Raw genomic sequence first — 121,979 nt, 5'->3', positions numbered from 1 at the left:
CCAAAAAATAGTTTTTGGTCCCATATTTTCCATGCATAAGGCGCACCGGATTATAAGGCGCTACAATGGGAACGTGGACAAAACAGTCAGATAGTTCAGTCCAACTTATTACCCCCTTAACATTCCCAAAGCTTGCAAAGAAGCAAATAGGTGTCTCAGACATGTACGGAAACAGTGTCTGTACGATGTTACCGATCACTCAAATGCATCGTTCCAAATATCATTCGGAAGGTTAAAGTTTTGGGATTCAAGAAATGCCAAACATTTCTTAGTTTCCATTTTATTTTTTGCTGACAACTGTGTGGACAGCAAAGTAATTTTATTGTGCAGGGAAAACGGGGTTCTTTACTGTGCATATGACAATAAACACTTTGAATTGAATTTAGTTTAAAAATAGACTCATCACAGAAACATCAAGATCGTTCTAAAACAAGATACCGGGAAAATATAAAGCCGCATAGCTCACCTAAGTTCTCTTGCAGCCATCACGTTCAATAATGATACGTAACCATGGTCTTCTTACAACCGTGAGTGTAGTAAATCCAGGAGAGTAAAATATTTACAAATACAGAATAGTAAAACATGTTTTCTCTATGCCGTAGTGCAACCCAACGTGTGATTCACATTCATCTTTTTCGGCCAATTGCAGGCTTTGTTTCGCCCCTTTAGCCTATGGGACCCTGTAAATGATAAAAAGGATCCGCCCCCTTTACCTCCGAATAACTTTAGCCAATAGTGATCGATTCAAATGATGATTGACACATTGGTTAGGAAATGAAACACCGGTATATAAATCCCAGCATACATTGCGGACTACTTCGCCTTCGGGGGAAAATCGGCCGCTTGCCTTAGTTGCAAGACTTTGCGACTTAATATTGATTCATATATAAGGCGCACTGTATTATAAGGTGTATGGTCAGCTTTTGAAAAAAATAAAGGCTTTTAGGTGCGCCTTATAGTGCGGAAAATAAGGTATATTAATCCTATACTTGTCAGTGGCACTGAAAATGAAACAAATCGACCGTTGCTGTCTAAATTCATCAAAAGATTTATAGTACAGTTATAGTACAGCGGGCTCAAATGAGACTTGAAATTCTAAAAACAGTTTGTCGTTTCTCAAAACACATTGATCGGGTAGGAAAACGGCATGGATTACCTGCAAAAGCTAGTTTTTTTTTGTGCAAAATTCAGGTTAAAATTGACACTGGTTGGGGTTTAAAATTTCTGTACATGTTTCATGGTTTACAGACAGGACAGTCGGATAGGTTGTCGTATTTTCACTGTCATAGAGCGCACTGTGTTTAAAGGCGCAGTCTCCGTAGCTGGTTCTATTTCTGTATTTAACACTGCAAAAGGCGCACCGCACGATAGGGTGCGGGTGCCCTCTGCTGCGATGCAACAGCGCAAGCATACAAGTGTGCGTATTTAAAAATACAACAGAAGCAGAGTTTCGTTGTGGTTGGTTTAAGTATTGATTAGAATTTAAAATGAAGAGCTGCTGCAAAACAGTAATAATAGAGTAATAAAACTCACATTATTTTTACCGGTAATCCATACCAGACATATCCGGCAAAATCCTCGTCCCCTGTTTCTGACCGGAACATTCTCGCTAAATCTACATTAAAACAGTTCACTTTCTTCACTTTTCGTAAAGTGCCGCTCCTCAGAAATGATGCTGGCTTCTGCAAAAGGTCAAACAACAGTCCTGGGTGGCACATTAGCGCAAGCGCCGACAATACATTCTTTTCTTTATAATCCGCTGAAAGTTTCTGCTCTACGGTAGCCCTGGTCCATGTGGAAAGATGACAACGTTTCATGTATCCAAAGCACTAAGACGATAATAATTTCTTGATACGCAACAGGGTTCGCATCCATGAGTACTTCCACAATATGTTTTGTGATGCATGTGTTTTTTCATCCGTTTTCCGAACATAATGATCAAAAAACGTATGTGCTCCAAAAAGGCGAGACGAGTTTTGAAAAGAACTCAGCTCTTTAATTCAATTTGTCAATAAATATTTTGTTAGAATAATTTATTCACCACCCATATTTGCTACACATCAGTGGTACTGAAATTAAAATTAACATCTGACGTCTATAGTTGTCAGTGGCACTGAAAACATAATCAAGATTAGACCTCTCTAATAGTCAATGGCACTGCACATTTTATGTCGATAATTGTTTGTGGCACTGAATAAGTTAATAAATCTACTCAATCGAAGTACATATAAATGTACTCAAGTACTTTTACTTTGTTACTTTCCCTCTTGAATTTTAAGGTCCGTTTGGGCTTCCTGCCAACGTGCGACGTCTCGCCCGTCGGTTCCGATCCGATTAGCTTGACTTACGAGCGCCGACGTTATTTACTCCAGAGGCGCGAAGGAGGAAACCCGACTCGTAAATTCCCACTGGAGTGTTTGTGACGACTGGAAACATGTTTGTTGGCGCTCTGGTGATGATATCGCTGGAGACGGGAACGGGAAGTCGCGGTGAATGGTTGTCATCGCAGAGTTTAGCTAGCCGTATCCAAAGTTGATTTAGCGTCTCCAATGGACCTGAGACCTCCGTTTATTTCTTCACACAACTTGTTTTTTCTAAATTCCCAGTTAGGGTCGCACGATTAACCTAAACCTAATCGATATCGGGATATGACGTAGTGCGATAGTGTAACTAGAACATTGTGGTTTTAAGGGATTATTGTTCCAGTTTGTTAAGTGAGTGATGGAGTGTTTAACCAACGAGAATGGTCACATTTCCGGGTTAAACAGCATGGGCCAATCAGAAGCCGGTTTTAAAGACACCAGCCAATAAAGACGAGGCAAACAGCCCTGGCACAAACGGCCATCAAACCAACGCCACAGCTCGTAGCTTTAGCAGTTCCTTATATTATGAATAAATTGATCAATTAAATCCAACTCTGAATAAAAGTCAGAAGAGGCAGATTAATGCTGATCAACTTGGTGGATTGCTATCGCGTACAGGAATCAACTGAGTCGGCGTCGGAAAGGAAAGCTAACAGCTAGGCTAACAACTCTTAAGCTGACCCTGCCAAACATGGCTAATCAACAACGCCGGATCCATTACTCATGAAACGGACTCGCTACTACTTGTGGAATACAGCTTCATTGGTGACCGTTATATTTTAACTATAGCAGAAGTTGCTGTTCCCCGACGCTAGTGTGCAGCTAGCCAGCCTCTCTCTAAATCGCTTTCTTAGACTAAAAGGAGAAGCACTCTAATTTTGTTGTACTTTTGTATAATGACGATAAAGAACATTTCTTCAACTGAAATTCTGTTTTTTTTTTTCAATCTATAGTTGTATACTCTCACTCGGTAATAACGTCATTACGAGTTAAGTTTGCACGTCACTATGTTTATGTTCTCCCAGAAAAAAACTAAACTAGCATATTTTTTTCAATTAGGATTGTCTATCTTTTGTCCTGGAAAACTGTCACTGGGTTTTTTTTTGTAGTGTTGAATAAATATCGAGCTGCATTAGCTTAAAACATTGTAGGACCGAGACGAAAGAACTTATTAACTGATTTGAGTTTTGGTATTTACCAATAGAGTCTGTATCCAATACCTCAGGCCATGCGAGGCCCGCAGGCCATGGTTTCCCTACCCCTTGAGCATCATCTACGAGAACGGTCACTAAACTCATTTCTGAATTTAGTTTCGTTTAATCTATCTATCATATTCCCCTAGTAGAGGCATATTCCCCTAGTGGGAGGTGGCTAGAGTCAGGAACACACTTATTCAATTCCCATCGCGCTTCCAAACCTGACACCGAACATGGTCATTATTTTTTACACTGCAAAATATATTTGTAATGTTTAAATGTATTTTAATACATGTAAACCTTTTTCCCAGTGTTTAACTTTATTCATTAGGAATTATGTTAGTTAATTGATAAACGGCATGATTTTTATATACTTATTTTAATATATTTTAACATAAAGATGGTGTCAGTAACCCTAACTCTGAACCCTAAGCCGGAAAATAATTACGCATTAACAAGGGCAAGATTTTCTAAAAATTATGTATACATTTTTATTTATTCTTGGGGCAATTTTTCATACATCTTGACTCAATTAGTCCTTGACAGATGAACACTGCAGACACGTTGTAGATGTTTTTGAAGAATCTGCTTTGTGCTTCCTGAGCAGCTCCAGGAAGTCCATCCTGCAGCTGAGCCTCTTCCAGGATGGAGGACGCACTCGTATGTGCTCGTATCCTCGGCCCGAGAAACGTCATATGGAATCAGAGCAACTTTGACCCTTGCTCAAAGAACTTGAAGTGAAAAATCCCCCCAGAATCAACTTACTCTTACATTTTTCAGACTTAGTTAAAAAGAAATGCGAGGAGAGAAATTGACTAATGTTAATGTGTTTATGTGGAAAATTCGTAATTGTACTTAGAATTAAAATGTAGATTTCCTTGACTTTGATTCAAGTGCATTGAAAATAAAGTTAAAAAAAATAGCATAAACTGTTTTATTTCCTCAGTTTGGGTTCCAGTCAGCATGAATGCATAAATGAAAGATAATAATTCATAAGTCTATATTTGTTTATGGCACTGAAGCGATTTAAATCAACTTTAGTGTCTACAGTTGTCAATGGCACTGAAATTACATAGGTAAAGTATTGCCATTTATTATCGTCATGGTCACTGAAATTGAACAAATCGACAATTGACGTCTGTTGTCCTCAATAGCACTGAGATTACTATACAAATTTGACATCCGTCATCATTAGTGGGAAATTGAATAAATCAACCTTTGACATCTATTGTCATCAATTGCACTGCCGTTAAAATCAACAGTAGATGTCCATAGACGTCGACGACACTGAAATTAGATAAGCTAACTATGACCATCTATCATTATCACTGGGACTGAAATCCAAATCAACATCTGAAGTAATTTGACGTTTATTATTGTCAATGGCACTGGAATCGAACACATTGACAATTGACGTCTATTGTCTTTAATGGCACAGAAATTACGATTCGAACTTGACATCTGTCATAGTTATTGGGACTGAAATTGAACAAATTAACCTTTGACATCCATAGTCATCAATTGCACTGCCGTTAAAATCAAAAGTAGATGTCCATAAACGTCAACGACACTGAAATTAGATAAGTAAACTATTGCCATCTACGATCGTCAATGTCACTGAAATTGAAAAAAATTCACAATTGATGTCTATTGTCATCAATGTCACTGAAATTACTATTGAAATTTGACATCTGTCATTATTATTGGGACTGAAATTGAACACATCAAATTTGGACATCTATAGTCATCAATGGCACTGCAGTTAAAATCAACAGATGTCCATGGACGTCAATGGCACTGCAATTAGATAAGTTACTGTATTCTCCGCACTATAAGGCGCACCGGGTTATAGGGCGCACCCTGAAAAAATAGTTTTTGGTCCTATATTTGACATACATAAGACGCACCGGAATATAAGGCGCTACAATGGGAACGTGGACAAAACAGTCAGATAGTTCAGTCCAACTTATTATCGAGAACACGTGCGGATGCGGTGTCCGTACGATGTCACTCAAATGCATCGTTCCATCATTCGGAAGGTTAAAGTTTTGGGATTTGAATTTGACATCTGTCATAATTATCGGGACTGAAAGTGAACAAATCAACCTTTGATATCCATAGTCATCAATTGCACTGCCGTTAAAATCATTAGTCGATATCCACAGACGTCAACAACACTAAAATTCGATAATTAAACTATTGCCATCTGTTATCGTCAATGCCACTGAAATTGAACAAATTCACAATTGATTGTCATCAATGGCACTGAAATTACTATTGAAATTTGACATCTGTCATCATTAGTGGGACTGATTTGAATAAATCAACATTTAACATCTATAGTCATCAATGGCACTGCATTTAAAATCAACAGATGTCCATGGACGTCAATGGCACTGCAATTAGTGAACTATTACCATCCATCATCGTCAATGGCACTGAAATCCAAATCAACTTATGAAGTCATTTACGTTTATTATTGTCAATGGCATTGGAATTGAACAAATCGACAATTGATGTCTATTGTCGTCAATGGCACAGAAATTACGAGTGAATTTTGACATCTATCATCATTATTGGGACTGAAATTGAATACTCAACCTTGGACATCTATAGTCATCAATGGCACTGCAGTTAAAATCAACAGATGTCCTTGGACGTCACTGGCACTGCAATTAGATAAGTGAACTATTACCATCCATCATCATCAATGGCACTGAAATCCAAATCAACTTATGAAGTCATTTACGTTTATTATTGTCAACGGCACTGGAATTAAACAAATCGACAATTGATGGCTATTGTCGTCATTGGCACAGAAATTACGATTGAAATTTGACATCTGTCATCATTTTTGGGACTGAAATTGAACAAATCAACCTTTGACATCCAAAGTCATCAATGGCACTGCAATAAAAATCACCAGTAGATGTCTATAGACGTCAATGGCATTGAATTAGTAAAAAAAAGTTGGTGTCTATAATCTTCACTGGGACTACCATTGAACAAATACACCTTTGACGTCAATAGTTGTCAATGGCACTGACCTTATAGTCACAATTCGACGTCAATGGCAGTGAAATTATGTTAAAGATTTGACGTATTACGTTGTAAATGGCACTGAAATTAAAATCATTATTTGATGCCTATAATCATTTTCAGGATTTTTTTTTTATATTTGTCTTTATCTGACTGACCCGAATCAGCAGGAATACTTTCCTAACAATTAAGGACCAATCAAAAAGAAGCCTTTTGTTTTCCAGTTGCCAGGACAACGGGCTACTGCTCAAAAAAAAAAAATCATTATTTTTTGTTCAAACTGGGACAAAAAAAACCTGTCTTGTCATCATTGATCACGCTCAGCTGTCAATTGTCGCTCTGCTCTTTGTGATGGGGTAGCCCGCAGCCGTTTGACCTTAACAGGCATCCGCAAGGTCAACTCGGACGCCCCGCCCCCCCAGGAAAAAAAAAGGTCTCCTTCCTCCGGCTTCTCCTCTGGAGAAGTCTATCATGCGGTGGTCTAATCAATTAAGCCCCATCTGACATTCCGCCAGCGTGAGGTCATGCCAATGTTTCCTTGAGGGGGTTTCTCCCTTGACCCTATTCCCCCTCCCCATCTCGCCGGAGTGTCTACGCTAGCTTTTATTGGTGCTTCCGGACGGGGAAACTTTTGGGGATTTTTTATAAAAAAAATTGGTTGCATGCAAGGAAGAGAAAATAGATGGCATTGTTTGCTAGTCTGCGTCCAATGAAGCCTGGTTTATTGCAACGGTCATGTCCCGAAAAGCAGCCGTGATAGGCAAAATTGCAAGTAAAATCGTTTATTTTTTTTTCAATTACACAACTATAAAAGAGGGAGCCTAAAGGGAGAAGCAATAACTCCAAAAACTTAGTTTACGTGTGCCATATGTCCCTTAAATGTCTCTCTCGTATTGGTCGATGTCATATAAGAGGCTGGTCCGCTGTTGGCTTTCATCTTCGTATCATGAAAATGCCGATATGCTTTTGGCTCACCTAACTCTCACAATGCCTTTCTGTCTATTCATTCATTTCAGAATCAGCCATCTCCTCCCACCTCTGCATCCACCCACCACTTCACTGAACCAGGTCAAGTCACACAGGTAAATACAATTTTCATTTTTCCTTTACATCAGTATGTTATTTAATCATATATGTATATCACATGTGAGTATTACTGTTATAATGGAGTGTGACTGAACAGGTACAGTTTATTCTAGGCAAAAAGAAATGGAAAAAAATCTGCCAAGACACAAATTTGCTCTCTTGGCCCCTGCTCTCAGCAATAGTTGACAGGGGACAATGGATTGGAGCCAAATCAGCGCAGTTCAATTTAGGCAGGCCAGAAATGTATTCTTCGGTGGCCTGAACTGGAAAAAAAGGGCTGTGCTAACCCTTGTCCTAAGCAACAATCGATCAGCGATAATGGATCGCGACCACGACCGTAAACTTCTCTTTAAGTGGGCCGGAAAGGCACGCCTTCTGCCGGTCATTGCTCCCAGGAATAATGTATCACACTCACTTGAGTGCAGTTTACTTTTTGGTGGACAGAACCGCAAAAAAAACTGCCAGGCCCAAAAAAAAGCGCTCTGCTGATCTTTCCTTGTATCAATAAGAGATTGGAGATAATGGATCACACCTGCACGAGTGCATTTGACTTTTTAGCTAACAAAAAGCTAAAAATGCTCTCTGCTGGTCTCTGTAGCAATATGAGATCGGGATAATGGATTGCGCCCACATGAGCGCAGTTCACTTTTTGGTGAACAGAACGGCAAAAAGAGATGCCAGGCCTGACAAAAATGCGCTATCCTGGTTCGCACTCGCAGCAATATGCGATTGGCGATAATGGATTGTGGGATATTTTTCAACCTACGATATATGGTCACAAAGTATTAAGCGGATAACTGCAGGGGATTGTAGTACTGTTTTGGTAAATGGTCTGCATTTCATATAGCGCTTTGCAATACACTGAAGACCTTCCAAAGCGCTTTAGACAGTATTAGACACTTACTCGTTCGCACACATGCTGCGAGTGGAGGGGGCTTGTACCTCAGGAGGTAAACCATTTGTCTTAGAATCAAGAGGTTGCAGGTTCGATTCCTGTGTGTTATGTCAAAGTGTCCCTGGGCAAGACCAGTGTCTGAAACTCATGCAAAAAAGTTACCGGACACCAGGGCAGACAACTCTAAAAAGTTGCCTGCCCCATTTTTCACAACTTGAAACACAATAAGACGACTCATCCCCAAAAAAAAAAAAAAAAAAAGTTGCAAAGTATTAAGGATTGATAATCATAATATATAACAGAACAACATTTTAAAATGAAGTCTATTATAAATCTACTTATAACATTCATTGCATGTATATGACATCGCTGTTTTCCATCTGCCATCAATTTGTACCTGTATCTACTCATCTTCATTCATGCAATGTTTGCGTTGCGTTGTCTGCTACAAGCCACGTGAACTCCTCTTTCCACGATGCTTTTGATGTACGTTTACATTTTGTAGCGTCATCAATTTTGTTAGCTTCTTTTGAATCTTTCTTCTGGGGCTGATGTTTTCGCTTGATTCCTAACCACCTCTCTATTTTCTTGTGTTCTCTGTGCGTCTACGTTGGAAAATGATGCAAATGCACGACCTTATAACGCTCGGGAAAGTCCGGAAGCACGAAGTTATTCGATGCAGGCTTCTGATTGGCTGCCGACTATGCAAATTGCCAAACAAAGCGAAATTTTCAAACCGAACGAAGATTTTGAAATCGGAATAAAGCAAATCTGTGTTGTTGTTTTTTTTTTTATTGAAAAAGTTGTCGGCCACCCTGGCGGAGACGTTTTGTAAGTTGTGCACCCGGGCGTCCGGGCAGACGTTATCTCAGACACTGGCAAGACACTGAATCCCTAATACCCCTGATAAGCATGTAGTTGCTAATGGTGCTATCGATGTGAGCGTGTGTGAATGGGTAAGTGTGAAGCGCTTTGGGAGGTCTTTAGTGACTTGAAAAGCGCAATATAATTTTCTTAGCAGGAATGGGCAGAAAGAGGAAATAAAACCAACCAAATCACAAGAAACTGAAATGTGGTCCCTATCAAACACAATTGGCATTTACACACTGATAGCGCCACAGCCATGCAAATACCGGGGGAACACGTTAGCTCACAAACAAACATTTATATCCCCCGCTATACAGCAATTCCACTTTAAAGTCTTCACTTTAACACGTTTTTGTCGTATCTCAAGGGTTTACTATATAAGAAACTGAGAGACTGTTTAGCCAATCAGACTGCAGACGCCCTACAAATATTCCGTTTTTTCAAAGAAAATGACGTATGCTCGGTGGCACACATGACCCTCAAGCTCTAATGAGAGAAGTTGAGGATCATTTTCGGCATTCTTGCGGAGCGCCTCACATCACATCCTCTCCGTGTGTGTCCCGTGATGTGCACGGGGCCCGCAATCGCCCTCAGTAATCACAGCGCTAAATTTAACAGCGGGGGGGGGGGGGGGGGGGGGGTGGTGATGTGGGGAGGGGTGGGGCAATCAAAGGTCTTGTTATCTACTCCGTGCTCATAATGTAGATTCTTAAACTGCGCTGTGATCAGATAAACATGCGGCTCTCACAAAAAGAAAAGGGGGGGGCGGTTAACATCTGCACGCCTGCTGGCCACACGGTAGCGAGGTGGAGGGGTGACGGACCGAGGGGGGGTTGCTTTAGTTTGAGGACTTCATTCAACTTTTCGAGAGCAATGGGATTCTCAAGAGTGTCGTTTATTTATCAAATACAAATGATGTTTTTTTTTTTTTTTTTAGAGCAGTGGTCTTTAAAAGAGGAGGGGGGGGGGCTCCAGGGAAGTGGGAGGTCGTAAGGTTTTAAAACACATGAAAAAAAACACTCATGGGGAAGAAGCTTGTTTTCTGTGTGAAAGATGACAAAGCTAGTTTTCAGCATAGAAGAAGAAGATGCTAAATTTCTGCGTAAAAGAACTAGCGAAGACGAGGCTAGATTTCGGTGTCGGCACCAATATTTACCAGAGAAGAAGAGTAAACAATTTTTTGGGGCGTAGAATAAGACCGCACGGATAAGACTGCTCAATTTCAGAAGAAAAATAAGGCTAGTTTTCAGCATAAAAGGTGTTAGCTTTTCAGCAAAGAAAAAGCTAGTTCTGTTTAAAAGTAATGAATGCGGATTTTCAAGCGTGTTTAAAGAAGCATTTTGTTTTCATCAAAAAAGAGTTTCAGGAGCGCAGACAAACACTCTAATTTTCACTAAAGAAGAAGAAGACAAGACTATTTTTGGGCAAAAAAATGTAAATTAAAACGTTAGCTTTCAGCAAAGAAGAAGACCATGCTGGTTTCGGGGATGGATAAGAAGTTAGTTTTCAGCATAGAAGAAGAAGATGCTAGATTTCTGTGTAAAAGAACTAGCGAAGAGGAGGCTAGATTTCAGTGTCTTACCATAGAAGAAGAGTAAACAATTTTTGGGGGCGTAGAATAAGACCGCACGGATAAGGCTGCTCGATTTCAGAAGAAAAATAAGGCTAGTTTTCAGCATAAAAGGTGTTAGCTTTTCAGCAAAGGAAAAGCTAGTTCTGTTTAAAAGAAATAAATGCGGATTTTCAGGCCTATGCTAGATTTTTTTGTTTAAAGAACCGTTTTGTTTTCACCATGGAAGAAGACTGTTGAAATCTCGCCGGTTTTTGCCACTAAAGAGTTTCAGGAGCGCAGACAAACACTCTAATTTTTACTAAAGAAGAAGAAGACAAGACTATTTTTGGGGCGAAAAAAATAACGTTAGCTTTCAGCAAAGAAGAAGACCATGCTGGTTTTGGGGACGGATAAAGATGTTAGCTCGTTTTTAGCTAAGAAGAAAAGGGCTCTACCCTCCAGTATAGAAAAAACAAGCTAAGTTTTAGCGTAGAAGATGTTAGCTTTCTTAGATAAGAAGAAGCTAGCTTTTTGTGTCGAAGAAGACGACGACAGTTTTCAGCGTAGAAGAAGGATATGCTAGATGTCTGCGTAAAACGAACAACTAGTTTTCACCACAGAAGAAGACACTAGTTTTCATTCTGGAACATTACACAAATTTTGCCAGAGAAGACGAGTACGCAAGCTTTTACACGCGGAAAACTAGAGAAAATTACGATGCTAGCTTTCAGCAAAGAAGATGATAATAGATTTCTTTGTGTAAAAACTAGTGAGTTTTCACAATAAAAGAAAACACTAGCTCCTGGTGTAAAACATAGAAGAAGAGTAGGCAGTTTTGGCGGCATAGAAGAAGACAATGCTTGTTTCCGGGGAAGAACATTAAGATGCTAGCTTTTCAGCAATGTAGAAGACGGTGATAGATTTTCATGTAAAAGAACTACTAGTTTTCACAATAAAAGAAGACGTTAGGTCCTGCTGGGAAAAAAAGAATCTTATTTTTTAACATAGAAGAAAAGTAGGTAGTTTTGGCGGCGTAGAAGAAGAAAACGCTTCATTCCGGGGATTAAAATTAAACCGCCTAAGTAAAACAAGCTCGTTATTTTTACTATAAAAGAAGATGCTAGATCTCGGTGTCGAAAACAACGGCAATTTTACCAGAAGAAGAGTATGGCAATTCTCGGATAAAAAACGAAGACGCTAGCTTAGATTTCAGCTAATTCAGGCCTCAGCTGGCCACCTCATCCATCTCTGGGCGTCCAAACAAGCTGTCAATCAAAGTGGCCGGCGTTTCCGGTTTACCTGTCCCATTGACCTTGCAGAGTGAGTGCTTGTCCTCAGGCACTCGGCGCCCGTCGAACGCTTCAAAGCAAAAAACAAAGTTTACCCAAAGTTGAGCTTCCACAGGTTGCCCCGTCCTAGCCGTTCTCGCCGCCGTTGACTTCAGATAAAAAGAGAGAGGGAGTGTGAGAGAGAGAATGAGAGAATCAGTGAAAAGAATGGCAAGTAGTAGCGGCGTTATCGTCTGTTTGTGAAGTGACTCGGTTAGCACTAGCTTGTCAGTTGACGTGTGTATGTATGTGGGTGGGTGGGATGTAATTTTTTTTTGCTGAGAATAAAACTTTTAGACTGCGATTGGCTGACCACCAGTTCAGGGTGTCCCCTGCCTACTGCCCGATGATTGCTGGGATGGGCCCCAGCACCCCCGCGACCCTACTGAGGATAAGCGGTGCAGCTGATGAGATGAGAGATGAGATGAAAACTTTTAGTTTAAGGTATCAGGTACTCGTGAAGTACGCTGGTAGTAGTCACACACACTAGTTCTGCAAAAGCCCAGTCCGAAAAAATACTATAAAATAAGTATTTGCATTTTAATGTCTGGATTTTTATCAGAAAAACAATATTTGTGTTTTAATTGTTTATTGCTTTATAGTTTTTATTTATTTTATTTCAGTGGAACCATTTCTCCTTTTAGCAGAAAAATATATGCCTATTTTATCATTTCTGTCTATTTTTTAAGACTTGCTTCATAATTTTGTAGTATTTTATGTTTTTATTTGTATGTGTAGTACTTGCCGTCTGTTGAAAGGAAACGTTATTTATTTTGTATGTATTTAATTCTTTATTTTTTTCTTTTTTTTCTTTTAACATATTATTTTTTTACTTCCTTTGTCAAAATCAATATATATAGATATATATATATATAGTTTTATATATATATAGTTATATATATATACATATATATATATATATATATATATATATATATATATATATATATATATATATATATATATATATATATATATATATATATATATATGGCAGCACGGCGGCGCAGTGGTTAGCGCTTGTGCGGCATAGTTCATGTCATGGGAACCTGTCGTGGGTTCAAATCCAGCTCCAGACTTCCTGTGCGGAGTTTGTATGTTCTCCCCGTGCTTGCGTGGGTTTCCTCCGGGCACTCCGGTTTTCTCCCACGTTCCAAAAACATGCATTTCAGGTGAATTGGCCGGTCCAGATTGTCCCTAGGTGTGAATGAGCGAATGAGTTGTCTATCCCTGTGTGCCCTGCGATTGGCTGGCAACCAATTCAGGGTGTCCCCTGCCCACTGCCCAGAGATGGCTGGGATGGGCTCCAGCCCCCCCGCGACCCTAATGAGGATAAGCGGTACGGCTGATGAGATGAGATGAGATGAGATGAGATGATATATATATATATATATATATATATATATATATATATTTTTTTTTTTTTTAATTATCTAATCTTATTTGTTTTTTATTTAGCACAATGGACAACTTTATTTTTTTGATGGACAAAATAGTTATTAATTAATCAAATATTAACTTTTGATGTTTCTTCCACTTAGTCGCTTTACTTCCACATCCTCTCACATTTAGTGACCCTATAACTCGGGTTTGCGAGATATTTCGGTCTCCCGCCCCCCTTTCTTTGCCTTGCTGTCTCTTTGTCTCGTTGTTGGTCACCCCTCTTGAAGGATATGACCAAGGTAGATAGATAGATAGATAGATAGATAGATAGATAGATAGATAGATAGATAGATAGATAGATAGATAGATAGATAGATAGATAGATAGATAGATAGATAGATAGATAGATAGATAGATAGATAGATAGATAGATAGATAGATAGATAGATAGATAGATAGATAGATAGATAGATAGATAGATAGATAGATAGATAGATAGATAGATAGATAGATAGAAGTTTTGGTGTGTTTTTTTAAATCTAATTTTAGTTTTCCAATTTGTTTATTTATTTGAAAAAAATAACTTTCCTTTTGGCAGCATATTTTTCTTGGTTTTTTATTTTATCATCATTTTTACAATTCATTTGACCTATTTCAAAAAAAATTGTTTGTTTATTTTTAGTGGATAGATATATCCTTCCTTTGCTATGACATTTCCTAGCTTAATGATAATAACTTTCTATTATTTAATTTATTTATTTTTATTTTAATTATTCATTTTTTAGTATAATTTCCTGCTTCTGTAGTCAGAATGTTTTTTAAATTATAATTCCATTTTCTATCTATCTACCCTGGTCTTATCCCTCGAGAGGGTTGACCGACAGCAAGACAAACACATACAATAACAAAGAAAATAAAAAAGGGAAAAAAGTAGCAAAAAACACACACACAAAAATTTTTGGGGACCATGGCCCTCCAGATGAAAAGGGACACAAGAAAGGGAAAGAAACGGGACACAAGATTTTATATAATTTTCTCCTTCCTTCGGCAAAAATGTCACCTTTTGTCAGGGCGGACCAGAACAGAGCAGGAGACCCCAGAGCGTTCGTCTTTTATTTGGGGAAGCGTACAGGGTTAGCGGGAGACGCGATGATCGTCGAACGTCAGCAGCAACGCTGTGAAGACAACTTCGGAACACGTAGCCAATCGTAGCGTGGGACGGAAGCAGGTCGAGTTTACCGGGACTGGAGAGAAGATCGTAGCGTGGGACGGAAGCAGGTCGAGTTTACCGGGACTGGAGAGAAGATCGTAGCGTGGGACGGAAGCAGGTCGGATCGGAGGCAGGCAGGCAGAATCAGGTAAACAAGAAGGCACAGGTAATCGGGAGAGTCATACGGGGTACAGAAGTATCCTCAGACGAAGAGGTCTCCGCGTAGCATGCTTAAAAAGGGAACATAAACCAATCAGGAAGCGCATTCCAGCGCGCCAGATGATTACCCCAGGTGGCTCCACTTGGGTAATCATGACAGAACCCCCCCCCCTCAAGGGACGGCTCCAGAAGTCCCCCAGGAAAAAAAATAAACCCAAGACACGTCACAGGGAAACACAGGTAAATCAGGAGAGTCAACTCAGGACAGGCAGAATCAGACAGGACAGGCAGAATCAGAACCGGCAAAAACAGGACAGGCAGAATCAGAACCGGCAAGACAGGAGAGTCGACTCAGAACCGGCAAACAGGACAGGCAGAATCAGGAGAGTCGGAATCAGGACTAGCAGGCAGCGGAGTCGGTCTGGCAGGCAGCGGAGTCGGAGTGGCAGACCGGAGAGTCGAAGTCGGACTGGCAGGCAGCGGAGTCGGAGTCGGACTGGCAGGCCGCGGAGAGTCGAACAGGCAGGTCGCGGAGAGTCGAACAGGCAGGCCGCGGAGAGTCGAACAGGCAGGCCGCGGAGAGTCGAACAGGCAGGCATGGGAGTCATTGCGCAGTCATAAGACCGAAGGTGCCTTAGCCAATTTCGCCACGTCGGACATGACTTGCCGAACTGCACATTCTAAAGGAGAATTGGGCTGCTGGTTCTGGCTTTCATAGTCGTCAGGTGGCAGATGTACGAACGCGGGGTCCATTCTGGTCTGAGGATGAGTAATCATGACACCTTTTAATGATAAATGTTAGTTTTTTATCATTATTTTAGGTATTTATTTGTTTTAATGTATGATTTCCTCCTTTTATTGTGAGAAAATTATACTATATATAGTTACACCATACATGCCCTGATTGGCTGGCAACCAGTTCAGGGTGTCCCCTGCCCTCTCATGATTACCGATATGCTTCGCCTGTGCCTGCTTCTTTGGCGCCAACTGCCTCGGACTCTGATTGGCTCTCTGTCGCTATTTAAACCCACTCCTATCTGTCCCCTGTTGTCCGTCCGTCTGCGAACCTCAGTTTACTCTAGGCAAGCTTTTCGACCCTGACTCACTCCTGTTTTTGCTCCTGTCTGTTTCCTGGCATCAACCCGTTTTTGATCTTGCCCACGTCTACTTTCCTCTCCTGGCTTTCGACACGTTGCTGATCCCGACCACGTTTTTTGCTCTCCTGTACCGGCTACTGACCCGTTTTTTCCGTTCCCCGCACCGCCGTCGCCCGCCACAGAAGGGCCAATTCCGTGTTAAGAGCGACCTGCTTCCCGCGACCAGCGATCTCCGGATCGTGTGTGCAATCCTTTCATTTCTTCCCAATAAAACTGAGAGAAACTTAACGCAAGTGGGTCCTGTCTCCCTTCTGGTACTGACATGCCCACTGCCCGAAGATAGCTGGGATGGGCTCCAGCACCCCCACGACCCTACTGAGGATGAGCGGTGCAGATAATAGATGGATGGATACACCATACATTGTTACATTATTACTTTATGTATATATTATTACTATAATGTATTAAAGTATAACTATTTATTAAATATTTTATGATTTATTTTATTTTATTCATTATTATTTATCATTTTTATTAGTTTATTGAACATACTTGGGATTCATTTGTGGTCCTTCAAAATAGAGATCATGTATCCTTTTTATTTCCATTTTATATTTTGGGAGGGTGGACTCGTCAGACCGTATTTTCTAAAGGAACCGATTCATTCTTTGAAATCTTGGCCGCCCTGTGAACCGGGACCCTAACGATCATTCTAGGTTTGTCGTAATCGTATTGTAAAACAACAGTGACATTCCTTAGACGAATTAGATGAAGAAAACAAAAAAAAAAATGGCTCATTTGTCAACGTGACGAGTGAAAAGTGGGAGACCGGGAAGCCATTTAGCGCTAATGCGTTTCAATTAGCGGCTAACTCTTACTGGCAAAAGCGGATGTCCGATTCGAGGCGGTTCGGGGCCATCGTCGGGGATTTCCACGTATAAATAAAGGCCTTGTGATTTTTCGGCGCCGATGGTGAAAATGATGCATCGAACAGGACATTGAATTTAAGAGCCCCCCCCCCCCTCCTGAAACACACACAGGAACCGCTTGTTTGTTCCGAGCGCCACAGTTTCCTGTCGGAACGGCTGCAGGAACGCTAGCCGCGCTAATCGGCTTGTGCGCTAGCATTATTTTAGGGGGGAGGAACGAGGACGCAACCCACGGATGAGATCAGCTAGGGACTTCCTCCCCAGGCAGGAAGTGAGCGGAGGCGGCAGCTGAGAGAGAAAGGGGCTCTTCCTTTTCCACTTTCCTCCCCCCTTTTTTGTCGTTGTTTTGTCTCAGAGATCAAGCGCCTCGCCCCCGCCTCCCCTAGGCCGAACCAGGAAGTGCCGCCTGGTGTGTTTATGCAACAGGAGGCCTGGGCAAAGTCGCGAGAGGGCTTTTGGGAGTTTGGGAATCCCCTATCTTCCCTAGATGCCTCATCACCTCCTTGTTATACCATTATCCCTCTTTTATCGAGGTTAATGGGAAAAAGAACCCCCTACGATATGCTAAAATCCGCAAAGTCCAGCATTTTTAGCATGCGCTCTTCCAGCCACCCCTCAACTATAATGGATCGCAGCCGCACAGGTATTGTTCATTTCAGGCAGAAAAAAATGGGGAAAAAAAAGACCCGCCACGCATGACAAACATTAGGAACTAGTTGACTGAGAATAATGGATCGCAGTCATAAAGTGTATTTTGCCACAATGCACGCTTCAGCGACCCAAACAGGAAGTCCGCAAAGTAGCACCCCCTTTTTAACATGTGCTTTTCCAACCCCCGCTCGCAGCAGTAGTACTCTGGGATAATGGATCATTACCACATAGGTGCTGTTTATCATAGGTGGAAAGAATGGAAAATCTAGCTGCCACTCATAACCAAAACTGGCTCTCTCTGCCCTCGGCTCTTAGCAATAGTCGACTGGGCATATTGGATCAAGGCCAAAACAATACAGGACACACATTTTCTCTCTTGGCCCCCGTTCCCAGCATAACTTGATTTTGATTAATGGATCCGTCCAGGATATAATAGTGGAGGACGCAAATTTGATCTCTCAACCCCACTCTGAACAATAGTCGACTGGGGAGAATTGATCAACGACAAACCATTGCAGGACACACATTTGGTCTCTTGGCCCCACTCTAAATAATAATTGACAGAGGATAATGAATTATGGTCAAAATACTGCATGACACAAATATGCTCTCTCTTCCCCCACTCTCAGCTATGATCGACTAGGGTTAATGGATTGTGGCCAAGACACTGCAGGACACAAATTTGCTCTCTTGGTCCCTCACTCTCAGCAATAGTCGACTGGGGATGATGGATCAAGACCAAAATAGTGCAGATCGAACACAAATTTTCAATTTGGGCCCGCGCTCTCAACAATAGTTGATTGGGGATAATGAATCGTGGTGAACAGTGCAGGACACCATTTTCCCCTCCTGGCCCCTGCCCCGAGCAATAGTCAACTGGGTATAATGGATTGCGGCAAAACTGCAGGAGAAAATATGCTCATTCTGCAGGGATAACAAATTGGGGCCAATATAGTACAGTACACACATTTGCTCTCTCAGTCCCTCACTCTCAGCAATAGTCGACGGGGGATAATAGATTGCGACCAAGACAGTGCAGGACATAATTTTGCTCTCCCCCCTCAGCTTTCACCAGTAATCAAATGAGGATAAAGGAAATAAACAGTGCATTTGATTTTAGGTAGGACACAGTGGCATGCTCCAGAGGGCTGAACCAAAAAACATTGTTTCTCGGACCGATGCTCTCAGCAATAATCAACCGGGAATAATGGATCGCGCCCACAATTGTGCATTTTATTTTATACGGGCGGGAACAGAAAGTCTCCTGACAAAGGTACCTTCCGCCGGTCCCCATTCGCAGCCATACGGGATTGGGGATAATTGATCATGGCTGCACGAGTGCAGTCCATTTTAGGCGGAAATAACTGCAAAAAAAACTGTCAGGCATGACAAAAATGCGCTCTGTCATTTCCTGCTTGCAGAAATATTGGAACGGGGATAATGGCTGCTAGAGTGTAGTTTTTGGTGGAGAGAACTGCATAACACATGCTTATATGCTATCGAGGATAATGGATCGCTGGATTGTATTCGAACCCGCGATGCACTGAGGCCACGAAAACAAAAAGCATCTGTGTCCACGTCTATGGCCTTTTCCCGAGGTGAAGTGACCCTCGTAAGGATGAAAAGAAAACGAAAAACAAAAGTTCCCTTTACTTTTGTAAAAAATTTTACGGCGCATGACGAGGAGGGGGCGTGGCCAACGCCAGCGGACACGGATGTCACACCGTATGGCTGAGATTGGTTCCGGGAAGGGACCAAAGGGAGAAGGGGCCGTAAAAATGGCAAAAGGTCTCGGAAGTGCTGACCCCAGGAATGGAAAGCATGCGAAGGATGCGCTCATTTCACTTTTAACGTTTTCTTTTAAATGTTTTAAAGGTCGAAACAGGAATTTACAATCCACTTTTACTGTGTTATCTTAATTGCATGGGGCGATTGGTGTCTGTCAAAGACAATTCCTATTTTTTAAATTATTTGAAGCTTAAAAGCAGTACAAAATCAAATTATCTTTAATAATATAATATTTTTATTATTTTACTGTACTTGTAATCCATTCAAACAAGTAATTATCTCATTTCACAAAAAAAAACAAATATATTATTGTAGTTAATATTTCTATTTATTTTTCAAAAATAAAACTGTTGACTTAGGATACTTCAAAATTTAAAAACAGTACAAAATCAAGTTATTCAATATTAAATTCTTACGTACTTTTGGGAAGGATAATAGATCATTTTTCTCATTTTAATATTTGGTTTTCTTATTTTAGTGTATTTTTCATAAAATATTATCATATTTCTGTCAGGACCAGAACAGAAACAGGACCCAATTGCGTAATTTTTACCACAAGTTTTATTGAAAGAAAGAGGAAGGACCGGGCCCACGATCCGGTGTTCTCTGGACGCGGGAAGCAAGTCGCTCTCGTACTCGGATTGGGATCCGAACACGGAAGTGGATCAATGTAGCAAGCGATGGCGGTATCAGGGACGGAAAAACTGGTCGGTAGCCGGGACTGGGAAAGCTAAGCACGGTCGGGGTCGGAAACGAGTCGTAAGCCAGGACGGGAAAGAAGACGTAGTCGGGACCAAAAACGGGTCGTAAGTCGGGACAGGAGGGCAGACGTGGTCGGGATCAAAACAGGCCTTAGCCGGAGACAAATGGGAGCAAAAACGGGACAGGCGGGAGTCAGGGTCAAAAACGGCTTGCCTTGTATAAACAGAGGTTCACAGACGGACTGACAACAGGGGATTGACAGGACTGGGTTTAAGTAGGGACAGGGAGCCAATCAGAACCCGCAGCAGTTGGCGCCAGATGAGCGGGCAGAGGTGATTTACATCAGTAATCATGACAATTTCTAAATGTAATATTTTTAATTTTCTAAAAAAATATAAAAGTAAAAATATAAATTAGATATGAATTAAATATTGATATGAATTAAATTTTATTCTCAAAATAGAGTATTCTCTTTTTTTAAATTAGACATTTGTAAATAAAAAATATGTAATATTATTGTTTATTCATTTTACATTTTTTATATTATATATATTATATTTTACATTTGGTAATTTTTAAATTTAACTTTTATGTAATTTGTTTAAAAAATGTATACATACAAATTAAATACTGGCATGTATGTAATTTTCCCAACATTAATGGTACTTTTTATTTTCACTGTATTTCTTTATTTTACTGAAACGAATATTTTTAAGATGTTACTTTATTTTGAAATTTGTACTGTAATCAACTCATATTATCTTATCTTACTAAATAAAAAAATCATATGAAATATATGAAAACATTTCCTGTTTAATCGTGCCTTTATTTTGATTTTCTAGTGCATACCATATATTTCTTTTATTTTGCACATTTTTGGTATTATTTTTCGAATTATACCCTCAATATAGCTAAAATATAGTAAAACAATAATTTCAGAACAGAAAGTAAGGCTTTGTTTATTTATAGTATGATTTTTTTCTTAATTATTTATATGAAAAATGAAATTTAAGGTAGCAAATATTTTTTTAGAACACTTTATTTTGAAAAATGATTCAATTGTCAGATAATGTCAATGACTGATAAAATGAAAGCACTATTGTTATAACAAAGTAACTATTACTTTACCATAATCATATAAATGTGTCCAAAAACGAACCGCTGGGTCGAGTCCAGAAACAGGTCTTTGAGAGACCTTCTCTGACGTGGGCCACATAAGTAGGTCCGGCAGGAGGGTCCTTCCTGTGTTGTGTGGAGGGCCCTTTAGCATGCTCATAAAAGCAAGGTCTGGATCGGGGATGCAATAAGCACGGATGGCCTCGGGACGCCAGGTCAGCGAGTGCACGGGGGCGACAGCTGGAGAAACGCCGACAGCCCCCGTTTGCATGAATACTGACGATTATCGGATCCTTATCTATAGCGTACATTGTTTAGAGGCTGCTTCGGGACACTGGACGTATAGAGCGCTTTTAGTCCCTCGTTTTGCGCGATAAAAGGAAGTCTGGTGTTTGGGAGCGGATCAAGACATAGAAACGATGGGGCTGGGTGTGCAACTGGTCGATCTGTGCAGGGGATAAAGAATAAGAGCGAGGCTTCGAGATACGTGTGGGTCATCAGGAATTATGTAGAAAGTTTTTGGGGTTTTTTACAATCTCAGGTCCAATACACTCTTTTGTTTTCTAGCAGTTTGCCTACGATGTTGCTAAGCTAACGTCGCTGCTACATTATATCTGTCACCAATATCCAACATAGATGGATAGATACATACAGGGTTGGGTAGGGTTCCTTTAACTGGATTACTTTCAATTACTTTTGGATTACCCCAATACCAAATATGCTAATAAAAGACAAAAGAAACTAAATACGAATAAAATGATGACTCACAACACGTGGTAAGCTTTCTCTCCTGGCTTTGATCTCTTTGATCTCCGGCAAACCTAACATAAAATGCGACAGAAACAAAATGAAAATAAATCCAAACAGCTTGCCAACATCATTTTTGCCGTTCCATGTGTTTCGTTACTCCCCAAGCCTGCAAATAATTTACTCATTTTATTCATATTTAGTTTCTTTTATCTTTTATTAGCATATTTGGTATTGGGGTAATCCAAAAGTAATTGAAAGTAATCCAGTTAAAGTAACCCTACCCAACCCTGGATAGATAGATAGATAGATAGATAGATAGATAGATAGATAGATGTCTAGATAGATGTCTAGATAGATAGATGTCTAGATAGATAGATAGATAGATAGATAGATAGATAGATAGATAGATAGATAGATAGATAGATAGATAGATAGATAGATAGATAGATAGATAGATAGATAGATAGATAGATAGATAGATAGATAGATACTTTATTCACCCCCTTAGGGAAATTCACACTCCCAGCGGTATCCTTTTGTTGTTTATTAACAGATTAACAGGATGGCCTCAGAGTGCTGTGTTGTAGTTTAGCAACAGCGGAGTGGGTGACGTCACACGCTAGTCCAAAAGTTCGACGGCCCTGCAGCAGGTGGAAATCTTTGTGCCCAGGGTTACACCACCTCGTGTTCACGTAGATAGCGAGTCTACTTCCTCTCCGCTTCCCGCAGGCTTTTGTGTCTGTGTCCCTAACAGCGCTGAAGCCGGGTAGCTCTGGATAGCTCCGGGTAGCTCCACGTTAGCGTCCGGGATGCTAAACGTGAGTCACGTTTCCGTAAAACACAGCAAACTGCACTACCTGTGTGCTTTGCTGTTTTTCACCAGCACAGCCAGTTCATCGGTCTTATTTGGTAGAGAGTTCACATTTACCATGATTATGGACGGTACCGAGGAATTATAACGCCGCTAGCCACTTAGCCTTCACCTTAGCTCCGGCTTTGCAGCCACGATAGGGCCTACTCATTACGACGGCACGAGAATTCTTCAGGGCAAGGAGTTGATTCCCCGAATAAACGCATTTGTGTGCAGTAAACCCCATAACGATAGGATAGAAAGTAATCCAAAGTGTAGTTGTCAAACGGGACGAAAAACACTGAAGATAGAAGCAGACACTTAAAACAATAAATCACAAAAAGAGCGAAGTAACACGGCTGCTGGAAAGGCTGCCGCTCGCAGCGGCGCCTATGAAACCATAATCACCGCCAATCATGTCCCCCCTGTTTCTTTTATCAATCTTGGTTCACTTTTTTTCTAACCGTTAGCTTATGATATTGCAAAGCTAACTGCTTTCATGACCTTTGCTGTCACAGACATCTAATATGAAATGGTAATCCCCCTCTAGTGGCACAAAATGAACCGTCTGACTATATTACACTCCTTAAAATGTTCATTACACGCGATTTATCCGGCTAAGCTAACATTACTGCTTCCAGTTTGCTAACAATTTTGGTTTCAATACACTCTTTTTTCCCATACAAGTTTGCCTCCGATGTTGCTTAGCTAAGCTAAACAATAATTCGCCCTAGTGGCACAAAAATAACACCTTGGTCTGTTTCACTATGTTATTACATACAATTGATGTAGCTAAGCTAGCATTGCTGCTTCCACGATCTTAACCGGGACTATAAATGAAACAACAATTACCCCTAGTAGCACAAAAATCCAATGTCTGACTATCTCACACTCCTTTTAAATCTTCATCACATGTAACCTACGTTAGTAAGCTAACATTACTGCTTCCATTTACTTATCCAGGACTACTTCTGTCTTCAAAATCCATTATCTCTGTGTTGTTCCAATACAATTTTTTCCTAGTTTGCCTGTGATGTTGCTAAGCTAACATCCAACATGAAACACTACTTCCATCCAGTGGCATAAAATTATACCCCAATACAGTTCTTTTTTCTTTTGTTTTTTTTTTTAGAAGTTTGCTAATGTTGTCGCTAGGCTAACACCACTGCTATCACTACTGCTACAACTAATTCAAGTCAAGTCAAGTCAAATTTATTTATATAGCCCTTAATCACAAAAATGTCTCAAAGGACTGCACAGGACTACAATGACACAATTACCTGATCTTAAACCAACATGCGGGCAAGGAACAACTCAAAACCTCAGCGTACAGAAAAAGAGAAACCTTGAGAAGGGACCTCACAAGTGGTATCCCCCTTTCAGGATGACCAGGGTGAATTACATTTACTATTACAGTACACAAACATAGTAAACACTAGGTAACATGTTGAAAATTTGTCCGGAAAGTGCATGACAGCAGCCTGTAAACTAGACCAGAAAGTCTATGACGGCCACGACGCAGCTGCCCATCTCTGCCAGCTGGTCCATGCAGGCGTTCACATGCTTCAGGTCAAACGCTGGTCCGCTGACTCATCTCAAATCGTCCTTCTCCTTCATTTCACCACCAGGCAGGCAGTCGGAAAAAGACAGGACAATACAGAATATGAGGTGGGCATCAATCATAATTCTGTTACAATAATCCTCCTAGTGGCACAAAATCAACCATCTGTAATTCTGGTCCTTTGAGACATTTTGCGTTATGGGGCGTTTAAAATGAATGGTAAAAGGGTTAATAGTCTATGTTTATGTAGCGCTATTCAAGTCATTCACACACACACACTCACGCATCGATAGCGGGGTCAGCCATGCAAGGCGCCTACTGTTGCTTTAAACTCTTAAAATGTTCATCGCCTGCAATTGATGTTGCTAGGCTAACGTTACTACTTCCATGACATTATCTGGTACTATTCCTGTCGCCAACATGAAACAATAATCCTCCCCCTAGTGGCATTAAATAATGCCTCCCGGCCCAGTTTTTTTTTAGCATACACTTTTTTTCAATAGTACTTTGCCGATGACATTGCTTCTATGAACTTATCCAGGGCGATCCCTGTCACCAACATCCAACATGAAAAAAATCATGAACATTTTGGGCCTAATACTATCTATTTTTCTAGACGTTTGCCTATGTTGTTGCTAGGCTAACGTGACGGCTACCGCTACTGTTAGCATTTCTAATCATGGGTTATTGACTGTTTCCCACTCCTTAGAAAAGCTCATCACATGCCATTGATGTTGCTAAGCTAATGTTGCTGCTTCCATGACCTTATCTATACATGTTGCCAAAATCCAACATAAACTCACTATCAATATTGCCCTTAGTGACACAACATCACACTATCGTCTGTTTCACAGTTCACATGTTGTTTCTAAAATGCATTTAGTATCGGTTAGCTAACGCCACCATTGACCCCGCGAATATAGCCGCCGCTTACAATTGATACGTACTTGGAAGGACTGGCAACCCATTGCAATTTCTAATTAACACCGCGAGTTTCTCAGGTCACCAACATCCAACAATCAATCCCTCTAGAGCAAGGGTTGGGAACCTTTTAGACTCGAAGAGCCATGAAAGCAAAATATTTAGATTTTTGGGGAGAAAGAGAGACACCATATATTTTACGATAAAATTCGACATCGGCGAACCCACTCTCCAGACAAATGCTAATTATTTAGCACAGTTTATTTCACTGTGTGATGTTTGATTTGATAAAATCTATCAAATAATAATAATGCGATAGCCTCTGTCCCATATCAACAAATATACTACTTAAAATTTGTCTACTTAAGAGTGTTGAGGCTCATTTTGTCATTTTTGTGTCAAGCCATGTTTATTTGTATAGCCTTTAAACACAAGAAGGATAAAGGGCTGCACAGTCTACTGTCATGATTGCTGCTGCGAACCTCAGTTTTCACTAGGCAAGCCTTTTTCCGACCCTGACTCCAACCTGTTTTTTGCTCCTGTCTGTCCCCCGGCTTCGACCCGTTTTTGATCCTCATCACGTCTACTCTCCCGTCCCGGCTTTGGACCTGTTTTGTCCTCGACCACGTCTACTCTCCTTTCCTGGCTTACGACTCGCTTACGACCCCGACCATGTTTTTGCTCTCCTGTCCCGGTTACTGAACTGTTTTACGTTCCCGACAGTGCCATCGCTCACCATGGAAGTCCCACTTTCGCGTTCAGAGCAACCTCTGGGGGATCGTGGGGGCAACCCTTTCCTTTCTTCCAATAAAACTTAGAGAAACGTAACGCAAGTGGGTCCTGTCTCTGTTCTGGTCCTGACATCTACAGACTAGTAATACACCATCCCCTGATCTAAAGCCTACACGAGGGCACGGAAAAACTCAAAACTTCATCATGAGAAAATTAAGAAACCTTGTGCTTCCCCATGACATAATCCAGAATGGATGTCCACAATACAGACATTATCAGCATAAAACATTGGCCATTCATAAGCCATAGAATATAACTGTGTTTTAATTCTCGATTTAAACAGTTCCACTGAGGTTTCAGATTGAATCTCAGTGGGCAGAGCATTCCACAGCACCAGGGCCCAAATGAACAAGACTCTTGAACCTCCAGATTTCTTTTTGGCTCTTGGGATCAAGAGTATACCAGCATAATGGTTTTAAAACAGGGTGCTAGCAAAGTTCATAGGTAAAAATGTCACAAAAAACTGCAAACAACGATACCAACACATTTATTTTAGTGCAGACGGTGCTGGGCGGGGAGACTTTTTGTGATAAAGGGCTATACAAATAAATATGACTTGACTCAAGAAGGAGTGCCCGCGTCCTGTGTGTAGCTCAACCCATTCCTACAGCTCACCCAATCCAATTGCTCTAGGGGCTTTTCCAGAGCGTTTGGGTATTTGGAGTGTGTCTCAACAATAAACATAGGTTGTTTAATAGCAGTGTTCATTTTACCTCTGAAAAGTGATGAGTCCCGGGGACTCGCATGCTCAAAATTCCATGGGTCCCAACAGAGATCTATGGGTCCCCAAAATTTTGTGTTATCGAGGTTGAAATTGTAAATCGGCGACAAACATATAATATAAATGTATATATTCATTCAGTTTTATTCATAACAGTTTATTGGTAATACAAATCAGTTATCACTTCAAGATTTTTCAGTTCACAACAATATTGTAAATTATACAAAATAATATTGCTGAAATATTAGTCTATATATTCATGCAGTTTTAATCATCACAGTTAATCGGTAATACAAAGCAGTTATCCCTTCAGATTTTTCAGTTCATATATTTTTCGTGGTTTGCTGCCAAGCAACAGTCGTAATGCCTTCTCAAGGTCCAATCCATTATCATCCTCCTCATAGCGTAACCAGGAATAAAATTAAGTCCATTTTGGCAGAAAAGTCCTTATGTTGCTTAGGAGTATTATTTTGTTTATTTTCTTTCGTCGAGTCATTCGCTTCAACACACGTGTTTTCTTAGCCTCTCGTGTTTTCCTAGCGATCTTCCCAAGAATTTCTCCGCAGTTTTTTCAAGCCGGAATTATTGCCGTCATTATCACTTTCTGCATTATGTTTCGACTTATTACCGACACTGAAGAAATGACCAATTTTGTGTTGATTTTCACCTTCCCTCGACGACAAGCACCACAACAATGACTTAATCTCGAATCAACGAGATCTCGTTGGCCGAGATCGGCGTGCAGACGAAAACTCGAACCGCGAGACCAAAACAACAATGGCGGATCTGCCTGACGAAAAGTTTGGAGAGCAGTAAATCTTTGTTAAAAATAAAAGTAATCGGGTAATAATGACAATTTTGTGTCGAAAAAGTTGCGTCCCGGGGACGCACGTTGATTTGAGACTATGCGTCCCCAGCAAAAATGATGCGTCTAGGACGCAGGGACGCGGGCAAACGAGAACACTGTAATAGGCTTCCATTTAAGGATTATTTAAGCGATTTACAGCCAAAACGGGGTCTGTTGGTGTGACACCTTGACTGTGAACTGTAGTTAGGATTGTCTCCTACAGTATATGTACTGGACCCAACCCTGCGAGAAGTTAGTATTGTCTTAGTTTCGCATGTGAGACAATAGGCTCCGCTTGCAATATTACATCAAAAATTGTGTGTGTTCAATCTCTGAGCCATATGTACTCATGAAAAGAGTTATACTAAGAAGAACCATAGGTTCCTGATACCTGGTTTAGAGGCACAAAATCAACCCTTCCTTTAAATATTTATCACATGCGATTGATGTACTGAGGACACATAAATCAAACCGTAATACTCTCTCGGATCATTCTAGTTGAACCATTTTAAGCGGACCTCCCTTGGAAGTGACGCCGACCCAAATCCAAAATCCCCACAACAAGTTCCAGACGGACTCCGGTGAAAATCACAAACATTCCAGACCTCTGGTCTCAACACCTCTGGTTTCAACACCTCCAGAGTGACGGAAGTGGATTCAGAAGTTCACAGATCCGAAGGTCCCCGTTCTACAGGCCTTTTGCGGTATACTAAGTGATAGCGAGTCAAAACAAACGTAACTTGAGTGCAGAAATCACCCCAAAAGCTCCTTGTGCAAGAACGAAGACCTCCTTTAATAGCACGTTGACAGTCTAACACACAACAGCTGCTCTTTACCGGCACCAAAGAACCACCCCAGCTGCAACACCTCTCTCGGGCATCCCAGGCCGTGACCTCTAATGAGCCCAGGGGTCTTTGGCGTTTAAGGCGACTCCAATAAACGGAAACGGGGTCAAAGACAGCCAGGATGCCAACGCGGTCTGGTTTGGAGGTGTTGTAGAATCGTGACGGGAATCAAATCTAAGATGTTAGGATAAAGGATTTAGCAAGCTAGGTCCTCTGATCCCTCGAATTTGACGTGTGATACCAAATATTCTTATTGGACGCGTTCATGGGGACCAGAATCTCCAGTGATGTTTGGAAATCCACAAAGTAGCCTCCTCGCCTCATTTTTAACATGTACTGTGCCAGCCCCTGCTCGCAGCAATAGTCAACCACGGATAATGGATCCCGGCCACACAGGTGTTGTTCATTTCAGGCAGAAAGAACGGAAATAAAGACATGAAAAAAAAGACTCTCTCGGCGCCTGCTCTCAGCAATAGTCAACTGAGGTTAATGGAGTGCGAACAAACTACAATCAATGTGAGGTGGAAAAAAAAATCAACCCATCGGGCATAGTTAACCAGGGATAACTGATCGTGGCAAAAACCATGCGATTTACTGTCGACAAAAGCAACTTTGCGGCCGCACGAGTGCTGGCAAAAAAAAAGCCGCCAGCCCTGTCAAAAATGTGCTCCCCATTTGCGGAAAAATGATAAAAGATAATGGATCACGAGTAAATTCACTTTTTCGTGGACAGTTCGGCAAAACTAGCTGACAGGCTTGATAAAGGAGGCTTCTTCAGGTCCCTGCTTGGAGCAATTTGGGATTGGGGATAATGGATTGCACCTGCACGAGTGCAGTTTGTTTTAGGCCGAAATAACGGCGAAAAAAGTGCCCCAGGCCCGAGAAAAATTAACAGCCTCCAGCCCCCGCTCGCCACAAAAGTCGATATGAGATAATGGATTGCAGCTGTATGTGTACTGTTCTTTTTAGGCAGAAAGAACGGAAAAAAGAGCGTCATATATATGACACAAATTTCTTTTGCGGCCTCTGGTATCAGCAATAGTGAACTAGGGATAATAGATCATGGCCAAATCAGTGCTGGTTAGAAATTTGCTTTACCGCCCACCTCCTCTTAGCATAGTTGACTGGGGATAATGGATCACGGCAACACAGTGCGGGACACAAATGTTCTCTCTCTGCCCCTGCTTTCAGCAATAGTTAAATGTGAATGATTGGCAACTTAAAGACTGCAGGACACAAATTTACTCTCTCGGCCTTTGCCTTCAGCAATAAATGGCTGGGGATAATGGATCGCAGCCACAACCTTGCATTTACTTCGATACAGGCCAGAATGACATTCATCCATCCATCCATCCATCCATCCATCCATTCATCCATCCGTCCATTATCTTCACCGCTTATCCTCACTAGGGTCACGGGGCTGCTGGAGCTCATCCCAGCCATTTTCGGGCAGTTGGTAGGGGGACACCCTGAACTGCCTCCCAGCCAGTCGAAGGGCACACAGAGCCTGACAACTCACCCGCTCATTCACACCTAGGGACAATTTCGACCGGCCAATTAACCTGACATGCATATTTTTGGAATGTGGGAGGAAACCGGAGTGCCCGGAGGAAACCTATGCAAGCACAGGGAGAACATGCAAACTCTGCACAGGAAGGCTGTTAGCTTGATTTGAACCCATGACTTCAGATCTGTGCGGCGGGCGCGTTAACAGCCCTCAACCACATTCCTCTCGACAAAAGTTCCTTATGCCGGTCCTAGCTCGCAGCAATATGGGATTGGGGATAATTGATCGTGGCCGCACAAGTGCAGCTCGTTTTAGGTGGAACTATCTCTACTTTAATATTTGCGCCACGTGTTGGTTTTGCTACGGCCTTAATGCGATTGACGTTTCCTCTCTGTACGTTCGTGCCACGCATTCTTTAAAGCCGCAGTCGGAAGCTTTGATTCCTGATCTTCCCTTTCGGTTCTCACGCATTTCAGCGAGCCGTCTGGTTCACCTCTCAGCGCTAGCCTCTCCGGGGTTAACTCCGGGGTTCACAGGTCACAGGATCACAGGCTCCACAATGCCCAGGATTGTGGATTGTTGACGCCAAGGGCGGACGCGTCCGCCGCTCCTTCGCGGCCTTTTGCGGCTTTTGCTCGAGCTCGGACGGGCACGGGCACGCGCAGACGTTCCCGCGGCCGAACCTGTCGGTTCGGGACCACCGTGGCAGATGAAACTGGAAGGAGCGCAGGCTCCCTAAGCTCCCGTTGATGGGGATTTGGGAGGCCCGTCTTTGAGGAGGAAGGGGGTTGGGGAAATTCAATTTCCTCCCCCCTCGCTCGCCGGCACTGTTTGGATAACTTGGCCCGGGATTGCGGAGGGGGCGCGCGACACTCGAGATTACCCGGAGAATCCGCTGAGAAAGTGGCGGGGGGCGGGGGGATCAGAAGCACGCCGTGACTTAACTCGGGTGGAATGCGGACCGGCTGAGAGCTGTCAGTCTGTCCGTCAACAGATGTGGGCGTCTGTAGGTTTCTGAACCACTCCTTGTGACGTAGAGCCATCTCGTTTCGAAATATGTTCGTTTCCTTTTGGCTCTATTCCGACATTCTCAAAATGTGATAACTGAAAACAGGTCTTGTAAATAAAAACATAGAGCCAATTTGTGTTTTTCCTTTTTCAGAATACTGTGTTGTTGCATCTGCCTTTCACCTCTCCTGGTTTCCTGACTACTTGAGTCAGCTAGGAGTCGAAAACATGTGATAATGGCCAAAGTTCTATGAAGATTAGATTAAAGAGCATGGATCAACACACAAACATGGAAGCAAAATATTTTGTGACTGGACTTTGCTGGTTTCCTGACTACTTGAGTCAGCTAGCAGTCGAAAACACACGGGAATGGCTAAAGCTCTATGATTTATATTGACATATATAAATGGGCAGCCATGATACTCCTGGAAAACAAATAAATGAATACATTAGACCCCCAGGATACAACATAAATCAGTTCAGAAGTGGAGAACGTAAAGGGGAATTGTTATAGGGCGGGGGAAAGAAACCTATGCTATTAGGCTAATGCATTCCAAAACCCCAAAATCTCAAGTAAAGGCATACAAAAATTGATCTACATATTTAACAATTGTAACAAAATAGTAAATGGTATTATTTATTTGTGGTATACATGTATATGATTAAAAAAATATGCATGTAAAAGAAAAAGCCTGATTTATTTACCGTCTTATGTAACTTAAGCTGGTACATTGGAGTTAGTGGGTGGATGCAGTAAAAGATGTCCGATTTAAATTCAAACTTTTCATCAGTCTTTGTTGATCAATTTATAATTATTGCCACAATCTTTACGATGGTGACGGTCATATTTTTAAGCAGGGGTAGCCATTTGTGTGACTTATTTCCTTTATCGTCACTTCACCCTTGTTGCCTGAGATATTGAACTGAACCTATGGTAACTACTTCCAAACTATTGGTACCCCAGATAAAAATCTTAAAATAAGAAAAAAATATACTAGTACTACTTATGTGTAATATATTGGTATGCATTGAATCACCTGAGGGCAGCATGGCGGCGCAGTGGTTAGCGCATTTGCGGCACAGAGTTCATGAGATCAAACCTCCTGTGTGGAGTCTGCATGCTCTCCCCGTGCTTGCGTGGGTTTCCTCTGGGCCCTCCAGGTTTCCTCCCACATTCCCAAAAAAAGTGAGTTGTCTGTATTTGAGTGCCCTGCAACTGGCTGGCAACCAGTTCAGGGTGTCCCCTACCCACTGCCCGAGGATGGCTGGGATGGGCTCCAGCACTCCCGCGACCCTACTGAGGATAAGCGGTGCAGATAATGGATGGATGGATGAATCACCTTATAAATAAGTATACTTGTAAAGGGAAAACAAAATCATATTTACCTTTAGTTTGACTTGACTTGAGCTGGTACAGGAGAGTTTCCGGATGAGTGCAGAAGGAGGAAGGAGACGACGTGTATGTCAACATACCAATGCTGATTAGTACGATAAAAACACATAATAATACATGTATTAGGGTACCGTAAATTCCAGACTATAGAGCGCACCTGATTATAAGCCGCACCCACCACATTTTAAGAGGAAAATCGATTTTGTACTTACACAAGCCGCACCTGTATATAAGCCGCATGCGCCCACATTAAAACATGTAACATATTCACAAAATTAGCCCAAACGCGGCTTTGAGTCACGTGATTGTAACTGAATATAAAGTACACAGTCTAAAAACCACAGCCGGCAAAATGAACAGAAAATGATACTGGTACTTAACGTTTGATGCAGACCTGCAGAGTCTGGGTACCCGTTGAAACTAATCCAAGGAAAAAAAGTCTATATTTCCAAAGGTAAGGGTGGGGAAAATATATATCCACTATTGTCCGCCGCGACAACAGGTCTCACTCACCTTTACCCCACTTCCCGTTAGCCCGCGTTTGCTCCGCCCCTCTTTTTTAATTCGCAAAACATATCATAATAAGTGTCTCAAATAAATACATTACAAAAATATACAGGTGCAAATACATATTATACATCGGTTACACGTATTTACAAAGAAAGACGGTACACTGAGAGAGTTTTCAAAGCTTTAATTATAATATGACTTTCATCCCAAACCGTGCCTGTGAAGGGTAGCAAAACGCTACTAGCAACACGCTCGCAACACAGTAAATGGGTCTGTTAAACAAAACATACCGTACTTGTAGAAGCTACGGGAAACCGTCCTCATCTTCCTCCTTATGACTGACGTCATCGAAATCGTCTTCCCCAGTATGGGAAAGAGACTTTGTCATATAGACGTCGTCCCACGCTCCCTTATTCAAAAACACGCTAGCAAAGTAAAGTTTACGTGCAGTAGCTCTGTTTCCTTCATTATCGGACTGCTCGTTTGCTTTTAGCTTGAAAGCTACGTCATGTGCCTTTCTTTTTGCAATTTGCATGATGAGGATATGTCTACGCTAATTTAATTTGTGCACAAGCTAAGAAGTTGCAGTCTTCCTCGGCGCATATATTCCAGCGGTCTAAATCTTACCTTTTGTACTCGAGCGCCGCTGGCGGCTGTTAGAAAAATGACATCAATTGGCCGCATGACTGAATAAGCCGCAGGGTTGAAGGTTTGGGAAAAAAGTAGCGGCTTATAGTCCGGAATTTACGGTGTTATTTTATAGTGTATTTCTTGATAATCTCAAGTTTCGTTTGCATGTTTCTCATGCTTTTACTTCTCCCTTTAGCATTTCGAACCGGGGACCTTTCGCCAAAATGTATTTATGTCAACCTCCTAACAATTATACACACCCATTTTTTCACGTTCTACTTCTAGTAAGCCGCAAGCGCCTCCGCTAAAGCTCACCGGGAATGTTGTCGGTGCTCTTGTTTGTTTATTTGTTAGTTCTCAAACTGTGATAGAGATCATCAGGGAGGGGGTCCGAGGGTACCGTGGGGGTGCTGTAAGTGACACCCGAGCTGTTGGCCTCCCCATTACCCTAGGCCGCCACTCGCTCACTGAGCCGTAAAATAGAGGAATGTCTTTAAGGGCCCCATCTTTTTTTTTTTTACAAGAGGACGAAGCGCTTCATCGTACGCAGATGTTTCGGCATATGTCGCTGCGGTTTTCGAGAAATGTAAAGAACGTTATCGTTCCTGGAAAGCGTTCACGTGGCCGCGATGCTCGAGACGGATGACGTCTTGAGCGAGGGAACAGAAGGGAGATATAAAAACGCAAACTCGTTGACCTTAGATAAAAATTCATGTCGGGTTTGATCCCTGTGATAAAAAGGAATGGCGAAGAGCACACTGAGAATTGTGTGGTAAAAGCCACTTAAAGCCCCAGAGTGTATTATAGCGATAGACTTGATTCATTTCAATAAACAACTAGGTTTTTTTACTCCTGTTTCCTTCTCTAGTCACAAGATCATGATTTTGTTTCAAGACTTACTGGTTTCAAAATGTCAAGGTTCCCATGGATCCTTAAAAGTCTTCAAATGCATTGGATCCATCTCATCTCATTAGCTGCACCGGTTATCCTCAGTAGGGTCGCGGGGGTGCTGGAGCCCATCCCAGCAATCATCGGGCAGTGGGCAGGGGACACCCTGAACTGGTTGCCAGCCAATCGCAGGGCACACAGGGACAGACAACTCGCTCGCTCATTCACACCTAGGGACAATTTGGACCGGCCAATCCACCTGGAATGTGGGAGGAAACCGGAGTGCCCGGAGGAAACCCACGCAAGCACGGGGAGAACATACAAACTCCGCACAGTAAGTCTGGTAGCTGGATTTGAACCCACACAGGAGGTTCCCGAGACCTTAGAACTGTGCCGCACACGCGCTAACCACTGCGCCGCCGTGCTGCCCGCATTGGATCCATTGATCCTCAAAATAAGGCTTTAATTAACATAAAAAGGAAAATATAATGAGTATTTGTGTTTTTTGTGTTTTAATGTGTCTTAAATTTGTTTTCAAAGGGCATTAAAACGTTTTAATAATGTCTTGAATTTTGCCTTGACCCTGAATGTGTATGTATATTACATAACTTGAGGAAGCTGATGTGTTTGGCCACCATCTTGCTACTACAGAAGCCTGATTGACCGTTTTGCAAAGTCCATTTAGAACTTAAGAGCCACTTACCTTCCGCAGCTGAGCTCTGCATGTGACGCTCACCTAGTCCCTTTTTTCCACTATTCCCTTCTCTAGTCACTCATGTTAGCCACTTGGCTATAGTTTATGGTTTGCCATTTCTACATTCTCCTGTCTTGTCCTCACCTTCCCTAGTTGGTCCTGCACGTAAATGTCGCAGAGTCCCATGACCCAGGTACCTTACAATTTTTTTTCCATTGTTTCCTTCTCTTGGCACTACATAGCCAAGTGGCTAAAGGCTATGGCCTGTTGGTAATAGTTTGTAGAGTTTCTTGCCTTGTCTTTCAATTTCACCCACCTTCTACTGCTGGTCATCCAAGCGAACGTCACACAATCCCAGGATTAAGGAATCTTATACTATTGTTTCCACTGTTTCTTTCTCTAGTCATTGATGTTTCTCAGTTTTGTAATTCAGGGTTGTGACAATTGATAAATTCAGTCTTGTACTGGCCACTTTAGTAGCTGTAGTAGCCATTCACACCAGCTCTGACCAACTCCAGCTATTGTCTCTTTTCAGCTTCTGTATTTAGGTTGTCTGTCTTTTGTCATCGCAGGTGTTGCTGGCTGAAATTCGTCCAAGAAAAATATGGAAGTCGGCTCCCGAATTTTGCCGAGTGGATTATTTCCAGGTGCCGTAATTTATCTTTTTTGGATGCACGCGCTTCAGCTCTATTCCAAGCTAAACAACCTCTAGTGATAAATTATTACACGCTGTCGCTTTAATGCAGGGGTGTAAAACTCATTTTAACTTGGGGACCACACAATAGAACAAGCATTCTGTCGGGGGCCGGACTAGTAGATTAAAGAAAAGGAAAAAGAGAGATAAAGAAATAAGAGAAAGAGGGAGGGAAAAGGAGAGGGTGGTAAAAAGAAATAAAAAGAGAGAGAGGGAGAGAGCGTGAGAAACAAAAGATAAAAAGTTGTGAGAGAGGGGGAAAAGAAAGGGAGAGGAAGAAAAAAATCCAAAGAGAAATAGAAGGACAGAAGGAGAGAAAAGAGAAAAGAAAGCACAAAGGGTATTAAGAGAGAAAGAGAAAAGAGAGAAAAGAGAAAAGAAAGCGCGAAGGGTATGAAGAGAGAAATAGAAAAGAGAGAAAAGGAAAAAAGGAAGTTAGAGCAAAAGAGGTTAAAAGACACAGAGAGAGAAAGAGACAAAGAGCAACAAAGGAAGAGAAAAAGAGAGACACAGAGTGAAAGAGACAGAGACAGGGTGGGAGAGAAGGGGGTTGAAAAGAAAAAGAAAGAAAGAGAGAGAGAGAGAGAGAGAGAGAGAGAGAGAGAGAGAGAGAGAGAGAGAGAGAGAGAGAGAGAGAGAGAAAATTAGAAATAAATACAAGTACAGTGTCTTTGTGAAAGGCACCTGGCTTTGTCAACATCAAGTTGACATATTTATTTCAACCTGCAGCTTGTTTTTCTCTTGCGCTTCTCTGAGTGTTGTCTCGCGGGCCGGATTCAATCCCTTAGCGGGCCTGATTGGGCCCGCGGGCCGCCTGTTTGACACCTGTGCTTTAATGATATCGAAAAGCCTGTCCTTGCTCATTCATGAAAATGTGGGAGTAGGCTTTTGTTTTTTTCCGTAGTGTGTGTACTTCCAATGCACACATCTCATCTTCATTTTAAGCTACAACGACCTATTCTGGTGAAGTTTTACGCACTGTCCCTTTAAGCATTGAATCTTTGGTGTAAAATGAGTGATAACAGCCCCCCAAAAGTGACTTTAACAGTCCGGATGGCATGAAATTACCGTATCTTCACGACCATAAGGCGCACATAAGTCACAGATTTTCACCCCGTGTCTCACGTAAAGCGGCAGTCAGAGACCAGCTCGGTGGTCTTAGGGTTGGGCGTCCTCCATGAGAGTGGGCGGTCACAGGTTTGAGCTTCGAGCCTTTGGCCGAGTCAAGACTTACGACATTTTTGGGTAAAAATCCGATGTTTTGTGAGATATTTCGCGACTTTTATGCGTCTCTTGGGACTTTTAAGCGTCTCTTGTTTGGAGAACATGTGACATCAAACGCAATGCGCTCTTTGTTTGCGTAAGTACTCATGGATGCTAGCGGCGTAGCGTATCTAGTAATTTGAAAGTTATTGTGCTACCAAAGTTTTCTCCCCAAATGTTAATTCGATCGTGATATCTTCCACATTTCCAACTAAATGCAACATGTTTGCGATATTTTTTGACTTTTACGCCTTCTCTCGTGCTTCCCTCAAGCGGGAGAGGACACGTGACGTTGCCCGCAATGCCTTGTTTGCGGAGGTACTCATGGATGTTAACATCGTAGCGTATCTAGCAATTTGAAAGTTATTGTTATCGTCTTGGTGCTTTCGTTTTCATGAAACCGTGTCGTTTTTCCACCTGGACCAGAATGGTTAGTGGACGCTTGGGCAGGATTGTTCGAGTTTTCGGAAAGTGACTCCGAATGTGACTGTGAAGGTGAATTTTTATGGAGATTTAGCAAAGCTGTTCTGGTCAGAAACAGGGGACCAGGATTTTGACGGTTATTCATTGGATTACCGGCAAAAAATGTGAGTGCCAAACTGTTTTGCACCAGCTCTTTTATAAAAGTGTTGTTTTATTTGCGTGTTTTACTTTATCAATACTTAAATAAACCACAACGATACTCATTTAGCTTCCGGTGTACTTTTGAATACGCGCACTTGCAGTGTTGGGCACGTTACTTTAAAAAAAGTATAGTTATAGGTACTCACTACTTCTTCCAAAAAGAAAGTAACTAAGTTACTCCATAGTAAAAGTAATTAGTTACGAAGAAAAATAACTATTTCCTTTACTTTAAAAATAAGTTGTTGACATTTTATGTGCAGTTGTTGAGTCAGTTGAGTAGAGAACAACAGAGAGGTAGTTGTGTTATAGAACCTTGTCACATTTATTGCGCCTCACCACCAACATATACTGTATATCCTACATTTGAAGTACTACAAGTATAAAAAACAAACAATATAAAACAACAAACAGAAGTAAACAATATAATGTGAGTATAATAAATTAAATCTAACTCGAATGGTCCATTGTAGAGATGGGAATTCCGACTATTTTTATAGAACCGGCATTTTCAGCTCAGCTCACTAAAAAAAGCTGTCTCTTTTGGCTCCCAAATGGCTCTTTAGCTTGATTGTTTAATCTTTATACTACCATTGATTATTTATTATTATGAAAAAAAGGGGGGAATAAAGCAAAATAAATATTTAAATGTTTACACTGAAAAACACAGGCAACATAAATTTAAATATCTATTAATCTACAGAGAAAGAGATGAATGATTTGAACCTTTTTATACTCAACAGAGTCAACAGCACAGAATCCTTGGAGAAACAATGCATTTTGAGCAATCGCCAGACAAAAAAAATGGCGTCTTGAAGGGAACTGGCTCCCGATCAGTAGGTAGCCGTTTCGTTCGTCATAATACGAGTCGAGGTGCTCAAATCAGCTCTCATTCGCTTTTTCTTTTGGCGGATTAGCAGTGTCTGAAACTCATTTGTACCTGTATCTACTCATCTTCATTCATGCAATGTTTGCGTTGCCTCGTCTGCTGCAAGCCACGTGAACTCCTCTTTCCACGACGCTTTTAATGTACGTTTACATTTTGTTGCGTCATAAATGTTGTTAGCTTCTTTTGAACAATTCTTATATTTGCAAAATGATATGCAAATGCACGACCTTATAACACTCGGGAAAGTCCGGAAGCAGGAAGTTATTCGATGCAGGCTTCTGATTGGCTGCCATGTATGCAAATTGCCAAACGAACCGAAATTTCCAAACTGAATGAAGATTTCGTAATCGGAATAAAGCAAACGTTTGATTTGATAGAAAAATCTGTCTGTTTTTTTTTGTTTTGTTTTTTCCTTGAAAAAGTTGTCGGCCACCCGGGCGGAGACGTTTTGTAAGTTGTGCACCCGACGTAAAAGATGCACGCCCCAAGCGTCCGGGCAGCTGTTATTTCAGACACTGGCATTAGTCAATACTATATTCGTAATCAGGGTTGGTTAGGGTTACTTTAACTTGATTATTTTCAATTACTTTTGGATTACTCCAATACCAAATATGCTAATAAACTAAATATGAATAAAATGATGACTCACAACCCGTGGTAAGCTTTCTCTCCTGGCTTTGATCTCTTTGATCTCCGGCAAAACTAACATCAAATGCGACAGAAACAAAATGAAAATAAATCCAAACAGCTTGCCGACATCACATTTGCCGTTCCATGTATTCCGTTACTCCCCAAGCCTGCACAAAATGGAGTCATTTTATTCATATTTAGTTTCTTTTGTCTTTTATTAGCATATTTGGTATTGGAGTAATCCAAAAGTCATTGAAAGTAATCAAGTTAAAGTAACCCTACCCAACCCTGGTTTCTGTCGCATTTGATGTTAGTTTTGCCAGAGATCAAAGAGATCAAAGCCAGGAGAGAAAGCTTATCGCGTGTTGTGAGTCATCATTTTATCCATATTTAGTTTCTTTTGTCTTTTATTAGCATATTTGGTATTGGAGTCATCCAAAAGTAATTGAAAGTAATCAAGTTAAAGTAACCCTACCCCACCCTGTTTGTAATCACTTTCTAACAATATACATACGTACTTGAAGGAGAGCGGGAAACCGCTTTATTTAAAGTAACGCACCACTTTTAACTGTCAGTAACGGTGACGCCAGAATAAATGACGAGTTCGATTACTTTGTTACTAAAAACATAACACCGTTACATAACGCCGTTATTCCCAACCCTGCGCAGTTGACTGCTTGTCTGTGTTGTTGTAAAGAGGCCGCAAGCAGAGGGCACCTGCTCCCTATCGTGTGATGCGCCCTGTGTACGGTTAAATACAGAAATAGAAACAGCTACGGATACCGCGCCATTTCACACGGTGCGCCCTGTGTTCGTGAAAATACAGTACAGTGGAACCTCGGTTTTCGAACGGCTCTCAGTTCGAACAAATCGGAGTCCGACCAAAATTTTCGAGAAATTCTTGCTTCGCTGTTCGGTCAAAAAGCCGAACGCCGGGGTGGATGTTTCACATCACTTTTTTTTACTCATTTTAATTTTTTCAGGTGCAATTGCACCTCCAATACACTAGGGGACATCCGAGATTAAACAAATGTGTAGCAAATGGGCCGAGTTACAGAATTTCACCACACCGATGAAGCTGCAGCCACCAGAGTCATCATGACTTTAATGACACTGTCATGAACCACTTTCGAAAAGTGCTAAAAAGAAGGCAGAAGCAAGTGTCATTGGATAGATATTTTAAGAAAAAAGAACATCCTGTAGCCAGTCATCCGTAGCAAAGAGATTTGAACGTGTGAGCACCCCTCAGACAGAAGAGCTCCCCGAAGTTTTTATGGAATGGGACTCTCCTTCCAAACAATCATTTTCCTTCCTCCTCCATCCCTCTCACCGTCCATCTGCGCCTTCTGCTGACCACCACGAAGGTAAAAAATCCTATTCATAATTCTTTTCTTTATCCTTTTTTTATTTGTACATGTTCATGTTAGCGTAATCTTTCGTACGGAAGATTACGCTAAGGCAAACGTACGATTAGCCTGGGTTAGCTTTATGTTACGTTGAACATTCAAGGTAAACATTCAGGGTGTTGGAACGGAGCCCAACTTTCAGGGTGTTGGAACGGAGCCCCCTTTCCAATGAACCATTTACCGCTTGTTTTGGAGACCCGGGTGCTAAATGACTTGTAAACGACCTGATTATTTTATTTTTACACGTTCATGTTTCGTACGAAAGATTACGCTAACGCGAACGATTAGCCTGGGTAACATTTATGTTATTTAGTAAACATTCAGGGTGTTGGAACGGGTTAAAACGATTTACGTTATTTGTAATGGGAAAAACGATTTCTGTGTTCGAACAAATCGCTTTTCGAACAGGGTTCTGGAACGGATTATGGTCGAGAACCGAGGTTCCACTGTATTAGAATCCTCTCCTCGCCTTGATGTGGTCCCACAGCACCCCAATCGTGCTCGCCTGGACAGGACGGTGTCCCGACTCCGACGGATGTACGTCCCCGGGAAAAGATGAAAGGCCAACGGAACGGTTCTCACGGGTAAATCACGGCCGCTAACCTCGAACCGCCCCCGTGCGGATTTCACCGCGCGCAAATCATAGCCCGATTGCTGATTTACGGGTGGCTTTTCCAAAGGTACGGCGAGATCGGATAACTTGTTTGCACGGGAAACCTTGTTTGGAAGGTCAAAGGTCAAGGCTAGTATCCCTTTAACATCTGTGTTTGGATGAAGGCGTCTCCTTTAAGAGATGCACACCCTCACTTCCGACTCGCCGTCTCGCCTCGGTCTTGTTTCCTTACCTCAACTACCCCCTCCCGGTCGCCTCGGTTTGCCTTTTGCCGCACCGCCTCCGCTGTTTATCCCCCCATCCCGACTTTCTTCTTTTTTTTTAACTTGTTTTATCCTCGTCTCCCCTCGACTCCTTTTATCTTTTCTCCCTTAACTTTCACTTTTCCTCCTCCGCTCTTTTTCTTATCCCTCCCGCTTTCTCCTCATAGTGCCTTCTTTACACTGTTTCTTCACCGTTTTCTCATTTTCTTTCTTCATTTTTACATCCTATGTTATTCCTAGTAGGGATGCCCAGACTGCATAATTGTGGGGTGTACTTGATGAATACAATCCAACTTTAAAAGTCTCCAAGCGCTACCTTGTAAATAGTTTGCCTATTTATTTCTTAGATTCTTTGTTATTTTTTCGAATGTTTATCGAATGTTTATCGCGACGCTTGTAAACAATATTCGCTATGCCGTTATCAATAACAAGACAGATGTCATTCAATGTTTTGCTTCTCCCTTTAGCATCACCGCAAGCTTAATTAATAAAGTACAAAAATAAAGTACTGTAGCAGTGTTTTGCAAACTTTTTAAAAAACCTACGATTCTATACCGAACAAAAAGAGGAAGGCATTGTGGGAATTAGTTCAGTCAATAGGATATCTGCATTTTCAACAAGTACCAATATGGAGTACATTTTAACTCCACAAAATGTGTTTTAAAATGTGAGAAATTTAATTATTTTTGAAGTATAAGTTTTGTATCCCAGACAGATGAAGAAAGTAAGATATACAGCTAACTTTGGCTATAAGTGTGTTATGTTCTGCATTGTGATTGGCTAAACAGTTTTCCACTTCTTCTCTGCATCAATAATGTTTCTGTGTAATATTGTCTTGCAGATGTGTTTATATACTTCTCAGTTATAGATAGGTAACAGATTTTTTTTGATTTTTTTTTATAGTATATAAGAGGGTCATTTTACCCATCCATCCATCCATTATCTGCACCGCTTATCCTCAGTAGGGTCACGGGGGTGCTGGAGCCCATCCCAGCTATCTTGGGGCAGTAGGCAGGGGACACCCTGAACTGGTTGCCAGCCAATCACAGGGCACACAGGGACAGACAATTCACTCGCTCATTCACACCTAGGGACAATTTGGACCGGCCAACAACCTGACATGCATGTTTTTGGAGTGTGGGAGGAAACCCATGCAAGCACGGGGAGAACATGCAAACTCCACACAGGCCGTTCTATCTCATGACCTCAGAACTGTATAGGTCGCCGTGCTGGGTCATTTTACCATTTATTGAAATTGAGGGGAATACTGGCAGAAAAATCAACCAGACACCCACACCAAAAAAAGAAAATAATATTTTCATGGAGAAGAAATCCGAACTCAGTAACCAAGAGTTCAAAAAATGAACACGTATTAACGTTTTTAGTGGATTGTACATCTGATTTAAGACACTAAAGGTAAGAGCTTAAGCCTGAACCTGAGCCAGACCCGAAATTCGGGTTGTGTCAGGCGTAAAATGTCGATCATTACGTACGGGTTCGGGAAGGGTCGGGCCTCTTTCTTTCTTTTACTATCCACCCGTCAGTTGTTCTTTGTTTCTTTTTCTTTGTGGAGATCCGCGCAGAGCGGCTTGCACGCTCGTCTGCACCGGCGCTCTTCGGATCACACTTCTTCCTCCCGGGTCATCACTTCGAAAATATAAAAAATCTTTATTTGTCTTCGGGCTCGGTCTTTCAAATCAAGTTTATTGGTGGGGCTCGGGTCAGGTTGGGCTGGATTGTTTAAGGCCCGATTTTACCTCGAATCACCACCGACCGGCAGAAGAGGAGGATTAAAGCTATATTAGAAATTCTTCTCTCGTTTCCCTCCTGATCGTATCTCCATTTCCTTGCCTCAAGTTAAAAATACGGCAGACGCACTTGTCCGCATTTCCCATCTCACTCAAGCTCTCCATCTGTGAGCCGGCCGCGTTTAACCGCTGATCCACCGCTCCCTTCGGGTTTCCTCACCTCGCCTTTCTAACATGTTAAAGCAGATATCCCCGGCACCTCATCTAGAGTTTGATCTAAAACGGCTGACTCGGTCGGGCATCCATCAGCCTCTCCTCCTTTTCCGGTTTTTGACTTCCTGCCACAGATTAGTCCTCCGTCCCGGCCACCGTGCGGCGGCGTGGCGGGTTCACGGGTCAGAGGGCAAAGGTCGGGTAAAGAGCGTTGTAACGATGTCCAGACTCGACAGTCTCGGCCGTGTGTGTGGAGGTAGTTAAAGGCTTGAAAGGAAACTGTCCATCAGTGGTCAATCTGAAAACAATTTGACCGCATTAGGGCATTTAAAGCATCTCCACTGATTTCCCAGTTGGCTTCTCGTCATCGGGGGTGGGGCGGGGGGTGATGGGCGCACACATGCCGCGAGGGCACAGAAGGCCTTTCACAATTATGCATTCACTTGTCTGTTTAAGTCTTCCTTTCCACTTTATTCATTCGCTATTGACTGCAGATGGCGTGGACCGCCACTCTCCGGGGAGGCCATGCGATAAGTGGAGTGTGATACTACTTCCAAAGACCAAGCTTGATCTCCTGTTACGGTCTCAATACTCGCATTGGGAGACACTTGCATCGGATGTCGGGACCAGAACGGAGACAGGACCCACTTGCGTTTTTTGGAAGAAAGAGAAAGGGTTGCGCCCACGATTCCGGTGATTGCTGGACGCGGGGAGCAGGTCACTCTGAACGTGGAATTGAATCTTCTGTGGCGAGCGGTGACGGGAATGGAAAAACGGGTCGGGTCGGAAGCGAGTCGTAAGCCAGGAAAGAAGAGGGGGACAAAAAGAGGGGGATAGCCGGGGCGGGAGAGTAGACGTGGTCAGGATCAAAAAACGGGTCGAAGCCGGGGGACAGACGAGAGCAAATAACAGGTGGGATCAGGGTCGAAAAGGCCTGCCTAGTGTTAACTGAGGTTCGCAGACTGACTGACAAAAGGGGACAGATAGGAGTGGGTCTAAATAGGGACAATCAGTGTCCGAGGCAGTTGGCGCCAAAGGAGCGGGCACAGTTGATTCACATCGACAATCATGACATCGGATGCTAAAACTTGAAACCCAATTTCACTTTCTAAGCCAATGAATTGCCACTCAAAGTGCTGTAAAACGTGTACAATCGGACGATAAAAATCCCCTCCTTTCCCCCTGTTCAACAACCTAGGACAATTGAATACACAGACTAGATAAGAATCGAAATAGAATTATGGCAGGGCATAGACTAACCAAGTGAGGAAAAGGCAAAATCCTTTTAAAAATAAGCCCAATTTTTATATATATATATATATATATGTGAATCACTCAGTGCCCTTATACGAGATGTTTTAGTCGTTGACTATTTCAAACCTACTTTTCATAATGACAACCGGGTTGTCATGAGTACCGATGTGAATCACCTGTGCCCGCTCTTTTGGCGCCAACCTCTGCGGGCTCTGATTGGCTCCCTGTCCCTACTTAAACCTAGTCCTGTCAATCCCCCGTTGTCAATCCGTCTGTGAACTTATGACTCCTGTCCCATTTTTGCTCCCGATTGTCTCCCGCTACGACCTGTTTTGATCCCGACTACGTCTGCTCTCCCGTCCCGGCTTATGACCCATTTTTGATCCCGACTACGTCTACTACTCTCCCGTCCTGGCTTACAACTGGTTTCTGACCCCGACCACGCTTTGCTCTCCCAGTCCCGGCTACTGACCAGTTTTTCCATCACCGATACCGCCATCGCTCGCTACAGAAGATCCACTTCTGTGTTCAGATCAAAGTTCGAGTCCGAGAGAGACTTGCTCCCCACATCCAGCGAACACTGGATCGTGGGCGCAGTCCTTCCTCTTTCTTTCAATAAAACTTGCGGAAAACGTCACGCAATCAGGTCCTGTTTCCGTTCTGGTCCCGACACTGGTAATGACATTGTAATAACATAGGAACAACTTCATTGTGTAGGTTGCATATACAGAACTTTAGCACGGTTCTTATGTTTACGACTAAATTGCCGGTTTGTTGCATGTTTTAGTGAGAAAATGTCGACTTTACATACGGGTTGGAATGCATGACTTATGATTATTATTCTCTTATGGAAAAAAATCAATTTACTTTGGTCGTTCTTGAAACGGCCCGCCTGACTTGAGTGAGTGACACTGGACGACAAAGCAAGGTTTATTTCCAAGGCGCAGCTAACAAAAGCCTGTAGCCAAGTGGTTTGCTTAAGTGGCTAGAGAAGGAAACAGTAGGAAGGGGGATGCCTGAATGACGGGACTCAGCGACCATCACATGAAGTGCTTAGCTTTGGAAACTAACGACAACAATGGTGGCTAGCACCAAGCCATAGCCTTCAGCCGAGTGGCCAACATCAGGGGCTAGAGAAGATAACAGTTGAATAAAAAGTGCAAGATACCCGAATGATGGGACTGAGCGAGCATCACATGCAGGGTTCAGCAGTCGAAGCTATCAATAACAAGTGGCTAGCGGCAAGCAATTCCCTGCAGCTGAGTGGCTAATAAGAGTATCTAATAAGTGTTGCAAATTAGAGTGGGTAGAGAAGAACACAGTGGAAAAAAGTGCAAGATGCCTCAATCATAGAACTCAGCAACGTTTGCACGCATGAGCAACAGCCAAAGGCGAGCAACACTGCAGGATGAAGCTGGAGCAGCTAACAATAACGATAGCGGCTAGCCCTATCCTCCAACCAAGTTGTTAACATCATTGGCTAGAGAACAAGACCGTGAAAAAAAGTCCAAAATACCTGAATCACGTGACGAGACAGCCATCACATGCAGGGCTCAGCTGTTGCAGCTAACAATAAGTAAAGCGGCTAGCGGTGAGCCATAGCCTTCAGCCGTGTGGCTAAAGAATGAAACACTGAAAAAAAGTCAAAAATGACCGAATCACAGGTCTCAGCCACCATCTTGTGCGGGGCTCAGCTATCCAATCCGACAATAACAATAGCGACCAGCGGCACGCAATAAGCTGCAGCCAAGTAGTAACCTGTGTGGCTAGAGAAGGAAACGGCAAAGAAAAACCGCAACCCATGTGTTTTGCTTATTATGTGAACATATCTTGTTTCATTTAACCAAATGACGCATTTTTACACCACCGAGGGCTGCTATAAAACACAAAGCTGGGCCTTTAAAGCACCGACTAATTATACACACGGAAGAATGCGATGAAAATCCTCCAATAGACCGGGCCAGCATGTAATCTGCCTTCAAGACGAGTCTGATAATAGCGCGGAAAGAGAAAGGCCGGCCCTCTCCCGATCCGGTCCCGACCCTCTTATTATGCCTTCAGCGCCGCCCGCAACCTTTCAAGCGGCGCCAAATCCTTTCTGACTCACCCGACGCTGCAGGAGAACGGCGCCCCCTTGGGAATCCCACGCTGACCACTGTCATATTTGAGGCTGACACATGTGAAAAATAGTATATGATATATACCATAAGAAAAAAAAACATTCTTTAAGGTGCAAGTGTCTTTTTTTTGCAAGGCTAACGTCAGAGAAACACAATCGCATCTGGGGTAATGGATTAGGAGAGGAGAACAAAGTGGGACTGTATTTATATATTCTTAGATTCGTGCGAGACAAAACGAAAGGAAAAGAAGAAAAACAACGCCAGTGACTCATTTATGCTTTCTCTAAGTGTTTCTATTTTAAGAGTTGCTGAAATAAGGGAGGCCTTTATCTGCTGACATTCGAAGAAGATAAAATTATGAGCAGTGTCAGGGGGACAAAAAAAAACAACAAAATGGCTGATTATATTTAAGAGTTCTTATGGATTGAGTCATCAGAAGTTAGGAGGGATGAATGGAGGGCAAAACTTAATATAATATGTATATATAATTATGAGGGCAGCACGGCGGCCCAGTGGTTAGCGCATGTGCGGCACAGTTCATGTCTTGGGAACCTCCTGCGTGGGTTCAAATCCAGCTCCAGACTTCCTGTGCGGAGTTTGTATGTTCTCCCTGTGCTTGCGTGGGTTTCCTCCGGGCACTCCGGTTTCCTCCCACGTTCCAAAAACATGCATTTCAGGTGAATTGGCCGGTCCAAATTGTCCCTAGGTGTGAATGCGCGAGTGAGTTGTCTGTCCCTGTGTGCCCTGCGATTGGCTGGCAACCAGTTCAGGGTGTCCCCTGCCCACTGCCCGATGATTGCTGGGATGGGCTCCAGCACCCTCGCGACCCTACTGAGGGTAAGCGGTGTAGCTAATGAGAATGAGATATAATTATGAGTTTTTTTTCTGCAGATTGACAAAGTAAATCATTATTTTCATAAAAAGAACACAAGAAAATATAGTTTTTTTTTGTAAATTCGTGAAACATTCAAAGTAAGTGTCTTTATTTTTTTTTAACAAAAAATGTTGTTTTATTTTTTTTTAAACATGGAAATAAATTCATTTTTAAAAAAAAATACATTACAATTTAAAGTTTCGGATAGGAGAAAAATTGTTATGATTACTGATGTGACTCAGCTGTGCCGCAGGTTCTGATTGGCTCCCTGTCAGTATTTGAACCCTGTCCCGTCAATCCCCTGTTGTCAGTCCGTCTGCAAATCTCCGTGTGTACTAGGCAAGCCTTTTTCGACCCTGACTCACGCCTGTCCTGTTTTTTCCTCCTGTTGTCTCCGGCTACGACCCGTTTTGATCCCGACCACTTCTGCTCTCCCGTCCCGGCTTACGACTCGTTTCGGACCCCGACCACGTCTTTCTCTCCCAGTCCTGGCTACCGACCAGTTTTTCCGCCCCTGACACCGCCATCGCTCACTACGAAAGATCTACTTTCATGTTGGGATCACAATCCGAGACCGAGAGCGACTTGCTTCCTGCGCCCAGCCAACACCGGATCGTGGGCGCAGCTCTTCCTCTCTCTTTCAATAAAACTTGGGGGAAACGTCACGCAAGTGGGTCCTGTTTCCGTTCTGGTCCTGAAAATACTATTTTTATTTTACAATTTTAAAAAAAGAAAAATAATTATTTTCATGTCAAATGTTTTAAAAATAATAATAATAAATGATGATCTGCATTTTGAAATGATCTGCGTTTTATATAGCGCTTTTCAAGTCAATGACTTCCCAAAGCGCTTTACAATGTGCTCCACATTTCCCAATAGCGGCCTTGCAGCCATGTAAGGCGCTAACCTGCTTATTGGGGGTATTAGGGGTTCAGTGTCTTACCCAAGGACACTTTGACATGTAACACGGACGAGCCGGGATTCGAACTGGGATCCCTTGATCCCAAGACGAGCGCTCTACCTCCTGAGCTACTACAGCCCTGATGAATCAGTAAATTTGAAAAAAAGATAAAAAAATACTTTTACTCTCTTTCAAAGCAGAAATAAATTATTTTGCAATTAATTAAAAGAAAAATAGTTGTTATATTTGTTTTTTTTAAACAGAAAAAAGTATTTAGATTTTTCTGAAAACATGAACAATAATTTATTTTATTTCACATTTCTACAAAAAAACAAAACAATTATTTAGCAGTTTTTTGAAACAGGGAAATTATTATTTTATTTTACATTTTTTTAATATAGGGAAAAAACATAATAATTTTTTTAACAAGAAAAATAAATATTTGTATTATGGTTTATTTTAAATGTATATATATATATATATTGGATATATATATATATATATATATATATATATATATATATATACGTGCGTGTGTTGTGTGTGTGTGTGTGTGTGTGTGTGTGCGTGTGTTGTGTGTGTGTGTGTGTGCGTGTGTGCGTATGTGTTTATACATATTTATACACATTTTTTCTTTTTATGGTATTTTACAAAAATATTTTTGTTTATTTAAAGTTAATTTTCTGTATTTTTTTAATCTTTTTTATTTTTTTTGTTTACGATTATTTTATGATTTCTTTTTTGTAAATCCAGAAATTATTTGCTGTTTTTCATCATTCTTATAATTATTATTACAATTGTAGTCATTGTTTTTCTCAATTGAATTCAAAAAATAAAACTTATCTGACATGAAAGAAATCAAGATGAAAATTGACTTTCTTTTTGGCTTGGATTTTTGTGGTTTCGACAGTAGCGCGGTGGCCTGGCGGTTAGCAAGTCTGGCTCGCAATCAAAGTCTTGTGCTTTCGAATATTGGCTGAATTCCTCCTGACCAGAAATGAGTCATTTTACAGCAATAGAAACACTTCCTGTTAGCATACACGCCCAAATATGGGCAAAGATTTGAGTTAAACCTACTTTCATGTTCTTAACTGTTGACTCCAGATTAAAGCGACATGTGTTCAAAAAGAATCCCCCCCCCACTCCCCGATTAGGGAATACGCAACAAATGCCGCTAATCAATGGACATGTTTAATGCTAATCGTCAACAACATTGATTTCCGATAAAGCCGTTCGGGATGACGGCAGCTGCAGGTAGAAGTTCAGGGCTCTGCACACACGCCAGATCAGTGATTGTTTGATGAGGGGGGGTCGGGGGGGCTTAGGGGGCGGGGCTTGTACATATTGATTTACTCCGAAGGGCGAGCACGCGAGGTCATCCGTCATCGAGGACGGCGACGCTAGCCACGCTAGCGCTACTTCAAAGGGAGCGGGGTCATCAGAGGGGGCGGAGCTTGTGGACGGCCCTTTTGATGTGAAAGCGGTTTGGCTAGCTGGGTCGAAGATATGAGGGCGACCTGTGCTGGCAACCAGGAAATGGTTGGTCTTAGCTGGCTAGCGGTAAGCTAGTTTGTTTGAGTTTCTTGCTATCTTAGTGTTGCTAGCATGGAGTAGGGGTTACCCAAGGGGGAGGAGTTTGTGTCTTTTGAAGCGGTTTGCGCTAGCTGGGTTGACGATGCGCAGGGTACCTCTGCTGGCAACGAGGGAATGGGTGCTTCCAACTGGCTAGCGTAGGCTTGTTTTATTTTGTAGCTAGCATTAGGGGTCAAAAGAAGGGGTGAAACTTTTGGTGAAGCGGTTTGCGCCAGCTGGGTTGAAAATATGAGGGCATCTTGCGTTGGCATCTTAGAGCTGTGTGGTCCTAGCAGGCTAATGCTAAGCTAATTTGTTTTAGTTTGTTGCTAGCATGGTGTAGGTGTCACGGTGGGGACGTAGCATGTGGTCGGATCTTTTCATGTAAACGCAATTTGCGCTAGCTATGTCCAAGCTATGAGGGCGACCTGTGCTAGCAACAAGGAGGTAGGCCCTTTCCAGCTAACTCATTATAGTTTGCGCTAAGCTAGTTCATTGCTAACATGGTGTAGGGATTAGCAGAAGGGGTGGAGCTTGTGATCAGGTCTTTTGATGGAAAAATTATTTGCGCCAGCCTTTAAAAGCCATTAGGGAAACCTGTGCTGGCTCGAGGGAACTGTTGATCCTAGCAAGCTAGTGTTAATATACCGTATTTTCCGCACTATAAGGCGCACCTAAAAGTCTTAATTTTTTCAAAAGCTAACCATGCGCCTTATAATACAGTGCGCCTTATAAATGGCTCAATATTAAATTGCAAGGTCTCGCAACTTACGCAACAGCGACTCGATTTTCCCCCGAACGTGGAGTAGTCCGCGGTGTAAGCTGGGATTTATATACCGGCGTTTCATTGGCTAACCAATGTGTCAATCATCATTTGAATCGATCGCTATTGGCTAAAGTTATTCGGAGCCTCGGATAGGCTAGAGGGCCGAAACAAACCCTGCAATTGGCCGAAAAAGATGTGTCAATCATCAATTAAATCGATCGTTATTGGCTGAAGTTATTCGGAGCCTCAGATAGGCTTGAGGGCCAAAACAAACCCTGCAATTGGCCGAAAAAGATGACTGAATAGCAAGCTTGCTAAACTACGCGATAAAGAAACATGTTTCATTAGTATGTATTTGTAAATATTTGACTCTCCTGGATTTACTACACTCACGGTTGAGAAGACCATGGTTACGTATCATTATTGAACGTGATGGCTGCAAGAGAACTTAGGTGAGCTATGCGGCTTTATATTTTCCCGGTATCTTGTTTTAGAACCATCTTGATGTTTCTGTGATGAGTCTATTTTTAAACTCAATTCAATTCAAAGTGTTTATTGTCATATGCACAGTAAAGTTGCGAGCGAAAAAGAAAATAGAAACTAAGGAATGGTTGGCATTTCTTGAATCCCAAGACTTTAACCTTCCGAATGATATTTGAAATGACGCATTTGAGTGACATCGTACGGACACCGCATCCGCACGTGTCTACGACACGTATTTGCTTCTTTGCAAGCTTTGGGAATGTTAAGGGGGTAATAAGTTGGACTGAATCATCTGACTGTTTTGTCGACGTTCCCATTGTAGCGCCTTACAATCCGGTGCGCCTTATCGATGGAAGATATAGAACCAAAAACTATTTTTTGGAGGTGCGCCCTATAACCCGGTGCGCCCTATAGTGCGGAAAATACGGTAGTTTGTTTTACTTTGTTGCTAGCATAATGCAGGATTATTCACAGGGGGCGAGCTTGTGTTTGGTCCTTTTGATGCAAACGTTGTTGAAGCTATGAGGGCAACATTTGTTAGCAATCAAGAAATAGATGGTCTCAGCAGGTTAAGCTAGTTTCTTTCATCTTGGCGCTAGCATGAATTGCTAGCATGATGCAGGGGTCACCTGAGTGGGTGGAGCTTATGGTCAGGCCATTGAAGCAAACGTGGTTTGTTGCGCTAGCTGGGTCAAAGCTATTAGGGTGACCTGTGCAGGTAACGAGAAACTGGGCGGTCCCATCAGGGCTATAGCGCTAAGCTAGTTTGTTTTAGTTTGTTGCTAGCACGGCGTACGAGTCACTGTGAGGGTGGAGCTTGTGGTCTGGCCTAACCTAAGCTCAACTTAGTTCGTCTCATTCTCCTTGTTGCTAGCATGGCGTTAGCCGGTCAGATATGAGGAAAATTTCGATCGGGTATTCGTCTTTGGACTCCGACCGTTTCCTCACAGTACCAGAAACCAACACACCTAAATAAAGTGAGAAATTGAGACGATCTGCATGGATCCAGGGTTGTTATTTTGGCTTCAAAGTGAACTCCGCCAGCTGAAATCCTCAAAGCGAAATCTCCCTGCCGGCCGTCCCAGCTGAATGCGAGGCACGCCGCTGACACGGCGCGAGAAAAATTCCGGCTATGCTTTCTTCTGTTTCCGCGCGGCTACATCCTCATTTTGACATTTGGCTGTGATAAGAGGAAAGCCTTGAATCCCACGCGTATCCACAGCGAATTCCGAGCGCCGCCGATCCCGACTCCACTCCCACACCGGACCCAACAATGCCCGGGATTCAAACCCGACGTGCATGAGGCTCATTCAGGACGCTATCGCTGGAATCTGCAATGCTAATGAGCAATTCTCCTGCTTACCATTTCCTCGTGCGTCTTTGTACGTCCATTTTGGAGTTTTTCCGTCTTCTGTGACATGGGAAGTGACATCAAAGCACCATTCCTGCAGGCCAACGTCATTGACTCCCCGTCCGGTCGGCCTTGGAGCAGTTCCCGATCCACTGTTCAAAGAATCGGGGCTGCTGTTCATCAAATAATCTGCGACTTTATGATGAAGTCGAGCAATGTTGTGGGTTAGGGGTTAGGGTAGAGTTAAGGGTTTTAGTTATTGTTTGGAGTTAGGCTAGGGTTAAGGGTTAGGAGGTAGGGGATAGTCTAGGGCAAGGGTGTCAAACAGGCGGCCCGGATCAGGCCCGCGAGACAACGCTCAGAGAAGCACAAGAGAAAGAGAGCTGTCGAATGAAATAGGTCCACTTGATGTTGCCAATGTCAGGTGCCTCTCACAAATGCTGCACTCGTATTTCTCTGTCTCTAATCTCTCTTTCTCTCTGTCTCTCTCTTCCTCCATTTTTCTCTTACTCTCTATCTCTTTGTCTTTCAGTCTCCCTTTCTCTTTTTCTCTTTCTTCGTTCCTTTTTGTCTCTTTCTCTCTGTGTCTTTTTACCTTCTTTTGAAATTAAATGAAATGAAATGATTTGCATTTATATAGCACTTTTCAAGTCAATGACTTCCCAAAGCGCTTTACATTGTGCTTCACATTTCCCAATAGCGGCCGTGATCTGTGTAGCCATGTAAGGCGCTAACCTGCTTATTGGGGGTTCAGTGTCTTACCCAAGGACACTTCGGCATGTAACACGGACAAGCCGGGATTCGAACTGGGATCCCTTAATCCTAAAACGATCGCTCTACCTCCTGAACTACTGCTCTCTCTTCATTTTTTCCTTTACTCTCTTTCTCTCTCTCTCTTGCTTTCGCCTTCTGTCTTTCCCCTTTCTCTCTTTCTCTCCTTCTCTCTTCTCTCCTCTTTTTCCCTTTTTCTATTTCTCTTTGGATTTCATTCTTTTTCTTTCTTTCCCCCTCTCTCACTATTTCTGTTTGTCTCTTGTTTTTCACTCTCTCTCTCTCTCTCTCTCTCTCTCTCTCTCTCTCTCTCTTTTGTCCCACCCTCTCTACCTTTCTCTCCCTATCTTTTTCTTTCTCTCTTTTTTTTCTTTCTCTTTAATCTATTAAACAGCCCCCCGAGAAAATGTTTCTTCTATCGTGTGGCCCCCGAGCTTAAATGAGTTTGACAGCCTTGGTCTAGGGCAAGGGTGTCAAACTCAATTGCACAGAGGGCCAAAACTCAAACCGCACTTTTGGTCGTGGGGCGAACAGGATCCATCCATCCATCCATTATCTGCACCGCTTATCCTCAGTAGGGTCGCGGGGGTGCTGGAGCCCATCCCAGCTATCTTCGGGCAGTGGGCAGGGGACACCCTGAACTGGTTTCCAGCCAATCACAGGGCACACAGAGATAGACAATTTATTCGCTCATTCACACCTAGGGTAAATTTGGACCGGCCAATTAAACTAACATGCATGTTTTTGGAATGTGGGAGGGATCCGGAGTGCCCGGAGAAAACCCACGCAAACACGGGGAGAACATGCAGATTTTGTTTTGTGTGCACCTTTTTCCGAGTACGGGACATTACTGTAGTGCTTCTTTCCGCCTCTACCGGCGTGTGGCGCTGTGAGCGCTCACCCAGCATCCACCCCGAAGAAGAAATGTGTTTCCTCTTCCTAGTTCGTGTGTAAACCATCTTTACTGTATCTCCAGCGCGCTAAGAACTTTGAGATTTTTGTTGTTTAATATCCCGTGCATCTATTCAATATAAAAGAAAGAGGCGAGTTGTTTCATTTCAAATGAAATGGGAATAAGAAAGATTGATGCGGATGAGAAAATGGTTGGATCGCTTATTCCGGCCACTTTTTACCATGTAGGGCAGGGGTGTCAAACTCCTTTTAACACGATAGAACAAACATTCTGTCGGGGGCCAAACTAGTAGATTAAAAAGAAAAAGAAATATAGAAAAATGACAGAAATTGGCCGCATCACTGAATAAGCCGCAGGGTTCAAAGTTTGGGAAAAAAGTACCGGCTTATAGTCCAGAATTTACGGTATATCCATCCATCCTTTTAGGTTCATTAATTCACGATGAATACAGGTTATCCATGATAAGACTATGGATGTATTTGTCGAGGTTTCTCGATTTTGCTGACTTTGCTACTTCGGAACCTCCTGGAAGTCCTTGGCCCGCCGGAGGTGCCACTTCCTTTTGAACAGCTGGGCTCTTGTTCGAACCCCCTCCCCACTGAATCCGCCTTGACCCCCCTCCCGCATCCCCGGCACGGGCGACACGGCGCTAATCTCCCCGTGAGTCTTTCCACATGGCAGAAAGGCCGCCGTGTCGCTCTTATGTTTTTCTTCCCGCCCGACAAAGAAGAAAAGGCGATTGTGCAAAGTCCTCCCGGCCTCCGTTCGGGGTGCGCGTGTCCGTTGGCCGGTTGGAGCGGTGAATGACTTTTGCGGCAGGATGAGCGCACCGATGAGCGAATGAATAAAGCTTTTGATGGCCAACGGCAGGCAGCGTCTGGCGGAGTTGCGAGCATCGGGAGCGCTCAGCTGTCGCCGGCTGACCTCACCACAGACTCACTTTGTGGAGCACACAGGGCTCTTCTACCGGCCGCAGAACACTCGCACCTCAGTTGGGGAATGAGAAGTCCCCAATCCCAGTCTCATCGTGACTTTCCAGGGCCCCGGGGGACAGGAAGTGACCCGGATGAGGTCGATTGAGTGGTGGGTGGTTATGGAACTGGGAGGGTAGCTTTGGCAAGAAGGAACTGGTTTTTCTTAAGAACAATTTAGGACAATACACGGTTTACGGATCCCTGAACTGCACGGGTCCTGTGTTCATTTTACCTCTGAAAAGTGATGGATCAAAAATCTATGGGTCCCAACCAATGTTCCCTCTAATTTTCCACGGGTCTGAGCGTTTATGCAAAGTCGGTGAGCAACGCTTGAAACAACAGTGAGCCACCATAATCCCAAGTGTGGCCAGATAATTCATGATCAAACATGTCCAAAACTTGACATCAAGTTACATTTTGCTGAGTTTCCGGCAATGCAAAATTATTTCTCTCTTTTGAATGAATTGACTCGTGTACAATTGCAAAGGTTGTACGGCCTACAAACGCCATTTGTTCTTACAATTCTTTCACAGGATATCCATTTCTTTTTATTTCCTTATGTATTTTGTCGCATAATATTAACATTTTGGGGGCTTATTTAGTCGGTTGTAAGATACAGAACTGTACTTCATCCCATTTTTTAGTGGAAGTACAATGTTGGCAACAAGATTCACTTGATATCATTGGAAATATTTTGAATGCAACACAAACTTTTTCTTCTTTTTTAATTCCTTTTAAAAAAAATCTCATTGTGTTTATTTTTTCCGAGCTGTTAGTTTTTTGTTTTTGTTCTCTGTTTACTTTTTTCCTACATTTCTTTCTTTTCTTTTTTTTCAGTTTTTTTTCTAATTTTTTCCTTCTTTTTTTCTCTTCCTTTTGTTTCTTTTTTCTCAGCTTTTCACTACTTTTTCATTTTGGTATTTTTTTCTTTTTTGTTCTATTCCCCCCTTCTTTCAAGTCATTTTGTGCATAGTTTTACATAATATTTGGTCATGTTGTTATTAAAGAAGCAAAAACAACCCGAAGAGCCGTTTAGGACCCGAAAGAGCCGGTTCCTTTTAGTGAGCTGATCCGAACTCTACTGACAAACTTTACTAACTTTACTCAACTTCGTTCTACTTCGACTCGACTTCAAAATACCGCATTTAAGACCCAACGTAAGGGGAACCCGTGTATTTTTACCTTCATGCACTGTAACTTTGACTTAAGTCGCTTCTTAATTAGTCATTTTGAGCCCTCATTTTTGTGCGCTGGCTAGATTTTCTTGTGCGCTGAGAATGTGCGAGCAGTGCGCAATTGCGCACGTGTGCAGCTTAGAGGGACGACTGGTCCCAACAGAGATCTACTGGTCTCCAAAATTTAGTGTTATCGAGGTTGAAATGGTAAATCAGCGACAAATATATAATATAAATCTATATATTCATTCAGTTTTAATCATCACAGTTTATTGGTTATACAAATCAGTTATCACTTCAAGATTTTTCAGTTCACAATATTGTACACTATACAAAATAATATTGCTGAAATATTTATATATTCTTGCAGTTTTAATCATCACAGTGAATTGGTATTACAAAGCAGTTATCACTTTAGATTTTTCAGTTCACAATATTGGAAATTATGCAAAATAATATTGCTGAAATATTAGCCTATAAATTCATGCAGTTTTAATCATCACAATTAATTGGTAATACAAAGCAGTTATCACTTCAGATTTTTGAGTTCATATATTCTTCGTGGAAACTAAATATGAATAAAATGACTCCATTTTGTGCAGGCTTGGGGAGTAACGGAATACATGGAACGACAAAAATGATGTTGGCAAGCTGTTTGGTTTTATTTTCATTTGGTTTCTGTCGCATTTTATGTTAGTTTTGCCGGAGATCAGAGAGATCAAAGCCAGGAGAGAAAGCTTACCACTTGTTGTGAGTCATATTTAGTTTCTTTTGTCTTTTATTAGCATATTTGGTATTGGGGTAATCCAAAAGTAATTGAAAGTAATCAAGTCAAAGTAACCCTACCCAACCCTGCTTAGGAGTATTATTTTGTTTATTGTCTTTCGTCGAGTCGTTCGCTTCAACACATGTGTTTTCCTAGCGGTCTTCCGAAGAATTTCCCCGATGTTTTTTCGTGCCGAAATTATTGACGTTGTTATCACTTTCGGCATTATGCTTCGACTAATTACTGACACTGAAAAAAATGACCAATTTTGTGTTGATTTTCACCTTAAATCGACGACAACCACCACAACAATGACGTCATCTCGAAGCAACGAGATCTCGTTTGCCGAGATCGGCGTGCAGACGAAAACTCGAACCGCGAGACCAAAACAATAATGGTGGATCTGCCTGACGAAGTTTGGAGTGCGGTAAATCTTTGTTAAAAAATAAAAGTAATCGGGTAATAATGACAATTTTGTGTCGAAAAAGTTGCGTCCCAGGGACGCATGTTGATTTGACACGATGCGTCCCCAGCAAAAATGATGCGTCTAGGATGCGGGGATGCGGGCAAACGAGAACACTGCGGGTCATCTGGGCACTACTAAGGACGTAGCCCTGGACAGATTGTTCCACTGTTGACGATTCCTGGCCTGCTTTTGGGTTGTGGCAAAGTTGGCACCAGTTCATCCATTCCTTGAAGTTCTCATCTCAGTTCCTTTTTAGTCTTCCTCTCCTGATCTATCCAGTCCTGACAATCTTGTGATGTGACCATACCACTGAAGTTACGGTCTGTGCACAGTTGACAGCAGTTCTTTGTTGGGACCAATGTGCCCTGAGGGTGTTGCTCATCATTGTTTTTGTGACATGGGCTATGAAGCTGATGCCTAGAAGTTTCCTATAGCATCACATGTCCATGTGCTGTATTTTCCTTTCTAGCTTTGCTGTGAGAGTCCATGTCTCACAAATGTAGGGGAAGATGGAAGTAACCAGCGCTTACATGTCAAGTCAAGTCAAATTTATTTATATAGCCCTTAATCACAAAAATGTCTCAAAGGACTGCACAGGACTACAATGACACAATTACCTGATCTTAAACCAACATGCGGGCAAGGAACAACTCAAAACCTCAGCGTGAGGAAAAAGAGAAACCTTGAGAAGGGACCTCACAAGTGGTATCCCCCTTTCAGGATGACCAGGGTGAATTACATTTAGCATTACATTACAAAAACATCATGAACACTAGGTAACATGTTGAAAATTTGTCCGGAAAGTGCATGACAGCAGCGACGCCCCCAGCCTGTAAACTAGTCCAGAAAATCTATGGCGGCCACGACGCAGCTTCCCATCTCTGCCAGCTGGTCCATGCAGGCGTTCACATGCTTCAGGTCAAACACTGGTCCGCAGACTCATCTCAAATCTTTCTTCTCCTTCGTATCACCACCAGGAAGGCAGTCGGAAAAAGACAGGACAATACAGAATATTAGGTGGGCATCAATCATAAGCTTTGGAATAGAAGTGTGTCTTAAGCCTTGATTTTAAAACTTCCATTGAGGTTGCAGATCTGATCTCCGGAGGCTTGGCATTCCATTGTACCGGGGCCCGGATGGAGAACGCTCTCAAGCCTGCAGACTTCTTGGCTCTCGGAGTCGCAAGCAGACCGGCATTTTCAGAGCGCAGACTCCGTTTAGGAACATAGGGGGAAATAACATCAGAGAGATAAGAGGGTGCAAGTCCATGCAAACATTTATATGTTAATAAGAGAACCTCAAAGTCACATCTAAAGTGGACTGGGAGCCAGTGCAAGTTGGCCAATACAGGAGCAATATGCTCAAACTTTTTGGTCTTAGTCAAAAGTCTAGCTGCTGCATTCTGAACCAGCTGCAAACTTTTGATGCTAGACATCGGGAGACCAGAAAGCAATACATTACAGTAATCAAGCCGAAAAGTAATAAACGCAGGAATTAAAACCTCTGCCGAGCCGGATCTTTGATTTCACTGCTATGTTCTTGTCACCACAGATGGGTTTAAGGCAACTGCGTCTGTGGTTTGAGCTATCCTGACCATGATTTCTGGTTCTGACCCCTTTTCTGATATGACATATTTAAATTTGGTGACAGGTCCAAGCTCTTGGTAGTTAATGCTGATATTGTGGTGAAACGTTGCGGGTTGTTGGTCATCACTGTTGTTTTTGTCTGTGCTGCTTTCCATCCCATATTGGGTTGATGCTTTTTCCTGGCGATGGACCAGATCTCTAAGTTCCTGTTCGTTTCCTGCCAATATGGCAGTATCATCAGCAAAACAGAGTTTAGTGACATTGTGTCTCCCCCAATGCTGACTGTACTTTCATGTTTCATGTAAATATTCCATATATTAACTCATTCAGTGCCATAACAAATAATTCTATTCTCAGAAGCATTATCCCTTTGTGCCAAAACATCAAAATACATTTTTGTTTTTTTAACTACTATAAAAGCTCCATAGTAAGTATCAAGCCTCTGGAAATGATTTCAGTATGGTGAATAACCATTAGATGGCAGGAGTGGCTTTGATCAGCTCTTTATCCACACATTGAGGAGGCCCCAAGTTCCTAGTGTTGCTTCCTGTATGCAGCGATTGAAATGCTTAGGCGGCCCCATATGGCGAGAAGGTAATCAGCAGTGTATGAGAGAAGCAAATATATGAATAAGTACATAAAGATCTTTTTTCTTCCTAAAAATTATGACTAAGTACCTTCGTCGTCATCGGGGCATAGAGAGAGAACTTTTCAAGAACATTTCGTGAACGTCTGCAGGAACGCCATAATAATAATAATAATAAAGAATAAATAAATATCCAATTTTATCAAATATATTACTTTGCGTTTATTCTGAAAAAAAATCCTATTGAAATACTACAAAAATACAGTACAATACAAAATACTACCACAGAAACATTACAACAGGAAAAAGTACATAAATACCAAATAAATACTATTATGAAAATACTACAAAAATCTACAGAAATAATAAAATACTACTTTAGAAATACCTCACAACTATTTCGATAGAAATACTACAAAAAATACCGCTACAGTAATACTTTATTACAAAATACTACGACAGAAATATGGCAGAAATTCTGCAAAAACTCTTCTAGAGAAATATTATGACAAAAACACTCCTACAGTTATACTACTAAAATTGAAGTATTAGAAGACTACAAAAATACCATGTAACTACTTTAAATACTATAAATACTTAAATAATTCAATTCATTACATCCATTACACAGCATCATCTCCAAACAGAAGAGCAGCTTCAGCGACAGACTGCTGTCACAGTCTTGCTCCACGGACAGACTGAGGAGATCAGTTCTTCCTCATGCCATGCGGCTCTTTAACTCCACCCGGGGGAGTGAAAGCCCACATTAAACCCCGTAGCACTATTTAAATACTATATAGCAAAACGTTATATTGGGTATTTTTTTATTCTATATCTTTTATTTTATTATTTTATTTTTCAACACAAGGATACTGCTGGAAGTGTGAATTTCCCGTCGGGGATGAATAAAGTAATCTATCTATCTATCTATCTATCTATCTATCTATCTATCTATCTATCTAGACATCTATCTAGACATCTATCTAGACATCTCTCTCTATCTCTCTATCAATCTCTCTATCTAGACATCTCTCTCTCTCTATCTATCTATCTATCTATCTATCTATCTATCTATCTATCTATCTATCTATCTATCTATCTATCTATCTATCTATCTATCTATCTATCTATCTATCAATCTCTCTATCTATCTATCTATCTATCTATCTAGCTATCTAGCTATCTATCTATCTAGCTAGCTATCTAGCTAGCTATCTAGCTATCTCTCCCTCTCTCTCTCTCTCTCTTTCTCTCTCTCCCGTCCGTTCGTCCGTCTGTCTATCTGCCTCTACTTATTCATATCTCTATCTATCTTTCTATCTCTCTTTTTATCTATCTATCTATCTTTCCACTCCCCTATCTATCCATCTATCCATCTATCTATCTATCCATCTATCCATCTATCCATCTATCCATCTATCCATCTATCCATCTATCTATCTATCTATCTATCTATCTATCTATCTATCTATCTATCTATCTATCTATCTATCTATCTATCTATCTATCTATCTATCTATCTATCTATCTATCCATCTATCCATGATTTTCAAACAAACATTTTATTAAGCACAGGGGAAAAACACAAGAAAGTACTCTTTAGATTTAGAAACGTGCCTTATGTTGCCCTTGGGGCTAACAAGTACCAATTTAGGACAATTCAGATATAATAAAAACTTTATAAAGACACAATCTACTAAGAAAAATACAAGTAAATACTTCCTAAATTAAAAAAAAAGTAAAAAAAAACATCAACGGTGACCTCACCGATACCGCGCGCACGGCCAAAAGCAAACGCACGCGCTTAGCGAGCGCTAAAGCTAATCCGAGCGCTAAAGCTAATCCCGGCACGGGCAGCTGCCAAGGCCAATCAAAGTGTCTCTGTACAAGGCCGGCGGCAGCTGTCTCGGCCAATCACGGCAGCACGTGTGACGCTCCTTCAGAAAGGGGCTCTGTGGGACCCCACAGCCCCGCTTTTGTTACCGGCTTACTTTCCCTAGTACAACGGGAAGGATTCATTTGGTCCGGTTTCTCTTTCGGACCCCAGTTTCGCGGTTGTCTGGACTGAAGGGTCAGGGTTCGGTTTTTCTTGGATTCGGATCGATGTTTCACTATTGACCGCGGGTCATCTCGACCTACGATGACAAATATTTGCACTAGCTAACAACGTGGGTTTTGAGGAATAGCGGTTCTAAACATTTTGGTAGTCTCCTTGACCCGTGTGTTTTTTGGGGTGGTCTATTGTCTAGGTCAAACTAGGGCTTGCGGGCCACATCCAGCCAGGCAGCCCTTTTCATTCGGGCCACCAAACAAAAATCGTCAAAATATAATGCCAAATATATATAATGATGAACAAAATACGACTACCAAAAAAATTTTTTGGGTGTCCCTATTACTACTAAAATACTACAACATTACTACAATAAAATTTCGTATTTAATGAAGTGCTTAAAAATTATTATTTTGCTTTCATTCTGAAAAGATGAAAGAATCAGTAGAAACACCAAAAACATACTACTACAGTAATACTATAATCCTAAATACTACTACAAATATAATATTACAGAAATACCACACAGATGATACGAAAACTCAAGAAATATTGCAACAATACTAAAGAAATACTACAGAAATTCTACCTTGGAAATATGACATTCTATAGATACTAGAAAAATACTCCAATGGAAATACTTCAAAAATATTTTTCCAGAAACACTACAAGATACTACTGTGTAAATACTTCAAAAATACTTCTACAGGAATACTACTAAATACCACTGCAGTAATACTATAATTCAAAAATGCTACTAAACAACTACAATATACTACAAAAATACTACTGATATACTATAACATTTTTATTACAGATGTACTAAGAAAATACCACAGTTGTACTACAAAATACTACAGAAATACACAAAAACTACAAAAAAATTACTATGGAAAAACTACAAAAAATACTACTGCAAAAATACTACAAAAATACTTCAGAAATACTACAAAAACATTTAGAAAATACAACTATAGTAATACTACAAAACGACTCATGAGATACATAGCAGAATTTTCTTGAATGCGGTTTCAAAGTTCCAGATTTTTCTTGATCCTTGGCAAACAGTTTTTGGATCTTTGGTGGTCTATGGTCCAGGTATTGGTTTTAAGTTTATCTAAATATAAAACAACACACGTTTATCTTGTCAAACTACATCTTTCATGAAATAAATAGCAGAATTTTTCTTGAATACGGTTTCAAACTTCCATATTTTTTTGGGTCATTGGCGAAGAGTTTTTGGATCTTTGTTGGTCTATGGTCCAGGTCTTAGTTTTTGGTTTAACTTTACATAAAATAAAAAACATTTTTTGTCAAACTATATGTTTTATAATATAAATTGCAGATCTTTTCTTCGATATGGTTTCAAGATTCCATATTTTTCTTGGTCCTTGGCAAACAGTTTTTAGATCTTTGGTGGTCTATGGTCCAGGTCTTGGTTTTAAGTTTATCTAAATATAAAAAAAGACACGTTTATCTTGTCAAACTAGATCTTTCATGAAATAAATAGCAGATTTTTTCTTGAATACGGTTTCAAAGTTCCATATTTTCCTCGGTCCCTGGTGAACAGTTTTTGGATCTTTGTTAGTCCATGGTCCAGGTCCTAGTTTTTGGTTTATCTTTACCTGAGACAACACACATTTTTTTGTCAGACTAGATATTTTATGAGATAAATAACACAATTTTTCTTGAATATGGTTTCAAAGTTCCATATTTTCCTTGGTTCCTGGTGCAAAGTTTTTTTGATCTTTGGTGGTCTATGGTCCAGATCTTATATATATGTTTTATAAGATAAATTGCAGATCTTTTCTTTGATATGGTTTAAAACTTCCGTATTTTTCTTGGTCCTTGGCGAAGAGTTTTTGGATCTTTGTTGGTCTACGGTCCAGGTCCTAGTTTCGGTTTATCTTTAGTAGTTTATCTCTCTATCTCTCTATCAATCTCTCTATCTAGACATCTCTCTCTCTCCATCTATCTATCTATCTATCTATCTATCTATCTATCTATCTAGACATCTATCTAGACATCTATCTAGACATCTATCTAGACATCTATCTATCTAGACATCTATCTAGACATCTCTCTCTATCTCTCTATCAATCTCTCTATCTAGACATCTCTCTCTATCTATCTATCTATCTATCTATCTATCTATCTATCTATCTATCTATCTAGCTATCTAGCTAGCTAGCTATCTAGCTAGCTAGCTATCTAGCTAGCTATCTAGCTAGATTCTTTACGTTAGACAACATATATTTTTCTTGTCAAACTATATGTTTTATAATATAAATTGCAGATCTTTTTTCAATACGGTTTCAAGATTCCATGTTTTTCTTGGTCCTTGGCGAAGAGTTTTGGATCTTTGGTGGTCTCTCGTCCACAATAAGCTCGACCGGTTCCAAATTGAAAAAAATTACGAATTAAATTTCAGTCTTATTTTTTCCCTATTTCCTTTGAATATTCTTGACTTTGCTTAGTTAATTCTTTTTGTTTTTCTATTATCGTAGGCTCCAGGAAAAAACTACCACTGGGTACTTCTTAGAACAACAAGTGACGCATTTCTCAATATAAGGACTATTTACTTCGATTTTTCTCTGGTGTTTTTGCCATGTTCTGTTTTTTTTTTTTTTTTTTTTTAACCGTACATTTTCGGGCTATGCAATTACGGCTCCCGGCCCTCCATCAACATAAACCTGGACCGTAAAGTCACTACCCAGCGGTTTGTTTTGAGCCCTACCGACAGCTGAAACCATTACATAACCGTCGCGGCGGCGGCACGGTCTGTGGCGACACGACTCAGGGGTGTCATCGGCGGCCCCCAGGGGCCCCTCCCGAGTCACTGCCCGTTCCCACCTGTGACTCATTTGAAACCAAATTGTTTATTTGGCCGGACTTAAGTGCTACCAGCGCTTCCTCTCTTGTCCCCCGATTTTAAAAAATGGCATGTCCCTCCGGGCTAAATCGTAGCAGATTAAAAACCTAAAAGGGGCTCCCTCCTCTTGCTCGCCCCCTTCCGATGGTGTTGCCCCGGGCGGCTCACAGGAAACACAGAACTGTTGTGTCGTTTTCCTTTTTTGTCTTCCGGGAAAAGGAAAACTCTCTTCCTGGAATTCTAAATATCTTTTGGTGTGTGTGCGGACTGCTAGCGAGCGACCTCCCCTGGAACAGCTGCAGCAAATGACTCAGCTCGCCGCCCGAACTCACAGCTGCCCGGTAAGATGATGCCATGTGATAAAACCGTCCTACCCAAAAAAAAAAAAAAAAAAAAAAAAGGACACCCTGGTAGATTTTTTTTATCGAGGTCCTCGGCTAATGAGATAACGAGAAGAGCTAATGAGGCCTTGGAAGAAGGTCGGGTAGTGAAATTATTCAAAGAGACCAACTCTAAGAGACTGAAGTGTAATAAGCGTCTTATTATAGATCGTCCCCGGTGGGCTTCGCGTCTTAATAGGAACGATAATCGAGAATCGGAAGAGGAAATGTTTACGGTTTGTCCGAGATAACCGGGGCGCTTTTAATGAGCTGTGAATAGGGGACAGGGGGGTAGGGTTGTCATTTGCAACCAGGATGGAGATAAAAAGTTGAATTCTGTCAGGGTGGTAAAGCCTCAGTGAGCGTTATATAGCGACCCATAGTGGTGGAAAAATACTTAATTTGTTTTTAATAAAATATGATGGATTCAAATGATAAGAAAAAACACACTGGTTCTCTTTTACTACTGTTTCCCTCTCTAGCCGCTCATGTTAAAGTATCCTTTTCTATTTAAAGGTTTGGGAATTTGTAAATATGTTACAAAACTTAAGGAAGCTGCCACGTTACGCTCCCGTCTATATATGCTGTACCACTTATCCTTATTATATATATATATATATATATATATATATAGAATATATTGTCATGCACCAGAACAGGATCAGGACCCAAATGCGTGACGTTACTCACACAAGACCTTTTATTTTATGGGAAATGGGGAGTCATGCACGATAGGCAACGGTCTGGCATGAAATTATTGGAAGCCAGAGGCCGACGAGATCGATACCAGTTGCCCGAGTTGATATCGGACAGATGAGGTCAATACTGGACAGGACGGGACAGACAGGAAGATAATGAAACAGGATATCGAAAATAAACAGGACACACTAGATGGGAACGAAAACTGGATAAAATAATAAACAGGACAAAAATAGACGGAAACAAAACTGGAAACCGAAATTAAACAAGACAAAATAGACGGGAACGATACTGGACAGAAAACACAGGAAACTGGACAGAGTCAAAACCTACGTCTTGTGGGGCAGAAGTTCGTTGACGGACTGACAAAGGAAAAATGAGAGCACAGAGCTTAAATAGACAGAAAGCCAATCTGTCAATGAGCCGGAGCTGGGGCCACACGGGCGGGGCCAGTTGGGCGCCATGGCTACCGTGACATATATATATTATCTATATTATATATATTTAGATGGAATATATATTTAGAGGGAATATATAGTTATTAGGGGACTATTTTTAATGTTCTTCATTGTTTTCCTTTGCTGTGAATCCGGATTATTCAAAAATGAATGGAATCGAATCCAGATTAAGAACAAACTGTATCCTACATTACGGGTGAAACCCCCTCTCCTCTTCATTTCCACTCTGTGATACTTGGAACTCCAAAGAGGAAGTCAAATGCATAGTAGAAAACATTTCCAAAGTATCCGCAGCACTCGTGTGTTTTGAAAGCCTGAAATAGGCGCTTTTAATCTCCCGGCCCGTTCGTCCGTCGGCCGGCCAATAAAAAGTCAAACAGGAAACTCAGCGGCGCCCCCTCCGATTGTTCCAGGGGTGTCCCCCCTTTCCCACGTGCCGCCCGGACATCCGCCGGCCTAATGACTTGGCAGACAAACTCCGACAAATTCGGAAGGACGGAACTCAACCCCGCCTACGATGTTCGGACGGGGGCTTGAAATCCTTGAAAATGCTTGAATTTTAATAGGGTGTTTTCAAGGTCAGGAAAATGCTTGAAATTACTTGAAATTCTTGCCACGTATCTCGGCAGTCTGACTCGACAGACCGCGCATTAAAAACAATAAAATCGGCACGACGCGGCTGCTGTGAAGTGTCATCGCCCCCTACAGGTGCATTAGGGCAGGTGCATCAAAGAGTGCGCTGCCTCTTCACAATGAGAGAGGCAGCGCATGGCGATGACTATCTTAACTATGATTTATTTTTTTGCTAACAGTTACCTACATGCTATAGCTAAACAGGACACTATGAGAATAAGATTAGTACAAGGATTATGTATCAATTATGGACATTCATTAAGGGCCATGCACAAAATTAAGATGGCGTTTCCCAGTGGAGAATTGTAATGGGAAGAACTTCCTGCCACTGAAAATGTAAGCTACACATTACTATTATTTTCCCCGACACCGATATAGGGAGAGATTTACACACATATTATAACATCCACAAATAGATTCCCGATTTACGAAAGATCTATAAATCACATGTCTTTATAAAAACACACCCAAGATTAAAAATCGTATATGTAAATCGCAGATTTCTTCGTAGATCTGCCAAACACATGACTCACACTGACTCTCCTCTTTTAAAGGTACTGGAACATTTAAGACTTGAAAGTGCTCAAAAAGTGCTTAAATTTGGTCCGGAAAAAGGTGTGGTAACCCTGGTTCTGGATCAGTGGTGTGCAACCCCCGGGTCGCAGACCGGTAATGGTCCATAGATGTTTGGTACAGGTGTTCTACCGAAACGTCCTACCATAGGTTAATTTGGTAGAGAATTTAGTTTTCTGTCTTATCAAGTAAATCATCCATCCATCCATCCATCCATTATCTGTACCGCTTATCCTCAGTAGGGTCGCGGGGGGTGCTGGAGCACATCCCAGCCATCCTCGGGCAGTGGGCAGGGGACACCCTAAACTGGTTGCCAGCCAGTCGCAGGGCACACAGGGACAGACAATTCGCTCACTCATTCACACCTATGGACAATTTGGACCGGCCAATTAACCTGACATGCATGTTTTTGGAATGTGGGAGGAAACCCGAGTGCCCGGAGGAAACCCACGCCCATCATGGGGAGAACATGTAAACTCTGCACAGGAAAAGTTTGTAGCTGCATTTGAACCCATGACCTCAGAACTGTGCCGCACTTGTGCTAACCACCGCGCCGCCGTGCTGCCCTCAAGTAAATCAAGTAACACTTAAACTCAGAATTATCGCAAACTTTTACTCATGACAGGCATACATACTGCCCATGATTACCGTGGTCAACAAACACCGTGCTCGATAGTTACCATGGAAAAACACGCCGGGCTTCGAAGCTACGTCATAAAACAATATTTCGAAGCAGTGAAAGAGTCAAATAAGACAAAATCCAAGTAAATCATCATCACCCTTGTGCGCATGCCCTTTAGGAATTATGTAGGACGTCCCTACAAATTAGGATGTTTCTGCAGAACATCGAGAGGTCGCAGGTTCGATTCCCGGGTTCTACGAGTTTAATGTTGAAGTGTCCGCGGTTCTGACCCCTAATGCCCCCAGTGGCAGTTAGGTGCGTTGCACGGCTGCCTCTGGCTATCGGTGTGTGTGTGAATGGGTAAGTGTAAAGTATGTTGTAAAGCGCTTTGAGGAGGTCTTTAGTGGCTTAAAAATCGCTATAAAAATGCTTACCAATTGCCATGAATCTCTAAGGCAAGAACAGGACACAGCAAGTGACTAATAACAAGCTTTTCGCGGGATTGGTTCATTTGGTGTGTTTGTATTGTAATGGGATCGACGTAGGTTCGTACGAAAGCTTGAAATCCTTAGAAACGCTTGAACTTTAATGTTGTCTTTTCAAGGAGTGAAAAGTGCTCCAATATCAGGTGAAGCAATTGTAAACGCTTGAAATTGTTGCCATGTTTTTCAGCAATCTGACTCTATAGACCCTACATTAAACCAGGGGTCTCAAACTCGAGGATGATAGTTTAAAGCCCACGCCTTTATGCGAAAGTGAAAGGGACAGTGTCTATTACTTTCCGACTAAATGTCGCGGTATTCTGTCGTGCCACCGGGAACGAGTGCAAAAAGCGCAACAGATGAAAAGAAAATACGCAGACTCGAAGGGACTCAAGTGCACATTATTACTTCAAGTCAAGTCATGTTTAATTGTATAGCCTCTTATCACAGAGTCTCAATGGACTGCACAGACCGAAGATTATTGCAAACCACAGACTATTATGACACCATCCCCTGATCCAAAACCTACTTGAGGGAAAATAATACACAGATATTGTCAACATAAAATATAGGTTATTCATATGCTATAGAATAGAAATGTGTTTTAAGCTTAGATTTAAACATTTCCACTGAGGTTGCGGATCGAATCTCAGGGGGAAGAGCATTCCACAGAACCCTCTCGAACCTGCGGATCTCTTCTTGGCTCTTGGGATCACTAGTAGACCAGCGTTTTCAGAGCGAAGGAACATAGGGGGAAATTATATCTGAAAGATATAAGGGAGCAAGTCCATGCATGATTTTGTATACGATCAACATAACCTTAAAATCACATCTTAAGCTAACAGGGAGCCAATGCAGGTTACTAAAATCGGGGTAAATTGATCAAACTTTCTTGTCTTAGTTAAAAGCCTCGCTGCAGCATTTTGTACCAGCTGAAGGCTCTTGATTTTGGACTTCAAGAGACCGTAGAGTAGTGCATTACAGTAATCGCAAGAAGTTGAGTGACATCCATTCTTTTATCTCAGTCAGGCAGGCCTCCAAATTTCCACATTTTAGTGTGGCAGATTCCTCAAACGGAAGATATAGTTGAGTGTCATCTGTGTAGCAATGTAAACTGATAGTATGCTTGCAAATAATATCACCTAATGGAAGCATGTAAATGGTGAAAAGAAGGGGGCCAAGTACTGAACCCTGCGGAACACCACAGGTAACACTGAAGGGCTCAGATGTCATTTCACCATATTTAACACAGTGCGTCCTATCTGAGAGACAGGATCTGAACCATAAGAGGATGGTTCCTGAGAGACCAATCCCTTTTTCCAACAGTTCTAGTAAAATATTATGGTCCACGGTGTCGAAGGCAGCACTAAGGTCCAGCAGCAGCAAGAGTGATGAAGCACCAGTAGAAGATCATTGGTTACCTTAATCAGGGCTGTCTCAGTAGAGTGGTTAGCCCGGAATCCTGATTGCATTGATTCAAAAAGATTTAAAATCATTCAGCTGCTGTGCCACAACTTTTTCAAGTACTTTAGAAAGAAACGGTAGAAAAGAAGAAGAGAAATAAGAAATTATTGGGGTTTTTTTTATCTATTGATCCTGGTTGGTTTTTTTTTGTCTGTTTTATTTTGGTTTTTGCTTTTTTTTGTGTGTTTTTATGTGGTTATTCTTACTTCTTCTGTTTTTGTGTGTGTTTATTCTTATGTTTTTTTATTGAATTTTATGTTTTTTATTTTGTTTTGTTGGTTTTTTTTTTTACTATATTCTAGATATTTTTTGTTTTGTTTTTATTTGTTGTGAACAGGGTTTAATATGTAGGCAAAATTTTAAGTTTTTTTTAGCCTTAAAGAAAGCCTGCAACACATTTCTTCGTATTTGGCACAATGTAAGCCCCAAGGACAATATACTTACTATTTTTACAATATATGAACTATTTATTTATAATGAAATGATCTGAAAGGATCTGCATTTCTATAGCGCTTTTCAAGTCAATGACTTCCAAAAGCGCTTTACAATGTGCTCCACATTTCCCAATAGCGGCCTTGCAGCCATATAAGGCGCTAAACCGCTTATTGGGGGTATTAGGGGTTCAGTGTCTTACCCAAGGACACTTCGACATGTAACACGGACGAGCCGGGATTCGAACTGGGATCACTTGATCCCAAGACGAGCGCTTTACCTCCTGAGCTATGTTTTTTTAAATAATTGTGCTCATTAGCTTGAAAAACATAGGAATTTGTTTTTACGAGTGTTTTATTATTCTTATTTTTTCTGGAAAATTCCGTTATTATTTAACTTGTTAGCATATGAGTAATGTCCCCTGTCACTGCTTAATATAGTAAATATTGAATTCTTTTTTTATTTCCTTTTAATTTGGCTCGACATTCACAAACAAAATAATAACAACGCAATTTACACCCTTTTGAAAAAAAAAAACATCTTTTTTTTTATCCTCCTAGCGAAAAATTCAAGCGAAAAACAAGTTTTGATTTAACAGCCCTGGCAATATGAGCGTATAATAAGTGTGTTTATAGATGTGAGAACATCATAAAAACCAAGCGTACAGTAGCGGCCTGCCAAACCTCAAGCTCACTTTAAGCAACTCGCCGGCTTTTAATGGCCGCCCTCGTCTGATTTTCTCAGGGAATGGCAAAACTGGTCGGCCCTTGCGTTTGGCCCCCAGTCTGCAATTAGGGACAAACTTGTGACTTTTCTTTTGGCTCCCGTTCGAGAAAGAAATCCCTCGAAAGGATTAAACAAAATATGTGTGTGACGTTCCTTTTTAAAAGGGAAAACAAGCTCTGTTTACAAAAAACAATAACAAAAGCCAAGTGGCTAACATGAGTGGCTAGAGAAGGAAATAGGACGCTCGATGGCTGAATGATGGGACTCGGCAGCCATCGTATGCAGTGCTCAGCTGTCGGAGTAAACAATAAATATAGCTGCTGGCAACGAGCCATAACATGCAGCAAGTGGCTAATTTAAGTGGCTAGAGAAAGAAACAGTGAATAGAAGGGAACATGCCTGAATCACAGCACTCTGCAACTGTCACGTGCAGTGCTCAGCTGACATAGCAAGCTTATGCAGAGCAGCTAACAATAACAATAGCAGCTAGTGGTTAGCCATAGCCTTTAGGAAGTGGTTAACATGAGTGTCTAGAGAAGGAAACAGTGGAAAAAAATTCAGATAACCAGCTGTGGAAGAGGAGAGACTCTGAAGGACAAAGCAGTATTTATTTACATGAAGCAGAAAACATAAGAAATAGCGGCTAGCGGTTTGCCATTACCCGCGTCCAAGGGGCTAACATCAGTGACTAGAGAAGGAAGCAGTGGAAAAAGGGGAACATGCCTGAATCACTGGACTCTGCAACCATCACATGCAGAGCTCAGCTGACAAAGCAAGCTTTATTTACACAGAACAGCTAACAATAACAATAGCAGCTTCTGGGGAGCCATAACCTATAGAAAGTGGTTAACATAAGTGTCTAGAGAAGGAAACAGTGGAAAAAAATTTCAGATAACCAGCTGTGGAAGACGAGAGACACTGAAGGATAAAAGCAATATTCATATACACAAAGCAACAAACAGTATAAATGGCGGCTAGTTGTGAGCCAAAATCTGCATCTAAGTTGCTAAGATAAGTTACTAGATAAGGAAACAGTGGAGAAAAGTGTAATATAACGAACTGTGGAAGAAGAGAGACACTGAAGGACAAAGCGATATTGATTTACATGAAGCAGCAAACATAAATAATAGCGGCTAGTGGTGGGGCATAAACTGCGTGGCTAACATGAGTGACTAGAGAAAGTAACAGTGAACAAAAGGGAACTCGCCCGAATCACGGGACTCTGCAACCATCACATGCAGAACTCATCTGACAAACAAGTTTTGTTTACACAGAACAGCTAACAACAATAGTGGAGAGCGGCAAGCCATAGCCTGCAGCCAAGTGGCTCACATGAGCGGCTAGAGAAGGAAACAGTGGAGAGAAAAAATAAAAGTGCCTGAATGTTGGGACTCGGTGAACATCACATGGAGGGCTAAGCTGTTGAAGCTAACAATATCAATAGTGGCTAGCGGTAAGCCATAGCCTGCAGCCAAGTGGCCAAAATGAGTGGCTAGAGAAAGAAACAATGGAAATCCCAGAATGACGGGACTCTATGACTATCACATGCCGGGCTCAGCTGTGAAAGCTACCAATAACAACAGCAATAGCGATGATACGTAGCTTGCAGACAGGTGGCTATTGTGGGTGGCTAGAGAAGGAAACAGTAACATCCCTCTTCATTAAAATAAACAACATTTTGATCTAGTATGTAATATTTCCTTTTTTTCACATCAAAGGCGCTCAAGCTTATCAGTAACACGTAAACAAGCAAGGCCGCATTCCCGCCTTATCCTGAAACGTCACAACCTGGAATAAAGAACAAGTTTTTTTTCATTGGACTTTGTGCCCTGGGGGGGTCTGTGGTCTTTTTTTGGGTATGGGAGGGGGGCACAAAGTTCTTTCTGCTGCTTTTCCGAGTAAAGCGGACAGACTCTTCTTTGTAGCCGGTCCGGGGTCCAGTTTATTTGAGGACCACGTGAGACCGGGACCCGGGAGGGGGTCAGGGGGTCCCTAGCAGACCCCCCACCCCCTTTACTGACCCCACGAACCAAGCGTGTAGAGAACCGGAGCGGAACTAAACGTGTGGCTCCGGCGGCATCATGAGAAGCACTCGCCGTCATACGTGTAGAATGCGTGTCGGGGGGGAAAAGGGGGAGGCGGGGACATCTGGGGGAGGGGGTTGGATTGGGTAACTCTGCCAGACATACTGTAAAAAATGAGGTGAGGGGCTGTGCAATTAATTGAGTTAATTTGATTAACTTATCATTTTGAGAGTGGGCTCTTTGAGAAAGTGCTTTTTTCCTGGACTGGACTTTTTTTTTAATTTTACAGTTGTATCGTTTATTCATTTAACGACAAGTAATGTGTAATTAATCGAGTTCATTCGATTAACTCATCGTTTTAAGAATTGATGTTTTGACCATGTGCCGAGTCAGGAAATCAAGTTAAGTCGTAGTATATTTTGTTTAACTTTTTGGGCTGTGTCGTTTATTAGCCTGAGGGCGAGGGCTGTGGGATTAATCGAATTAATTTCATTAACTCGTCGTTTTAAGAACCGACAATTTGGAAATCTGCCTATTTAGAATATTGAGGGAATGAGTTTGAATAGTTGTTTTTAATTCTAGAATTCTATGGCTGTATTGTTTATTGACTTGGGGACGACGATTAATCAAATTAATTTATTAACTCATCATTTTAAGAATCAACATTTAAATTTAATAAGGTCCAAGTCAGGAAATCAAGAGTAAGAATTTTTGAAGACATTCGATTTCACATTTTTATAGGTGTGTTGTTTAGTCGTTTGAGGGCGAGGACTTGATCGATTAATCTGATTAATTTGTCATCCTAAGAATCATTGTGAAGACAGGAAATCAAGTGTGAGAATTTTAGTTTTTTTTTTTCATTTTCAAAAGGTTATGGTTGTATCTCTTATAAGCTTGAGGACTACGGCTGGGCAATTAATCTAATTAATCTGATTAACTCGTCATTTTAAAAATCGACCATTTGAAGTTTTTTGAAAATATTCCAAGAAATGAAATCAGGGGTAGGAATTTTAGGAGCGATTTTCTTTTAAAAGTTGTATCATTTAGTACCTGGAAGATGAAGGCTGTATGATTAATTGATTAATTTGATTAATTTGTCATTTTGAAATTAATCGATTTGAAAAGTTGGTAAGTGGAGAAATGAAGAATAAAAATGTTAGAGGTGACTTTATCTGAGAGTTTTCAAATGGTATTGTTTATCAGCTCAAGGATTAATCAATTTAATTTGATTAACTCGTTATTTTTAAAAAGGGACATTTGAAAATCTGCTTAATCGTGAAATCTAGTTGTAGGATTTTTAGAAATTTTTGTTAATTTCATGATTTTATATTTGTTTTGTTTAGTAGCTCGAGGACAAGGGCTGTGCGATTAATGAAATTAATTTGATTAACTTATTTTAAGAATCAATGTGTTTAAAAAAAATGTGTTTAGTTGGGAAATCAAACGGTAGGAGTTTTAGTATTTCTTTTCATCTTTTAGAGATTTACAGATGTATCATTTATTATCTTAAGGACAAGGGACGTGTAATTAATCGAGTTAATTTGATTAACCTGTCATTTTAATCAACTTTTTTAAATTTTGGAAAATTTGTTAAGTAGGGAAATCGCAGTTAGGGATTTTAGAGAAGAAATTATTTTAGAGATAGAGTTGTTTATCATTTTAAGGACTAGTGCTTTGCAATTAATCAATTAATCTGATTAACTTTTCACCGTAAGAACCGACAGTTCAAATATTTGTCGGGAAAAGCAAAACATTGAGGATAGAAAATCTGGAAGAGATTCCATTTTATATCTTAGAGTAACTTGAAAATGAGGGCTGTGCGATTAATCGATTAATCCAATTAATTCCTTATTTTAAGAATCTGCATTTTGAAAATCTGGAAATCTGGAAATGTAAAGTTTTAGGGTTCATGAATCGTTTATCAGCTTGAATACTCGGGCTTTGCAATTACTAGATTAATCTGATTAACTCTGATTTAATGTTTCCTGACTCGTATTCCAACCAAACTAGCTAAAGCATGATGGGAAGTTTTTTTTTTTCTACAGGAAAAAAAATTGTAAAGCGAAGGTGCTATAAGGTATGAGTCATGCTAGCAAGAGCCAAAAGGGGAAACAGCTGACAGGTTTTTTTGGAGGTGCGCCCTAGGCTCCGCTTCGACTTTTATTTTGGCGGGTAAGGTGATCCCCCACCCTGTCAGAAGCCCCCACCCCTACCCTGTCTGTTTTTCGGGTTTTTTTGCCCCCGACCTGAGAATGTTTCAGCATGAGGCCAGCCTCCGCTACTAGCTTGGCTCGTAACACCGACTATAAGACCGAAAGCTAACAGGAAGTTAGCAGGATGCTAAAGTTAGCATCAGGGAAAAAAAAAAGATTTTTGAAGTCTGAGTAAATATTAAGTTGCGTATCTTTAAAACAAAACAGTTCTTTGTCCACTCGGTGTAAAATATGATACAGTTTACAAGCTAGTCATGGAGCTAGCTAAAATGCTATTTTCTAAAAGTCTAAGCTAACTTTGTAAGCTTATTAGTAATTAATAAGATGAAAATGTGATTTATTTGATGTAGCATTCAAGCTATCCTTGGAGCTGGCTAAAATGCTAACAATAATGGTAACCGGAAAATATGTTAATTTAATAAAGTTTTAAACCTAGCTACGGAGCTAGCTAACAAACTCAAATTTGCTATTTCGCTATGTGTCCAACAACTTTGTTAACTTAGTAGTAATTAAAAAGCTGATACTTCAGAAAAAACACCATTTTGATACAGTTTCAAGCTAGCCAAGATGCTAGCTAACAAATCTACATTTTTTTTGCTATTGAGCTGGAAGTCTAACTACTTAGTTTCTTGTCTTAGTAGTAAATAACAAATCCATATTCTTATTACTGCTTTTAAGCTAACTAATGAGCTAGCTAAAGTGCTAACAAAGATTTTCTCTTTTACTAGCTGTCCAATAACTTAGTTTGTTAGCTTAGTAGCAACTAACACACTGATAAATTGAAGGTAATCCAAAAATAGATGATTTCAATATAGTCTTCAAGCTATCCATGGAGCTAGCTAACATGCAAACAAACATTTGCTATTTCACAAAATGTCCCATTACTTCGTTTGTTAGCTTAGTAGTAAAAAAAAAGATGATACTTTCATGGTATTGAGAAAATGTATTGTTTTAATACCGTTTTTAAGCTAGCCATGGAGCTAACTAGTAAGCTAACTAAGATTTGCTATTAAGCTAGAAGCCTAGCTACTACGTTTTTAGCGTAGTGTTAATTAATTAGCTTCCGACAGCAAATTTTGTTCTGCTGAAAGCAAAAAAACTTGTATGTAATCCACGTGCTAGCATAGCTGTCGTGTATCCTTCGAACCGGAGGCCATAAATTTTCCTCTAGTGTAAGTTGAGCTTTTATGACGCCGGAAAAAGCGTGGCGGGATCACAATTAGCTTGTACGCGCGGGTGTCATGTTAGCGTTAGCGCCGATCGAGTCCGAAACGCAGCCGTGACGACTAGCCGTCATCCGATACCGGAATCCGAAACTACGGGATTCCCGTAGCGGACAAAAGCCAGATGTTAACGCGCGACGTTTTTAACGATTTATTACACGGCATCTTTCACCGAAGCAACGCTTTTTAGCATTATTAGTTACGGTATTCTGAAATGACCAAAGGGAAATGACACGTTTGATTGGATTAGGCTAATAACCAAAGTTAAAAACGAAAACAGTATATTAAGGGGGGTATTTAAATGGACTGTAATATCAATGCCCGGAATCTGCTGTGGACCACAGCTCACATTCACACTCACGTCATATTTCCAAGCTATTATTAGCTATTGGCAAGCAATATTTTACATTAAATGATCGATAATTTGAGATTTGGATACTAGTTTTTTAGACCGATACCCGCTCAAATACTCTCGACTTGTCAATGAAACTGATACCAGTAGTAGTTTTAAAAAATAAAACATTTAAAAAAGTATAGGAAATCATAATATCGATCGTTTAGGAATGGAAAATTTTCGATACAAATTTTCCATTCAAATTAATGGCTTCGTATGTATAGAGAAGATACTTCCGATACTGGTATCGTGTGTGACGATTGATACATTTAATTGAGCAGATTCTTTAAATCTGGTATACGATTGATAGAGGTACCCCTGATACAAGATACCACTGATATTGGTATCAGTTACGATGATTCATACCTTAAATTATGCCTATTTCTTAAATATGGTATCAGATTGATAGATACATGGTATCAGCACACGCCATTCCAAAACATTTTTCATTCTGATTTCTAGTTTCTTATTTAAAAACAAGATACCTCTGATATTGGTATCGCTTGTGGTTGTGAGCATTGATACCTTAAATCAAGCAGCTTTCTTAAATCTCAAATAAGATTGATACAGATATGTGGTATCGGTACACAACCTTTCATTAATTTTTCTATTCTAATTTTCTATTTTCTTATGTAAACACAAGATACATCATATACTTGTATCAATTGCTGTTGCCAGGATTGATACCTTAAATTAAGCCGATTCCCTGAATACGGTATAAGATTGATACAGGTACTCAGTATCGGCACACACCCTTCCATGATATGTTCTTTTCTAATTTGTAGTTTTTTATGTAAAGACAAGATACATACGATTCTGGTATCAGTTTCTGTTGAGAGGATGGATTTCTTTAATTGAGCCGATTCTTTGGACGTGGTATAAGACTGATACAGGTACTTGGTATCGGCACACACGCTTCCATGAAATTTTTACTTTTTAATTTCTAGTTTCTTATTTAAAAACAAAATGCCATTGATACTGGGATGGGTTGCTGATGCCAGGATTGATAGCTTAAATTAAGACAGTTCCTCAAATCTGGTATCAGATCGATACAGAGGTACGGTATCAGCACACACCTTTTTATGAAATTTTCTTTTGGAATTTCTAGTATCAGATACCGTTTTAAGTTTCTGTTGCGATAATCGATACCTAAAATTAAGCCAATTCTTTGAACACGGTATGACACTGATACAGGTACGTGGTATCGGCACACACCCCTCCATGAAATGTTCCTTTCTAATTTATGGTTTCTTATTAACAAACTGACATCATTTGTTGATGCGAGGATTGATACCTTAAATTAAGACAAATCCTCTAAACTGGTATCGGATCGATACACTATCAGCAAATACCTCTTTATGAAATTTTCCTTTGTTATTTCTAGTATCGGATACCGATGTCAGTTTCTGTTGCGAAGATTGATACCTTAAATTCAGCCGATTCGTTGAATACTGTATAAGATTGATACAGGTACTCTGTACCGGCACACACCCTTCCATGGAATTTTCCTTTGTAATTGCTAATATCAGATACTGTTGTCAGTGTGTTTTGCCATAATTGATACCTTGAATTAAGATGATTCTTCGAACAGGTAAAAGATTGATACAGGTACTTGGTATCGGCACACACCCTTCCATGACATTTTCTATTCTTATTTATATCTTCTAATGTAAAAACAAGATTCATCCGATACTGGTATCAGTGTCTTTTGCATTGATTGATACTTTGAATTAAGACAATTCTTAAAATCTGGATCGATACGGATACAGCATGGTATCGCCTTTATATGAAAGTTTCCATTTGAGTTTGTACTTCCTGGTTGCAAAATAAACCTATTTTTGAATACTATTATAGGTAGTACTTGATGACATTGTCTTATTTTACTCTATGAAATGTTTTTTTTCTAGTGAAATATGTCACGGCCGGTACAAGCGGGGGACCCAAATGCGTGACGTTTCACACAATGCTTTATTAAGGGATCGGGAAGTCAGGGCAAGAGGAAAAAGACAGGGATCTGGTGCTCGCTGGGCAGACAGAGCGGGAAGCCCTCGCGAACGAAGCGTGGTCGGAGATCGGAACAAGTTGGGCAGCTGGGACGAGCGTGAAGCCAGGGATCGATACAGAAATTGGAATCGGGCAGGATATGGGTAGTTGGGACAAGAGAACATAGCTTACATTAGAGATCGATACAGGAAACAGAATCGGGCAGGATACGGGTAGCCGGGACAGGAGAACGGAGTTTGGATCGGGGATCGATGCAGGAAACAGAATCAGGTAGCCGGGACGGGAGAACAGAGCTTGGATCGGGGATCGATATAAGAAACAGAATCGGGAAGGATGCGGGTAGCCGGGACAGGAGAGCGGAGTTTGGATTGGGGATTGATACAGGAAACGGAATCGGGCAGCTGGGACAGGAGAGCAGAGCTTGGATTGGGGATCGAAACAGGACACAGAATCGGGCAGGATACGGGTAGTTGGGGCAGAACGGAGCTTACATCAGGAATCGATACGGGAAACCGAATTGGGCAGGATACGGGTAGCCGGGACAGGAGAACGGAGCTTAGAACGGGGATCGATGCAGGAAACAGAATCGGGTAGCCGGGACAGGAGAACGGTGCTTGGATCGGGGATCGATACAGGACACAGAATCGGGCAGGATACGGGTAGTTGGGGCAGAACGGAGCTTACATCAGGAATCGATACGGGAAACTGAATCGGGCAGGATACGGGTAGCCGGGACAGGAGAACGGAGCTTGGATCGGGGATCGATGCAGGAAACAAAATCGGGTAGCCGGGACAGGAGAACGGAGCTTGGATCGGGGATCGATATAAGAAACAGAATTGGGCAGGATATGACTAGCCGGGACAGGAGAGCGGAGCTTGGATTGGGGATCGATACAGGAAACAGAATAGGGCAGCCGGGACAGGAGAGCAGAGCTTGGATTGGGGATCGATACAGGACACAGAATCGGGCAGGATACGGGTAGTTGGGGCAGAACGGAGCTTACATCAGGAATCAATACGGGAAACCGAATCGGGCAGGATACGGGTAGCCGGGACAGGAGAACGGAGCTTGGATTGGGGATCGATATAAGAAACAGAATCGGGCAGGATACGGGTAGCCGGGACAGGAGAGCGGAGCTTAGAATGGGGATCAATACAGGACACAGAATCGGGCAGGATACGGGTAGTTGGGGCAGAACGGAGCTTACATCAGGAATCGATACGGGAAACGGAATCGGGCAGGATACGGGTAGCCGGGACAGGAGAACGGAGCTTGGATCGGGGATCGATGCAGGAAACAGAATCGGGTAGCCGGGACAGGAGAACGGAGCTTGGATCGGGGGTCGATATAAGAAACAGAATTGGCCAGGATATGGGTAGCCGGGACAGGAGAGCGGAGCTTGGATTGGGGATCGATACAGGAAACAGAATCGGGCAGCCGGGACAGGAGAACGGAGCTTGGATTGGGAATCGATACAGGGAACAGGTCGGGATCAAAACGGGAGTCAGAGTCAAAAGTGCTTGCCTTGCAGGTGCTGAGGTTCACAGACGGACTGACCAGGAATGAAATGTGAGAATGACCTGCTTAAATAGGAGGAGGACAAATTAGAGAACGAGTGGCAGCTGGGGCTAAAAGGGGAGCGCAGGTGAGGGCAATTGACAAATCACGACAAAATAAGGGAATAATATGTGAAATATTCAAAACCTTGCCCATTTGATTCATTTTAATCTTAGTGGACAATGATTTTTGAAATCTGCAAAATCATTTTTTATAGTAATAAAACATTTGAAGAATTCAGAAATTATCAGTTTGGATTTCGAGTAACAAGATTAGAAATATATTTGAAAATAATAATAATATTCTTTTAAAAGAAAATTATATTCTGCCAATTTTTGGTAGTCCCTGAGTAATCTCACCAAGATTGGTTTTATGGCAAAAAAGGATTTCAAAATAAAACAAAGTGGCGCGCGGATGGAAACCTAACGTCCTGTTAGTAAAAACGAGGTCATAAAATGTCCCTTTGGGGAAGGGGGCGGGGCTCAATTGTCATGGAGATAGTTAAAGAGGAATCCCCTGTCTGGATGCCAGGATGTGCAAATTATATCATAAATCAATTCGGCCGTGACGTTTTAAGACCTTGAATCACGTTTCGGACATTAAGCTAGTGATTAGCTCGTACGCTTGCGCGATAATGTTTCAGAAATTAGCGTTCGCGTCATGAAATTCATTAAAAATGTCGGATATAATACGGAGCCGGTTGAGATTTCCATTTTGGATGGATTCCCCAAAGGTGGAAAGCAATTTAGCATTCTTCGCTAATGCTAATGCTAACCCTTGGGAAATGCTACTTCATCTTGTTAATTTTTTTCAGTTCCCAGTCCAATAACGGTTAATCTAATAATCCGTTCAATCATAAAGCCGATCGAGATGTTCCCAAAGTGATAAGCCAATTAGCATTCCTCGCAAATGCTAACACTTGGGAATTGGTATTATATTTTGTTAAGATTACTCTACGATGTTTTTTTTTCCGCCTGTCGAGTAACGGTTGATTTAATAATCCAATCAAAATTGTCTTCGCTAGTTAGCTGTCCTAAATAATGCTAATGCTAACCTCGGGAGATATGTGACGTAATTGAGATTAGAAAATTGTTGTGTGATCTAGTTATTTTCGGATGTTTTTTTTTTCAAAAGCCAATCAAGATTTTCCCAGAAGTGAAAATATATTTAGCATTCCTAGCTAATGCTAACGTTTGGAAATATATGACGTAACTAGCATTAGTAAATTGTCGTTTGATCTTTCTTTTATTTTCTTTTTCTAAAGCCAACCAAAATCAAAGGAAAAATCTATTTAACATTCTTAGCCAATGCTAACATCTGAGAATGATGTAATTAAGATTAGCAATTTGTTACGTGATCTTGTTGAGATTACTCTCTGATGTTTCTTATAAAAAGCCAAACATGATTTTCGCAGAAGAAAAAAATCTAATTAGCATTGCTAGGTAATGCTAATGCTAACCTCTTGGAATATATGAGGTGATTAAGAAGAGCAGTTTTTGTTTGATTTTGCTAACATTCTGTGATGTTGTTTTTAAGATAATCAAGGTTTTCCCAGATGTGAAAATATATTTAGCATTCCTAACTAATGCTAATGCTAACCTCTGAGAAATATGACCTTTTTAAGAAGAAGAATTGTTGTTTAATGTTTTTATAATGTTTTTTTTAAAGCCAATCAAGATTTTCCCTTAAATGGAAATCTGTTTAGCATTCCTGGCTAATGCTAATGCTAACCCTTTGGGAATATATAGTTGATCAAGTTTAGCAATTTTTGTTTGATTTTGAAAAGATTACAATGTTTTTTTATAAATTGGTAAAAATTACAAACAATCTAGCTTAGTATACACAAATGTGTGTCACAATACAAGAAATACCAAAAATTATTAACAACGTAATTAGAATTTCATAAAAACACCAAATGTTAACATTAAAGATAAGCTAACATCAATTAGCATTGATCATTGGGCAGACTGTCAATCAAAAAACTGTTTGAAAGCAATTTATATTTAGGACTATTTACACTTTTGAGAGATTTCCACATAGCATAAGAGTTAAATGCTAATTCACCATTTTTTGTTTAAATTCTGGACTGTACTAGCCAACTCGTTTCAGTTTCATAGATACGTGTTAGCATGCCTGGAACGACGTTATAGTTAAATAGAGTCATTGTTGGCATCGAATATTAGTTTTAAATGAATCAAAATTTAGGATTAACTTAATTTTTGCGAGATTACCTCGTAGCATAACAGCTAAATGCTAATTCTCAGTTTTTTATTTGAATTCTGAACTGAACTAGCCAACTTTTTTAAGTTTCATAGATATGCGTTAGCATGCCTAGACTGAGGTTATACTTAGTTATAGTCATTGTTATTGCTAGCATCAAATATTAGTTTCAAAATAATTTTTAAAATTTAGGATTAACTTAATTTTTGCGAGATTTCCTCGCAGCATAACAGCTAAATGCTAATTCACCATTTTTTGTTTAAATTCTGAACTGTACTAGCCAACTCATTTCAGTTTCATAGATACGTGTTAGCATGCCTGGAACGATGTTATAGTTAAATAGAGTCATTGTTGGCATAGAATAGTTTTAAATGAATCAAAATTTAGGATTAACTTAATTTTAGCGAGATGTCCTCGTAGCATAACAGCTAAATGCTAATTCTCAGTTTTTTATTTGAATTCTGAACTGAACTAGCCAACTTTTTTAAGTTTTATAGATATGCGTTAGCATGCCTAGACTGAGGTTATACCTAGTTATAGTCATTGTTATTGCTAGCATCAAATATTAGTTTCAAAAGAATTTTTTAAATTTAGGATTAACTTAATTTTTGCGAGATTTCCTCGTAGCATAACAGCTAAATGCTAATTCACCATTTTTTATTTGAATTCTGAACTAGCTAACTTTTTTAAGTTTTATAGTTATGCGTTAGCATGCCTAGACTGACGTTATACTTAATCGTAGTCATTGTTATTGCTAGCATCAAATATTAGTTTCAAAATAATTTTAAAAATTTAGGATTACCTTAATTTTTGCGAGATGTCTTCATAGCATAACAGCTAAATGCTAATTCACTGTTTTTTATTTGAATTCTGAACTGAACTAGCTGACTTTTTAAAGTTTTATAGATATGCATTAGCATGCCTAGACCGATGTTATACTTAATTATAGTCATTGTTAATGCTAGCATAGAATATTAGCTTTAAATGAATTAAAATTTAGGATTAACTTAATTTTTGCGAGATTTCCTCGCAGCATAACAGCTAAATGCTAATTCACCATTTTTTATTTGAATTCTGAACCGAACTAGCCGACTTTTTTTAAGTTTTATAGATTGCGCTACGCTATAGGTAAATGTAGCTATCGGAAATAAGCGACATTTTCTTACGTGCAGAAAACTAGCATTCTCTTTTCATGCACAAAAACTAGCATCTTTTGCAAATTTGTTTTGTTTCTTTAACATCCAAACAGATTTAGCACTTATGCTAGCATTAATCCTTATATTGTTATGAAATCCTCATTTTGTATGGTTTTGATGCTGATTGGGAATTATAAACTATTTATAAATTGACTCATCTCATTCCAATTGACAATCCCATTCCAAGCCAATTAACCCATGCTAGTCGTCCCTCAGTTGTTACGTCCTCCCCGGGGACAAATTTAGCTAGCTCAAGGACACACGTCGGACGTGGAAACAAACGAAAACACGACAATGAGCGATCGCTAGCTTCTCAAAACGGCGAAAGGGGAAATGGATGAATGGAAAATGAGACATTTGTGGAGGTCGTAGACAATGGGACAGACGGAGACGGGTTGAGAGTCTTCCAGGAAGTGCCCTAATAAAAGCTTTCCTGTCTCACTTTGACACCAATTAAACCCGAAAAAAATGTCTGACACCTCCAGAGGACACGACAGTTACGTCTGCATTGGCTAAACAAGCTGTTAGCATGTCCACTAAAGTTTGTCCAAGTCTACATAAGCTGAAACTACTAGCTAAAGTAGTGGTTAGCATGTCCACCGGGGCTTGTCCAAGTCTTAGTAAGTTACTTTACTAGTTGGCGTCTCGACAGGGGCTCATGTAAGTCTCCATGAGCCATACTAGGAGTTAGCACGTCCACAAAGGTTTGTCCTAGTCTCCATTAGCTAAAGTAGTGGTTAGCTTGTCTACAGAGGTTTGTCTAATCCTCCCTAAACTAAGTTAGTGGTTAACATGTCCACAGAGGTTTGTCTTGATCTCAATAAGCTAGATTACTGGTTAGCGTTTCTACAGAGGTTTGTCTAAGTCTCCCTAAATTAAGCTAGTGGTAAGCATGTCCACAGAGGTTTGTCTAAGTCTCCATAATCTAAACTAGTGGTTAATATAGCCATGGAAGTTTGTGTAAGTCACCATAAGCTAAAGTTGTGGTTAGCATGTCCACAGAGGTTCGTCTTGCTCTCCATAAACTAGATTAGTGGTTAGCGTGTCTACAGAGGTTTGTCTAAGTCTCCCTAAACTAAGCTAGTGGTTAGCATGTCCACAGAGGTTTGTCTAAGTCTCCATAATCTAAACTAGTGGTTAATATAGGCATGGAAGTTTGTGTAAGTCACCATAAGCTAAAGTAGTGATTAGCATGTCCACAGAGGTTAGTCTTGGTCTCCATGAGCTAGATTAGCGTTTAGCGTGTCTACAGAGGTTTGTCTAAGCCTTCCTCAACTAAGCTAGTGGTTAGCATGTCCACAGAGGTTTGTCTAAGTCTCCATAATCTAAACTAGTGGTTAATATCGCCATAGGAGTTTGTGTAGGTCACCATAAGCTGAAGTAGTGGTTAGCATGTCCACAAAGGTTTGTCTAGGTCTCCTGACCAGGCTAAATGCCAGAATAAGATTATCCCCAGGGATGTAGCTGGCACCTCTACAGTCTATCAAGTGAAAAAAATAATGTATTTTACAGCAATTAAAGGTTTTTCTTGATACGTTGCTTTACTTTAATTATCCTGAATTAAAACTTTACATGTCTGCCATATTGTCATTTCAACTTCTGTTGAATGGAGGTTAGGGTTAGAGTTTTGTCTGGTTTTAGAGAAGTACTGGTAGCTTAACTGTTACAATGTCCGTATTGTAATCACTATGTGTGTGGTATCAACTCCTAGCCATGCTTGTATAAGGTTTGGGTTTTTTATTGGAGTAAAGGATCGGGTTTTAATTGGAGCTAGGGTAGGGTTTTTGGCTTTTAACTCCGGATGTGGTTGGAGTTATGGTTATGGTTAGAGTTTTTGATCATCACTGAAGATCTCTTGGTAGCTCAACTTGTAAGAGTTCTGTCTTACATTCTCAAGGTTGAGTGATCAATTCCTATTTAAGCCTGTTTAGATTTTGGATGAGAGTTTTGGTTGGAGCTAAGTTTAAGTTTATGGTTGGAGCGAGGGATCTGTTTTTTTCCTTGGAGTTCGGGTTAGAATTTTTTTGTTGTAACTCAGGTTGAAGCCATGGTCAGTTGGTTATTGTTGGAGCTAGGGTTTTGGCCGGACATAGGGTTAGGATTTTGGCCCTAACTTGGGTTATGATTAGAGGTTTGACATGATTACTTAACAGTTCTGATAGATGAGTGGATAAGATGCTTGGAATACACTCATAGGGTTATTGATTCAATCCCCAGCTAAGACAGTATAAATTTAGGGTTTTTTGGGCGGCCACCAAAATCCTGACCCTAGTTCCGACCAAAACCCGAATCCTGGAATTTGTAATGCCTTGGTTTGGTGTTGAACACACTACCCCTTCAAGGTAATGCAAGCATTTTACCATCTGAGCTACCAGTAATATTGAACATTTTTGCCAGAACTCCACCCATAACCCAACCTGCAGGCATAATCAACCCTAGTTAATGCAAAATATTAATCAGATTTATTATCAGCACTGGTGGCTCAAATGGTAAGATGCCTGTATTTCACACTCGGGGTTTTGGGATCAGTTCCCGGTCATGGCAGTACAAACTCTGGGTTTTGGGTGTGCATTTGTTAGGGTTTTGGTTGGCCTGACAAAAATCCTAATCCAAAAAATTGTACTGGCTTGACTGGGGATCGTACCACAATCTAGTGAGTGTAATACCGGCCTCTTATTATGTGAGCTATCAGTGCTGTTAAGAAAATTGGCCAAAATTGTGACTTTAACCATTGCTCCAACCAAAACCGAAGTCCTCACCATGTCCAAAATCCTAACCCTTGCTCCAACCAAAACTCTAACCATAGTGCCAACACTAACCGACTAACAACGGCTCCAACCCGAGTTACAGCAAAAACCCTGATTGACACCAACTCCAATTAAAACCTGATCCATTGCTCCAACCAAAAACATAAACCTAGTTCCAAATAAAACGCTGATTGCAAAATTCATACTCGCCTTACTGGGGATTGAACCCAGGAACCAATTGGTATAGAAAAGGCATCTTACCAGTTGCACTACAAACACATTTCTTGTTTAAAAGCAGAGGTTTAACCCAAACAATAGACCCAACCAAAAGCACAGTTTGGGCTAAAACCTTAACCCTGGTTTCATCCAAAACCCTAACCCAAGTATTTCCACTGTCTTGACTGCGGTTTGGCTGTTACTTCAGTTATGATTTTAGTTGGAGCTAGTTTGGAGTTTTGGAGTGAAAGAGGCTAGCTATAGGTGTTGAAGAAGACAGTGTTGGTTTTTAATATAGAATAAACAGCTAATTTATTAGAGAAGATGATGCTAGCTTTCAGCGTTGAAGAGGAAAAGCTAGTTTTCAGACTAGTTATTGGTGATACTAGCTTCCGGCATTGAAGAAGACAATTGTTGGGAATTAAATATCAAAATTTACCGTTTACCAAATTGTTCAAATGAGTTATCTGACTCCATTAACCAAACACAACCTACATTCACCCAACAATTTATGCGCGCTCATTTCTTGAGGGAAAAGATGAAAAAGAAAGCCGACATTTAACTAAGTGTACTCCATCGAAAACGGGCAAATGAGTGTCGTTTTAGTTTGTGTGAAGCCTTTTTCTGAAGTCCTTTAGCTCTCTCCTATTCACCATCTTCTCCCCGCATAATGGCGTGCCGACTCCTCGCATAGGCGTGCCAAGGAAGCTCCCTCGCGATGTCTGGAATACTTAAAACAACACTGAGCGTTTCTAAGTCATCAGGGCCTTTCTTTGTCTGGATGTGCTGATTATATTATCAGCCTCACGTCCCGTTCCCGCCGTTCCTGTAAACAACATTTTCCACCAGGGTGCCCTGACATTGAACGACAGCCCAGTCAGTGAACATCTTTTTCATTAAATGTAATTTGTAGTCAATCGTATAAAATCCTTTATAGTCAAAGGTATAAAATCCTTCACAACGCTAGGTTTCAACCTAAAAGTAGCAGCTCTTTTTTTCCAGTTGACGAAGATGCTAGCTGTCAGAGCTGAAAAAGACAATGCTAGCTTTCAACTCAGAAGAAACAGCTAATTGTTGAAAGTAATAGAATTAATGCTAGCTTTCACCGTTGAAGATAACAATGATAGTTTTCGGCTTGGAACAACAAGCTAATTTTCAGATGAGATGATAACAATGCTATCTCGAATAAATACAAATGCGCAGAAACTCTGGCACAGACATTTCTGAAATTTAAAGAAGTTTTAAAAACAAAAATTTCTCAACGGCGCGCTATTATTTGCATAAACATAGCCCCGCCCCCTGACCCCGGAGCAGCTGTGTTGTGTCAGCACGTTGCGTTCTAACCGTTAGCAACCGTTAGCAACCTCTTACGCAAGACCCAACACCTGACCTGCAGGTGAACCACATGTTCCTACATAAATCATTGACATTTTTATTTTTTATTTTGAAAGTTTTTTTAGAGACAGTACGGGGAAAGAACGACGATACCCAGGCACGATCAAATCGAGAAAAGAACCCAAGATCCGGAAAAAAGGATTCCCAGACAAGTCCGAGCTCATCCCGAGAGGCTAACGAGGCGCTAACGGCTTTTCTCGCTCCCTTTATGTTCAGGGTGGGGGAGGAACGAGTAAATCAAGTACCTGGAAGAGCTTTCCCTTTGGGACAATCTCTTCTTCTTTTCAATGTATTGAAAGAAAGGAGTTGCTCCCCTCCTCCAACACCCCTCAACCCCTTTCGCTTTCAATCCATCCTCTCTCTGGTTCGATCCCTGACTCAACTTTCGCATTCCTGGAGCATTCCTGCAGGATTAGCGGTTAGCATTCTCAGGGTATGCTAAGCCCCCCTCCACTAAAAAATACCTGCCCCTTCTCTTTCAAATGCGTGATTTACCGCCTCGCTTCCGTTGCAGCATCTGGCAATCTGTGGCAGTCTTCATTATCGTTACCAAGAATTGATATCGGTCAGTCACGATGTCGCATACGGACTTTGGTTACCGTATTTTCCGCACTATAAGGCGCACCGGGTTATAGGGCGCACCCCCAAAAAACAGTTTTTGGTCCTATATTTTCCATACATAAGGCGCACCGGATTATAAGGCGCTACAATGGGAACGTCGACAAAACAGTCAGATAGTTCAGTCCAACTTATTACCCCCTTAACATTCCCAAAGCTTGCAAAGAAGCAAATACGTGTCTCAGACATGTACGGAAACAGTGTCCGTACGATGATTCCATTTTATTTTTTGCTGGCAACTGCGTGGACAGCAAAGTAAGAATTTTATTGTGCAGGGAAACGGGGTTCTTTACTGTGCATATGACAATAAACACTTGGAATTGAATTTAGTTTAAAAATAGACTCATCACAGAAAGATCAGGATCGTTCTAAAACAAGATACCGGGAAAATATAAAGCCGCATAGCTCACCTAAGTTCTCTTGCAGCCATCACGTTCAATAATGATACGTAACCGTGGTCTTCTTACAACCGTGAGTGTAGTAAATCCAGGAGAGTCAAATATTTACAAATACAGAAAAGTAAAAAATGTTTTCTCTATGCCGTAGTGCAACCCAACGTGCGATTCACATTCATCTTTTTCGGCCAATTGCAGGCTTTGCTTCGCCCCTTTAGCCTATGCGAGCCTGTAAATGATAAAGGATCCGCCCCCTTTACCTCCGGACTACTTCGCCTTCGGGGGAAAAACTAGTCGGCGGCTGCTTGCCTTAGTTGCAAGACTTAATATTGATCCACATATAAGGCGCACTGTATTACAAGGCGCATGGTCAGCTTTTGAAAAAAATAAAGGCTTTTAGGTGCGCCTTATAGTGCGGAAAATACGGTACTTTGCAAGTTGGTAATATAACTTCAAATGGAAACATTTCACGGGAGTGTGTCGATACCATCTATCTGTATTGATATTTTACCAGATTTAGGAAATTGTTTTGACACCAGGTATCCGTATTTAGATTTTGCGAATTAACATTGTTTTTTTTGCAACTAGGAACTAAAAATTCAAATGGAAAATTATATGGAAAGAACGTGTGCCATGTTGGAATTAAAAATCTAAATTTACCGTTTACCAAATTGTTTGAATTAATTATCTGACTCCATTAACCAAACACAACCTACATTCACCCAACAATTTATGCGCGCTCGTTTCTTGAGGGAAAAGATGAACAGGAAGCCGACATTTTCACACGGGGGCAGATTTATTTTCCCTAAAAATGTAACTAAGTGTACTCTATCGAAAACGGCCTAATTAGTGACGTTGGAGTCTGTGTGAAGCCTTTTTCCCAAGTCCTTTAGCTTTCTCCTATTGGCCATCTTCTCCCCGCATAATGGCGTACCGACTCCTCCCATGGGTGCGCCAAGGAAGCCCCCTGGGCTTCACCATCTCGTAGAAGAGCGTCCCGATGTCTGGATGGGGTACTCAAAACAACACAGAGCGTTTCTACGTCATCAGGGCCTTTCTGCGTTAACAGCGTCTGGATGTGCTGATTTTCTTATCAGCCTCACGTCCCGTTCCCGCCGTTCCTGTAAACAACATTTTCCACCAGGGTGCCCTGACCTCGCACCACAGCCCAGTCAGTGAAATTCTTTTGCATTAAATGTAATTTGTATTCAATCGTATAAAATCCTTTATCGTCAAATGTATAAAATCCTTCAGCCAATACCATGTACATGTGTCAATCTGCTACCAGAATAAAGGATTTTAAATATTCTCACCCTTTTTCTATTAGTTTGATAAAAAATATAGTAAAATAAGCTTGCGTGGGTTTCCTCCGGGCACTCCGGTTTCCTCCCACGTTCCAAAAACATGCATTTCAGGTGAATTGGCCAGTCCAAATTGTCCCTAGGTGTGAATGAGCGAATGAGTTGTCTGTCCCTGTGTGCCCTGTGATTGGCTGGCAACCAGTTCAGGGTGTCCCCTGCCCACTGCCCGGAGATGGCTGGGATGGGCCTGGATTTTTTTCAGTTTGCTAATAGTCCACTGTCCGATTTATACTGTTTGCAATGTTTTGCTTTAGTTGCCTAATTGTTCTAACATGTAAACAATGTATAAACAATTTGGTCTGGCTGAAGAGAGTAAAATGTCTTTCTGAGAAAGCTGCACTGTCAGCAAAATAAAAAAAAAAAATGCTGAATCAGCTTTTTGGGAGACGTTTCACATCTAAGGTAACCTACCTGACTGCCTATTAAGATGGTGGTCGTATTTAAACTTCTTCCCCCTTTTCTTGGGTGGACAGATACGCATACAAAAATGCTGAGTCAACCAAACCAGAAGTGCAGAGTCAGATTTTATGGGGTATTTTTTTACATCTAGGGTAACCTAGACCGTTATATCAAAAGTCTACTGAAAGGGGGTAGGCGGGGTTAATAAATGGACCCAGCATGCTTAATCCTGCTTCTCTTCCAAGTTTTTTTCCCCAACCACTCAGACAAATTAAAGTAATAAACAACAAGTACTCAACATTAAGCCTTAAATACTCCCCAGATTTAGCCCCCCAAAGGGAAAACAAGCAAGTCTGGGGGTCCTGTTGCCTCGGCGACCAACCCCTAATCAGCCCTCTCGACGTTTTTGTTTGTTTGTTTATTTCCCAAGAAAGAAACTGTTCAATTGCATGTAATTTACTCTATCACGCTTTAATAGCAGGTAGTTGAGCACCGCCTAATGACGGGGATGGCCTACGGGTAAAACTGAAAATGGCTGCTCGTAATCGCGATTGGAAAATGCGATTACGAGTTGGAGGTGCTAGTAGGGCAGGGGTGGGCAAACTACAGCCCGGGGGCCATATGCAGCCCGCTAAATAAAAATGGTCACTACACAATGACAATATATATGAAAGCAAATAAAGTACTACTAATACAAAACAATGTTTTTTTGGTGCAAACTACGACAAAAATACTACAAATTTGCTACAAAACTAGATATGAAATTAATTGTTTAAAAACAAGGACCTAAAATTTGAAAGGGGTAAGTATGTCGAAAAAGTTCAAAAAAAGGCGTAAGGGGTTAGTTAGTATGTTGAAAATATCGAAAAAAATGACGTAATGGGTTAGTATGTCAAAATTTTGAAAAAAAAGACGAAAGATGGTAGTATGTTGAAAAAGTCGAAAAAAGACGAAAGGGGTATTTTGAAAATATGTCAAAAAAAAGACAAAAGGGGTTAGTATTTTAAAAATGTCAAAAACAACACGTAGGGGTTAGTATGTCGAAATTTTGAAAAAAAAAAAAAAGACGTAAGGGGTTTGTTTGTTGAAAATGTCAAAAAAATCGTGTAAGGGGTTGGTTTGTCGACAATATCGAAAAAATTACGTAAGGGGTTGGTATGTCGAAATTTTGAAAAAAAAGACGAAAGGGGTAAGTATTTTGAAAATATGTCAAAAAAAAATAGTGAGGGGTTAGTATGTCGAAAATATCGAAAAAATTAAATAATGGGTTGGTATGTTGAAAATGTTTAAAAAAAACCTAAGGTGTTAGTTAGTATGTCGAAAATTTGAAAAAAAAGACATAAGGGGTTAGTATGTTGAAAAAGTCGAAAAAAGACAAAGGGATTAGTATGTCGAAAAAGTAGAAAAAAGACGTAAGGGGTAAGTATTTTAAAAATATGTCGAAAAAAAGACGAAAGGGGTTAGTATGTTGAAAATATCGAAAAAAATGACGTAATGGGTTAGTATGTCGAAATTTTGAAAAAACCATAAGTGGGGAAAATGTAAAAAACTACGTAAGGGAGGGTAGTATGTTGAAAATATCGTAAGAATTACGTAATGGGTAAGTATGTCGAAAATATCGAAAAAAAAACTTAAGGGGTTAGCATGTCGAAAATGTCAAAAAATTACGTAAGGGTGGTAGTATGTTGAAAATGGGAGGGTAGTATGTTGAAAATATCGTAAGAATTACGTAATGGGTAAGTATTTCGAAAATATCGAAAAAAAATGTAAGGGGTTAATATGTCGAAAATGTTGAAAAAAAAATCCCCGTAATGGGTTAGTATCTCGAAAATGTCAAAAAAATACGTAAGGGGGGTAGTATGTCGAAAATGGGTGGGTAGTATGTTGAAAATATCGTAAGAATTACGTAATGAGTTAGTATGTCGAAAATATCGAAAAAAAACCGTAAGGGGTTAGTATGTCGAAAATGTCGAAAAATTACGTAAGGGGGGTTAGTATGTTGAAAATGTTGAGAAAAAAAAAAACGTAAGGGGTTAGTATGTCGAAAATTTGAAAAAAATACGCAAGGGGGTAGTATGTCGAAAATGTTGAAAAAAAAACCCCGTAAGGGGTTAGTATCTCGAAAATGTCCAAAAAATACGTAAGGGGGGTAAATGTTGAAAAAAAAAAACTAAGGGGTTAGTGTGTTGAGAAAGTCGAAAAAAGAAAAAGGGGTTAGAATATCGAAAAGTAGAAAAAAGACGCAATGAGTTAGTATTTTGAAAATATGTAAAAAAAAGACGAAAGGGATTAGAATGTCGAAAATATCGAAAAATGACGTAATGAGTTAGTATGTGGAAATTAAAAAAAAAAAGAAGAAAGCTGGTGGTATGTTGAAAAAGTCAAAAAAAAGACGTAAGGGGTAAGTATTTTGAAAATATGTCCAAAAAAATTACCTAAGGGGTTAGTATGTCGAAAATATCTAAAATAGATATAAAGGGTTAGTATGTCAAAAATGTTGAAAAAAAGACATTTAATAGGTTACTGTCAAAATACTACAAAAATCTATGACAGAAATACACCTGCAGTAATACTACACAACTGAATATTAAATTCAGTGCTCAACTTATATTATATATACATACATATATATATATATAATATATATGTATGTATATATAATACAAGTTGTGACTTATTGTTAACCCTCGTAACTGTGGCTTGTTACGTCGTGCTCGTATGCTGTAGGTGAGTTGCTTGTTTACATAACAGCAATTTCTAACTGATTTTTTTTTTTTTTTTTTTTGTCGTTAGCCGTTAGTTTACGCAACAACTGCAAGCCGGAGCGTGACAAGACAAATATTTTTTTTTTTTTTTTTTTTTTGGTGCGGTGTCTGTTTAGGGTGGTAATGGCTGTGGGGAAGAAGCTGTCTCTGAGTCTGTTTGTTTTTGCTTTGTGTGACCTGTAGCGCTTGCCGGAAGGCAGCAGGTCGAAGAGGTGGTGGCCGGGGTGAGAAAAGTCATCATGGACTTTTCTCACCCCGGTCATCATGGACTTTTCTCACCCCGGCCACCACCTCTTCGACCTGCTGCCTTCCGGCAAGCGCTACAGGTCACACAAAGCAAAAACAAACAGACTCAGAGACAGCTTCTTCCCCACAGCCATTACCACCCTAAACAGACACCGCACAAAAAAACTGAAAACTGTTGCAAAAAACTACCTCACACGAATGTAAAATGGTACTCACGTACATGCTGTCTGCACTATGTTTGTTCACTGCTCAAAACAGACACAGCACAAAAAACCTGAAAACTTGTGCCAACACCACCTCATACGAATATAATGGTACTAATGTCTATGTTCTTGCACATGTCGACTGCACTACGTTTACTGCTCACCTTGCACAATGTCTGACCATTTCCTTTTTTTCTGCACTATGTTGTCTATGTTTGCACCAATGCATATGCTGACTATTTTTTGCACTATGACTTTGCACCAAATGCAATATTGCACAACCCTTACGATACCAACGGTATCACGACAACACTGTATGTAACATCCCACATGCCGACATTTCTTGTGTAAATACCATGTAAATTATAACTATAGCCTTATCCCCCTTGTTTTATAACCTTATCTTCTCTGTTCCTTTATCTTCTTGGCTCATACCTCACTGTGAATGTGTAAAACTGGAGTGTCATGCCCAATTTCGTTGTCACAATATGTTAACCCATTTTGTAACAATGACAATAAAGGTATATTCTATTCTATCTATTCTATTCTATTTTCATTTGCATACCAGGAAAAAAAACCCACCAGGTTTGAACCAATATATCTTCCTAAAAAGTACTTTTGATGGACTTGTATTGCATTCTGAAGAGTACCCACAAATTGATTTGGTAGTAGATCACATGAAAGATATCATTATTTTTTAATCAATGTTTATTCATTTAAAAGAAATACATAATGATAATAAAGTATTGCGTTTTCTTTAAAAGGCTGCATAGTAAAATATATAATTCTAAAGTTTACAAAAAATAATAAATAAGAAAAATTAGGAATTTATTACATTTTTTACATTTTTTTCTAAATAAATATTTGCTTTATTATATATATATAAAAAACTGAGGGAAAAGCATTATAATTTTCTTATATTTTCGTATCGTGTTGTAATATGTTTCTAATTTTGCCATAGAGTGAAAAGTAAGTTTTTTGTGTTTTTACTTTTTATTCGTACAAGAAAAAAATATTCTAAAACAGTATTTTTAACTGTATTTTGATTATTTGTATTCATTTTTTTGCGTATTTTACCTGAAACAATGTGTATATATTCACTTATATTTATCTCTTAGACGTTGCTTTTTCATTGAATAATCGTCCTAGTTGTTTTATATGTTTAATGTTGTATTTTAGTATTTTTTCCCAGTTAGAATAGTATTTTGTGTATTTTTTAATTGATTTTTACAACAACAAAAAACGTCAAAATATGGTAGTGTTTCGAGGGTATTTTTAATTGTACTTCTAGATTTTTTTTTTACCTGAAAAACAATTGGGTGTATTTATTTCTATGTACTTATTAGTTCTTGTTTTTTCATTGTATAATAATAATATACAATAATTATTATTCTTATTTGCAAGAAAAAAATAGAAACATTAACAGTATTTTTCCCTAGATTGGCTGGCAACCACTGCCCGAAGATAGCTGGGATGGGCTCCAGCACTCCCGCGACCCTACTGAGGATAAGCCGTGCAGAGAATGGATGATTTTTTCCTATTTTGCCTGAAAAAAAAATAAGCACAATAAAATACTTTTATGTATTTTTTGACTTTGTTTGTCTTATTTTATCTGACAAAGTGAGAATAGTTGAAAATTTGTGTTATTATTTTTACTTATTGTACATAAGTAATATTATTTCGAATTTTCCCAAAACAAATTTAAAATGCGTAGTATTTTTCTTATTTAGCCCCTAATACGAGTGAAAAATAATTCACTCTTTTGTTATATTATTTGAAAAAAGTTAAAAAAAAATTACTATTTTCAATTTGATTTATATTACTATGTTTTTTTTTTTTAACCAGAAATAGAATATACTTGTGTAGTATATTTGGAAAAAAATACAAATATGACTTGACCTCTGCCTGTATTACTTGCTTTTTAATTACATCTTAAGTATCATTAATATTCTTTCTTATTTTAGCCCAAAATATAAATATCATCGTTTTGGGGTTTTTTTCCATTGTATATTCTCATCTCTCATTAGCCGTACCGCTTATCTTCATTAGGGTCGCGGGGGGGCTGGAGCCCATCCCAGCCATCTCCGGGCAGTGGGCAGGGGACACCCTGAACTGGTTGCCAGTCAATCGCAGGGCACCCATTGTATATTGTATATTGAAAATTCAAGTACCCTTTGTTTTTTCATATTATTTCACTGTATTTTTTTTGTTATTTGGATAAAGTCAAAGTAGATTTAGTAGTTAATGTTTGGTAAAGTCTCATCTCATCTCATTAGCTGCACTGCTTATCCTCAGTAGGGTCGCGGAGGTGCTGGAGCCCATCCCAGCAATCATCGGGCAGTGGGCAGGGGACACCCTGAACGGGTTGCCAGCCAATCGCAGGGCACACAGGGACAGACAACTTGCTCGCTCATTCACACCTAGGGACAATTCGGACCGGCCAATCCCCCTGAAATGCATGTCTTTGGAACATGGGAGGAAACAGGAGTGCCCGGAGGAAACCCACGCAAGCACGGGGAGAACATACAAACTCCGCACAGTAAGGCCGGTAGCTGGATTTGAACCCACACAGGAGGTTCCCAAGACCTTAGAACTGTGCCGCAAACGCGCTAACCACTGCGCCGCCGTGCTGCCCGTTTGGTAAAGTATATTATATATTTTTTTTCATTTTACTTGAAAAAATAGAAATATGTTTTTTTATTGTCGTTGGTGTAGTACAGTATAGTATGAGTATAGCATAGTATAGATTTATTTCAAATGTTACCAAAATAGGTATGTTTATTTTATTGTTAATTAGTAAAGTATAGATTTCATTTAAATTTTACTTGAAATAAAATGAAATATGGGTATGTTTTGGTCATTGTTAGTATAGTAAAGTATAGTATACATTTCTTTCAAATGTTACCTGAACAAAATAGAAATATACGTATGTATTTATTTATTGTAGATAGATAGATAGATAGATAGATAGATAGATACTTTATTCATCCGCTTTGGGAAATTCACATTTCCAGCAGCATTCCTGAGCTGAGAACAGTACAATAATAAAGCCAAAAGAATACAATATACAAATACCCAGTGTGACGTGCAAATGCCCACTGTAGCGTGTTATATAGAGTAACTAAATAGTGCTACACAGAATACATATTGCAGTAAGATTCGGTAATATCCAATGTAGGTGGTGTGGTTTAATGTGGGCCTTTACTCTGCCGGGTGGAGTTATAGTATTAGTATAGTATAGTTTTCTTTCAAATGTTACCAAAATAGGTATGTTTATGTCATTGTTAATTAGTATAGTGATTTCTTTTTTTAAAATTTTACTTTAAAAAATAGAAATATAGGTATGTTTTTTGTCATTGTTAGTGTAGTATAGATTTATTTTAAATTTTACCAGAAAAAAAAACATTAAAGGTAGGTATTTTTATTCGTTGTTAGTATAGTATAGATTTTTTTTAATTTTACCTGAAAAAAATAGAAATATAGGTATGTTGTGGTTATTTTTAGTATAGTATAGTATGGTATAGATTATTTTAAATGTTGAAAAAAAAAATAGAAATATCAGTATGTTTTTATTTGTTAATTTAGTATAGTATAGTATTAGTATAGTATAGTATAGTTTTATTTCAAATGTTACCAAAATAGGAATGTTAATGTCATTGTTAATTAGCATGATATAGATGTTTTTTTTAATTTTAATTGAAAAAAATAGAACTATAGGTATGTTTTTCTTCATTGTTCGTATAGTATATTTCTTTCAAATTTTACCTGGAAAAAAAATAAAAATATACTTTTTTTTCCATTGTTAGTATAGTGTATATATATATATATATATATATATATATATATATATATATATATATATATACATATATATAAGTATAGTATATAGTATAGTATCATAGAGTACAGGACAGGACATGATAATATATAAGAATGTTTTTTCAGTAAGGAAATACAAGCCCACATTATCCAAGCCTGGCCCCAGTCCACATCTTTGAGTTTTTAAATTTCTGAGTACCTCAAATCACCCAAAATATCCGACGATAACAACCCGTTAACCTCAGGTGAGTAATGCAGGTACAGGAAGAGTAATAGTTTTGTGGTCTAACCGCACGACTACTGTATAAACAAAAACATTGAGCCTCCGGCGTGCGGCAGTGGCCGAGTTCAAAAGGGCCTCTGGTACGTTCTTTGTATTTCCCCACTAGGTGTTGGCAGAGCTTCTAAAAAGCTAGCGCTAAAAAAAAGGTGCGTTTAGCGCTCATTAACGTGTGCAGGTAGCCAGCGTTGCCTGACTTCTAAGCGCAACACCGCGTGGAATTTGTTGAGTTCATAACCAGGGTTGGGTAGGGTTACTTTAACTGGATTACTTTCAATTACCGTATTTTCCGCACTATAAGGCGCACCGGGTTATAGGGCGCACCCCTAAAAAATTGTTTTTGGTCCCATATTTTCCATACATAAGGCGCACCGGATTATAAGGCGCTACAATGGGAACGTCGACAAAACAGTCAGATAGTTCAGTCCAACTTATTACCCCCTTAACATTCACAAAGCTTGCAAAGAAGCAAATACGTGTCGTAGACACGTGCGGATGCAGTGTCCGTACCATGTCACCAAACAAACATTTTTTAGTTTCCATTTTATTTTTTGCTGGCAACTGTGTGGACAGCAAAGTAAGAATTTTATTGTGCAGGGAAACGGGGTTCTTTACTGTGCATATGACAATAAACACTTGGAATTGAATTTAGTTTAAAAATAGACTCATCACAGAAAGATCAGGATCGTTCTAAAACAAGATACCGGGAAAATATAAAGCCGCATAGCTCACCTAAGTTCTCTTGCAGCCATCACGTTCAATAATGATACGTAACCATGGTCTTCTTACAACCGTGAGTGGAGTAAATCCAGGAGAGTCAAATATTTACAAATACAGAATAGTAAAACATGTTTTCTCTATGCCGTAGTGCAACCCAACTTGCGATTCACATTCATCTTTTTCGGCCAATTGCAGGCTTTGTTTCGCCCCTTTAGCCTATGCGAGCCTGTAAATGACAAAAAGGATCCGCCCCCTTTACCTCCGAATAACTTTAGCCAATAGTGACCGATTCAAATGACGATTGACACATTGGTTAGGAAATGAAACGCCAGTATATAAATCCCAGCATACACCGCGGACGACTTCGCCTTCGGGGGAAAATCTAGTCGGCAGCTACTTGCCTTAGTTGCAAGACTTTGCGACTTAATATTGATCCATATATAAGGCGCACTGTATGATAAGACGCATGGTCAGCTTTTGAAAAAAAATAAAGGCTTTTAGGTGCGCCTTATAGTGCAGAAAATACGGTACTTTTGGATTACTCAATACCAAATATACTAATAAAAGACAAAAGAAACTAAATCTGAATAAAATGATGACTCACAACACGTGGTAAGCTTTCTCTCCTGGCTTTGATCTCCGGCAAAACTTAAATAAAATGTGACAGAAAACAAAATGAAAATAAATCCAAACAGCTCGCCGACATCATTTTTGTCGTTCCATGTATTCCGTTACTCCCCAAGCCTGCACAAAATGTAGTCATTTTATTCAGATTTAGTTTCTTTTGTCTTTTATTAGCACATTGGGTATTGGAGTAATCCAAAAGTAATTGAAAGTAATCCAGTTAAAGTAACCCTACCCAACCCTGTTTATAACTCACCGGTATATTCGCGTCGTGGCGGTAATCCCGAAACCTGAATGACGCTAACGGCTCTAGCTGAAAAGTACGTGTTTAAGTCGACAGTTGAAGCGTGCGGAATTTGCGAAGTTTATAACCGCTTTCTACCAACGCTAACCCTAACTGCCAACATTAAGGTCTAAGTCAATGCTAGAACCAGTGCCGAATTTGTCAGGGTTCTAACTCTTTTCCCGTCGCTTCGCTTGGAGGCGCTAACCCGGAACCCGCGTGACGCTAAGGGCTTGAGCTAAAACGTTAATGTTTCAGTCAGTAGTAGAAGCGTATCTACTGCAGAATTGATCAAGTTTATAACTCGCCGGCTAACCCAAACCGCTAATGGTTAGAGCCTAAAATCAAACACATAGAAGCGTACGTAACTCCTGCGACCCTTGAAAAATTGTTTGGATTATAAACCTTAGCTAACCTTAATCGCTAACGGCTGAAGCCAAAACATAAATGTTCAGTTAGTAGTAGAAGCGCATCTACTGTGTCCTGTGAAGTAGGATGCCTCTCGTCTCAATAAACTGGCGAGGAAAGCGAGCTCTGTTGTGGGCACAGAGCTCGACAGCCTGACAACAGTAGCCGAGAGACGGGCACTGAAAAAGCTGCGGTCAATCATGGACAATCCATCGCATCCACTACACAGCATTATATCCAGACAGAAGAGCAGCTTCAGCGACAGACTGCCGTCACTGTCTTGTACCACGGACAGACAGAAGAGATCTTTTCTTCCTCATGCCATGAGGCTCTTTAACTCCACCCGGCGGAGTAAAGGCTCACATTAAACCACACCCCCTACATTGCATATTACCGTACTTTTATTGCAGTGTGTATTTTATGTTGCACTATTTAAATACCCTAGACAACACGCTACAGTGGGTATTAGCACGTCACATTGGGTATTTGTATATTGTATTCTTTTTGTTTTATTATTGTATTGTTCTCAGCGAAGGGATGCTGCTGGAAATGTGAATTTCCCTGCGGGGATGAATAAAGTATCTATCTATCTATAACTCGCCGGCTAACCCAAACTGCTAATGGTTAGAGCCTAAAATCAAACACATAGAACGTACGTACCTCCTGCGACCCTTGAAAAATTGTATAGGTTATAAACCTTAGCCAGGGTTGGGTAGGGTTACTTTAACTTGATTACTTTCAATTACTTTTGGATTACTCCAATACCAAATATGCTATATATATAAAAAACAAAAGAAACTAAAAATATATAAAATGATGACTCACAACACGTCGTAAGCTTTCTCTCCTGGCTTTGAGCTCCGGCAAAACTAACATAAAATGCGACAGAAACAAAATGAAAATAAATCCAAACATCATTTTTGCCGTTCCATGTAATCCGTCACTACCTAAGCCTGCACCAAATTGAGTCATTTTATTCATATTTAGTTTCTTTTGTCTTTTATTAGCATATTTGGTATTGGAGTAATCCAAAAGTAATTGAAAGTAATCCAGTTAAAGTAACCCTACCCAACCCTGACCTTAGCTAACCTTAACCGCTAACGGCTGAAGCCAAAACATAAATGTTCAAGTCGACGGTAGAAGCAGACTTCTTGCAACCAGTGTGTCATTTGACAAGGTTTATAACTCCTCAGCCTCTATCGTTGCTAACCCTAGCTGCTAACAGTCCAAGCTGGAATGTAAAGGTTTAAGTCATTGCTAAAAGTCTACCTCCCGTGCATATTTTATCGCGTTTCTAACTTTATGATTGGCTTCTACCGTCGCTAACCCAACTGCTAATGGCTCAAGCTGAAATATGAATGTTAAAACCAGCAATAGGAGCGTACCTCCCGTGAACAGTGTGTGATTTGTCCAGGGTATAACTCGCGGGGTTCTACCGCAGCTTCACGTCAAGGCGCTAACCCCAAAACCTGCGTGAGGCCAAAGGCTCGTGCCTAGACATACAAACATATTTCCCGCAACTGTTCGGTCCAAGTTATAACTTTCCGGCTACTGCTGTCACTTCTCATGCCGCTAACTCAAAACTCGCTACCAATTTGAAACAGCATTAGCCCAAACATAAATGTTTAAGTCGGCGCTAGAGGCGTATCACCCGTGACTTGTGATGAATTTTTCGAGGTTATAACCAGGGTTGGGTAGGGTTACTTTAACTTGATTACTTTCAATTACTTTTGGATTACTCCAATACCAAATATGCTAATCAAAGACAAAAGAAACTAAATATGAATAAAATGATGACTCACAACACGTGGTAAGCTTTCTCTCCTGGCTTTGATCTCTTTGAACTCCGGCAAAACTAACATAAAATGCGACAGAAACAAAATGAAAATAAATCCAAACAGCTTGCCAACATCATTTTTGCCGTTCCATGTATTCCGTTACTCCCCAAGCCTGCACAAAATTTACTCATTTTATTCATATTTAGTTTCTTTTGTTTTTTATTAGCATATTTGGTATTAGAGTAATCCAAAAGTAATTGAAAGTCTCATCTCATTCTCATCTCATTAGCCGTACCGCTTATCCTCATTAGGGTCGCGGGGGGGCTGGAGCCCATCTCAGCCATCTTCGGGCAGTGGGCAGGGGACACCCTGAACTGGTTGCCAGCCAATCGCAGGGCACACGGGGACAGACGACTCACTCGCTCAATCACACCTAGGGACAATTTGGACCGGCCAATTCACCTGAAATGCATGTTTTTGGAATGTGGGAGGAAACCGGAGTGCCCGGAGGAAACCCACGCAAGCACGGGGAGAACATACAAACTCCGCACAGAAAGTCTGGAGGTGGATTTGAACCCACGACAGGTTCCCATGACATGAACTGTGCCGCACAAGCGCTAACCACTGCGCCGCAGAAAAAAAAGTGAGTCTGTAATTGAAAGTAATCAAGTTAAAGTAACCCTACACAACCATGGTTATAACCAGTCGGCTACTACGTAGAGGCGCTAAACAAACACCTGAGTGAGGGTATTGACTCAAGCCCAAATTCAAACATTCCAGTCGGCAGTCGTAGCATTTCTTCCGTGACGAATTGTTGGGAATAATATCAAAACGTATCGTTTACCAAATTGTTCGAATTAGTTATCTGACTCCTTTAACCAAACACAACCTACATTCACTCAACAATTTATGCGCGCTCGTTTAGTGAGGGAAAAGATAAACGGGGGCAGATTTAATTTCATTAACAATTTAACTACGTGTACTCCATCGAAAACGGCCGAATTATTGACGTTTGAGTCTGTGTGAAGGCTTTTTCTCAAGTCCTTTAGCTTTCTCCTGTTGGCCATCTTTTCCCCGCATAATTGCGTGCCGACTCCTCCCATGGGCGTGCCAAGGAAGCCACCCCTGGGCTTCACCATCTTGTCGAAGAGCGTCGCGATGTCTGGAATACTCAAAACAACACCAAGCGTTTCTAATTCATCTGGGCGATTCTGCGTCTGGATGTGCTGATTATCTTATCAGCCTTACGTTCTGTTCCCGCCACACCTGTAAACAACCTTTTCCACCAGGGTGCCCTGACATCGCACCACAGCCCAGCCAGTGAATATCTTTTGCATTAAACGTAATTTGAATTCTCCTTCACAATGCAGAATTTATCAAGGTTATAAACCGCTGGCTTCTACTGTAAATTAACTTTGAGGCACTAACCTAAACCACTACCGATTTGAAACGGTTCTAGCCAAAACTTAAACTTCGGCGTGAAAAGTATAACTCGTTGGGTTCTACCGACGCTTCAGATTGAGGCAACTTAAACCGGCGCGATGCTAACAGCTTGACACCAACTGTAAGGGTTTGAGTCGGTGCTACAAGTATACCTCACTGGCTTCTACTGTCGCTCCAGGTCGAGGTGCTAACCCAAAAACCCGCTACCGATTTGAAATGGCTAACTTAATGTTTAGGTCAGCGGTAGACATGTAGATCCCGCAAACTACCCTCTCATGTCATGGCGCTAACGATTTAAAATAGTGCTAACCCAAACAAAAATGTTCAAGTCCTTGCTAGATGCATGCCTCCCGCGACTCGTGCGGATCTCGGCGAGGTTATAATTCGCCGGGTTCTAATGTCGGTTTACGCCGAGGTGCTAATCCTAAACCTGCCGCCGATTTCAAACAGCGCTAGCCCGAATGTAAACGTTTTAGTCGTCGCCAGAAGCGTACCTCCCGGCCGTAGATCAATCACCGATATCAGACCAGTGCCGGTGGAATGTCAACAGCGTTGAACTCCGACCCCAGTGTGAAGGCGTTACAGTGAAACCGTCCCCCCCCTCGCCGTGACCCAGTCTTAGCCCCCGCGCTAATGGAGATTTTATGGACGGACTTTTGCTTTATAGAGACCATCGGGTTGGACCGGACGGTTCTGGGAGCCAGATGTGTATGGCCGTCCACCAAACAGACCAATTACACGGAGGGAAAAAAAAAAGGTAGCCCTAGCACGGATTCGTCTATTAAGCAGAGCGGCTTTCCCCACAGCGTGACACCGACCCTTCGCTAACCTTTTGCAGTTTGTTAGCGCCTTGCTCGGAAGATGAGAAGGGAGGAAGCGCAGCGGGGGGGCACATCGATTGGTCGCAGCTCTCATTCCTGAGAAAGCTAGAAAACTCCCCTCAAAAAACAAACCAGGTACCGGGTCGAGGACCTTAACCGAGCCAATGCTAAAGGCTATCGCTAGCTTTATGTAAAGATGAACAGCGAGTAAATACCAATACCTGATTTAGTAACATCTTCAAGCTGGGAACTGAAGTTCGTTAGCACACAATAGTATTTTATTTTACACAAGCTAACAATTAAGCTATGCGCTATCTAGCTCCTAAGCTACAAAGCTAGTACAATGAGCTGGATATCGGACAGGAAATGTCCAAAATTCTAACTGAAAGCAGAAGTACTTCAATTACACCAGAATAGAAAAAAAACAAAATATTAACAGCTAATCAAATGGCTAGCAGTTGCGCTAAAACCCGAGCTATCGATAGCTTTGTTCAAAGTTGTACCGCGAGTAAAGTCCATCACCAGATTTGATAACTCATCTAAGCTGACAACTGAAATATCGTAGACCACCGTAGTATTTTGGTAGATCCCAGGCGATGATGCTAAAGGATGCTTTAAAGAACATAGCACAAAATTATTTAGCTAGCATTTTTCTTTACTTTCATGGTAGATATACAAACTGTTCACTTCTACTATTGCCATATTTGGTACCTTCTCACAAACTAGATTGATTTTCTGCAGATTAAAAATGTCAACTATTTTGGGGCGAAGCACAGAGAAACCATGTAATGAAAAACACCCAACGCGAGCTAACTACATTTTGAAAACAGAAAAAAACTAAACTCCTGTTCTTGGACAGCAATTTTTTTATGACTTGTTCTTCGAAAGACCCAGGAAGTGGATATTAGACATAGCAGCTAGGATACCAATGGCGAAACTTCCGAAATTCTTTGCAAGTTCTTACGTCATAAATTCAGAAGACGATTGTGAGAAGCGATATTTAGCGTGGAAAAACGCCCGATTTTCCGCTCAGATTTTCCGATTAAGTGTGAGACAGTCCCCAGGAATGATGAGGCAAGAAAAACGCAGAGTCGAGATGAAAGAACGGCGGCAGAAGAGGGATCAAGTGTCAAGTCCGCTGTGGTCCATTTTTTTCTGCCGGAGACAGCTGTCGCACCGGCTGACAAATCCAGAGGGGGCCCCCTTCCTCTTGTAGGCACCGGGAAAGCACCGGGAATTTTTCCGGCGTCTCCGGTCCTGAGGGAAGCCCTTAAAAAAGGAAAGGGTCTGGTCACAATCGGGTCTCACTTCCAGTCCTTTGCTGAGACCCAGAAGGTTTTGACCCCTGCGAACTTGTCACTCGAATTTGAAACTAAAGTTTTAGAGCTTTCGTCGGGCTTCCACGTAGGCTTTCCAACGAGGTTTTTGGCCCGAAACTAGGCATTTAAAGTCTTTTTAGGGTTCCCATCTAAGGAATGGGTCCTAAACCAAGCATTTAAAGTGATGCTACAGGCCCCACCTAGGGTTTCCGACTAAACTCCGGGTCCTAAACCAAACAATGTTTCTAGTGGTTCCACCTAGGGTTCCAACTAAGGTCTGGGCAGTTAAAAGAAATCCTAGGGTTTTCATTTAGGGATTCCAACTAAGGTCTTGGTCCTAAATCTGGCATTTAAAGAGATTCTAGGGTTTACACCTAAGGTTTCCAACTAAGGTCTTGGTCCTAAACCAACCAATTAAAGCAAATTCTAGGGTTTTCGTCAATGGTTTCCAACTAAGGTTTGGGCTCCTACACCAGGCATATAACGCATTTTTAGGGTTTACAGACAGGGTTTGGGTAAAAAAACAATCGGGATTTTTAGAGCGCTTCTAGGGTTTCCGGCTAGAGTTTGGGTCTGACACTAACGTTTAAAAGCGCTTCTAGGGTTTTAAACTAGAGTTTGAGAGATTTTCCAAGGTTTTTGGCCAAGGTTTCCATCTAGAGTTTTGGCCTGATATTAGGCTTTTAAAATGTGGCTAGGGTTTTGAACTCCAGACAGGGCAAAGGGATTTTCGAGGCTGTGTTGATATCTCTCTGTAAGGTTAAACCTTTCCTTTTAAATAAATTCTACTGGTTTTAAGTATGTTCAACCTGAAAAAACTTTAACATCCCAAAATCGTACTTAAATAGGGTATCATCAGGGGTGGTCTGCAACACAACCCCTCCATTGGAAGTTGAGATTACTGTACTACAATTGGAGGCCCATCTGTCCAAAAGCTATAAATCGTAGCAGATCTTGTCCAAGCAGGCTGGGTCCGCTGTAATGGATCTCAACTGATATTGGACCAAAGCCAGGCGGGAGGAAATCTGTTGGGCCATCCTGACACCTCTGAAAGTCCGGTACTTCGGCTTACTTCTCAGACCCCAAAGGACACTCAGAAATCGAAAGGCCTGAGTTATTTAAGGACTGTTGGTAGTCCTTTGGTTTCAGTTCTTGAAGTACTGGACATTTTCCCAGAAGTCTGTTATTGTCTGCTACGACTTCTCACAAGCTATCATCGCCGGGTCGTAAAAAGCTCGGAAATATTGATTTCCTCTCGGTGAGAGGGCGCGTGTCTTCTTTCCGACTCGCAGCCCCCCCGCCTGTTTTGATTTTCGCACCTCGCTGTCAACGGCGCGGTCCGTTCGCAGAGCATCCGTCGGGTCCTCCGGGGTGCCGGCTCAATGAAATATGGTAGCTGTCGTATTAGGAAGTCCATTGAAGTTAATGAGGGCCGGGTTTTTTTGGGAGCAACATCTGCAGATGGTTACCCGCCAGAATGTGCAACTCCTCTTCCCCCCGTTTATCATTCCAGTCTCTGCTTCCAAGCCGGCCACTCCAGCGGGAACTGGACTAACTTATTGGGAAACCAGACCTCGAGTATCGAGTGGTGGCGACCAGCCGTTGGCCAGAGAAGGCTGCCGATGGCTGGGAGGTTGTGACCTTTGGGTAATGGTGTCTGGGTGGTAGAAGGGGGTAATAGATATGTCGTCGATATCAGCTGGCTAAGCTGCGGTAATACCACGGAAATCAGCTTATCCTGAGCCGCCGGTGCCGACGTCGTTTGATATCAATCTGACGGTGGAGATTCTTTCAAGACGTATGCGATGTCCCGTGGTCTGAAGTCGAGTCCATTACGATAAAAAATACTGAAAACCGTAGTCTGGTCGTGATGATTAATAATTCATCGTTTAGGAGGATCATGACTCTTTGTTCGTGATTCTATGATAAGGAATTGGTTAACTCGATCTAACTGAAAAATACATGAGAGACAACGCAGGACGTGTCGGAACAGAAACTAACTGAACAAAACACAAGAGGACATGCAAGGAAGAAGACAAAGGATAGATTGGAGCAAAAACGAACAGAAGAAAACAGATGAAATCCAAAGCAGAATATCTTGAAACATTAACTAGATCTAAATAAACACAACTTGAAAGGGACACGGGAAATATTGGGACACAAACGGACTCTAAAAGAACAAAACATAGAACGATGACAACACAGAATATTTAGAAATACTAATTATATCTAAATGAACACACCACAACATGAAAAGATGTATTGGAACACTAACTAAACAAAACATAAAAGACAACTCAAGATATGTTGCAACACTAAATCTAAATGCAGACAACATAAAAGGAAAAAGACAAAGGATATTTTGGAACACAAACAAATTAAAGAATGAATAGATGAAAGCAAAACCCGGATATTTTGAAACATTAACTACATCTAAATAAACACAACTTGAAAGAGACACAGGAAATATTGGGACACAAACGGACTCTAAAAGAACAAAACATAGAACGATGACAACACAAGATATGTAGAAATACTAATTATATCTAAATGACCACAATATAAAAAGAAGATGCAGATGTGTTGGAACACTAACTAAACAAAACATAAAAGTCAACTCAAGATATGTTGCAACACTAAATCTAAATGCAGACAACATGAAAGGAAAAAGACAAAGAATATTTTGGAACACAAACAAATTAAAGAATGAATTGATGGAAGCAAAATGCAGATATTTTGAAACATTAACTCCATCTAAATAAACACAACTTGAAAGAGACAAAAAAACATTGGAAAACAAACGGACTCTAACAGAACAAAACATAGAACCATAACAACACAGGATAAGTAGAAATACTAATTATATCTAAATGACCACAACATAAAAAGAAGATGCGGATATGTTGGAACACTAACTGAACAAAACATAAAAGAGAGACAGTGTTTCAACATATCTTGCGCTAACTAAATCTAAATGTAGACAACGTGAAACGAAGAAGACAAAGGATATGTTGGAACACAAACAAATAAATAATAAATAGATGAAAGCAAAACAAGGATATCTTGAAACATTAACTAGATTTAAATAAACACAACTTGAAAGGAAAAAGACACAGGATATATTGGAACACAGACTAACTAACAGAACAAAAGATGGAATGATGACAATGCAGGATATGTACAAACACTAACTAGGTCTAAATGAACACAACATGAAAAGAAGTTATTGATATGTCGGAACACTAACTGAACAAAACATAGAGGACAACGCGAGAAATGTTGAAACACTAACTAGATCTAAATGAACACGATATAAAAGAAAGAAAGAAAACACAGAATCTGTTAGAACACAATTTAGCTTGCACTGAACAAAACATAAAAGGGATGTGTTGGAATACCAACCGACTTAACAAAACCTGGAATCAAGACTATGCAGGGAACATCCATGTGCCTAGAACAACTACATAATGTTCCAACACCAACCAGCTCCAACAGAACACACTATGAAAGGAGGATGACACAAGAACAATCCCCAACAATTGGTACTAACTGCACAAAACACAAAAGGAAGAGACTACCAGGAATAACATTACACATGGATTGAATTACATCATTTTGCAATACCAACAAGCTCTGTGAAACCACATGATGAAAGAAAACAAAACAAGAAACATTGCTTCAATTGGATAAAACAACCACAAGGCTGCCATGATGATGAGATCATAAAATATTCAAGTTAACTAGCTCAAACTGAACATGAGAAAATGCAGGATATGTAGGGACACCGACAGGCTGTAACAGCACACAACATGCAAAACATTCGGACCCTTGGGCAGAGCACCGACGAGAGTTACCGCGACGGCGAGACCGTGAAATAAAATGCAGGCCCGCTGACTAGCTGTAACTGAACAAAACATGAAAGGTTATCCATCCTAGCCCCTGGTTTCGGGACAAAAATGTTGTTCTCTAAGGACTGACACCCAACCGGTTCAAAAGTTCGCCGGGGGTGCAACGCATTGTTTGGAGATAACACCGCGGCTTGCGTATTGACACGTCAACAATCGGCGAACGGATCAAAACTCAATCGTCGACAGTGAAGAATGACTCACTTGACCTTTTTTTTTTTGGGTGAAAAAAAAAACGAACCCCCCCAACCCCGGTCAGCTGTCTCGCCGGGTCAAATGGACCCGGCGAGACAATCGGACGGTTTCACCTGGAGTCCGGCCCGGCTTCTCCTCATCCATCTAAGTGTGCGTCCGGTGTGTCTTTCACGCCATTTGTCAATAGTTCAGAGTGCAACGTCGCTCATCCGTCTTGCGCGAGTGCATTCTTCGTGTCCGCTCGGGTCATTTGCGGCCCGGCCGGGTAATGGATGACGTGACGAGAGGTGGCTTTGCTATATAAATACAGGATTTCTTTCATCAAAGATACATTTTTTTGCGGAAAAGGACTTGAATAAAGCACTCTTTAAGCATTTAAAAAACCCAAATATTGTTTTTTCCATGGTTTCCTTCTCTAGCCACTCACGTTCACCACTTGAATGCAGGCTATGACTTTCCGCAAGCCATAATTGTTGTTGTCTGCTGCTTAGCTTGCGTCTTTCTTAAGTGTCACTCTCCCTTCTTTTTAGCAGCTAGGCACTGGCACCAACTCTGACCAACTCTGGCTATTGGCCCTTTTCAGCTGCTCCGAGAGTATCCAGCTTGCCTGGACTTCCGGAACCAGGTTTCCAACCTCTCCAATCGGCATGATTGAGACATCTTTCCCTTTTTTTCCATGGTTTCCTTCTCTAGCCACTCATGTTCACCACTTGACTGCAGACTATGACTTTCCGCTAGCCGTTATCGTTTGCTCCTCCCTGTAAATAAAGCTTCCGTCTTCCTTGAGTGTCACTCTCCTTACTTTTTAGCAGCTAACCACTGGCAACAACTCTGACCTACTCTAGCTTTCAGCCCTTTTCAGCCGCTCCGAGAGTATCCAACTCGCCTGGTCTTTAGGTATCACGGAGCCAGCTTTCCAACTTCTCCGAGCGGCATGAAGGAGGCATCTTTCACTTTTTTTTCCATGGTTTCCTTCTCTAGCCACTCATGTTCACCACTCGATTGCAGGCTATGACTTTCCCCGAGCCATTATTGTTATCGTTGAATTCCCTCCATGAAAATAAAGCTTGCATCTTTCTTAAGTGTCACTCTCCTTCTTTTTTAGCAGCTAGCCACTGGCACCAATCCTGACCAACTCTGGCTATTGGCCCTTTTCAGCCGCTCCGAGAGTATCCATCCTGCCTGGTCTTTAGGTATTTCGGAACCAGCTTTCCATCTTCTCTGAGCTGCATGATTGAGGCATCTTTCACTTTCTTTCCCTGGTTTCCTTCTCTAGCCACTCATGTTCACAACTCGACTGCAGGATATGACTTTCCGTTAGCCGTCATTGTTATCCTTTGCTCCTTCATGTAAACAAAGCTTGCATCTTTCTTAAGTGTCACTCTCCATCCTATTTAGCAGCTAGCCACTGGCACCCACTCTGACCAACTCCGGCTATTGGCCCTTTACAGCCGCTCCGAGAGTATCTAGCTGGCCTGGTATTTAGGTATCCCTGCACCAGCTTTCCAACTTCGCTGGGTGGCGTGAATGAAACATCATTCACATTTTTCCATTGTTTCCTTCTCTAGCGAAGTATGTTGTACACTTGGCTGCAGGCAATGACTCACTGCTAACCGCTATTTTTAGCTGCCCATCGTCTTTAAGTGTCACCACCCTTTTAATAGCTTCTCACGCTAGCCTCTAAAGTCAGCCACTGACACCGGCTCAGACCAACTCCAGCTATTGGCTCTTTTCAGCCACTCAGGGTGTATCCAACTCGCTCGGTCTTTAGTTGCCGCTACACCAGCTTTCAAAGTCCCATTATTGAAGCATATTTGGACTGTTGATTTCGCTAGCCACTCGTGTTACCCACTTGGCTGCAGGCTATAGCTGGACTCTAACCAGTTATATTAGCTGTTCTGTGTAACAAGGCTTACTTCGTCCTGTATTGTCACCACCTTTTCAGTAGCTTCTCCTGCTAGCCGCTAAAGTTAGCCACTTAAACCAGACACTGACCAACTCCAGAAATTGGCTCTTTTCAGCAGCTTAGCGTGTATCAAGCTCGCTATGTCTTTTGCTGTTACTGGCGGGGATAACACCAGCTTTTGCACTTTCGAGTGATGCATCTTTCCTTTTTTTTGACGGTTTCCTTTCTAGCCACGCATGTTTGCCACTGGGCTGCAGGCTATGGCTCGCCGCTAGCTGCTATTTTTATCGTTAGCTGTCGTGTTTTTCCTTAAGTGCCATGAATCTGTTGTACGGTGTTAGAGTTTTAAAACTATTTCAAGCTATGCTAGCTTGATGTTAGCTTAGCAACTGCTCCCACTGTGGTATCGTGAGTGCGATTCTTGGGTAGGTCACAATAACTGAGGACGTTAGCATTTTTATTTAAATAGAGGTTTAAAATACCTTTTTGTTCATAAGGAGCATTTGTTCTCTATTATATGATTAGCCCTGCTTTGGCCACTAGGGGGAGTACATAGTTATAGTTTTATGGACAAACAAAGAAGAGGACAAGTTGCAAAATAACTTTTTGCAGATGATAAAGACGATATGCAGCTGTGAGTACAGTGGTACCTCTTTTTACAAATAGAATTTGTTTTGGGAGTAGCTTCATAACCTGAAATCTTCGTAAGTTGAGACGCCTTTTGAATGTAAATGTGCTAATACGTTCTGAGCCCCGCAAAAGTTTTTTTTTTTAATAATTCATAAGGAAGCATCAGAACATGAAACAAATACATATTCAAATTAGATTTACGCACAATAAACATAAAACGAGAGGCACATAATATAAAAAAGGGAGAATAAAGAAAATAATAAAAATAATCCTTTACTTTTTAACTGGCTTCTTTGTTTACTGGTACTCAGCAGTGTTTTTTGCGTCACTCTTCTTGAAAAACTGATCCAATGACGTCTGCTCTTGCCAGATTTTGACTATTTTGGGGAAATATGCGAGGCAGACGTCATCATAACGAGCCTTACAAAACAAGAAACTTGACACTCAAGAAAACTTCTAGAACTTCACGCCGTTGACTAATGTCTATCTTTTTAGGGACTTTTTAATGATTCTGTTTTTTAATTTTGATAAATGGAAAACTTTTATATTGAAGGTATGTTTTTTATGTAGTAGGCTCAACGTCACCTCCCTACTATATAATGGTAAAATACTACCAAGATCTAACTGAAGTTCTTCAACCCTTTTTCTGGGTGATTCCACTTTCCAAAATGTCTTAAATTTGGGCTGATAGAATGATGGCCGCATCCTCTCCCTTGTCGGCTCTAAACTCCTCCTGCATGGCGGTGTGTGTTTTCATACCTTTCTATTATCTTTTGTTATGTTTCGATGGCCAGAAAAAGTCTCTTCCTCTTCTTTTCTCCCTTTCCACTTTTCTGCATGTCTTTTGTCCATCGTGAATGATAGCTCTTTGTAGCAGTATCATAAAGTTTACAGAGTGGGAAGGTGACATGAAGAGCATGCCAGGATTCCTACATATACACCGATTGCCAGGTTGGACTCTGGGAGCGGCGAATGGCAGTACATACTGTACTGTATTTTTGCCTTTGCATCCTGAAATGCCTTTGTAACTAGAGGCAACCTGAAACTCTTGTATATAAAAGTATTTGTATGGAGAAGTAATACTGTACTATGCTGTTAAAATTGATGTACAAAATGACTTATTTGTACCTCCACGATATAGTGCTCTTTTAAAACTCCTAGGTTAGCTAACGCTAAGCTAATTCGACTTTGAATACAGCATTAAAGTTTGAAAACAAACTACAATGATGTTAGCTTAGCAACTAATCCAGTTGCTTTGAATCCTACCAACTGTGATTGTCGTTTTCTAATTATGTTAGCGTCAAGCTAGCAAGGGCAAAATACATTAAGTGTGTTTGAAATACACAGCTGTTTTTGTACAGGAAATGATAAGAAAAACCTAAATGGTGCTAATCATTAGCATTCGAGTTTGGTTGAGGTCGAGGTAGCCGCGCAGGAAATTAGCCCTGTGTGTCATTAGCGAGCGCCAGCCTCATGTTCACAGTTTGAGCCAGGCGCTCAGATAAACCAGGTTAATAAAGCGGCGCGTTTACGACCTCCCTGGTACCTCCCTCCCGCTTTCGCCTTCGCCTTCGCGTCCACCTCCCGTCTTTCATCTCGGCCGCTTGATTTTTTCCTCACCTTTCTCTCTCTCTTTTTATTATTGTCATCAGTTCAGGGCCTAAAAAGCGGTGGGATTTCCTCCTTCCATTTCCAATTACGGCTCCAGAGAGAACAACCAGCTGTGCAGGGGCCACATGGAGCGGTGCCTAATATAAGGGCGCCCCTCAGAGGAAAGCAGGCGCCACTGCGTCCGTATATCACCTTCGGAGCTCCCGACAAGGTCATGCTGACCTTGCGAAGAACGCCTTGGATGACCTTGACGTTATCTCGTGGATGATGATCGCACCGGAACGCTTCGAGGACGCTTTCGGACAGCTGCCGCTTGCGAAGGAGAAGCGAATTCTATAAAAGGAGACAAAAAAAAATATTTTAGGAGAGCATTCGTTTCCAAGAAAGGTATGGGAAATTGTACATGAACAGAACAAGGAAATTTACAAGATATTAAAGAACTCAAAGGTACTCCAACACAGGCTCCACTACACAACACCAACAAGATCTAACTGAACAAAACATGACAGAGAGAACAATTTGGGCTATTTTAGACTACGAATTGATTCTAACAGAACAACACATGAAATATAAGTCTTTCTTTAAATAGATTGGTCAATTGTTTGTCTAATCATCCCCGTTACATGTTGAAACACTTACTATATCGAAATGAATTAAACATGAAATAAACAAGATGCACAATATGTTGCAACACCAAGTATCATTGACTGTACAAAACATGAAAGGAAAGTGATACAAGAAAAATTCCGATATGTGGTCAGAACAAGAACGCAAGTACCACTAGAAATTATGCAGGCACACAGGCTGTAAATGAACAAAAATATGAATTTAAGTCACCATGGGATATTTTGGAACACTGAGTAGCACTAACTGAACAAAAAATGAAAGGTTGAAACACAAACAAGTCGAACAAAACGCAAGTGTGCAACACACCACGATATGTTGCAACACTAAATGTCAATAACTGAACAAAACACGAAAGAAAACAACACAGGATACGTTTGAACACTAACAGAGCAGGTCGGCGCCTTGCATGGCTGCACGGCCGCTATTGGTGTGTGAGTGTGTGTGATCGGGTAAGTGTGAAGCATATTGTAAAGCGCTTTGGGAGGTCTTCATCGACCTTAAAAGCGCTATATAAATGCAGACCATTTACCATACAATTAAACAAAACATGATAGTAAGACATCGCGGCTTATTTTGCAACACTAACTATCTCTAAATGAACAAGACCTGAAAATAAACAACGCAGAATATGTCGTGTCACTTCGTAGCTCTAACTGAACAAAACGTGAAAGGAAGATGACGCGGAATGTGTTCAAGATGAAAGTAAAACCACGCCGGACATGTGCTCTTTGCGATATCATCTCTTTGAGACATCCAAAAGGACAATTCCACCGAAAGAGACGGAAAACACAGAACATGAAAGCACAGATAGTACGTAACATGACAATCATTGCTTCATGAAAAAAGTCAAGCGTGAAAAAGAAATGTTCCGGCTTATTTCCCGATTCCGGCCTCTGTATAGTGCGACCTTTGTTTGGCCGAAGACATCGAATGTATAAATAAGACGGCTCCAGACAAAGACTTAAAGAACGCTTCGGCCTCGGGTTCGCTCTCGGCGTTCCCTCGATCATGTGACTTTGGGTCGCATGAGATCACATGATCCGAGGAACACTGTGACCGAAATCCGTAATTTTTTTCACGACAGTATTTGTGAGGCGGCCATTTAAGACCTCGACAATAACGTTTGAGTCTATGGGAAGCCCCAGGGCTTGTACCACTTGCGCTATTTGGTTGGTGTTCCCAAAAAAGGATTCGAGGAACGGCGCGTTCGGAATTTCGAGAAGGATAAAGACACGTTTTTTCAATCTATCATTTGTTGAACGAGAACAAAAGACATTGAATGTCAGATTGTAGTCATTTGTTTTTATACTCTATTGTATGATTAGGAAGAACATAAGCTAGCTTGTACTGAACAAAATGTGAAAGGAAGCCAGAACAGGGATATGTTGCAACACTAACTCACTCTAACTGAACAAAACATGAGAACAAGATGTCACAGGATTTGTGTCATCACGCCAAAAGAACAATAATGTGAGTGCCAAGATGACAAAACCATGAAACATTATGCTTGCATTGAACAAAACATGAAATTAATACGACGCAGGATATAAAGGATGGTGGTTCTAACTGAACTGAACAAAACATGGAACAAAGATGACACAGGATATAAAACAAGAGCCAAGACGATGAGCTGTAACTGAATAAAACATGAGGGTAAGAGACGCAGACATACAATAACGAGTGTGTCAAGACGACGAGACCATGAAGCATAATGTACGAACACAGACGAACACGCACTGAACAAAACATGAAAGAAAGACTGTGTGGGATATGCTGGAGTGTTGTTCCATCTCAGTGCTTCTCAATTATTATCTATCATAACCCCCACCCCAACCCCCTAGGAAGAAGATAACCTCTTGCACCTCGACCAATTTGAAGTGCCATTGCCCCCTAGTGTAGTGGAGGTGCAATTGCAAGAATATCAAAATGATGGGGTCACGAGAAAATGGTGGAACACAAACTGGCTGTAACTAAAGAAACTTTAAAGAAAGATGACGCATAACATGAAATCACATGCGGATAGGACAATAATGAATGTGCGAAGACAACAAGGCCATGAAACATTATGTTGGAACACTAACTAACTTGCACTGAACAAAACATGAAACAAAGATGATGCAGGATATAAAACAACTGCCAAGACAGTAAGCTGTAACTGAACAAACATGAGAGAACACTCAGGCACAAGTGCATAGAACAATAACGATTGTGTCAAGAGGACGAGACCATGAAGCATAATGTGCAGACTAACATGCACTGAAAAAAACATGAAAGTAAGACTATCTGGGATATGCTGGAATGTTGTTCTAACTCAGTGCTTCTCAATTATTATCTGTTATTTTCTATTTTTTATATTTCTATATACTTGTTTATACTGTTCATATTCATTATTCATTGTCCTACTGCTGTAACAAAATAAATTTCTGTTGTGGGACAAATAAAAGATTATCATATCTTAGGACAGTTGAAAAATAGACAAAACTTTGACAGCGTCTCACCCACCCCAAAATTTGAGAACCACTGTTCTAACTGGACTAAACGAAAAATTAGGGCAAAAATGACAAAGGATATAACTAGAATATCAAAATGATTGGCCATCGAAAAATTGTGGAATATTAACTGGCTGTAACTAAACAAAACACGAAAGATGACGCAGAACATATACTCACATGCGGATAGGACAATAATGAAAGTGCCAAGACAACAAAACCCTGAAACATGATCTCGAAAGTCTAACTGAACATAACATGAAAAGTTGACAATATGGGAACATTTGGAGTACTAATTCTAACGACACAAAATTTTAAGGGAGGGTTCAAGACATGTACTCTCATGTGGAGAGAACGATGACGAAAGTGCCAAGACGACAAGACCATGAAACATGTCGAAACATAAACGTTCTCTAACTGAACAAAACAAGAAAGTAAAAGGTCTGTAGCTTGACTGACATCTGCACTCGATGCATAAAAGACTGCAGGCGACCCCTGGACCCTCCTAGCAGTTCCCCGCCACACAGGACCCCTTTAATAAAAGCGTCTTTTTTTCCCGGGCGCCTGTTGGGCCTGAGGGCATCAGCTGCCGGCCTGGCTACAGACGCCGACAGCTGCCGGAAAAAAGGGAGAGTGATGGGGCCTTGGGCAAGGTACATGACTTTTTCTGCACTGACTTTAATTCTATTTTAGAAAAATAAAGAACGAAAGAAACAATGATTTTGTGCCCATCATTCAAATTTGCATACACCGGTTTCTCAACAAGCCGGGCCTGTCGCGGATCTCTACCGTTGTTCATTCTTTTTGAGGTTTCAGTCATGAATGTGTGCTCTTCTTTCGCAGCCTGGGGCAAACAAAAAAGTAGCTACGCCTGAACGAAACATGGAAGAAAGACACCATAGGATATGTCGGAACACAAACTAACAAACTGAGCCAAACACGAATGATAGACTTTGCAGAAAACATACCAGCACGTGGATAGAACAACCACATGATGTTCCAACACCAACCAGATCTAGCAGAACACAACTTGAAAGGTAGACGACACGGGAAACATTCCCATGGGAGGTCAGAATACGCTAGTACCATGAAATATATACAGGAATACTAACTAGATCTACCAGAACCAAAACGTGAAACGACGACAACGCAGGATATGTTGGAACACAAACTAGCTGTACCTGAAAAAAAACATGAAAGAAGACAATGCACCATATCTTGGAACACTAACCAGCTCACCATGGAAAAAACATGAAAGTAAGACAAGGACATGTTGGAACGCTGAACAAAGCATAGAAGAATGACAATGCAGGGTATGTTGAAACGCAAACTAGCTGTACCTGAACAAAACATGAAAGGATGCTGGGACTCTAACACCAACTGGAAGAAAACCACAAAAGGAAGATTATTTGGAATAAGTTTGAACACTAAATAATTGAAAAAAAACATAAAAGCCACAGCAGCTTAAAAGAGAACAGAAGAGAATATGTGGCAACCCTAAGTAAATCCAACCGAACAGAATATAAAAGAGTAAGCTGTATGTTGGACCCCTAACTAAACACTGAACAAAACATAGAAGAAAACACAGGATACGTTGGAACGCTAACTAGCTCTAACCAAACAAGAACATTAAGAAAACCAACACAGAAGCTCTATGTAGGAAAGGGCAAAGCCGACTTTACTTCCTCAGAAGGCTGGCCTCCTTCAAAATCTGCAAAAAGCTCCTGAAAATATTCTATGAGACAGTAGTGGCAAGCGCCCTCTTCTATGCGACAGCGTGTTGGGGAGGCAGCGTCAAGAAGAAGGATGCCTCTCGTCTCAATAAACTGGCGAGGAAAGCGAGCTCTGTTGTGGGCAAAGAGCTGGACAGCCTAACAACAGTAGCTGAGAGACGGGCACTGAAAAAGCTGCGGTCAATCATGGACAATCCATCGCATCCACTACACAGCATTATCTCCAGACAGAAGAGCAGTTTCAGCGACAGACTGCTGTCACTGTCTTGTACTACCGACAGACTGAAGAGATCTTTTCTTCCTCATGCCATGAGGCTCTTTAACTCTACCCGGCAGAGTAAAAGCCCACATTAAATCACCCCACCTATATTGCATATTACCTAATTTCATTGCAATATGTATTCTGTGTAGCACTATTTAGATATTCTATATAACACGTTACAGTGGGCATTTGCACGTCACACTGGGTATTTGTATATTGTATTCTTTTTGTTTTATTATTGCATTGTTCTCAGCGAAGGGATGCTGCTGGAAATGTGAATTTCCCTTCGGGGATGAATAAAGTATCTATCTATCTATCTATCTATCTAAATGATAGGTTAGAACACAAACTAGCTCTACCTGAACAAAAGATAAATGAAAGACCACATGGCTACGTTGGAAACCTAACTGAAAAAAACATATAAGAAAGACAACAGGAGAGGTTTAGACCAAAAACTTGCTTTACTTTAATAAAACATCAACGGTAAAAAATGTGAATGAATTTAACAGAAAAAAATGAAAGGGGACAACTCAGGATTTGTTGGAACTCAAACTAGCTCTAACTGAACAAAATATGAAATCAAATAACTTATGATACTTTGTAACGGAAAATAGCTCCACCTGAACAAAACATAAAAGCAGACAATGCAAAAGTTTTGGAACAAAAGCAAAGTTTACCTAAATGACACAAGAAAAAAAACAACGGAGGATACGTTGGGACACTAACTAGCTCTACCTGAACAAGACATGAAAGCAAAATGAATCCAACCGAAAACAAAGACACTGCAGGGCAGGTTGGAACACTAAATCTAACCTAACAAAACATGGAAAGTACATATACTCTTTGTGGCATCATATCTCAAAAGACATGCTTTCATGTTTCAACACAAAACATGAAAGTACGGAAAAAAAAAGTCTTCCCTCCTCTCCAGGTGCGTGGGTGTCAACCCGGGGCCACGGGGGACCGGTTTCCCTGCGCCCTAAAACCGGTTTTTGCTCCTTCCAGAATCGGAAGGTGGCGGAATGACAACATGCCGGCTGATTGACTTTACACAAAAGCGGCTGCGGGTGGCGAGTCCTCTTTCTGTGTGCAGTCATCAGGCCTTGGCAGCTTTTGCCGTTTGACGGCAAACAAGCCGGCGTGTGTACGGTGACGCCGGAAAACTTTTCTGGCGTTAACCGTCACAAAAGATAAGGAAAAAAACATGAAACGTAATCCCTGGAACATGAAGTAGCTCGCGCTGGACAAAACATGAAAAGGCGAAATCTGTTGCCAAGTGGTTCATACTGAACGGAAGAAAACATGAAATTAAGAAGAGGCAGCACATGCGAGAGTGCCAGGGTGATGAGACCATAATGCATAATGTTGAAACACTAACTGAACAGAATATGAAAGTAAGACCACGATCCTGGGAACACGAACAGTTTCTAAACTGCACTAGACAACCCGGGACATGCTCTCGCACATCAATAGAACAGTACGAGAGTACCGGGATCCCGAGACCATAAACCACGAATTGGCTTTAACTAAACAGAACATGAATGGATGATGATGTGGAATATGATGGAATACGAATTCTAAATTTACAGAACATGAAAAATACGATGTATTATATATGTTCTACTCTCACGTGGATTGAATATCATTCTAATGGCTTTAATTTCTGAACTGTTGCAACAGATAAGGAAAAAAACATGAAACGTAATCCATGGAACATGAAGTAGCTTGCGCTGAACAAAACATGAAAAGGCGAAATGGGTTGCCAAGTGGTTTATACTCAACGGAAGAAGACGCGGCATATGCGAGAGTGCCAGGGTGATGAGACAATAATGCATAATGTTGAAACACTAACTAAACAGAATATGAAAGTAAGACCACGATCTTGGGAACACGAACAGTTTCTAACTGCACTAAACATGAAAGGAGGACGACCCTGGGCATGCTCTCGCACATCAATAGAACAGTATGAGAGTACCGGGATAAATAAACCATAAACCACAATGTTGGAACAGGAATTGGCTTTAACTAAACAGAACATGAATGGATGATGATGTGGAATATGATGGAATACGAATTCTAAATTCACAAAACATGAAAGGTATGATGCATTATATATGTTCTACTCTCACGTGGATATAATATCATTCTAATGGCTTTGAAATCTGAACTGTCGCAACCAGGGTTGGGTAGGGTTACTTTAACTTGATTACTTTCAATTACTTTTGGATTACTCCAATACCAAATATGTTAATAAAAGACAAAAGAAACTAAATATGAATAAAATGATGACTCACAACCCGTGGTAAGCTTTCTCTCCTGGCTTTGATCTCTTTGATCTTCGGCAAAACGAACATAAAATGCGACAGAATCGAAATGAAAATA

At 40.8% G+C, this 121,979-nt stretch overlaps 1 long non-coding RNA gene across 1 annotated transcript; it reads left to right on the top strand.

The window, feature by feature from the left end:
• Positions 1-7,613: 7,613 nt before the first annotated feature.
• On the top strand, positions 7,614-115,088 carry LOC148345984 (uncharacterized). Its single transcript, XR_015848330.1, has 3 exons — positions 7,614-7,680; positions 35,851-35,925; positions 114,528-115,088. It is a non-coding gene; the product is annotated as an uncharacterized LOC148345984 (long non-coding RNA).
• Positions 115,089-121,979: the final 6,891 nt, after the last annotated feature.

The sequence above is a fragment of the Urocampus carinirostris genome, chromosome 20 (assembly GCF_059441175.1).
Source record: "Urocampus carinirostris isolate Australia breed hairy pipefish chromosome 20, RoL_Ucar_1.0, whole genome shotgun sequence".
NCBI classification, from domain to species: Eukaryota; Metazoa; Chordata; class Actinopteri; order Syngnathiformes; family Syngnathidae; genus Urocampus; species Urocampus carinirostris.
Note: the sequence above shows the minus strand (reverse complement) of the source record. Positions and strands in the feature narration are given on the sequence as shown.